The 120463-nt window shown below is 40.6% G+C and overlaps 5 protein-coding genes and 1 long non-coding RNA gene across 8 annotated transcripts; 2 read left to right on the forward strand and 4 right to left on the reverse strand.

Annotated features, from left to right (window-relative positions):
- Positions 1–2018: 2018 nt before the first annotated feature.
- On the reverse strand, positions 2019–13876 carry si:dkey-229b18.3 (uncharacterized). The gene is made up of 7 exons (XM_004557881.3): positions 12574–13876; positions 12118–12185; positions 11587–11815; positions 5494–7481; positions 5067–5285; positions 3331–3471; positions 2019–3088 (listed from the first exon to the last, which is right to left on the reverse strand). Exons 1-6 carry the CDS (start codon positions 12917–12919, stop codon positions 3367–3369), a joined length of 2955 nt encoding a protein of 984 aa, XP_004557938.3. The 5' UTR covers positions 12920–13876; the 3' UTR covers positions 2019–3088; positions 3331–3366.
- A 5000-nt stretch (positions 13877–18876) lies between these two features.
- On the reverse strand, positions 18877–32123 carry chaf1b (chromatin assembly factor 1, subunit B). The gene is made up of 14 exons (XM_004557879.3): positions 32025–32123; positions 31509–31664; positions 29395–29527; positions 29122–29242; positions 28849–28952; positions 28666–28762; positions 26916–27000; positions 26498–26591; positions 26331–26400; positions 26142–26233; positions 25886–26045; positions 24108–24644; positions 21581–21669; positions 18877–19496 (listed from the first exon to the last, which is right to left on the reverse strand). Exons 2-14 carry the CDS (start codon positions 31632–31634, stop codon positions 19402–19404), a joined length of 1803 nt encoding a protein of 600 aa, XP_004557936.1. The 5' UTR covers positions 31635–31664; positions 32025–32123; the 3' UTR covers positions 18877–19401.
- A 2054-nt stretch (positions 32124–34177) lies between these two features.
- LOC143413035 (uncharacterized) lies at positions 34178–40259 on the forward strand. Its single transcript, XR_013093591.1, has 3 exons — positions 34178–34417; positions 38327–38482; positions 38901–40259. It is a non-coding gene; the product is annotated as an uncharacterized LOC143413035 (long non-coding RNA).
- A 7514-nt stretch (positions 40260–47773) lies between these two features.
- morc3a (MORC family CW-type zinc finger 3a) lies at positions 47774–66499 on the reverse strand. Its single transcript, XM_004557878.6, has 18 exons — positions 66414–66499; positions 59767–59839; positions 59219–59351; positions 57954–58180; positions 56740–56896; positions 55958–56105; positions 53842–53976; positions 53629–53748; positions 53432–53529; positions 53209–53316; positions 52990–53118; positions 52452–52526; positions 52308–52347; positions 51018–51129; positions 50841–50937; positions 49663–50755; positions 48633–48823; positions 47774–48526 (listed from the first exon to the last, which is right to left on the reverse strand). The coding sequence occupies exons 1-18, from the start codon at positions 66450–66452 to the stop codon at positions 48376–48378; spliced, it is 3126 nt and encodes a 1041-aa protein (XP_004557935.1). The 5' UTR covers positions 66453–66499; the 3' UTR covers positions 47774–48375.
- Positions 66500–69013: 2514 nt separating this feature from the next.
- Positions 69014–104883, reverse strand: dop1b (DOP1 leucine zipper like protein B). 2 transcript variants are annotated; one of them, XM_014409025.3, is made up of 38 exons: positions 104618–104883; positions 88821–88998; positions 88199–88380; positions 87944–88114; positions 86554–86743; positions 86339–86437; positions 85573–85696; positions 85356–85465; positions 83567–83678; positions 83356–83476; positions 83113–83232; positions 82841–82949; positions 82371–82607; positions 81975–82285; positions 81493–81896; positions 81135–81406; positions 79581–79733; positions 79310–79410; positions 78374–78564; positions 76681–78259; positions 76462–76561; positions 76182–76373; positions 75863–75985; positions 75641–75775; positions 75491–75546; positions 75281–75385; positions 75035–75101; positions 74788–74947; positions 73534–73616; positions 73339–73448; positions 73112–73261; positions 72772–72833; positions 72430–72558; positions 72189–72325; positions 72046–72101; positions 71812–71955; positions 71556–71688; positions 69014–70072 (listed from the first exon to the last, which is right to left on the reverse strand). In XM_014409025.3, the coding sequence occupies exons 2-38, from the start codon at positions 88956–88958 to the stop codon at positions 69815–69817; spliced, it is 6924 nt and encodes a 2307-aa protein (XP_014264511.3). In that variant the 5' UTR covers positions 88959–88998; positions 104618–104883; the 3' UTR covers positions 69014–69814. The 2 variants fall into 2 exon arrangements, with proteins under 2 accessions (XP_014264511.3, XP_004557933.3); XM_004557876.5 differs by lacking the exon at positions 104618–104883 and adding an exon at positions 92844–93610.
- A 1460-nt stretch (positions 104884–106343) lies between these two features.
- On the forward strand, positions 106344–113320 carry slc5a3b (solute carrier family 5 member 3b). Of its 2 annotated transcripts, none has more exons than XM_004557874.5 (2): positions 106344–106719; positions 108874–113320. In XM_004557874.5, exon 2 carries the CDS (start codon positions 109165–109167, stop codon positions 111298–111300), a length of 2136 nt encoding a protein of 711 aa, XP_004557931.3. In that variant the 5' UTR covers positions 106344–106719; positions 108874–109164; the 3' UTR covers positions 111301–113320. The 2 variants fall into 2 exon arrangements, with proteins under 2 accessions (XP_004557931.3, XP_076731041.1); XM_076874926.1 differs by lacking the exon at positions 106344–106719 and adding an exon at positions 107287–108326.
- The last annotated feature ends 7143 nt before the right edge of the window (positions 113321–120463 follow it).

Here is a 120463-nt window from a genome sequence, read left to right on the forward strand (position 1 = left end):
AAGGTTATGTTACAAAGTATTGAGTTGTATTTTTGTTATTGACCAAATACTTATTTTCCACCCTGATTTACGAATAAATTCTTTACAAATCCTACCATGTGGATTCATGGATTTTTTTTTTTTTTTTTTCACATTCTGTCTCTCACAGTTGAAGTGTACCTCTGGTGCAAATTACTGACCTCTGTCATCATTTTAGGTGGGGGAACTTGCACAATCGGTGGCTGACTAAATACTTTTTTGCCCCACTGTATGTGAGGGTGGTGCAGGACATGTATGAGGACAGCAAGACAGCAGTGAAGTGATAGATGGGTTCAAGGTGGAGTTGGAATTAGACCATGGATCGGCTCTAAGCCTTTTCTTGTTTGCGGGATGCTGAGTTGTAGATGTTCAGATTTACATCATGGATGAGCGGGACTGCTTGGTTTGAGCAATTTGGAGACAAAGTTAGAGAGACAGGGCTTTGGTATGGTAAACATGCTGGACAAAAGGATCCTGAATATGGAGGTGCCAGGCAGGAGGAAAAGAGGAAAGCCACAGAGAAGATTGTGGTTGTAACCATGTCTGTAGACTGTGTTTCAAATGGATGTTGCTAATGAGAATATTCAAATTCTAACAGCTTTACACATTTTCTTGTTTTAGCAGCATAGATGATCTACGTTGGAGCTTGGAGTACAAGCATGTGTGAATCCGCATCTACAAGAGCCTAAACTAGCAGACCAACACAGGAGGTTGTATGCCAAAAAAAGACGGACAAGTTCGGAGATTATTCAGTGTACTTTATGTACGCTGCTGGGGGAGAAGCATCCGAACTGGTGATAGCAGTAGACTGTGTGAAATGATTAGGAAGGCTGGGTCTATAACTGGGCCCAGCTTGGGCATGTTTGAAACTGTGGTGGAGAGGTCACTGAGCAAACTGTTATCCATCCATCCATCTATAATGAATGGCCACCCTCTGCAACATTACGCACAAGAACATCATTTCAGCTGCTTTAACAAATCAATTTTTCAAAATTTCTTTTGAAAAATTTCCAGAGGAAAAAATCCTATAGAGTCAAATTACTTATAATTTGCAGTATAGTAGTGGAAAAGTACAGACTAATGTAATATATATCACATCAAGATCAGTTATCGATGCATATATGCATTCTGAAAACTGTGCAATGTCAGATCTTCTGATTGAAACACTGAGGAGGATCAAAATAACATTTTTTAAAACCCAAATAATTATGAAAATTTTAAGAGAGAGACAGGAAAGCTGGGCCTGGATTTTTCCCCTTTTTAAAAAGTGACACCTACTGTTACACATGGAGACTTATTTATAGCCAAGTCAAAATTTAAAATGAGTGACTCAAACTTCTAAGTGGAACTTTTGTACTTAAATTGAAATGTGGACTTCTGGAGAGTAATCTTTTATCTTTCTCGGTGGTGGAAACAATCCATCCATCTTCATCCGCTTTGTCCGGGGCCGGGTCGCGGGGGCAGCAGCCTAAGCAGCTGCCGGGTGGAAACAAGCTTCCTTAATTATAATTACCAAATATTTACCAAAAGGACTGAAACTAAAATGACAAATTCCAATTAGTACCTTGTAGTTCGAGTGCCTCTGCCAACCAGTTAGGTTGCAGGTTAGATGAAGCTCTGTCCAGAGTCATATGCAGTGAAGAAATATAACCGGTGAGCATAAAAAGTAATAAATTCATTATACAACTAATGTGAAATATGGTCACAATCTCTCCTTGTTTTTGAGTTATTGTGGAACAATGGCAAATGAAATTCCCTCGAGAGATATGAGGAACTATGTCCCTTATGCAAAAATACAGACAAGCACAAAGCTACACCATTTTCTAGATGCTAACTAAATCTTCAACAAAAAAGTCCCCTTGAATTTTAAGGTCAAGTTTCCTGCTTAGATTTTGGCATGAAACTGTACCAGGTATACAGTTTTGAATCTTTTGTCACCATTTGCACTTACAAAAGCGTATTATATCAGATATATATATACTTAAATTGGAATAAAAGGATACAAAAGGCAAAAATTTATTCAGTCTTTACAGATAGCGAGACAGCTCATTTATTTCTAAAATCAATCTGTGAAACATAGACATCTCTGTATGTGCACACATTGCATTTACTCAGTAGAATTTGAAGTAGAACAAGATGAGCATCTTAGCTTGGATTTAAGTGGAGGAAACAATCAATAAAACATCTGTAATGACAGTTGTGTTGATTACTAGTTCAGAAATTCACATTAAAAACGAGACACTTTCCCTTTTCTTTTCTTTTTTTTTTCTTTTTTTTTTTTTTAAAGTGGCAGCCTTAGAAAAGATGAAGGGACGGGTGTGTGTGTGGGGTGGGGTGGGTGTGGGGGAGGAGACTACAAATGGCCTGGAAATACACATGCAGCGGTTTCACCACACCCAGCACCCCCCACCCTCGGGTCAAACCACAGGCTCCGGGACTAGGTGAAGATTAGCAGATCAATACAAAAGGAGGGAAAGACTAGTGAAGTCATTTAAAAGTTTTCACACCAAAAGACAAAAGACCCACTGAAACACCTCAAGGAAAGGCTCACTCCTAAATCCCACCTCCACCTTCAAGTATTCCCTTCAGCACTTGCACCACTTCAAGTATTCCCGCTCTGAACTCCAAACCGTCGATTTCAGTACTACTTCTTAGGTTTTACAACATAAGCTATGATATAAGTGCACTCCAAATGTAATCTATACATAGAAAAATAAAGATGACATTAAGTAGAAGTAATAGTTCTAACAATCACTTTATATTTCAATATTGTACACAAAAGTGATGTTAAATCACTTTATAACGTGGCATCACATTCCCCGCCCCCTGAGTGTAATGTTCAAGTTTAAACTTCTGTATGTACGGAAAAGCAAACAGGAACAGCAACCTTGGTTTGGTTATTTAAATAACATTAGCAATCATTGGCAACGGCAATGATTAGAAGCTCGAGTAATTATGCCTTTCCACAGGCCGTTGTGCTTGTGTGTGGTGGATGCATTATGTACACGCTGCAGATCGATCATGTGACTCTGGCCTGTTCCCTGGCGTTGAGACACAGACAGCCATCATCCTGGAAAATAAACACGAGTGTTAAGAAACAGACGAGACACTGAAGAAAAATCAATGCAGGTATTGAGCAGATGATCATACTGAACTGTAAGGATATTGATAGCCCCCCCCTCCGCGAGCAGTGTGAAGAGCAAAGGACAACTAAACATTCATCTTCCCCACTCATCAATCACATCAGGCAGCACTATGAAAGATGACTGACTGATGTGTAGCTCAGTTTTCTAAGGCGTCGCTTCCACTCACCTTAGTCTCAGTGCATGAGCAGGTCCTCCAGCTTCCTCATGAACCAGCAGCAATGCAACTCCGGCATTTATACAACTTGGGGTCATGGGTGCGGATGTGATTCCGTACATTCCTTAGTCGAAAGAACGTCTTACTGCAGAGCTGCAGCAGAGGGGAACAGAAAGTGTTAATAACAAAGAAATAACTGGAAAAGAGCTGCGATGCTGCAATTTAACAAAACTCCCAAGTGCCTCAATGCCACCCAAAAAGCAGGAAAGACTTTGTTAGACAAGAACTACACCTATGGCAACTGAGTCATTGTGGCCACTGCCTTTTTGATACGTTTATGTGCGCATTGCTGGTGACTAGATAACACTTCCACCAAATTTGAGAAAGAAATAGCTCTGAGCTACAAAAAGAATGATCCAACTTCAAAGTGCCTTTATTCCGCAGCCGTTCACTGGTAACAATCGAAACATGCGCTGTTATAAAGAGGAGAATTGTAAGTTTCACGTGTTTGTAGGATTACAGCAGCGGCTACAGTTTCTCCAGACATGCTTTCAGAAGTATGGGATGAGTTAGACTCGCCTCAACTTGACTCAGTTTCAATTACAATCAAGTACCATCGTTAAATCAACCCAGTCAAAAGTCCTGTGATGTCATTTGTACGCAACACGAACACCACAACAAAAGAGGACTTCGAGGCAATGGTATAGCTGCTGCTCGGTCTGTGGGTTTTTGTCAGACTCTGGGACCACAGTGTTGTTCTTTGAGCAGCTCTCTCCCTCGTTGCTGTGTTTGAAAAATGGTGGTTTTGATTTTTGCAAAGAGATGCTATCATGACTCATTGAGTAACGGCACTGGCCAGCCATGACATGCTCTCTGTTGATGTCACATTTTGGATAGCCTCGAATCACTTGGAACCCCTGAGGAGTATGTACTTAAAAAAAAAAAAAAAAAAAAAAAAGGGAAGGTACTGTGACCCAATGGAAAACCCTGAAAGCTGTGTTGAGCTGTGCCGAACAGACCTGAGTAGGTACTAGTGTAAAGGCCTAACTGAGCACTTGTGAACATGTCCATTACTTTGATTCTTTTTGACTCACCTTATAGTTCAAGAAAACGCTGTTCAAGCCAAAAACTGTAGAAAACTGTTGACCAACCATTTAATTTCTCATCATGGGCATATTTGGTGCTAAAATTACTTCTTTTCTTTTCGTTTGCAATTAAAACTAAAATGAGGTCAAGTAAACTAATATGAAGCCCTGTTTCATCCAGACAGAATGGTTTCATGTTTGTTGTAAGGTTTTTAAGAACAACACTTCTGGTCTCTCAAACTTCGCTACATCTTCTGACCAAAGTCGCCACCAGTGCAAGTTTAAAAATAAAGGCTGTGCTTGGCCTATTAGAAAGAAAGCTAGAAGTAACAGACCTTGTGTTTTTGTCTAAATGCCACATGAAAAAGTATCACCTCAATGCTTTCTAACACCCTGAGCAGAGCAGCAGGAGAAAAAGATCTTAGACACAAGGTAGTACTGTCCCAAAGATGCAGTGAAAGGTCACTAAAGCCCCTTTTCTGTTAGTACCAACTCGGATCGACTTGGCATGGTTCGCCACGGTTTTCGGTGTTTTCCCATTGGGTTATAGTACCCGGTACTTTTTCTTTTAGTATCTGCTCATCTGGGGTTCTAAGTGAGCCGAGCAGGTACTAAAACATGATGTTGTCAGAAAAACTAATATTTGAATTCCTTGGTGCTTACCAGACATGGCCAGTGCTTGCCCTCGATGTGCCTAAGGCGATGCATAATTAGGGCATCACAATCCTTGTAGGAGGCTGAGCACTGCAGACAGGCGTGGGCTGCTTTGGGAACTTTAGGGGCCTGACTACGAGGCCCTCTGAGCTGCTTTAGTCGTGCCCGACGTACAGCATCCAGCATGGCACAGCTCCTACTGCTCAGAGCGAGGAGCTTACCTTGTTGCTAGAGAAAAATAAAATAAAATTATTAGTTAATGAGTTTTATTCACATTTTTAGATAGAAATGATTAAATGCTTTTAAAAGATTAGGCGCCACAGGCGATGCATCAAACAAAGACTGTACAGTTATAAAATTAGATATAAAAGCAAGCATGAGATCATAATCGTCACTATAGTTTGCTACTTAGTATTTTTTTTTTTTTTTTTTTTACCTTTGGCATGGTCCCTGCAGGTTTTGACCTAGCACACCTGGCTAGAGGTAAAGTGTTTCGAGGGTTGGGCCTGGGTCTACGGCCCTTAACTTGGGTCACTTTCCTCTCCTCTCTCTCCCTCTTCACCACCGGCAGGATGGGTGGCCCTCTGGCTCTCAGAGTCCTGTGGGGTAACTCTTCTGCTTCAAATTTCTCTCCAACTTGTGACACAGAGCGTGTTAAGCAGATATCAACACTCTCCTCCTCTTTCTTCAGTCCGGACATGGGCCCCCCTGCTGGCCGGCAGAAGCTAAACAGAAAGCCAGAGTCCAGTAACTTGATGGGGGGCTTGCTCTGGCGTTTACCCAGGTCTGGTGAGGGAGGATCAGGGAAAGCTCCAACTGGCACAGGTTCTGCTGGTTCCTCTTTGATGACTTTATAAAGAGGGTGGTCGTAGATGGACGGTGGAGGTGCTTGCTCTGAAAACTGGAGCCCATCAGGTTTATTTTCCTTCACTTTTGGTCTAGTGTCCATGGTCCCTCTCAGCCCCTGGCTTCCCACCTTTCTTCCCTCTTCTCTGGCATTACACCTCACCTTCTTCGCCTCCTTCGTGGAGCCCCGTCTGAGTTTAGCCTTTGCTGCAGGACGGCTGCTGTTGTATCGCAGTGTTCTGACTGTCTCAACAGTGACCTTATTTCTAGCCTGTATCTTCTGTGAAGGTAAAGATTTGTGGGGTGTGTGGCCGCAGTAATTGTTTGATGAAAATCGGAGACCTGAGAGAGCGTATTCAGCTGGTTCTGATTTGATCCTGACTTTGTTTCTGACTAGCTTTTTATTCGAGCCACGTCGCAGAGGCTGCTGAGAATGAAGGTGGGAACCGTCACCCTTCCTTACGGATTGTCTCAGTTGCCTCCCCCCAAAGGCAACCCTGGATATAGGCTGGAACATGTCAGGTAACACCCCTTTACTTCGCATGCTCCTGTCACTGGGAGGAACACGCTTCCGAGTGGTTTTTGGCCTCTTAGCTGTAATCTTCTCTGTGCTAGCTGCTGCAGCAGGTTTGGTCTTCGCAGGCTTATGGAGGAGGTGAGTGTTAACAGGGTTGCAGAGGGGAAACGCCAGAGTCACATCCCCATATGATAGTCCTGGGGACGGTGAACGGGGTTTCCGGCGCTTGGTGAGTGAATAGTTGTTGGCCTTCAGCTTTCTTAGTCGCTTCTTTTGTCTCCAGCCAATAAGATCTTCTGGTCTGGGGAGGAGAGAAGTCCTTTGTAACCCCAGAACATTCATCAACTTGTACTTTTCCTGTGCTCTGGCATAATCCTCTTCATCCTCGCCAACCTCCTCAACTTCCTGCTTAACCCTCACAGGGCTGCACACCATGCCAGGTCTCAATCTAGAAGAGCAGGAAAGCTGGGAGATGGGATGAGATTTTTTGTTTTTTTGAGAGGTCTCCGACATTGGCAGCAATCTCTGAACCTGCTTGGCAGCTCCAGGAGTGGAGCGGAGCAGACGGGTGTTCGATGGGGATACGGGTGAGTAACTCTGTGACTGTGGGGTAGATGTGGCATTTCGAGGTGTGGAGGCCTTTTTTGAAGAGGGCGATTTAAAGTCCATGAGCTTCATCCTGTGTGAGGGACTTAGAGGGTGGCCGTTTTGGGATTTTGGCATTCTGCGTAAATTGCGGCTGGGACTTCCTTCAAAAGACTCGTCTGATGCATCCAGTGTTAGACTGAAGGCAGCGTTCACATTGTTCTCTAATCCCAAAACCCTTTTCCTTTTGCTTTCCCTCTGGTGGTGATGACGCTCACGGCACGAACCAGCATAGGCTGAGTTTGGATGAAGTTGCTGTTCCTGCTCTTTAATGAGGGCAGAGCAGGCTTCCACTGCAAGCCACATGCCCAGGTGGCGGGCCATGGCAATGACTTCAGGTAGATCCTCACGGCGAACACACAGAGTGGAGGAATAGGAGAAATCCAGCAGAGAGAGAAGGCTGTCCTCACTGAAACCTGGGGGGTTAAAAGGAGCCTTTAATTAGATCACTGGTCAATCAGAGGGTGAGAAGAGGGAGATGAAAGCAATTTGGTGTAAACAGAAGATCAGAGGGAGAGCACTCCAAGAGGGAGCAAAGTGTAAACATGACAGTTGAAACAAGACGACAAATTAACAACTCCTTTAATCATGGACACTTCTGCTCTCATGTAAGAACACACATCAAAGATAAGTAAACGATAACACAGACAACAGCCAAATCCCATTTTAAGGACCAGATTCTCTAAGGCTACGTCCACACGTACACGGGTATTTTTGAAAACGGAGATTTTCCGTTTTCATTTTAAAAAAAATAATCCTGTCCACACGTAAATGCAGAATGAAGGAAAACGCTGCTAGGAACATGCCAAAGCAACAGGTGGCGATATATTCCTAACCGTGTAGAAATGTTGGCCAATCAGAAGTCTAGAAACCTCGGCGGGAAAAAGTAAACAAAGCTGGGGCATAGAAGCAGAACCGCGTGGTATGTGTGGAGGGACAGTAACTGTGTGTGTATATGTAAGCATTTAAACACTGCAGAGAGTACAATTAACAGTATTGTAGAAATTCATTTCACCGAAACAATAACGTGGCGCACAGTGTGACGTCAAAAAAGGCGCACACCTTTGACGCTGCGTTTTCTCCGTTTTTCTCGTCCACACGTAAATGCAAAAACTGAGTTTTCAAAATATCCACCCTGGCCGGAGTTTTTAAAAATCTCTGTTTTCAGTGACCGAAAACGCCGTTTACGTGTGGACGAAAGGTGGAAACGCATAGAAAAATCTGCGTTTTCAAAAATACCCGGGTACGTGTGGACGTAGCCTAAGTCTGAATTTTTAGAGTGATTACGTCTTTACAAAATGCCAAATGTCATCACAAAGACCTCTGAATCAGCTGGATGATATGATTACATCTTAAGTTTCCTTCACACTATTGTTTGAGCAATGATAAGACGTTAATTTTCTTACCTAATGTCAGGAGTTCGCATTATTTGCATTCAGTCTCTTAATAAATGTGTATTCATTAAAATCTGTGTAATAAATCACTCAGAATTATAAATGACTCTACTGTTTGTTCTAACCTGGAATTATTGTCAACAGGGCAATAAAGGGACAATGTTGACTGCAGTTTATTAAGTTTATTACTGACTGGAGCTGCAACATTGTATTTAGCATTTGCTTGAAAGACAGTCAGTGTTCTGATTACTAAATAATGACTGGCGAGCAAAAGTCTGCTGGTACAATCTTCTCAAATGGGTGCATTAATTTTCATGAAAATGAATAAAAAAATCTTTTAGATTTTGGACAATAAGTCATGTAAAAAAAGAGGAAAAATGAACAATGGGAAAGTTGTCTAGAGCACACAAATTATAATGGACATTTTTTAGCATTATCTGATGTTTTAAAGGGAAAAAGAAACATTTAATTTAGTAATGTGGAGATTTATGGATGATGGAAATAAGGGTTGGGCTATCCTAAAATTGAAACAAAATATACAGTCTGCAGCTCGACCATATCACAAGCTAGAAGTATTTACGCCATTTCTTAATGCCAGCATTCAAAAGTGAGGCAAAAATCTGGGAGATGTGACGAGTTCAGACAAACACGCACTTTTCTGAGAGCCTTTCTTGGAAATCATTCATTGTGCTGCAGTCAAAACGGTCTCAGATTGGTAGTTATCCTGTTCATTTATTTAATAGTTAAGTCCAAACCCTAATTATACTTAGTGCTCCATAAACCTGATCATTTGCTGCACGAAGGAGGAGTGAAAGTGCCACAATTTTGTTTTTGGATGCAGCTCCTGTTATGTAACTGCCAATACTCTCAAGCCCCTTCATGCTCACAGTTCTCCCTTTCAAGTATTACTGGGGACAGTTTCAGCAACCATCATTTTGAAATAAGTGGTATAATGGCTAAAACTTAACACTCAAAGGGAACAAGTCTGTTTTCTCTTTTATCTCCAAGCCATCCTTAACAAAAGTACCTTGTTACTTATGCTCACATGAATAGCTTTGAAACACGAGTTTAAGTTTTGTCTCTTAATGGTGGAACAACATTCAGGAATCTCTTAAATTAGACAAATATTTTATCACAGTTGATCTTATACAAGCATGTAGCTTTTGAATTTTTGTATACGTTTATATTAGAGATGGCACGATACCACTTTTTTTATGTCCGATACCGATATCATAAATTTGGATATCGGCCAATACCAATATGAATCCGATATAGTGTGTTTTTTAATAAATAAAACTGTTTTTTTAATATTTTGCTGCATTTTGTATAAGTTCAAACTCAAGTTTAAAAAAAACAAAACACTAAAGCTATTCTCTTATACCTGTATGCAAAACATACACTGCACCCAAAATATTTCATAGTTCAGCAAAACTGATCAATCTAATAAACTTAAACCTAGTCTATCCTCCCAATTCTGGTATTTTAAAGAGTAAGCAACCTAACTAACAGGGTTCCAAACTCCCAGCAAAAAAAAATAAAAAATAAAAAAATAAAAAAAATAAAAATAGGGAACCACCCCTCACCTTATGATGCTTAATCAACGTAATCAACTTTAATTTGATGCAGTGTGAAAAAAAAATGCACAGAAATAAATTATTTTTCAAGAATAATTAAATAGATTCAACATCTTTCTTCAACAGAACTGCAGACTGCACAGATGGTACCTTCCCAAAAGAAAAAGTACTATAGCTTACTAGGGTATATTAGACTTAATAGTTACTATATACAGTAATGGACTTCTATACATTTTACATCAGATTAAAACTTTGGGCGTAAGATTCAGATAATTATTTATTAAAAGCTCAACATTTTAAATGAGAATAAGAAAAGAAAAGTATTTCTTTGTGCCCCCTTTTCCCCGTTCATGCCCTATCGGCCCAATTGGCTAAACTTTGCTAGATCCGCCCCTGCACAGTTACCAGCTGTCAGCTACGTAGAAAAAGATCCTGGTTTAGAAAGTAATATTAAATAAATTCTAACAACAGCTTATCAAGCTTAAATGTGCTGCTGTTGTTCAGCTGCTGGTTTCCTCTTTCTGGCGCGAAGTTAACGATAAACAAACAAGAGAGACAGACTCGCGACAGAAAAGCCGATCAGCTGATCATTAATCAGTTTCATCATTGAAGTAGCAGCAAGAAGAGGCAGTCGCTCCATATATCGGTTGTTAAGCTTAACACTGGAATGCTTTACAAACACTCAGAGATGAACTTACACACTTGCTTTACTTCTCTCGGGGATAACTTTCTCGGAGATGAAATGCCGGTTTGGTCGCGAGGCTACAAATACTCAACCAGACCGCCGACAGGTCTTGCACGCCACAGCCGCTCTATCACGTGACGCATTTTGCTCCGATGTGCTAAGATTATGAGCCGAGTTACGCCATGACCCAAGTTTTGTGAGGTGCTTTTTTGATATTTATTGGATCGGATTACCTTTTTTAATTCTCTCCGATATCGGATCCAGTAATTTAGGTCAGTATCGGATCGATACCTTATATCGGATCGGTCCATCTCTAGTTTATATATAGTAAAACTTTTTCTTTTTTTTTTTTTAAACAGTAGTGGACTTTATCTATCCAAAAGGGGCAAGGCAGAGGTTGTTTCAAAAAGTGCTTTTCTATGTAAAGAGAATAGATTAAACATATATAATACACATATAATGTGTACTGTACGCTCACCCCCAACCAGTCAAGGCCCTCTCTAACCTAGTTCCGCAAGAGCGATCTTGTTAAAAGGGAGTCTTTCCTTTCCACTGTCGCCAAGTGCTTGCTCATAGAACGTCATCCGATTTTTTCTCTGTGTGACTGTAGGGTTTTTACCTTAAAGTATACAATGCCTTGAGGCGACTGCTGTTGTGATCTGGTGCTATATTAATTAAATTGAACTAAACAATTTTTCAGGCATTTAGACCAGAAATATTCACACTGAAGTTTTGACACCTGTGGGGGCAGAGTGACTGATGTGAGGAGAAGGATCAGGCTCGGTAAGGTATTTTGGTCTGCCTTCAACCACCTACCCAAAAAAACAGCTCAAGTAGAGAGATGTGGCACCCAGGTGTCCACTCTTACCTGTGAGATCTATGTCTGCCTTCATGCTCGAGTCCATTTCCGTGAAGATCTCCTGAAAGTGATCACTGACGGCTGCCAGGACGGCTCTGTGCGCTAAGAAGGAACGCCCGCTCGTCCGCAGGGTAATGTCACAGAACAGGCCTGCCTCACGCTGACTCCTCAGCTTGCTCAGCATGTCGGAGCTGTGTGACACTACTGTCTTTGTGACACATCCTCTGCCACCCGGCTCCTACGAGGCACAGACAAAAACGAAAAAGACAGATCGAAATACTTTATTATGGGAGTATGCTGTGTGTGTGTGTGTGTGTGTGTGTGTGTGTGTGTGTGTGTGTGTGTGTGTGTGAAAGCACTTCCAGGAGACAAGCGTGAGAGTAAGTGGGAATGAGTTAGAAGGTGTGAATTAAAATGTGTGAGATGCCGAAAAAGAAGGCCGTCTCCATAAAAATGAAGAGGCGCTTAAAGTTTGATGAGAAGAAACAAGGCTCCGGGATAGCGTTTGCTGTCAGTTCATCAACTCCAGTGTACACTCACCTCCGATTTCTTGTTGTGCTGACACTCTGGACAGCTGAGGACAAAGTCTCTGATCTCAAAGTACATCCCTGTGAAGAAAGCAGTTGTTCAAACATCAGAACATGAGGTAACAAAAGACAGGAAAGATTTTGGGCTGGATCGGGCTAATCGTTTTAAAGGTGTCACAACTGTCTCGACACTTGGTAATGCCTCACCAAAAAGAACAGCAAGGGGTGTGATTAACACCTATTGTTCATGTCTGAATAAGTCTCACAATCTTTGACTGATTCAACCACTTGTGCATATGCGAGTCTGTTTCAAGTATCCCTACACTTACAATTGGAATGCTTAAATCTCTGCTAGTGTATAGATAACATCATTAGTAGGCAGTTATAAGATTAATATGCATTTGTAGCAGTCTACACATGACTCGCATGCTTTACCAAGACACTTAGAAGACAAAAGTGATGTTCATACCTTCCCACCAGTAGTTTTCAGCCACGCATTTGTACGTCTCTTCCAGTGAGAGGTGGCGTTGGCCCGGTCGCCTTATGTGGAAAGTGGAGATTGCCTCATGTCTTCGGTCCTCATTCAAAACCTCCCGGTAGTTGATGAAGCCCCTTTCCAGTTTCTTTCGATACAGCAGCCCGTCTATCACCTCAAAGTTGGGGGACCACCGTGCGGTGGACCCACGCCCACTCGAGCACCCCGCTGACTCCTTCTGCCGGGATTGCTTTCTATCTCCATCCGACCAGGGCTTGGACGGGCAACACGTCTCTGCGTTTTCGTATTGGGCGTTGGTGTGAGAACAGTCACAAGCCATTTTTTCTTTAAAAAAAATGAGGATTTATTTTCCAATAAAAAGATACAACTTTGTAGTCTCAGAAGGACTACCCCCACCACCACCTTTCTGGATCGCCCTCTTACGAAACTTTACCCAACGACCTGAAACGAAGTCCACGTGGATGAGGCGATAAAGGACGACAGAGGCACGAAAACACGCAGTTGAAAAGTCTGACACAATGTAGTGCACCACACAGAGTAAATTCTCAATAACTAGCGCCTCTCATTGTGGCTTGAAAAGCAGAAGAAAAGTCAGACGGGAATCAGCCGCATTTCCCTGCCCCTGCTTTGTATCCTTGCTGTCAATGAGAGCATCACTTCTCTCTATCCAAACATCCCTAATATGCAATAGTTACACTTCCTCCTTGGGACACGTTTGGTCAAATTTCTTAGCAATTTCTCGGTTTCGACTGTCGGGCAACCAGGTTCTTTTTTAATATCCCTCCAAATGTTGATAATAACCCAGGAGAGTATCGCGCCAACAACGCCAAGCCAAGTGATGTAAAGTCACCACAACGACCGCGTAAACAGGCTTCACCGTCAACCCCTCGCCGGCAGTCCGTCTTCCATCTGTCTCAGAGGTCGGGAGTGGCCTCCGGGGGTGGATGACGGCGGGCAGCCTCACCTCTGGCGTTAACTTGTGATTTCTTTTCGCCAACTCGAGTCGGAAGCAACATGATGACGCAGCTATCAGCTCAGCATCGCGACTTGGACGACCTAAAAGCGAGGCTGGTCGCCCCGACCAGCTCGAAAATGTTGCAATAATCACCGCCGGACCCCTTCAAAAGCGAGCCAACAAGCTCCAGTCAGACACCCGACATAGTTCACCCCCCTTCAGCCGCCACAACGCCGCTCTAGTAGTCAAATAGTCCAATTTTTCAAACTCGTAACCTTCTGTTTGTTGCTAATCAGCAGACTAACCGAGCGAAGGGCTCCCCGCCTTCACACAAAGGCTATTAGCAGAAGCTTTAAAGAGCTTCGCCCGAGCCAATTGCGATTGGCTGCTGCGGCTGTCACTCAAACAGCCAGTTTTCTTCCATTTGCAGTAAGCTAGGTTGTTCGCTCACGATTCCAGTGTACCAGTATTTGCTTCACTTGCTGCAAACACAAGTGAAACACGATATAGCCAGTGTGTCGTATCCATTAACGGAATACACACTGTTTCATGTGGCGACTGTTCAATATTTCCCTCCCCAGAATAAGTTACAGCTACAACAGATTTACTCACATTTCAAAACGTTAGCCACATTTCATCACCTCAGTGTCTGTTACAAATATTGTATCCGCATATTAATTTTGTAAACGTTTGGGTTACATTTCCAGACTTTAATAACATTTAAAAATTAAATAACAATAAAATACATCAACCAGGCCCATGTCCAAAACATGTTTATTACTAAATTTTGATGACAACATCAACAATGACAAGGGCAACAGAAAAAGGCGGCTATTTCCTTAAAAATGTAAATCATAATCATGGAAAGGTGATGAAATAATGTAGATTTTAGGAGAAAAAAAAACAACATCAACTTTTTTCATAAGGCAAAAACTGATGATTAATTCTTTTTTTAAAAAAAAAAATAAGGCTGGATTACACTTCTGAAAAGATGTCCACATGCCCTTACCAGATGAATTTACAGTTGGGTCCATAAATTGTTGTGGCAAGTTTCAGTGAACTAGTTTCATCCCTGTACAGTTTGTGCAGACTTACAATTTTAATTCAGCTGGGTTTACAATCAGAATCAGAATCAGAATACTTTATTGATCCCTGGGGGGAAATTATTTTTTTGTTACAGTGCTCCATTATAAACCAACATAAACCAACACTAACAAGACAGACAATACGCTAACTAAGAATAGTACAATATATATATATATATATATATATATATATATATATATATATATATATATATATATATATATATATATATATATAAGTCACTCATTAATAAATAGCTGGAAAAGAAAAATGTGTAGTTGTAGCAGTAACCAGTGTGTTAAGTGGATGCGTTGTACAGGGAGATGGCCACAGGCAGGAAAGATTTCCTGTGTCGTTCAGTGGTGCTTTTCGGTAATCTCAGTCTCTCACTGAACGAGCTCCTGTGACTGACCAGCATGTCATGGAGTGGGTGGGAGGTGTTATCCAACATTGTCTTTATCTTGGACAGCATCCGCCTCTCCGACACCACCTTGAGGGAGTCCAGCTCCATCCCCACAACATTACTGGCCTTACGGATTAGTTTATTGAGTCTGTTGGCATCTGCTACCCTCAGCCTGCTCCCCAAGCATGCAACAGCATAGAGGATCGCACTGGCCACAACAGACTCATAGAAAATCCTCAGCATTTTCTGGCAGATGTTGAAGGACCTCAGCCGCCTCAAAAAATAGAGACGACTCTGGCCCTTCCTGTAAAGTGCTGTGGTGTTTTTAGCCCAGTCCAGTTTATTGTCAATGTGTACTCCAAGGTATTTATAGTCCTCCACAATGTCAACACTGACCCCCTGGATTGAAACAGGGGTCAAGTGTTTCCTGGTCTTCCTGAAGTCCACTATCAAGGATTATATCAAGGATTTTGCATTAAATGTTTAGGAATTTTTATACACGTTTTTATGTTTATTTTCAGAGGCCCAAATGGACAAAATAGTAAAGCTTTAAATATAATGATTGTTTTTAATACTTGGATGAAAATAATTTGGAATCACCCTTATGAAGTCTAGAATCATCACCGAATGGTATAAGTTTCTTTTCGTCAGATGCTCTGCCTTCAGTTTAGTCTACAGTACCGGTAACTAGAAATCATGCTCAGATGATTGGTTTGGTCATTGAACAATATGTCCTTTCTTTTACTTTGCGTTGGGTCTTTATCCATTAGCACTGTGAAGCATTTTTCAGTCAGTTTTGCAAAACATGGCTGAATCTGAGCACAGAGTACAGCCCAGTACACTTCAGAATTCACCCTGGCACTTCTATCAGCAGTGACATAATGAGTAAGAACTGCTGACCTGGTTCCACTGACCACTATACACACCCATACCATAGCACTTTCTCACCACGCTCCATACATTTCTCTTCTCGTCAATCTGGTACAGTCTAATCTTGCTGACATCTGTCTAAAGATTTTTTTCCAACACTCTTTTATATGTTTCTGACAAAGTCTAAACCTAAACTCTCTGTATTTCCATTCATGAAGGCGTCTCTTGATTGTCGACCTTGACAGTGGTATGCCTGAATCCTTGAGAGTCTTCTCGACTTGATTAGATGTTGTGAAAAAAAAATTTCCATTCCAGCGAACACATTTTTTTCATTCCACACTTTAGTTCTCTTCTGTGGTATTCCAGGACATTTGGTGCTGCTAAGTTAGCCAGTACATTCCTCCTGTTGATTTGGCCACCCCTAAAGGTTTTGCTGTCTCTCCGATAGGTTTATTTTGTTTGTTTAGCCTAATGATGGCCTCCCTCATATGCACTGACATTCCTTTGGGCCTCATGATTAGAATTACAGAGAAAAAAATCAACTTCAGATATTAAATCTTCATTTGGCATGAAATTAATGACGGAACAGCAAGTGTTCAACTACTTTTCAGCCTCTGAAAATGGGAGACTGTGTATAAAAACGACTTTATGAAAACCTCTTGAATTAAAGCTAAGCTAAGCTGTAAAGTCTGTCATGTCTACTTCTACTCTGGCGAGACGTCTTTGTCCACAGCACATGACTCCACAAAGACATGTCTTTGCTTATATTTTGACAATTTGTAGTTTTGCACTGAGGTTTTACAGACAGAAAATGTTTATTCCAATCATTCAGGTAAAATTTGTACAATATCCGATTATAGAGCCATGCACTGTGAAAACCAGCAGTTGCAAAAATGACCTGCAGATTCCAGTGTTACATTTTGGCTCTTGACATGTTTTGCAGTCTGCTGCTGGGCGGATCTTTCCAAGGTTTGGGTCCCACTTGGCAGTAGTTAGAATTTAAGCCACTTGTTGATGATTTTCTTTACAATGTGCTGCTATTAGCATTACAGGTGAATCTTTAACAAGTACACACAAATTCCACGTTGTCACATACTGTACTCTTTTGTCATTACTCTTTTTGATAAAGACAATCAACCTATTACTGTTACTTTCAATATGGTTGTCAACTTTGGTAAAAAGGCATATTTTTTAAAAACAAAAATAACTAGACTTATTTATAAATTATCTTGGTGTTAAATTCTGAATGTTTGATTGTTTCGATCATGACCTTAAAAGTCAGAAATTACTATGAAGCTTTTTTATAATGCATATACACTTTTAAAAAAGCTGTCAACATGAGTGCAACATGTCTTGGGTGTTTTAGCCAAATCTCCTGGATGAACTGACCCTCTTTTCTTACCCACTTCTCACGGATCAAAGAAGCTTGATGTTCATGCTGGTTCGGGATTTAAAATGATGCCTACTATTCAGAAGACCGGCGGTTGAGTCCTTAACTATTTTTCCAATCTGTGTTTCTACAAGTATCTTTGGGCAAGATCCTTAATGCTTAATTGCCCCAGATGTGTTCATGAAAATAAGTCTATTCATGACTAAACTGGGTGAAGAGAGAACATGGAGAAGATGTTAAGTTGACTGGATGGAAAAGCTACACTGACAAAGGATGTTGTGAAGGACGACATGTGACAGGGGGATGCTAAAGACAGGGTGAGACGGAGGGAGATGATCCGCTGTGGCGACCCCTAAGGGAGCAAGAATAAGGAGGACGTCACATTACTGCTGGGAAACTCAGCTTGTGGTTCGGTGTTGGCTAACTAGCTTGTTATTTAGATTAGTTACGTATAAGCTTATACATTAATCAGATTCTTGGCAGGATGGTGGTGCAGTGTTAGCACAGTTCTTCAAGAAAAGTTTGAACCTTCTCATCCAAAGTTCAAAGACATGCGTGTCAGGTTAATTGGTAATTCTGAAGCATTTGTAGGTGTGCATATAAATCAGTGAGTGTCTCTGTGTGGTAGCTTTTCCAGCTACTACCCTGCCTCCCCTAGGCTAATGGTTAAAAAATGTATGGATGGGTGGATGGTTAGACAGCTGAACCAATTGACAGGGTGTTCCGGCATTGGATAACTGAGCCAAGGGTAAAGGGATTCATGCATGTAAGTAAAAAACATTGAGACACAGGACCACAGGAGCAACATGTCTTCTCACTATGAGATATATGATTCACAAAATATGGCTAACTTCAAAGACCTTTCGTTATTCATATACTGTCATAATAAATATGTCAATGCGCTTATCTGGTGTTTTACATTAGAAATGAAGACAAAAACAGTAAAGTTGGAAACTGACTTCCCTGCTACCAAAAACATAAAACTCCAGAGTAAAACCTCTGAAAATGAACCAGTGGTTCTGCAGTAAAACTGCTTCCTAAAAGGGAAACAATGCCTATAATAGAACATCTGGAATTTTCCAAGTGTGCAATGGGATTTTTTGAATGGATGGCACTAGAGAGACAAACACAAATTTTGGTGCTTCCGTCTACTTTTCAAAGATTGTTGCACTGAAGTACAGCATCATTAATTAATTTAATAGAGCTTGAAGATGATGGTGGGTGAATTTGTAAAGACTGTTGCTTTAGGGTAATGAATGAAGAATTGTTTTTATAACTCAAAAGGTTTATTACTGACAGCACTGATAATGCACAATTTAGACCATGGCAATTTATATCAGTAAACTGACATGTTAACATGAAGGGCACAATAGAAATAACAAATATGGTTAAAATGTTATTAGCAATGCAAAGAAAGGGAGATTAACGTTACAATTTGTTTTTAAAATGTAACTGCCCGCCTTCAAATCACTTTGACCTCACTTCTGTCAGGTAATTAATTACTATTAGGTAAATATTCTTTTTAATTATTTATTATTTAGATACCATGTGATAAACCACCAGAACTTGCACTTTATATCAAACATCTTTTATTAGACAATAAGAAAATGCAAATGCTTAACAACAGAAGTCACCCTATTCAACCAAAGTCTTCAGCATGCTATATAAACTCAAAGCTCACACAAAGTCAAAACCCTTCAAGTGCTTGTTATTGTCTTCTACAGGTTTTCAGTACAGTTTTCTCTTCACAATCATGTTCTGGAGAAGTGAAACAACTTGACTCAAGCTTTTAAATTTCACACAACACAAATATAATACAATTAACTCATTACTTGTTTATCGTATGATACAAAACACCTTTAAAAAAAAGAATAAAGGACATAAACTGCAATACAGTCTGCTTTATAACTGAGTACATAAAGTGAAATGTAAAGCTCCAGTCGCTAAGATCAATATGACGCAAAGGCAATGCTATTGCACACAACACTGTGAATTCATGTGGAGCCTCAGTGCTCTTTTGCTGATGCGTCTTCAACTTCCATTCTGCTTTATATACTCTAGTCTTATTTTACAGCACCACACTTTTCTCAGTTTATACTACTCCTTGGTGACGCTGGTCTTTTCTTGGGTGGTCTTGGGTCGTTTAGATTCTGGAGGCTGGCACACTGGATCAGTGGGAGGAGAAGGACGATCTGGTGAAATAAAAAGAAGGTTACACGTCATAGCCTGTTTCTGTGTGATCTTCTGCTGCGTGTACAGTCATGCGAAAAGCAACATTTCCCCAGTCCTGTGAAAAAATGTAAGCCCACCTTTACTGTTTGCATAGCAATTAAGAGGCTAAGTAGTAGCCAGGTAATTCCAATCAAATGTACCAAATCATTTTTCAGCAAGTGTGAGCACAAGTTCTAGCAGTTTGCTGGTCTGGAGGATTCAGATATGTGTTAACGCAATGTCACAATCTTCCTCGTGCCGCAGCAAATTCAACTCAAGGTCAGATTGTGCAATGCTCAACAGCTACGTCTCAGACTCATGACAATGCAATTAAAAAAGACTGATTTGGAATGAAACAATGAAAACGAGCCTCTTCTCTCTAAAAAGAACATGATACCTAAAGTTTGATTTGACAATAATGGAGATGTTTGGTGAAAACACAGCATATCAGCGTAAACACCTTTTGCAAACTGTGAACCACAGTGTTCGAGGGGTAATGATTTGGGCTTCTTTGGCACCCCCATGCAGGGCTCGCAAAATCGCTAGCCCGACGTCCCGGGGCTATATGATGGCAGGGCTAGCGATTTTGCCAGCCCTGCCATGATCTGCTACTAGAAAGCAGGACTTCGGCATTAATTCTGGGTTTTCTGCACTGCATGATGTTTTGGGGGGTTTTGTACATTAAACACCATCAGGGCTGAAGGTGCAAGAATAAACAAAAATACGCTGAGAAATAATCTGAACATTAATTAATGAAATACTCAATTATGAGCTCATCAGATTCTCCCATGTCTTAATGATAGAGCTGTGAAATTTAAATAACTGTTTAGGGCTCTATAGCACATCATGGTCACCATGGAAACGCGAACCCCATTTGCGACTAAAAACAGACCTGCAATACAAATGCATTTAGGATCGGCGTGTGAATAAAAAGTTTGACATTAAGCACACGCACACTGATACCACAACAGCAGCAGAGATGATGATGATGGCCCAGTTTAATGTGGAGCTAGAGTCTGTTTACACACCGCAAAGAGCAAAGAGGTGGAGCTTCCTTTGAATACTTATTATTGCTCGTTAATAAAAGAAACGCTTCAGTGGAAGATCTATGTCATAATTTACGCCTTCCACGCCAATCAAATGGTGTCGACCTAACGTGTAGGCACATTTCTTGGGAGGTTACCTGGAAGGTTACAGTGCAGAGTTAAGTACATTCTGTGTCATGCATATAACCTTTTCATATTTTTCGAAAATTATAGTTCGTTGTAAAAGCAGCCATTTAGCTGACAGCAAAATAATCAGTGTGACTGATCATAACAGCATCAAATGTGAGGCCTTGTGTCTCACATCTAAAGCTTGGCTAAAAGGCTTCGTGCAAAAGGACAAAGATCCTAAGCACAGCTCAAAGGTCCAGTCAGTCGTAACTAACTGCATGACTTTAAGAGAGATATGCATAAATAAATTCCTGAAAACTTCAGTGAACCGAAGCAACATTATAAAGAAGAATGGGCTAAAATGTATCAAACAGACCAAAAGTTTAGCACTGAAGAATTAATATAGCCCTTTCAGGTTTGCTTACTTTGATGTTCACTCCCAAACAAAGTGGCTCACCTAATCAAACTATGCCGCTGGCTTGTTTGCAACCTGTCTGACTGCTTTTGTTTCCTGCTTCTTTGAATGCATCTGTAGCTGTGTCATAGTCAGAGATGTCAGTAAACAATTTAAGCTACAAAAAGACTCAAGGTGAAATAGATCTTCAAAAATATATATATGTTCTAAGCTCTAGTACAAATCCATAACTTGCTACAAGCTTGCTATAAGAGCGTGTACATAAAGAGGTAATCCAACTCAAATATGGTACTGTAATAAAGGCACAATAACATACACTGATTTAAACATAGGATAAGACAAGTTGTTGCTACTATCACTCAGTCTAGGGAGGGCCACAACAATCCCTGGGCTCTTGCCACCTAATAATTGTAAGCATCTCACTCGACTCTCCATTATAAAAGTTGATTATCGTGGAAAGTTCAGCATTAAAAAAGACGGCGAAAACTTTACTAACCGTGTTTGGCCTTTTCCGTGGAGGAGAGAGGGCTGAAAAGTGAGCCAACAGCTGGAGACCGGGGTGCAAGGGGAGTCAAAGATACTCTCCTGCAAACAAAGAGAAAAAAGTAGCAATGCTGAAAAGACCTCAAAGCAACACAACGTGTATTTATCGTCTTTTGTTTTGTTGTTGCCCAACAGTGAAAATTAGTCAAACGTTCCAAGTTACAGATGTGAAAAAGGGGGTACGCAAAAGCATGCACAGGCCTGCTATTGTCTGCCAGCAGTCTGACAGAGTGATTATTATTTTGTAGTCAGTGGGGGGTCCAACGAATCCCTCATACCAGACAGGGCTTTGTTCACACTGCAGGTGCTGGGCACATATTAACCGACAAAAACCTCACACGGCAAATAGAGCTATTTATATTTCTCTTAACTTATTCAAAAGAAGGCATATTATACACTATAAAGAGCACAGTGTTTTCTTACTTTTCACACTCTGAAAACTCAAACTGCATTCAAGGGGGCTAGGAGGGTAGATGTAGTCAATACAAGTCCGGTCAAAGATTTGAATAGATTATATATTTCCATAAATTAGCATACGCTGTAGTTTAGGGCAAACTGCACTCTTCACACGCGCCACGCTGCATCTAAAAAGAAGCTTTAATACTCACAGTGAAGCTTTAAGGCTGCTGCTGCACAAACAACACTTATTATCTCTACATTACATGCTTAATGAATAATTCCACTGTGTTTCTAGATCACTCGAGTGGGTTTCAGCAAGTTTCCCTTTCCTGTAAAATATATTTGAATAATATTCAAAATTGGAGACGCTCATCCTCATAACAGATTTTTAGACACAACTCCTAATAAACTGTGGAACATGGATTTGAAAGACGCTTTTGTTTAAAACTTTACTGTCAAAAAAACAAAACAAAACATCCACAAATTATATGTACAAGCATATAAGTTCTTTCTTTAAGGAGGTGTTTTTTGATTTCCTTTTTTCCCCACATACACTTGTGGGACACTTCATTAGGTACACATTGCTAGGACCAACTTGTGCTTTCAGAAAAGGCCTGATACGTGATAGAAGTCACACAGCTGCTGCAGATTTATCAATCATCCGTTCCACCACATACCAAAGGTGCTCAGATTAAACTAAGATCTGTGGACTCTGAAGGCCATTTGAGTAAACTCATGTCAAGTTCAAGAAATTAGTTTGAAAGGATGTGAGCTTTGTGACATGGTGCGTTGTCCTGCTGAAAGCAGCCAATTAGAAGTCACTGTGGTCACAACAGAATGGGCATGGTTAGCATCAGTACTAACCAGGTAGGCTGCAGCATATAAACAATGCTCAGTTGCTCTTAAGGGCCCAAATATGCCAAGAATACAGGCCTCCACATGATTACACCACAAACACCACCTTGAACCAATGATAAAAGACAGGAATGATCGGTGCTTCCATGTTGTTTACAGCAAACAATCCATCCAAATGACTCAAGGCAATGTTTTACCAAACTTCCATTGCTGAATTTTGATCAGCCTGTGTGACCTGTAGCCTCAGTTTCCTGTTCTTAGCAGACAGCAGTGGCACCTGGTGTGGTTTTCTGCTACTGTAGCCCATCCACGTAAGATTCAAGGTGTTGTGTATTCAGAGATGCTTGTCTTGATACCTTGTTTGCACAGAGCTTCTATTTGAGTTACTGTTGCCTTCCATTCAACTTGAAGTAAGCTGGTCATTCTCCACTGATCTCTGACATCAACAACGCAAATTTCACCCAGTTGTTGTGCAGGAAAATCTCAACAGATCAGCAGTTTCTGAAATACTCAAACCAGCCCATTTGGCACAACGACGCCATGTTAAAAACCACTTGAATCCTCTTTCCTCCCCATTCTTATGCTTGGTTTGAGCTTTAGCTGTCACTCTCTTGACTGTGTCTACATGTATAAAAGCAGCAGTTATAAAGTGTCTGTTTATACAAATACCAATATGTACAAGGCTTCCTGAGAGCCTCAGGGAATACACTGTTGTAAACTCTGTTTCAGACTGTTTTTTTCTACTTTTGAAACTGTATGATGTCATAGATAACCTTAATCCGGTAAAATCAGGCACACGGTTCTGTTTTCACAAAAACTTCTGTTTGTAAGAGGCAGACAGAGGAAAGGTGTCTAAGGACAAACGAGCTAAAACAGCTTGTTTCAGACAAATATGGCTTATTGTGAACTGTGAATAATAATGAAAACCTATTGTCAAAGAGACCAAGTGGAGCTAGAAATGAGTACAATACTTTCCCTTTAAGCAATTAATTTTTTTAAATAAAATAACTATTAAACTTTTATGTTTTTGAAAGTTGAGGGTGTGAAGCACTTTCTTTTTTTAAAGACTGAATGAAACAGCTTTGAATTTCTATTGGCAGCTACACGAGAAAACAACTTGCATACAAAAGAAATAAAAACATACCCGTACTAAGTACATCATTATTTACCCGTTTTACTTTCTGCCACCCTGACAGAATCCCAAAGACAGCTGCTCTAATATTTACCTTGGAGTGGGCCCTTTTGATGTGGCAGCACTCTTAGGTGTTGCGGGCCCAGGAGTATTGGCACTGTTGAGGACTTTTGGTGTGGATGGAGAGAGGGGGGTTACGCGTGGTTGGGGAGTGGAAGGGGCGCTTGTGCTCCCAGATTTTGAGGACTGAGGTGCTGCAGAGGCCGTGGCTTTAGGAGTAGTGGGCTTTCCCCATCCCTCAAGGGTGTTGAGGGTGATCCTGCGGGGCTGAGGTTTGGAGTTGGCACGAGGGGTGCTCTTCTTCTCCTCTGGGGAGGTTAGAGAGGGGGCGTCTTTGCCCTGGTTAGCTTGGGATGTGGCAGGTGGGGCTGGGGGTGACGGCTGGGATATAGGAGATGAGCCTTTGGCCAATGATGCCTTCTTGCCTTTTTTCTCAACACCACTGCTTGGGACAAAGACCTCCAGGGTGGGCGGCTCTTTCAGTGGAGTGCCCAGCTCCCCAGGAGAGAATGACAGGAAGGAGCAGTAACCGTCTGTGGAGGACACAGCCAGGAAGGAACCATCACGGGACCTGCAAGGGATAAAGTCTGCTTAATGGTAAAACATTTACAGTTTACCATCCACCTCTCTACTTCATGGGCATAAATCCACACATAAAATATCATTATCAGACTAAGGAATGCTCACAAAGTTACAAGTTTTCAGGTTATTAAATGTAAGACTGACTGTAAGAAATTATTATTATAAGTTCGATCATGTCTTTAGCAACAAATTAACTGATAACTTCATGTTATTTAGAGCTTATGCTGGACTCTAAGTGCAGGCTAAACTGGGTAGTTTGCAGTATTGTGCTGCAGTGGATGAACTGTTTGGTCACTGATAATTTAGCCCATAGATAGCAGCAGAGATGCAGCAAAGGTGGTGGGAGAAGTATAACTTTAAGGAGAAAAATCTTTCAAAATCTTGTTTGTCCATCACATTTGACTAGATATTGATGCACTGAATGTTTTTTCTTTACTCAACTTTCACTCATCAACACGTACTGTATAAAACTCTGGCTCCTGTTTCTTCCTGTTAAAAGAGTTTTTCCTTCCTACTGTACCTTACAATATAAAGCATCTTCAGGCAAATAACTGAATAACAGGAGTTATTTGAGCCAGTCATGTTCTTTAGTAACACTCGCCAAATTCCACCTTTATGCTAGCTATATTCTGGCTGAGCAATACATGGCTTATGTATCTGATTGAAGCCTGTCGACAAAGCAAGCACATCTACTGGAGCTCATAAGACAAATTAGGCGCATTTCATTTTAAGGCAAATGTTTCACATGGCATTGCTACTCTTTAACCCCTATCTATATTGGCTTCCAAGAGGTGAAAGCTTTCCCTTTATCACGGTGACAAATAAAGGTCTTTTATTCCAATTGCTGCAGCCATCATATAAAAGATGAATTTGGCCTATTACTAGCTGTTCCCTGCTTCTGTCTTCCTCTCTTTTGCTGATTTCTGTGGTTTTGATGGCAATGCCATGAAGTTTTGTACTTTATAACCTCAAAGTGTGTGTTCTGTGAGTACAGATTATCTGCTTTTATGTATTGCTGTGTTGTTTTGTATTTTTAAGACAAAATATTCCTTTAAGAAAATCAGGCTTCACTCAAAACAAGTGAATAATATACAGATTTGGCTGTTTTTAACAAATAAGTAAATACATATTACTTTTTTGTGTGCACATTATCATATCTTCCTGTCATCTTTTGCTTTTGAAAAGTTAAATATAGATACCTGTGCTAAAACGGCTAAAAAGAAAGTTTACCATGTGAGATCACTGAGTGTGTGGTAGTGGATGTTGGACACAAGGCCAAATGGAAGTTTCTGCTGCGTGTCATACAACAGGATTGAATCCTCAGAGGCCACGGCAAACACCATACGGTACGGCAGCTGGAATACGTTGGGAAGAGCCTGGACAGTACCGTCTGTAGGGAAGAAATGGGAATGGGAGTGACACAAAGAACACAACACAAGAAAAGAAAACTAGTCCGAAATAATCAGTCTTGCTTGAATGTCCTTGCCTTCTCCTTTTTTTGTCCTCAGTTCAAAGTAGACAGGGCAGCAGCGCACAGCCAGTGTAGCCTTAGATGGGCACGGCAAGTGAGCAACAGGCCTATAAAACACACAGAAAGATATTTATATACACAGATTATTAAACTTTAACAGACTCTGAATAGGGTGTAAATACAATAACAGTCCACAAAAGATACCTCTTTAGACCCTTCCTGGAAAAGATGTAGGTGGTATTCATGATGTTTTCTCCTATCTCCACGCATCCAGCTGAGGTTTCAAAGAAGCAGACAACAGCGAGGCGAAATTAGAAAAAAAGTGTTGCACTGTTAGAACACAAGATTTCAAAAGCATGCTTTGTGTTTACCGGGAGCAAGCAGGAATGACCCGTCTGGTGTGAATGAGAGACGGCGAAAGAAAGACCTCATGCTGTCATCGTGGAACATCCTGTACTGCTTCACCTGAAAAGGCAACAGTTCTAACTCGCTCTGGACAGTTTGGTAGAGCATTTAATTTCTTATATTTGATTTTATAAACTTGTTAAAGAGCAGGTTAAGGAATAAGAATAACACAAGCAGGAAAAACCTCAAAACACCTTTTGCAAAGTTAAGAGAGGTATTGTGGCTCATGCAACTATCAGCTTGGATGAAACACAGATTTCTCAGAATTTCAGATTTATGAGAGACCAGACTGGTGCTAATAAAAATGATTGGAAAGAAGTAACTGAGACATTAGAACCACCTTTAAGACATTGAAGAGAGTTTGTAAAAAGAAGCACGACTGACCTCTCCTTCTGCAAGCGGCCCAGAGCTCATTTTACTGATACTGAAGGCCTTCTTCTTGGTGTGAGTGCTGTACACACGAAGCACCCTGAATGGGAGGAGAAACAAAAATATTCCGAGCATCAGCGTGCTGACACATCAATGCCAGTGCCTACACGACATCAAATACAATCATTTAATAAGGAACAATACTGCACTCATTGCCCACTTTGTTAGTTACACCTGTTCAGTTGTTTGGTAATGCAAAGATCTAACCAGCCAATCACATGACAGCAACTCAGTGCATTTAGGCAAGCAGACGTTGTCAAGTCAACCTGCTGAAGTGAAAACTGAGCTTCATAATAGGGAATAAAGGTGATTTAAGGGACTGATAGGAAGGCAAAAGAAACTTAAATAACCACTTATTACACCTAAGGTAAGCAGAAGAGCATCTCTGAATCCCTCAACCACTGAAGCAGATGGGCTCCAGCAGCAGCAGCAGAACACACAGTGTCACTTCACTCTGCTAAGAACTGGAAACTGAGGCTAAAATCCTCACAGGCTCACCAAAAGTGGACAATAGAAGACTGGGAAAAATGTTGTGTGGTCTGATGAGTATCAATTTGTGCTGCAAATGACAGGGTCAGACTTTGGTGTAAACAACATGAAAGCATGGATCCAACCTGCCTTGCATCAATAGCTCAGGCTGATAGAGGTGTTAAGGTGTGGGGGATATTTTCTTGGCACACTTTGGGCTCGTTAGTACCAGCTGAACATCGTTTAAATGCTATAGCCTACCTGACTATTGTTGCTGACCATGTCCACGGCTTTATGGGCACAGTGTACCCAACAGGATAACGTGTCATGTCACAAAGCTCAAGTAATCTAAAACTGGTTTTCTGATGAAGTCACTGAGTTCACTGTAGTCAAACAGCCTCCACAGTCACCATATCCCAATCTAATAGAGCGCCATTACAATGTAGAGGAAAAGAAGATTCACATAAATGCTATGCAGCCGACAAATCTGCAGCAACTGTGTGCTCACATCATGTCAATAGCTGAGGAATGTTTTAGGCACCTTCTTGAATCTAAGGCTACATCCACACGTACACGGGTATTTTTGAAAACGCAGATTTTTCTATGCGTTTCCACCTTTCGTCCACACGTAAACGGCGTTTTCGGTCACTGAAAACAGAGATTTTTAAAAACTCCGGCCAGGGTGGATATTTTGAAAACTCCGTTTTTGCATTTACCTGTGGACGAGAAAAACGGAGAAAACGCAGCGTCAAAGGTGTGCGCATTTTTTGACGTCACACTGTGCGCCACGTTATTGTTTCGGTGAAATGAATTTCTACAATACTGTTAATTCTACTCTCTGCAGTGTTTAAATGCTTACATATACACACACAGTTACTGTCCCTCCACACATACGACTCTGTTCTGCTTCTATGCCCCAGCTGTTTACTTTTTCCCGCCGAGGCTTCTAGACTTCTGATTGGCCAACATTTCTGCACGGTTAGGAATCTAGCGCCACCTGCTGCTTTGGCATGTTCATAGCAGCGTTTTCCTTCATTTCTGCGTTTACGTATGGACGGGATTTTTTTTTAAAACTAAAACGGAAAATCTCAGCTTTCAAAAATACCCGTGTACGTGTGGACGTAGCCTAAGTGATGTAGAATTAAAGCAGTTCTGGTGTTAAAAGAGGATCCACCAGGTGACTTAGTAATGTGTCCCTAATAAAGTCGCCAGTGAGTATAATCCATGTTTGAATCACCTATCACAGCTGAGAGTGGCAATATATTGTCCTTGGGGATCCCAGGTAACCCCCTGCACGTAGCTCTTGTGGTCATTCAAGATAGAAAGCTTCTGTCCTAAAAACACAAACAACAAAATAGACAGAAAGTCAAAAATAACACCAGATAAAAGCATCACAGATAAAATGTATGCACCCACAAACCTTTATTGATGTCCCACATGATAGCTGTGTTATCAACAGATCCAGACACCATGAAGTTTCCATCACGTGTCCAGCAGATGTCATACACATCCTCTATGTGCCCTCTGGAAAGAAATCAGATAGCAAACTCCTTTCTATAACCACATCTCATGGGCATTATAGTTATAAAAGCTTCAACAACCAGAGTGCCACACAAAGTAATTAAACACCATTTATGACTGAGTCTCACTTCGTTGACCTTAGCAAACATTAGCACTTGCTGTTCTAGCGTACCTAAGCGTTTTGACCACAGTCCAGCTCTCCTTGTTTAGCTGAGCATCCTCATCCTCCTGAAACACAGAGGCCTGCTCGAGCTCCTTGGAGTCGTTGAGCTTCCACAGCAGAATTATTGCATCTACATCAAAACGTTAAAAGGCCTCTATTATTGTTTCTTAAAAAAACATGTTTCGTTTTGAGAACAAAAACAACAGTTGCTTTTAAATAGAAACACGCATGTTTGCAATGGAGAAAAGGCTGAGAAGCGTCTGTCTACTACGTGGAACATACCATCTCCTCCTGAAGCAAGCAGCTCTCCGTTGGGGCTAAAGCGCACTACGTTGACAGCTTTTGTATGTCTAGCCAGATTAGACAGAAACTCTACCACCGCCTTCCCGTCTGGACCAGCATCCACCCGCCACAGCTGCAAAAACATCATTAGGAAAAGAGATCATTAAAAATTCTCGGTAAATTGTCCGTGCAACATACAGCTCTTCACAAACAATACTCCGTCCACAGATTAATTTTAGTAGGATAAAGGTTACAAAAAAGGGTAAATGTATTAAAAATCTTAATACTTAAATAACTGCTATTAGGTGGATCATCCCTTTAAGGATGTCACGTGCCTTGATAATTTAAAACCTTGCTGTACGCAAACATGAAAACATCGCATTGCTTGATGGTGCATCATGACTTAGAGACTGTCACCAGTGTCTGAGAAGGAAAAAACAAAAACAGGACTACTTTTGACTGCTCTGTTAGTCACAAGGGGCCACCACAGTGAGTAGTTCTCCTTATCTGATTTGGCAAAGAGTGTTATACAGGATGCCTTTCCTGATGCAACCCTCCCAGGGATTTGTGCCTCCTCCAGATCTCAGACTAAGGATCTTTGACTTGTTGTGTTAACCAGTATCCTATGGGCCTTAAGAGAGGCATTCTCTAAGGGCTAAAGCGGGCCTGAAAAAGTCTCTGTAAACAAAAGGTCAATAATCACCCTGACAAATGCACAGTGAAACACTTGCTTAAATGTACAGTTGTGGCCAGATTTCTACATACACTCTGGTCCTTCAAAATCCAAGAAACTCTGTGAAGATCTAAGAAGGAGAATTGTAGATGTAGATTGTAGGATTCTGCCTGAGAAAGATGCCCCTGCTCCAAAACTGACACCTTTAAGTTTGACTGAAATGCCCACGTGAACGAGGGCCTTCTGGAGAAGAATTATGGTGAGGTAATGGTGAGGTTTTCACACCCAAGAACACTGTACTAACTTTAAGCACGGTTGTGGCAGCATCATGCTCCAGGGCTGTTTTGTAAGTGGTACTGGTAGATTGCACAAAGTGGATGATGTAGTAAAAGATTCTTATTCTGTTTCCTGTTTTCCTCATTCTCCCTCACATGACCGCAATTTACCTCGTTTCCACTCTTGACTTTCTCAACACTGATTGGTTCTTGATTTTCTTTGTGCCTTAAATAAACTCACCTGGCATACATTGTATAAAGACTGCACTCCCTTTCACTCACTCTTTTCACTCCCACATAGGGCGGCGGCTGAGGTCAGTTTGATTTGTTCTTCTGAGTTTAAACATTTATGTTCAAGTTAATGATTTAAAGTCCAACCTTGTTTTCTCTTTTAGAGTTTAGTAGTCCATGTGTGTCTTCCTTTAAGTTAAAGTGAAATAATCCAGTACATAAGGAAAATCAATGGTTAGGCTGTTTTCTTTGCATTCTGACCAGATTAAACCCATGGTGATAAACTTTACCTTACCTTTGAACCTCCTACCTAACAGATGGAATCTTATAGGAGAATTACCACCAAATTATTCAACTTCACCTCAAATCAGCAGTAAAACAGGTGTTCCAACAGAAGAATGATACCAAACACACATCCATAACTGGTTTTAGAAAGGATAAAGCAAGCAAGCATTAAATTTTAAATTCATACTTGTGTACTAGATTCTTATTTTTCTTAAGTCATTAAAGATGTACGCTGTACAATCATTTCACCCCGGAAAAAGAAAAGTCAGAAGGAATCACTAAAAGCCCAAAATGACCATGACATTCATGATGAGTATATGGAAGATTATAATTACAACTGTACTCTGTCTACCTGCACTGGGACTGTTCAGAAAGTTAACAAAAAAAATTTTCTCCATATTATCTGTTTCTGTGTCCTTATTCTTAAGCTAAGTGTTTTTATGACCAATTAATGAAGAAAAAAACAACTGATGGGTACAAATACCTGCGTCTTCTACATCCGTGAGACTCGCTTCTTCCTGCTGCATTTATAGACTAAATCACTGTTTTTTTTTCTTCTTTATTTCACATTTTATTTAATTAAAAACAAAATAAAAATCGTCGACCTCTTACGGAGTTAACCTGATGTTCTGACCGCTGTCTCCACTCACCCTGACTGTGGTGTCCACTCCAGCTGTGGCCAGTCGATGAATGCGTCCATCTGAGCTGTGCTGAAAGTCCAGACTGTACACTGGCTCCTTGTTGTGCCATGCTATCTCACACGTTACCACCTTCATTTCTTTTCAATTTTTATATTCGGCACCGACCTCAAGGGATAAAAACACGGTAAATTCACCACCTAGATCGTTTTCAATCAACTCATATGAACGCATTAGTTAGCAAAACGTACAACAATGACTCTGAAATACGGATTAGAGAAAACAGTTTGATAAAGCCGCTCATTTGGCTGCACTAACATATAGAGCACAGCTGGCTAACACGTTAGCAGTTAAACTGGCAGGTTAGCTGGACTGGTTTACGGCTAAACACAGTGGACATCATTCCCATTCATGAACATTTGTGTTAAGTTACTGTTAGCTAAGGAGCGTGCCCGTTATAAATGCAGACGAATTACAAATGCTTATTAATCTGAACGAAGATAACTGGAAGTACGTGACAGTATTTACCTTCTCTGTTGTCCTGCTCAGTCAGAATTGGTAAATTCCCGCGTTCCAGACTCTCAAAACTTCCGGTCTGCCGTGATTGGACAAAAACACGGAAAGGGCGGGGACAATTGATAGTCTTGACTTTTTGTTTTTTTCCTGACGTAATCCGCAAAGATCTTTGGCCATCCCCTCATTTCTTCATATATTTACTATGTAATAAACACCAGACATGGCGACTTAGTGAAGCGTGCAAACATACGTTGATATACAGAATAAAAAAAATAAAAAAAAAAAGGGGGGGGGGGAGACTAATCAATTACTGATAGTATAGCATTGTGTGTTTTTCCTACTCAGGTATGTTTTTACTGAATTGACCGTGAATTTGGGACCATTGCCATCATGAAAGTGGATGAAAATCTAATGGTAGTCGTCTCTGTTCATAATTCCATCAGTATTGATGTTGTCAATCTCCAGTACCACTTACCGAAATGTAGCCCTAAACTATGACAGTCTCCACAGTGTTTTACAGGTAATTTTAAACACTCAGTGTTTTTAAGCCTCGCCTTTTGTTTTTACCTTCACTTGGCCAGTTTCCTAAAATGGTTTAGGCACACAAAGCACAGCATGCTGAAATATGACAAGTTCTCTAGTTCATAAAAATACTATGTTCTAGTACTCTGTTCTAGGATGCCCTCTGGACCCAGTGGAGTGAGTGACAGGAGAATGGCGGCTAAGCTGTCATCCCTGTTGGACAACATCTCCCACCCCATGCAAGAGACTCTGACAGCACTGAGCAGCTCCTTCAGTGGGAGACTGCGGCACCCACGGTGTGGGACGGAGAGATTTCGCAGGTCTTTCCTCCCCACTGCTGTCAGACTCCACAACAAAGACTTTTGCAGCTGATCAAACCCTCACACGTGCAATAAGACTGCTATATGTGCAATTCTTGTACAATTCTTCTTCTGACGAAGTTGTACTTTTGTATTTTCTTACTCAGTTGTATGTATTGTATATAGTATTTTATTTTATTTTATTGCATTCCAGTGTTTTCTAATTTCTTCTACATAACTTTTCACTTTTGCTGTAACAAAACAAATTTCCCACCTGTGGGACTAATAAAGGTCATCTTATCTTATCTTATGCTATGGCTGTCAAACTGTTAAGAAATGGGAAGAGATGCTTTTGTGACAGGGTGCTGGTAATAAACTGCCTGAAGATAAAATCTAAAATTGTTTCTTTGCTAAGTTTTCCATTATCTGTAGACACAACACTGGTTGAATTTGGTAAAAAAAAAAAAATTGGTCCATTTTTTTTATTATCTTTGAATGATTCAAAGGTCTGTAAGTGGACAGGGTCTAAGGCAGTTTGGTTATGAAAACAATGTCTGTGCGTGATGTCTGTTTATGGCTTAAGGCCTCCACTGAATTGTTTACTGTGCTTCACACAGCCTGATAAGGAGCAGTGGTACAGAGTGAAAATGATGAATTAACGGTGTGAGCCTTATTTCGGAGCGCCACATTGTTGTGAGTGAGATTTAATTGAAGGAGGAACACAATGAAAAAAAGAAAAAAAGGGGCCAGCCCTTGGATTTACGTAAGCATCTCGCGTGTATTTAACACAATTGCCTCAGGCTTTAAAGATCTGTACGAAATTCTGGTTTCCAGTGTGAGAGAAAAAGCCATGCAGTTATTAGAGCTAGGTTAATTGATGATTCTAAATTATCCATGAATGTAAGGGTAAACGGCTGTTTGTTTCTATCTGATAGACTGGTCGGCTGTCCGGGGTGTACCCTGCCGGGGAACCTATCACTTCAGGGTTATTTCCCGGCCCTGCTGTCACCAGGATAAAGATAGGGGGATGGTAGTTGTTGTAGACCCATTAAATTTTTATGGTAACCAGGATCTAGACTTTGTTGAACTGTATGCAATGTGAAGACAACATGTAGTATTTAAGTGACCAAGTAGTATTTGGATAAAAGTTATTTCATTTCATTTTATTTATTTATTTCACACTTGGTACAACAGATCAAACAAACCAACCACACTTTCTATCAATAAAGCACTACAACCATGTGTGAAAAGGAGCAGGAAGAAGAAAATATTCTTATTAAACCCTGCCCCTTATCTACACTGAAAAAAATGCAATAGGGTGGTTGTTGAATCTGCATAGAATTACTTCATATATCCAGCATGACTAATTTAAATTTCACATCTAAACATATTTTTGTCTTTTAATTTTCACATATTCTTTAAGAATATTCATTCTTTTAGAACAAATCATGTTGAAAAGAAACAAGTTAGTCGTGTTTTATCCTCAAGCTCCGCCCCCTGGAAAGGAAAAATCGGCTGCACTGTCCGCCATTTTTGTCTCTCGCTTTGGAAAATCTACTACCATCTGGAGTTTTACACTTGAAGGTAAATAGGATTTTAAAGCTAACACACCAGTGAGAAAGAGTGTAGACCCTTTATATATGTGGACTTTTACTGGGGTGTTGTCATTTTACAGGTATGTGGGCTGTTTATCGAAAACCATGAAAGGCCAATGTTAGCTAGCTCCAGTTAGCTAATGGTAACCGAAATTATGCGATAAGCAAATTAGTAATTAACATATATAATGTGAGTTAATATTGTTTGTATATTCTTTCAGTCTAAATTACCAGACTATTACAAACTTGCATCGGTGTCTGTAGTAAGTGGTGGTACCTGCAGTGTCTTAACCATTAAACAAGCTAATGTAGGGCTGGGATATTACTGTATGCTAACGTCAAGGATGCATACAGCTCCTCCTCCCTCCCCCCACTTGGTAGGTCAGATCATAACCTGATTCACCTCACCCCCCCCCCCCCCGCTATGTGCCAATTGTGAGGAGGGAACCTGTGACCACCAGGACTGTTAGGAGGTGGTCAGAGGAGGCAATAGCGGAACTACAGGGCTGTTTCGAGGTGACCGACTGGGAAACACTCTGTGAGCCTCACGCCGAGGACATCAATGGGCTTACTGAGTGTATCACAGACTACATAACTTTCTGCACCGACTCCATTGTTCCAGCTCAGACTGTTCATTGTTACCCAAATAACAAGCCGTGGGTGACTAAGGACATCAAAGCCCTCCTCAACAACAAGAAGAGGGCTTTCAGAGGGGGCAACAAAGAGGAGGTGAGGAAGGTCCAGGTGTTACTAAAGGACAAGATCAGAGAGGCTAAGGACAATTACAGGAGGAAGCTGGAGTGGAAACTCCAGCAGAACAGCATGAGAGAGGTGTGGAGGGGCATGAAGACCATCACTGGATTCAGGCCAACCAACAGCAGGGGAGCTGAGGGAGGTGAGAATAGAGCCGACGAGTTGAATCTGTTTTTCAATAGATTCGACACCACAGTGTCTGCTCCCACCCCCACAACCTCACCTGCAGTCAGCCTGGAATCCAGAGCCACACCACTGTGCCAGCCTCTCTCTTCACATGTTGCCTCCTGTGAGATTCCTGACACCCCTCCCCCACCCATCACCTTCACTCAATACCAGGTTGAGATGCAAATGAGGAGACTTCACTCAGGCAAGTCTGCTGGACCAGACGGAGTGAGTCCCCTTGTCCTCAAGGCCTGTGCCCCCCAGCTGTGTGGAGTCTTTCATAAACTGTTTATGCTGAGTCTGAGTCTGCAGAGGGTCCCGGTGATGTGGAAGACATCGTGCCTCGTCCCTGTACCAAAGACGCCTCGTCCCAGTGGCCCCCAGGATTACAGGCCCGTGGCACTGACCTCCCACATAATGAAGACCCTGGAAAGGCTCATCCTGGACCAGCTGCGACCCATAGTAAGACCACATCTGGATCCCCTTCAGTTCGCTTATCAGCCTCGTCTCGGAACAGAGGACGCCATCATCTACCTGCTCAATCGTGTCTACACCCATCTGGACCAGCCGGCGAGCACTGTGAGGGTCATGTTTTTTGACTTTTCCAGTGCTTTCAACACCATCAGGCCGACCCTCCTGGGTGATAAGTTAGCAGCGATGCAGGTGGATGCTTCTCTGGTGTCCTGGATTGTTGATTACCTGACAGGAAGACCACAATATGTACGTCTCCCACAGTGTGTGTCTGACAAGGTGATTAGCAACACAGGGGCACCACAGGGGACTGTCCTCTCCCCCTTCCTCTTCACCCTCTACACCACAGACTTCAGCCACTGCACAGAGACCTGCCATCTTCAGAAGTTTTCTGATGACTCTGCGGTGGTTGGATGCATCAGCAGGGATGATGAGACAGAGTACCGGGCTGTGGTCGACTCCTTTGTCACGTGGTGTGAGCAGAATCATCTGCAGCTCAACGTGGCAAAGACCAAGGAACTGATCGTGGACTTCGGGAAGACCAGGAAACACTTGACCCCTGTTTCAATCCAGGGGGTCAGTGTTGACATTGTGGAGGACTATAAATACCTTGGAGTACACATTGACAATAAACTGGACTGGGCTAAAAACACCACAGCACTTTACAGGAAGGGCCAGAGTCGTCTCTATTTTTTGAGGCGACTGAGGTCCTTCAACATCTGCCAGAAAATGCTGAGGATTTTCTATGAGTCTGTGGTGGCCAGTGCGATCCTCTATGCTGTTGCATGCTGGGGGAGCAGGCTGAGGGTCGCAGATGCCAACAGACTTAATAAACTGATCCGTAAGGCCAGCAATGTTGTGGGGATGGAGCTGGACTCCCTCAAGGTGGTGTCGGAGAGGCGGATGCTGTCCAAGATAAAGACAATGTTGGATAACACCTCCCACCCACTCCATGACATGTTGGTCAGTCACAGGAGCTCGTTCAGTGAGAGACTGAGATTACCGAAAAGCACCACTGAACGACACAGGAAATCATTCCTGCCTGTGGCCATCTCCCTGTACAACGCATCCACTTAACACACTGTTTGCTGCTACAACTACACATGTTTCTTTTCCAAATATTTATTTATAAGTGACTTATGTATGTATGTATGTATATATATGTATATATTGTACTATTCTTAGTTAGCGTATTGTCTGTCTTGTCTTAATGTTGGTTTAAAATGGAGCACTGTAACAAAAAATAATTTCCCCCAGGGATCAATAAAGTATTCTGATTCTGATTCTGATATGACTAGTTTGTTGAAACATGTCTGCTGCCAATGTGACTGCTCACACACGGTAACATTACCAGCACATAGCCACAGCCGCTAAAAACATGCTGAAAGGTCAATCTAGCTTCTGTAGTCAGCAGCTGGAAGACTCAACACAGACCCAAGATTCAGTGTAACGGTTATCTAAATGTTGTGTGTCCTGTTTGTGAGCCCAGAAAAAGAAATTAAATAAAATGACGACCTTGAGCTTCAAGCTAATGTAAGCGTAATGCTATAGCATAAAGCAACTAATGCAATGATGACGTTGTTAAATTAGTAAAAATACAGTAAATATATCCAACATGAATCAGTTATATTTTTGGTCTAAACATAATTAAGTCTCACGCCTTTCACTTGTTTTAGAAGGATGTTCAGTCTTTTAAAACCAGTCATATCAAAATAACAGAAAATAGTTACGTTTTCTGTTGAAACTCCACCCCCCAGGGCGTGTTCTGCGAGGGAAAATTCACTGTGGCGGTCCGCCATTTTTTGTCGTTGCTTCGTTTACGTTTGGTGCTGAGCTTTACTTTGTCGAGGTAAACTGAAAACTACATGTTTGAGAGGAAACGAAGAGAACATCCATTATATGGGGAAGTTTTTCTCATGAATTGCTGTTGAGCAACATAATGGAAAAAACAAATCATTCCTTAAGTTAACTAACGATAATGCTAGCTTAAGCTGCAGGACAATATTATGTGCATTAGCTTTTTTTCAGTGTGTGCCCAGTCACATCCGCTTGTTTTTTCTCAGTGAATACAGACTAACAAACTCGTGTCCATTTAGTTTAGTTTTAGTTAAACAGTTAAATAAGCTAGTTTGCCATGGGGTGGGCTCTGTTGGGGGGGGTGAAGATTTGCATATGTTATCTCACATTCTGTAAGGTAAATTTTCTGGAAAGGTCAAATTAACTAATTTAACTAAGTATTAATGAAAGACCTTGATGTGTATATGACAATAATAGATGTAGTTTCTGGGTCATTTGGCAGAACTGCAAAATGGCCAGGAGGAGGCAACTGCTGTGGTTGCAAACAGGCTTTGGGTGGTATGGAAGTAAGAGCAACTATGGAACTGCTCAGCAACATGGGACCCATAGCTAATAAATAGTAATATGACAAAAAATAACAACTTTGTGTGGATGTAACCTTGTGAGATTTGAGATTTTGACAGCATTTTTATGTGACAACTTCTCTTTTTAGATAAATGCAGAGTTTAAGCGCATTACCACCATGCCACTGCAGTCCAGATTACTCTCGCATATAGATGTGCTATCTGACAAACTCATAAAGGTCTTCAAAAGGCGAGGAGGACAAATAGGAAGAAGACTGCAGAACATTCTGGAGCCCACGGCCCAGGTAAGAAAAAAATAATTTGTGTATACACTCTAGGGAAAATAATAATTTTAACAAAATGCTGCTTGTCACTCTATGCCAGGAGTATGTTGAAAATCACCTGGGATTTTCACAATTTACCATGGGTGCGTTTTTTTTTCTTCTTTTACCTGCATTAGAACTATGTGTGGAGTTCATAGTTGAACACCTCTCTATGCTCTGACAGTATTCTGCTTCTTTGCATGGAGATTTCACTTCATGCATTACCTTTTTAAGCATTCTGAGGACTCAAATCACATGCTGTAATGAATCCATTTTTGTTCACCTAATGTGTTAATGTTAACATTTTTTGGAATAGTGACACAGATTGAAATAAGATTTGGTATAATGTTCTTTGACCAGTGTTCTGTTTAATTAAATTTTGGAATTCTGCATTTTCTAGGCCACAGATGAAGCCATTATCCAACGATCTAATAAGGAAACAACCATGGGAATTTACATCATAAAGTCAAGAGATGCCAATGGCAGCCCTGAGGACATCGGGATAGTCCTTGAAGGCCAGAGAGTCTGGCAGGATTTGGATAACTATACCCTAGCAGCTGCAATGCTGTTTGGACTAATGTACACTTTGAACCTCACCTACCCACTGGAAAAGTATACCTTCGAGGTATTATAGAAACTGGTTATGGAGCTCAAAAGGAACAGCCTTTCAAAGAAGGCCCAGGTTCTCAGGACCAGACTGTACGATTGAACAGTTTTCCAGTTATGATGTGGGAACAACATGTTTACCTCTTCGAATATATACCATCCTTTCTTTTAAGCCAGCACTGGTAAAGTTGCAGTACATAGTGAAACTTATTTTTCTGGCACTTTTCAACTTGGGGCCTTTATTACTGCAGTTTTCACTTTTCAAGCCATGGCTCTTTTAAAAAAAATTTTCAAACTTTGAATGTCCATTTTTCTCAATGGAAATGGTGCCTTGCACCAATTTCACCAATTTGCAATTTTGTTCCCAAGGTGCACCACTACAAACAGATTGCATCGTCTAGTATTAGTGATTGTGATGTTTAGTGATAGAAGCAAGCCAATACTAATCAGTTTAGGTCTCTTGGTTGTGTGCCTGTGGATTATAATGTTATTTTAAGTCTCTTCTTTGTGTTATTTTAATAATTACACCCCTGTTGCCATATTACCTTATGGCTCTTACATTTAAAAAACTATTTTTTACATAAGCGCGATGTCATAAGGCCCCACAATGTTGAATTCAGGTTACAGCAGATAACTTTGAGGAATGTTGTGGAATGTTTTTCAAGAGATGCATTGTACAAATATGACTCATGTATATTTTGGAAGCCTGAATTGAAAGTCCATTTTTACAACTGTGTAGTATTTTCAAAAATACAGGTCATTGTTCAAAAATGTTTTGCTTATTTCTTTGATTGAGAGAAAGTGTACAGTACATACAGTAAGATCAGCCTTAATTTAGTTTTATTTATTGAACACTCAATTATATATTAGATTATATATTATATATTAGAAATTTGTTATAAAATAAAATAAGCTTACCATAAAATTGTCTTGTCAATATAACACATAGTAGTCCAATACAATTAACACAAAAAGTTCATGTCTGATAAACAAGTGGTTTCTATAAATATTTGACCGGAATGAAAAACATAACAACAACATAAAAAAGTCATGTTCGTGTTACCAGAAAAATGTGTGCAGGTATAACATAAAAAACTAAGGTTAACCAAACATAACTTAATTTCGTGCAACCGCTTACAATAATTTTTTTATGTTTATCCCACTGATTATTTTTTTCAGTATACATTCCAACTTATATTACAAGTGGGCACCAAAAATCAGGGAACAAACTAACAACATTTATCTCCAGTCCTAACCCAAACCAAACAACAAATTTACAATCAGAATATACCACTCCACATAGTAACAAGGAGAAAAATAAAATTAAAATAAATAAAACAAAAAATTATAATGGATCCATTTTCAATGAACTCCAATTTCATTCGCATTCTTCATATTGAGTTATCATTTTAAGCATGTAACACTTTTTAAAACAATGTAAACTTATACAATTCTTTAAATTATAATGAAGAGGATAAAAGTTATTGAATAGTGTTGAAATAAACTGACAGAATTGAAGGATTAAAATATTCCAACAGCTCAACTTACTCCATCTGAACATGTTTCAATCGTGTTTTATGAACACAAAATGCACAGGTTTACTAAACATGAAAAGGTTGTGTTGATTTAACTCAGTTGTTTAAGTTTCTGCCAAAGCAAAACATTTGTGTGCAACCAGTGTCCACTATTGAATCAAGTAAATCCAACATGTTTTTTCAGTGCAAAAAGGAGTTACAGTACCTGTATTCCTACACAATATTGTCCCGGGAGTGAGAAAAACTTTCTGGTGAAGTTTTGGTTGATTTTTGGGTTTTGCTTGACACTAGCTTTATTTTATCAGTGAGGTTTGGATTGTTTTCTTTCTCTAAGAGAGAGGAAGATGGTTTTATGCTTGGACATGTTTGCAATGGGCCCCAGTATTTGTTATTATATGAGTATTTTATTGGTTACGTTTGTTTTTGCTTTTGTTACAGTGCACTGAAATAAGAACATCTGAGAGGTGTGATCCACCGGTGGTGATATTTTGGTATTTTGTGAGTTCCTGATTTAACAAATCAGCTCTTTAATCCAGGCCTGAGAGATTGAACTTTAAAGCGCTATAAAATATTCTTACTGGAAACAGTCGCAACGTATTTTTCTCCATGATTGTAATGGGCTCTGGAGAAATTCACTTATATGGGACATTGATCACATGAGAAGTCCTGAGCCTAAAAGGATTGCAGCGAGTCAATCCAGTCCAAAAAACAAGGAACTGTTTTCCTTTAAAATGATGACGTCATCTTGCTGGTGATGGAGGCTCGAATAGGTTGCGCGTGAGACTCCATTATCAGCAATACCTGGTATGAATGTGTGTGGATGTATGCATGTGACTGGCCTGTGATGGACTGACGACTAAAAGTTTTAACTGACTTGATACTGAGAAAAAAACGGTACTGACTTTAGGATTAGTAAATGTCCACAAACAATTCACCCAGCCTGTAAAAGAAGGGTGGATGTTTTGTCTTGCTTTGTTTTGTTTTTACAGGAACAGAAGGATGACAGAGACTAAAGGAGGAGGCTGTAGCTTCACATGAGTGTGAACTGCAGACTTAACCCTTTGGTTGCTAATTTTGAGTTACTGATGTTTGCATTAAGAAAAGTGTGTTTTAGTAGCTGTGTTTCGATTAATGTATCACAGTATATTGTTGGGAAGGTTAAATGCTAAAGTGAAGAAAAGCTTTGATTTCACTCATGACTGAACATGTTATTATTAACCATAGCGGGCCACTGTAAAAAGTCAATTAACTGTTATAGAGGGGGGGAAAAAAAGCCAAAAAACTCTATTAATATCTATGGATAACAGGGAAATGGTAGGCTTGTCACATTCAAAATGGAGATATGTAATAATAAACACTGGTCCCCGTTTTTTAGGTGCTTTCTTGAAATAGTCAGCAATTTAAAAGTAGGACAGAACCGACAGGGGCGTGTGATAGGAGGTGGTGCTGCACAAGAACAAGACCAAAATAAAGAAAAATTATTGTGTTTAGCTTTGATAAATTCAAATTAAAATGTACCATTACACTCAGAGGATCAATATGAAATCAAATATATGCTAATTTTGTATGAAGTACATGACTGATAACTGTTCTGTCCTGAGCTTTTGTTTTTACAGCACCCACTTGACCACACCAACAGTTTCTCGCCACCAAAAGGGAATACTTGCAAAGAATAGGGAGGAATATCATCAACACTGGGAAAGGTAAGCCCCGAAGGGGTGATGACACCATAAATTTCACTTTCATTTTTCAAACATGAAAAATTCTTCAAACATTTAGAGACAGAGTGGATAAACATAATGTCGCAAACCACATAAGGATGGAGAGTTGGAATCGATAAGATGGTGAAATAACACGCAGTAAAATGTTGATCATGTTGATTATGTTTATTCCAGTGTGCAGAGCAAGGTTATTATCATTAACGAAAACTAACGAAATAACGAAAACTAGAAGTGAAAAAACATTTTCGTTAACGAAAAAAAAAAAAAAAAAAAAGGAAAACTAACTAAAACTGTAATGAGTGTTCACAAAACTAACTAAAATTAACTGAATTTATAGCAAAATGTGTTTAGTTTTCATTGATGTGTGCGTGTCCTACAATAGTCAAGGGTGAAAATGAAGTTTAGTTTCCAGATTTTTTCTTGCCGTCTCATTATGCCAGCAGGTGGCAGCACGTTAGTCGAGTCGTCTGTGTTGCTGCTCCGTCCACGCGCAGAATCATGTCAGGAAAAGTCGGGAGAAAGCGCCAGAGTCCAATTTGGGATTACTTTGAATATGACTGTGTTTTGGATAAAGCAAGTGTCTTGTAGTGGAAAGAGACAAATTATGAGGGACATTTATAAAGGGAAAAAATCCCACAAACCTTAAAGTGCACTTGAAAAGGTCACACAAGAAGGCTAACCCAGCTTACCTTGAAAAGGTAAGGGAGCACACTCAACCCTCATCCCCAGAAACAGAAGCTAACTCCATGCAAGGCAGCGTGATGCATCCCGAGACAACAGGACGGGGACATCTACATAACTGTGTGAGTCAATTGCCTTCAAAAAGTTTATCAATTGACTTGAACCAAAATTACGAAAACCTGGTGCTGCAAGAGTTAATAGTCTCAATACCCAAGGATAAGCAGAAGAGCATGACTGATGATGAAACTGAGATTTTGTTACACTTAATTTTTGCAAACACAACTAAAAATATAACTGAAACTAATCGGAACTAAACTGAAACTAAGGATTTTCAACAAAAAAAAAAATAGAAACTAAACTAAACTAGCCAACAATTGATAAAAACTAATTAAAACTGATATAAATTCGAAAATCTGAAGTCGAAACTAAATAAAAATAAAAACTAATGAAAATTGCAAAACTGTTAAAAGCCTGTTCCAGACTAAGATGGCGTTGGACATCTTCAGGGCGGAAAAGGGTTGGTGTGACCAAGGTGTGGTTTGGCTTGTTGTGTGTATATTTCAAGATGATATGGCTCTGGATGGACCAGTTACCAGGGCATGGAAGGAGGACGGACTCATTAAATAAGGAGAAGGAATTTTCTGGGATTGGAGATCCTCTGGGTGAGTGGTTGACTAAAAGCATGCATAAAATAAAAGCAATTTTTCATTATTGATTGGTAATAGATTGATAATTGGCCACATTTACAGCTGTATTGACTTGTTGTGGACTTCATGTTTAAGCACTCTAATTAACAGATTGGAAATAGTGACATTAAAGGACAAGTATGCAGCGCCACTCTGTCAGATGCCAGTGACGGTGGGGCTCAGTGATGAATCAGGTGAGCTGGATTCATGGCTGAATCAAAACAAAGCTTCCCCTGCTGTGGTCAGTAAGGGAAAGACAGGGGGAAATATAATTTAAAAGAGGCATTTATAAACGTCTATGTGTGAAGTTTATTAACGGGATAAAAGGGGGTGTTTTACTATTATTTCAGCATCAGCATTATCGTTACATCAGAATCATATAACAAGCATTGCGTTAAACATTGCTTGAAGCTATTGACATTACATTAACATTTGTATTACAGTGATTGTTATAACCTCAGGTTAATCTTCTATTTACAGGTGTCAGGATAATCATATGATCTTTCATTGCAGGTGTAACCATGATCATCTTTATACATATTGCAGTTTGTTGCTCATTATAGAGTTGTGCTCAAGTTAATAAGGGTTAAAAGCTACAGTCAGCGCGATGTTTGGCTGATCTATGGACTGGAGTGACTTCGAGCATAGAAGGCCGCACGCGCTTACATAACACCGATGTCATGCTTTTCTTTGTGATCTTTTATTCAGTTATATCTTTTGCTAAGTTTTAAGTAGTGGCAGTTGATTAAACAACATTCATTTAATTTTACATACCTGATTCAGAGCATTACACACAGATCAACTTAACAATCTGCAAAACCTTGTAGCTGCAATGTTGTGTCTCCATAAGGGACAGTTGGCTCCAGGAGATAAGTGGGAGTCAGTGCCTGTCCTCGAGAAGGAGAGAATGTTCCTTTGCTGTGTCAACAAGTTCATATTCCAGTGAAGTTCATATTAATACAGGTTTTGTTTCATGGCAATTCTGCGGACGCAGGCTCTGGGCGGAGCCAGGAGTTGAACAGATCTAACATGACAATTAAATTGACTTCATTCCCTGGCACCGGATGACAGGACTGGAGCAACGACACTGGATAGGAGAAGGTCTCATGCTTTCTAAGATATGAGGTCACTAACCTTTTTTTTAAATTTTCTAGCTCCGTTGATTTGACACATGGGAATGTGTCAAACAAGGGGGGAAGTTGAGTTTTAACATCAAACAAGGATTATATGAACATTTTTATGACTTCATTTGTGTTTTAATAACTTAGGTATAGTAAAGCTTAAGCTAATAGTGACCCAAAAGGTTTCCGGACTTTTTTAGAGAATCAGTGAGAAGCATAAATCATTATTTCCATGTTTAAGCGTTAATCATTGGAATGAACTGAATAGCGTTTAGAAGATAAAATGCCTGTGTTCATGAGAAGCTGAGTACCACACTGGAGAGGAAACCGTGGGACGGTAGGCAGAAGGAAACACATGATTTTTGTGAAAACGGGGGGCAGATGTTAGAATTAAAAATGGCTAATTTGTTTTTGATGTCTTTTGTTAAAATGAGTGGTTTTAATAATTTTCAGACACACCTTGCAAATGTGCTTATACAGTAATGAGTTGGCACTCGGTCTTTTGAAGGTCATAAGCTTCGTTCGGCGTGATGGTCCGGACTGATAAAGTGTAGGAAATGCCTTGAGTGCAGAGGGCTAAATGCAAACACGCTTACACACACATAGGATATGATTGGAATGAGTCCCTGGGACATTCTGAATATTCTAAACCAATTCTGAATCGCCAGAAGATCAGTAGATAACAACATTAGATTATTAGAGCTAGGAAGAGAGGTGTTTTGGTTTTCTGTCTCTTACAGAGGAAGGAACAGACACCAGACGAGGTCACAGATATACGAGGATCCCTCGCAGCAGAGACAGACACGGTGACTGCCGAGACACCAACTGGGTTCAAGTGTCATGGCATTTTGGGCTCCGATTAGTCACCTCAAAGGATGGATCCCATAAACACAGCAATAACCATGAAGGGGTTGGCGGAAATCCAGGAACACCAGACCAGCGAGGTTCAAGAGGCTCTTGGTCAAAAGGGGGACACGTTCCTGTTCCTTTTTCTGGGGGATACACAGATCGTTGTTTGAAATCGGGGCAGAATAATCCCCTGATCTGTGCAACGACTGAAGGGTTGTCTAACCCCTGAGGTTGAAGAAAGAAGAGCAGAGGATCACCCAACTGGAAGACACTGGTAGCTGCAGCAATAAAATAAAGGCTAAAAGCTCCTCAGACAGAGGTTCTAGTCTGAGTACGTCTGAAGGGTATAAGGTAGCACCAAAATAAAGCTGTGGGAGAACTGGGGAGTGTCATCTGTACCTGCTACTGTTGTAATAATAGTTTTTCTTGCATCTGAACTGCGCAAACACAGAGGTCATCTCACATATGGTTCGCCCAACAGGGGGACAAAGGACCTCAGGAGTGAGAAGAAATGAACCCGGTCACACTGGATTACAGGGTGTAGGTGAGCTCTTTATTCTAAAGAGCTCAACAGGGGGAGTGTGGGATTATAATATTATTTTATGCCATATGTTAGACCCCTAATTAAAGATTGTGAATTATTATGTAGTTTTAGTTTGCATTATTCTCCTGAATTAGAAGAAGCTGATAACTATTGCATTTGTTAAATTGATTCGCATTACATTAGACTGCTGATTTATTTTGAATGAATGATATTGTTTTATGATGCATTATACTGCTGAGTTATAAGAAATACTGTTCGCAGAAAGTCATCGCCTTATTTGTCTGATTAGAAGAGAACAGAACATACTGGAGTTTTCTGCCCCATCTCAGCAGGAGCAGATAAACAGGGAGCCAAGGTCGTAGCTTAGGCACTGTGTGAGAGAAAGAATGTGAATTTTTAGGCTTTTATGAATAGGTGGAGGCACCAGAGGCTATAAGAGTTTGAGCAATGCTCCACCATTTTGAGATCTGATGCTGTCTGCGTACGGTGTCCATCTCCCACGCGTGTGATCATTAAAATCATCGTTTGACTCAACCCGGCCGGACCAGTGTTGTTATTTTGGTTTTTCCTCTTGTATCCATCCCCAATATTTGAATCCGTAACAGTGGCTTAATAAAAATTAATTTGTAAATAGTGAGATACAAGTACTAGAAAAACAGACAATGTTCAAAGAAAAAGGGCAGTAATGATATCAGATTTTCACATCATTAATTATCATAGTAAAAATCACGATGACAATGTCAAAAACAGCAATTAGACCATTATTTAAAATTATTTATTAAAAAATAGGTAGAACAAACTTTTATTACTGTGGTTGTTATTGACAGAATATTTAATTTTTAAATATCAGAGTTAGCAGCAGTGCACTGCAACTGTGAAACATTTAAGTCAAGTTAACTTAAAGAAAATAAAACCGCTAACAGTTTTGCAATGAGGATTTTAGTTAAATCCCGAGGATTAAAGTTGAAAATCGAGGACATTTTAGAAAAAAACCCCATTGTTTCCAAGCCTGTGATATGCAGGTTAAAGTACAACATGTAAAACCGTGTGGTTGATGCTTTTCTTTTTTTTCTGTAAAATGTCGTGGAAAATGGAAATGCGACTCCCACGCTGGTTATTTCATCACCTGAGAGTCGCTTCAAAAAATATTTTGAAATACAAAACAGATGTTTTTAAAACAAAATGATCCAGTTTAATTCATCAGTATATTCAGACCTGGAAGTTCATGCTGCGGCCACTGGTCAGACTGAGCTCTTTACCAAAGTGAAACTTGAATTATTGCCCAAAAGTGAAATGTAAAACCAGGGTGCCTAAGGTTAATGCCTTAATTGCCACCTACGCTGCCAAAACATTTGAGTTTGAAACAATCAACCAAAACTGAAGACCTTGCTCCTTGTGCCCCACATCACACACCTCATTATTATAATGAAACCGCTTGCAGCGATGACAAACTTCTGTGGCAGACTTGCGTTGTGATTTTGAGAAGACTACCAAAGTCTTATAGAGCTTATGACACAAGGACCTGATGCCTTTGCAGGTTGTTTTGACAAACTCATTTTTATTTTGCTCCTACACAGCCACACACACACACATATATACACCTGTATGGCTGTGCGCTTTCCTCTCCTCTCCAAACCTCCCACCCCTCTTTTGGGACCGGACAGTTACTTAAATAGGGAAGTCATGGTTACCGTAATGGACCTGAGCTGTGCCGGCCACCCCTCCCCTGCAGCTAAGCCACAAACCACACCTCGCCGCAGAGCAGTAATCAACAAATATAAATAGGCAATATAAAAATATATTTGGTAAGACATGATAATACAAAATGTGCAACCTATTATTTAAAACAAAAACAAGAGAAAAATCAAACACAAAAGTATTAATAGCTGGCAAGACTACTGACAAACTGCTACTTCCTTGATTTTCTTGAGAAACTTGGGAGCAATTAATATCTACAGCTGTTCGTTTCTGTTTCATAAAAACCCTAAAAAGCTAGTTAAAGTAACCTAAAAATAAAAATCCGTAAGCATCTGTAACATACCTTAAATTAAGTTAATATCCCACTCACGGGTCTCCTTATGAAACATTTACAGGCGGAGCGCTAGTTAAATCCAGGATGTGACGACTTTTGTTTAATCATTTGTTGTGTCAGAATTGTTATTAGTGAGAAACTGGTCTAGGATCTCATCAATTACATTACACTCGAAATTCACTTGTGCCAGGTCCAGCGCAGGCACGTGGGAGAGAAGAAGGCGCCCGACGTTCTGCCGAAGCTCTACCAAACTAAGGGGAAACAGAAAGGAGAAAAACAGTGAGGCTGCTTTCATAAATTGCTTTATCAAAGAGGGCTACATCAAAACCACGAGGAGTGATCTCCCAGCAGTCCAACCTTCTGGATGCATCTGAGTTTGAATGTGTGCCAGAAACAGCTGCCCCTCCTTCCTCCTCTGGATGTGTCTGAATTGAAGATTCACTGGTTGTTGGAAGACTTTGTGCTTTTTCCCTTTGGTGCTCTAAGCTTAACTGGAGCTCTTCACACTGGGCTGCCAGGTTTGCCTTGTGCTCCTCCACAAGGTCCAGCTGGTGGTGCAGAGGGAGAGGGTAGGTACGAAGGTCAATATCAATCAAACGAAAGGAGAAATATATTTAAAAAGTGCATAACAGTGGGCAATTTGGGATATTTTCCCTTATACAGTTGGATTGACAAGTAGATGTAAGGTATACCTCATAGCATGTGCTTTTATCAGAACACCAATTAAGGCACATGACAACATCGGCCAGCTGCTGCCAGATGTTAAATAAATAAATAGATAAATAAATATAAGGATTAACAAGAAGCACTCAGTAAGTGCAAACCTCCCCCAGGGCAGCGCTGAGGAGTATTTACTTTTACATACTGTTCCCTAAACAGTATGTTGCCAATACAAACATTAGCAGTAAGAATCATAGTTGTAACAGCTCTGTATACCATCATTTAGAATTAGAATTAGAATTAGAATTAAACTTTATTGTCATTGCACATGCACAGGTACAGGGCAACGAAATGCAGTTTGCATCCATCCAGAAGTGCTTTAGTGATATAGATATATTACAATATATATTAGCAATAGTATAGATATGTAAGTATATTACAGAAATGGGTCTATTATGGTATGTTATAATGACCTTCAGATCAATCTATTTGACCTCTATACAGGTCAAATTTGACATGACCATTTCCAACTTTGTGTTTACAGACGGAGTGACATGCACGTTCCTACGTCAGCGCTACCAGAAGCATAAGCTAGGCAGAGGCAAAAAGCTTGTTTAGTTCAGTGCGTTTAAGACTCAAATTATTTCAACTGAATGTGAGAAAAGCTTTTTGTCATCACTTTTACTATTTTCTTTAAACAAAGACAGCCCTACACAGTGTCACTGACCCGTGAGCGCAGCTCTTCTGTCTCCTTCGTTCTTTGATCCAGTTTCCGGACTAGAGCGTCAACTTGCAGTGCGATCTCATCATCGTTTTCCACATTTTTGTCAGCACTCAGATTGGCCTTGGTATCAGATGCTGCTATTAAAGCCTCCTTCTCTTTAATCAGTTCACTGACTTTCTGTTTGGCCTTCTCGAACAGACTTTTGTAGTCCGTCTGCCATCCTGTTTCTTCTGTCTGGCTGGCTTGGTGACAACACTCCTTCTTTACGCTGACCGGTGCCATCTCCTTCAGTTTTTTCTCCAGGTCTTTCACTTGTGAGGTAAGTTTCTGGACCTGTTCTTTTAAAGAGTCTCTCTCCTGAGCGGTCTCCTGCATGAGCTCAAGCAGCTGGTCTTGTTGTTGCTGTACCTCAGAGATATTGGGGTAGGTAAGTGGACTATATTCGTTGTCACCGATATTTGAACAGGAAGGTCTAGGACTTCCTTCCCTTTCTAGATCATGGTTCACACCATTCTGCAAGGTCTTCTGTCCCTGATGTTCACTCTGACTGTCTCCACTGCTCTCCTGCTTAAATTTTCTTTGCTGAACGTTGCAGTTATCCATATTTGAGGTCTGTTCTTTACCACCCTTATTAATATCATCTTGCTTTTGGTCCTCGCCTTCTTGCTTCACAATAGGTGCTTCTGTCTGGGTAGTGGCGCTTGACAGCTGTGGAAGGGGCGCTGGGGAGGAACTGGTTTCCACAGCTGCAGACCCTGCAGAGCTTGCTCCTGCAGCATTCGTGTCTGAGGGGACATCCACAGCAGCATCATCGCTACACTCCAACAGCATGCTGACATTATTGTCACTTTGCTCTTCCTCTTTCTTCACTTTATTTAAATCGTAGAGGTTCTGTTTTGGCTTGGGGGTGCTAGCAGTCTCCAAGATGACAATTTCATCGTCGGTATCATCAGTATTACTATCGACATTCACAGAAGGAGAGCTCAGTGGGGTCACATCTACTGATGGGGCTGTTTCCGAGGTGCTCCTGTGGAAGCCATTTATCCGAGATCTTTTTGGTGTGTTCTGTGGAGTAACAGGCAGTTTCCTTTTTACTCTGCAGAGCACAAAAAACAGAGTTAACGCCCAATGTTACTGTCCCAAAACACATATTTAAGCTGCCAAACAACACAAAACCATACCTCAGGGTTGACAATGCGCCTGCTGACAATGCGCCTGCTGACAATGAGCATACACTAGTAATAACTGGAAAACCATCATTACGAGAAGGGCTGTAGGCTAAAGAGAAAGAATACAAATACATTTTAATTTCTCAAAGTGTTTTTCCCCACTCACACTCAAAGAGAAAAATTTCTCACCAGCTGAAGAAATGGTGGAAGACGTCAGCGGTGAGGATTCAGGCCTTGTAGCGCCCTCTTGTAATGAACAGCTCCTCAAAGTAGTGGGAGTGGAAGGGGATTGGTGGACAATCTGTCAATAAAAAAAAGACTGAACATTAATCATCATATTAGACTAAACTGAATCTAAATTTAGCACAAAAAGTAAAGAATCTTGTATTTGGCTGATTATTTTTTTGTTGTAACAATTTTTCTTGGCAATAAATCTTACACCGTTCCCTTAAATGGTACCATTTAAGCCCAAGTTGATCCCACAACTGTTCAGTCGGTTTGAGGTCAGGAATGGTTCGGTGCGAGACTGCGGAGATATGGGATTGCTACTGGTTTTATCTCGTCATCTCTCTGCACTGATGAGCCATTTTTTCCAGTGAGGGAGATGCCGCCTCATACTACCACACTGCCTCCACCTCCAAAAGTTCTTACCCAATCAGTGCTGCAATCAACATATCGTTCTCTGCATCTTCTCCACACTTTCACATGTTCAAGTTCCAGTGCACATGGGCACAAAAAGGCCTGATGGTGAACCACAGTCTTCTTGGCAGGCTTGTTGGCAGCCCAGTGAGACTGGAGATTGGCTATGTGCACTCTGCCTGGGTAGAAAGCTGTCGGCCATATCAGCTTGCAAACTTTAAATCTGTAGAAGCCTGTCTAGAGTTCCTGAGGAAAAGTGGAGTTCTTGTGGTGTTATCTTCTTGGGATGCCTACTTCGTGGCTTACCTGTGAAATCCCCCATTATATGGAAACCGGCCCTCAATTTGGAAGAGGTGCTAGGTTTAGTTTTTTGCAGAACACCAGCTTGAAGCTGCCCTATAACACTGGCCTAGATAATAATAATAATAATAATAATAATAACAACAATAATATGATACTACTACTACTACTAATAATAATAGTAATAATGATAGACCAAACAAATATATAATTAGAGTTTGTGCTAAGTTTAGATTTGTTTAGTCTAATATGATGATTCTATCAATAGCACATTGCTGCTGGCCTCCAAAGTGATAAATGGGAAACACTGTTTGATGCAGCCGCCGTTCCAGGTCTCCCTGCCGCTCTCCGAGAGCCTCATTTTGTTTGGCAAGTTTAGACAGAGGCAACTGTTCTTCATGGGTTCAATACTCCACAAATGCGCACAGGATCACAAATAATTAAAATGACAAAATCCCTCAAAGTCATAGTAAGGCACTGCAGGTGCCCTTGCAGCAGAAAAAAAAGAAAAACGATTTACAGAAAATGACGCATCCTTACCATCTGTCTTTCCTTCTCCTGTTTCTTTTCCTCTCTCTCCCTGTAACAAATAAATCACACAGGTCACCTCTTTTATGATCAGTTAAGATTTTCGTTTAGATTTCTGTATAAATATTAATTTAAACTTCTGTCACTGTGACTCACTGCTGTTTGTAGGTCTTGCGATACGAAGGCTGATCATCATCAGAGTCTTCTTTTTCCTCGGCTACCTGGCAGCTCCTGTAAGTGCAATTGAGAACTGAAGTGAAAAGACTGGTAACCAGTGCTAGTCCCCCTCCCATAAGTAGATAAAGATTTTCTTTCCTGATTCATCTGTGTGTGTTTGTCCATTCAGAAAAACCAGTGTCACCATATAAGGAGGTAGTGACATAACCATGTAATAATTACCAGCAAATTTAGGTTCCTCAAACACTGGAATAAAATGGGGGTCGACTTTTTATTTGCCCTTTGCCATGGTATTTGCCGTGGCCATACTGGTATCAAAGCACCATTGATGAAGGCTTTATTTCTACTATTCACTTATATGTTTAACTCTGAGTAAACACACTCAGAGTTGATGGAAATAACTCTGATCAGGCCTTGTTGGAATCAAAACCGATGGTTAGTTTTGGTAATGGACTCAGAGATTGTTGAACCTGCTTTCTGGAACAGAATCATGGTAAACTGCCAAAAATCCAATTACCTGAACTGAGGATCAGGGTTCATTTGGCAGAACCATTTCTCTGGCAGCTTGTTGATGTCAATGCCATCAGGAAGTTTACGCCACTGCAGACAGCTATCACACTGCGCCCAGTTTTGATCTGGTCGCTTCCTAAAGACAAACCGGCATGGTTAAACACATATGCAAACACAAATTTGAATGAATGAAAACCTGATGCCAGTCGCTGCGAAGTGTACTAACTTGATATCTTCTGGTAGTATGGTGCTATTTGGATTTTCTTTCGTCTTTCTGTAGCGTATCTCTTTCCAGTACTCCTCCAATTTAATCCCCAAATTATTCATGGTTTTCCTGTGCCAAGAAAGTTTGCATCAGACAGACATCAGACTGTGCCTCACCCACCCAAACCTCATTATGACCTCAATCGAGCCTTCGAGGTGATAAATGTAATCAGGAATGCTATTACCTGTACTTGTCATTCTCCATAAAACTCTGTTTGTTGTGAGTGGGATCCAAAAAGTTACATTCTATGACCCCAATGACTCCAACACCGTTGTTGTTGGCCTGTAGGAAGCAACATTTTAGCAAATGATAACATCTACATCATTCTACATGTTAAAACACGTGATTAAAGAAAAACTCACTTAAACAGCAGAAACTGACCTTAAGCTGACAGCCGACACGTTCGTAAGCTTTAATGAGCCGGTTCTTGTGATACATCATTATGCCACACTGGTCTTTGCTTTTGGTGTTATACCCAAAAGTAATAGGAATTCTTTGGGTCTAGCATACAATTTAAGGAAAACGCAAAAAAACAGCAGAATAAACATATCACCAAAATTATACAGTTGTAGAAAAGCTGTGTAAAAAGGATACCGGTACTAGGAAAGTAGGCTTATAGTGATCCTTTCTGATCCAGGCCAGGCTCTTGGCGATGAGCTGAGATTTCACCTTTTGACCCCGAACTATGATCTGCATTCGAGGCTTCAGGTACAGAATGCTGGAAAATGCCTACACCCACCCACAGATGTCATTTTACTTATACAATCAGAAGAATCGTGAAAAAGAAAACTGGGTGGAGCTCATAAATTGGGGGAAATCTCTAAAAACCATGATTAAGAGTGACTATTTTACAGACCTCCTTAATGCAATATCTGCCTGTAATTTTTCAGCTTATAAAGTGTTTTCCATATATATATATATATATATATATATATATATATATATATATATATATATATATATATATATATATATATATATATAAATGAGAGAGAGAGGGATCCATGCATTCATAGATTTTTTAAAAATCTTTTTATCTTTTATAATCACCTTTAAAGTGTTTGTGCCAATAACATCATGTACAGTAAAACAGGCATGGAGAACAGCACTGACTGGGAGAGGCTTTGAACAGATGACATACTCAGTTCAATTCAACATATAATACTTTAAGAATGCACAAGCATCTACCTATCATCTGTGATATAATTATGTAGAATTATAACGTATTGTTCATAAACAGGCAGCCTAACATTCATGAAACATTATTATATTAAAACACTCAAATTTGTCTCAGTGCCACACAGGCCTCAATGTGAGCTTGAAGCCAATTATAATTTTTAAGTTGTTTAATGTGTAGGTGCTCACAATAAACAGATTTTTAATGAAAGGCCCGGGACTTCGGTAGCATAAAAAAGTGGCTATTCTTTGTGCCCATGAGGATCAGTCACTCTTTTTACCATTATTTAGTAAAAGTTAGGTATCAGACTAACGCTTAAAGCTTTCACTTGAGTGAAGTAACTCACATTACTGCTACTGCTAAGTAATGTTAGCCAATTTTACAGCATATTTCATAAATCACTATGCCATAACTAACTACTGGGGCGATCGTGGCTCAGGAGTTGGCAGTTCGCCTTGTAATCGGAAGGTTGCTGGTTCGAGCCCCGGCTCTGACAGTCTTGTGTCATTGTGTCCTTGGGCAAGACACTTCACCCGTTGCCTACTGGTGGTGGTCAGAGGGCCTGGTGGCACCAGTGTCCGGCAGCCTCGCCTCTGTCAGTGCGCCCCAGGGCGGCTGTGGCTACAATGTAGCTTGCCAGCACCAGTGTGTGAATGACTGAATGTAGTGTGAAGCGCTTTGGGGTCCATAGGGACTAAGTAAAGCGCAGTGCATTTCAGTCATTTCTTCAGCAAGGTTGATAGCTGGCAAAATAATAATAAAAGTTTCCAAAATTAGCATATTTTATTTACACATACTCAAAAATGATTTACTAGGACTCACCTGTCATGTGACTCAGTGTCATTTTCCATCAAACACTTATTTTATTTCTCTATCTGATAAGAAAACTATTCGGTCAGATAGTTATTTGTGGTGAATGAAATACAGTTTCAAGCACGTTTAAGCATCACATCTGAAATTCAAGCGCTTTTCAAACCTTGAAAAGACTATATTCAAGTATTTTCACCTGTACGAACCCTGCCTGAAGCATAACCCATCCTCTCTGAAACATGGTGGAGTTATGTCATGGGCATGTATGGCTGCCAGTGAAAACGAGCCACTACTGTTTACTGGTGAAGTGACTGCTGATAGAAGTACCAGGATGAACTGTGGAAGTATGCAAGGCTATACTCTCTGCTTCAAAAATATATTAATCTGAGCCTGGGGACTCAGATGGGGGACTGTATACAAATGGCTGCAATTCTTTAACAGTTAATGCAAAGCTTTTGTTTAATCCCACAAATCCCTCTGCTGTTTAATTTTACTGTGTAGGTGCACAGAGGTAAACTTACAAAAATTGTGTCACTGTCAAAAAAAAAAGCTGAACCTGTGGATCTAACCAGAAGTTGCCCACTGGACTGAACTGTGATTAGCATCTAAAGCTGTTGCACTCTCATTTTTGGATGCATAATTATGTTGAGGACAAAGAGGCTTTCTCTTTTAGCACCAAGTGCTAATGGTTTATTTCAGGGCATGCGCATTTATGCTGCTTACCCGAAGCGAGTACATGCTCTCAGGGATGTGTGACGTGATCTTGTCTGGACGCTGATTAGTGTCATTCTCTGCACTGTAAACCTCAGATGGAATTCGGATGTCATACCGATCCTTCTCAAAATCAAACTCTGTTGTTCCAGTAGATGTCCTGACAAAAAAACAAAACAAGACACAGTTTATGTTATTGGTTATTAGTGCAAAAGACAGTTAGAATATAAGTGCAGAGAGGGAGGACTTTGTCATGCAATATTTCTTAGAACTATGTTTACAAAAAGTTAGAACCCTCTGGAAAATGTGAAATAAATTGAAAGGAAGGATTGCAAAAGACTAAATACTGAGTTGGGAAGGCATTTACCTCGCTCTAAAAAGCAGCGTGAATAAGTGGTTAACAGTTTAGGTATAGAGAAAAACCAATTAACTGAGTCATTAGGGCGTGCATGTTTTGAACTACTATTGGTATGAAAATCAGAAGAATTTTCTTTTTGGAAATCATGGATGCATCATCCTTGAGGTAAATGTAATGGTATGGAGTGCATTTCAACAAATGGTGTGCAGTTGACATCCAGTTAATTTGCCCTCTTTGTCGTGCAAAGAAAGCTTCCAGATCTGTAAACTATCATCTTTTTATCAGGCAAACAAGAAAGATGGTGATTTGATTCTTGTAGGAATGATGATAGTAATGATCCAGTAATGAGAGGCTTTAACTAGCAGGCTTTAATTGCAACAGCATAGCCTCTGAAATCACATATGACCCTTTATTCCTGTGTGGACCACAGACAGACCTGCGGAGGTTCCAGATGATGATCCGTGTGCCAGTTTTCGACGTGGATCCCGGCAAACTAATTGCATGAATCTCTGAGAGTAGCTCTTCTTGTGTGCTGAAAGGGGAATACTGCAGAATGGCCTGTAGACTGGATTTCTGGTCCTCTCTTACACAGAGTAAAGGAGAAGTTAAGGACGGAAAACAAAGGAAAAAGGGAAGTATGACTTATGACAAAAGATGACAAAAAAATACCCTTCTCAATGACATTTACAGCTACAAACCTAGCACATCTCACATGCTAGGTTTGTAGCTCAGTTCAGATTTTCTCCTACTCCATTCTTCAAATAAATCAAATCCTACTTGATAACATTTAGCCCGACTCCACTCATACAATCATGTGAAGAAGAAGGTTTGTTCATGATGAGGTGCTGCTAATCGAATGAATTTGATTAAATGATGATTGACATGTTTGAACACTTCTAAAAAAGCAGAAGATTTGGCCCGTTTGAAGATTTCAGGTAACTTCACACAGTATCAGAACTATACAGAAAACAATTACTTTGTGTTATTGCTGCTAAAGATGTTTCTGCAACACATTTCTCCCTCTGAAAACGCTACGTCCAGAACAGAATCAACCTTTTGGGATCTACTTACCTGGATGACTGAGCGTGCATCAAGACACGTGTTTCTACAAGCTACTGAATTATGCATAAAGTGCTGGTGCACGGTGCCAGGCATCACAGTTCTGATTATTTCTCCTGAATTCTTTTCTATCAGACACTACCGGACCTCTGCTTTAATAGTCTGACTCTTGGGAACAATTCACAGTGCACAACCCTTTAAACATGGAGATAAAAACTCCAACAACAATAGTCCTGGTCAAGTCTTTGCTTTTCTACAGACCTCACTTGTAAACCAGTAGAACAGGACAACCACAGATCTAAATAAAATAAATACAACAGCAAGACTGGAAGCACTTCAGAGGTGTAAGAAAAGATGAAATCAGAGTTATAAAATTTTTGTTTTAGCAAAGTTGCAGGACTTTGTTATCACACCTTTTATCTAGTCTCTAATTTTGATTTATTTATGTTTTTTTTTAAAGGAATCTCTTTTTTCTCCCTTTTTTCTCTCTGAGATCTCTGGATTGCTCCTGTTCTTTTTCAGCTGACTTAATTTGATCCTGGAGTAATGAATACATAGTTGATGTATAATATTTCATTAGATAAAGGATATAGTTCTTGGAGTCGCTCTCTTCAAAGGAAACAATAGGTACAATTATTTGATCTGCACCAATCTTTTCCAGGTAAGTCTGGGAGAGCATCCCCACGCATAAGCTCCTCTTCGACTTGGAGAAGACAATAGCATCTTTGCCAAGACGCATGGAGCCAGACTTGAAGCCATTGCCATAGATTCCAATTGGATCTTTACCGTTCAGGGGCATCTTGTCACTGTATCCGAAGCTGAAGGAGAGAAAATGCAAATTTTTTTTTACCAGTTTTGCAAACCATAATTCTCCCTCTGAAGGGAAGCAGTATGCAATCAGTTCCATTTGTCTGACTGTCTGTTAGCAGTCTAGCATCCACAGTTTTCAAGATATCATGTTTAACTTTTGTCTGATGGCAGGTACCAAAAGCATCTCTAGGTGATTTAATTTTTGATTTAATTTAAAATGGTCATGATCAAGGTCAAGGTCACACCAAATGTGGAAATCAGTTCAAATGCTATCTTACGCACAATTTATCATGGCTTCAATCTTCACAACAACATACTAGGCCTCGGAAGACATGAGCACCTAGGTTGGCTAAGCATTTGACCTTAACCTTCATTGTTAGCACCAAATTTGTAATGCGCCTTAACATTGGTTGCCAACCAAGAAGAAGAAGAAGCTGTGAGCCAGGAGGGAGGAGGTAGGTGAGTGAGTGAGTGATTCGTTCGCTCTATGATTCAGCACAGGAGGGAGGGGGTGAGTAGCTCAAATGTGCTGTTAGCATGTTAGCAGAGCGAAGCTACTGTGAACCGAGGAGCTATTTTCTTGATGTGAGCTTCTACTCAGGGTTTTTCCTTCCAGTTCAGAGCAGAATTTTTTTTTGTTAAGATACTGGATGTTGTGTTTTTCTCCACAATTTTAATTATAAGCTAGATACATTGCTGCTAACAGCAACAGGGATGAGTCAGTGAGTCAGTTGAGCATGTGAATCATGATTCATGAGTCAGTAAAGTGATTCTCGAGTATTGAACGATTCGTTCATGATTCGCGCGTCACTACAAGAGACCATATCGAGTAACACATGATATGAAAAGGCATGGTGAGAGCTGTACAATACACTTTTAATTTCTTCAATACGACACCCAATGATGGCACAATGACACCATAAAATTCTGCAAACCACACACTCCATGAATTTATGTTAAAATCTCAAGGTTTTACAAAGATTTCAATCTTCTGAAATCTGACTTTCCACAAGTTTCAAAAAATGACACCGTAGTTGCATCTGTACCTGAGCATCTTATGCATTGTTTTATTGTCCAGCCCATTTCCATTATCCATGAAGCTGAGGCATTCTTCTCCTTTGACCACAGTTTTATCAATCCAGAACTGTTTGGCACTGACGTCTGGGTCGTAGGCATTGTCTGTCAAAAACAGTTTTAGGGAGCATTTAAAATCCAAATATGAACGCCAGAATTACAGTGTAGATGAGCAGCAGGGAGAGACTACTTTTTTTAACAGAGGACCTATTTTTCTGCTACATACAGTGTACATATTAAACAGACTCATAAAGTTAGATTCGTGCAGAAATATAGTGAAGATATATATATATATATATATATATATATATATATATATATATATATCTTCACTATTATATTACATATTATTGTTATTTATTGTATTTTTTTTTAACATGAAACAAGACATACAGTTCAATCAAGTAAATATTTGACTTTGTTATATAATCATCTGTCTGTGTCGTTACAGCTGTTGTTCTCAGAATTGGAAGTGAAATAGAAACCAACCTCGAAATACAATGAGATCACAGTGACTCACCAATCAGTTCAGCTATAGCGCTGAAGGGCCAGGTGTGGCTGGTGGAGTTGCTGTGCAGAAACTTGGGCGAAAGCTACAAGTGAAACAAATTCAATTTCACAAATTAGTTGCATTTTATATCACATCCACCACAACAAAGGGGCTTTACTGACTTTATTTATTTTTACTGCATGGAAAATATGCTCCATGTTTAAAACAAAGGTTTGATGTAATTTTGAAACCAAAACCTGGTCAGTTCAGCGCTGCACTGGTCAATTTAGTGAAAATACATGCAAATCTTTGCAGAAGAGATCAGACTTGTAATAGGGAAGAACAGTAAGGGGAAGGGTTTCCCACATGTAGCAACAGCACAGGAAATCCAGATAAAAATGTTTGTGTAAATTCTTATTAACACAAAAACTGAATCAGCTAATCACATGGCAGTAATTCAGCATGGTCAAAACAACCTGCTGAAGTTCAAACCAAACATCAGAATGAGAAAAAAAGGTGAGTGAAGGATTTGCTCTGTAAGCAAACTGGTGCGGGTGAAGGAAGGGTGGTAGACAGTCTCTGATGTGCTGAGACAGTATCTGCTCCAAAAACTTCATGACTACAGACGTGAGGGCTACAGGTCTGTAGTCATTGAGATCGGAATGATAGTGGAGACCTTCAGATTGGTGGGAATGGTGGCATGAGTCAGGGAGAGGTTGAGCACCCTTCTAAAGAAGGTGTTGAGGTCCTCTGCGAGTTTGAGGCTGCTGTCGGCAGTTGGGGGCTCTGGTCTTTCTAGTTGGTGAGAGATTGGGATGCCGCTCCACACCTGGCTGGGGGTTGTTATCAGTGAGGAAGCCCTCGATCCTCTTCTTATAAGCCTCCTTTGCCTGTTTAATACCCATCCTCTGGTTGGCACTGGCAGGTTGCACAAGGAAATGACCCTCAGCACGAAGGTTAAGTGACGAGTTCTGATCAGAGCCTGGATTTTACTTGTCATCCAAGGTTTTCAGTTAAGTTTTTGTCACTGTCACATTTTCTACACGGCAGTTAATGTAGAAAAGGACAGAGTGATTGAAGGTCTCCAGATCCTGCTGTTTAAAAATGGACCAGTTTGTCAGATTAAAACAGTCCTGTAGCTGGAGGAGAGCATCACCTGGCCATATGTTACTAACCACACGAACTTTGAAGCAGATGGGCTGAAGACCACACTGGGTGGCACTCCCCTCAGCTAAGAACATGCAAACTGAGGCTCCAGTTTGCTCAAATTAACCCAACAGCAGAATGGAAAAATGTTGCTTGTTCTAATGAGTCTCTGCTTGCTGGTGTAATGGTCAGGTCAGAAAACAACATGCCTTGTATCAAAAGTTCAGGGTGGTGGTAACAGTGTAATGGTGTGTGGGAAACTACCAACTGAGAACCGTTTAAACCTTACAACATAACTGAATACTGTTGCTGGCCATGTTCATCCCCTCATGACTACAGTGATTGTCTGATAGCTGCTTCTGGCAGGATAACGTAACATATCACAAAGCTCAGATCATCTCAAACTGGTTTCTTGAACATGGCAATGAGTTCACTGTGCATCTTTGCATATTGTTTTTAATGTGTTACATTTGTTTACCTTATTGCTTGGTATTGTCATTTTTTTCTCCACCACTGCAGAGCTTCAGCCAAGACTACAGATGACAATGTCTGGTATAACAGATCTATATCGTAACTGTTCAACACTTAGAAAGCTGATATTTATTTGGTCATAAACAGAATCAATTCAAGTAGGTGGAAATTATGCAAAGAAACTGTCTAAGGAGCTTGGAAAGAAAAGCGCCTGGACTTCTTTAAGTTGCTTGAAGACATTTCACCTGTCATCTGAGAAGCTTCTTCAGTTCTAGAGTCAAATGTTGGAGAGCTCCAGATTTAAGCCCTATGGGAGTGTCCCCCCAAGAGGGACACCGGACCCCTTAATGATCTACCTAATCACATGAGCCAAGGCGTGAAAATGGGTTTAACTAAAAATCAGCCCACATCAGCTCATTGTGAAATCTACCCCCACCCTATCATATGGCAGACAGTTGGTTTCATAAACCACTGCCTCTGTTCAAAGATGGTCGCTCACAGTTGACATAGATGGCTTCTTTCACTCCTCTTTCAAACCATCTGTCTTCTCTGTCCAAAATGTGAACATTGGTGTCCTCGAAGGAGTGACCTTTGTCCTTTAGATGCAGAAGGACAGCCGAGTCTTGTCCTGTGGAGGTGGCTCTTCTATGTTGTGCCATGCTTTTATGAAGTGACTGTTCGGTCTGTCCAATGTAGAGGTCTGAGCATTCCCCCCTACACTGTACAGCCTATACTACGTTGTTAAGTTTGTGTTTAGGAGTTCTGTCTTTGGGATGAACCAGTTTCTGTCTGAATGTGTGGACACACACTCTGACTGAAATGACTCTGACCTGGATGACTGAGAACCTTCACAGACATATGCAAAGAAGCTCCGCAGTCAAACAAACGTGACCTAAACAACTTTAATCCCTTGTTTTGCTTTCACAAGTGTGATAACACGAGGGACACACTTACTACTAAGGCTGCCACGACTAGTCGTCTAGTCACAATTACGTCGACTATCAAAATCGTCGACAACTAATTTAATAGTTGACGCGTCGTTTGAAGCTTTGTAAGATCCCAAAAGACGCAGGAATAAGTAGTAGGATTTAAGAGTGTAATAACGGACTGAAACAGAAGATGGCAGCACTGCATGTACAAGGATGCCAGCTGCCGTTAAACCCTGAAGAAGAAGCTGTGTCCCAGAATTCATAGCGCAGCCCAATTTAGTTTCCAACAATGGCGGCAGCTAGTTAGTAGAGCAGGGCGATATGGCCAAAAATATTTATCACGATATATATTTGAAAATTTGCGATAACGATATAACTGACGATATAACTGATGCGAGACAAAATACAACTCCACAACATTACTAGCGCAAAAAGACAACCTTCCATTTATTTTCACTTAAACAAGAAGCTGGTTTTTATGTACATTAAAGCTTTATAAAAATGTAACAGTGCAAATGCAAATTCCTTGCTGAAAGTTTAACCAAAAGGCATTTCCAGTAGAAATGGGCTGACATATCCTGAGCATAACCATATATAATATCCACTGAAGTTAAAAAGAGGTGCTTTGCAACATTAAACTGCAGTGTGCAGTACGTATTTTTCGGACCATAAGGTGCACGGGATTATAAGGCACATTAAGCGAAACAAAGCAGTCAGATAAATCAAACTTTATTAAACTCATTCTTCTTGCTTGCTCCACTTCTGTACCATTGATTCATTAATGTTGAATTCTCTGGCAGCTGCTCTATTCCCATGTTGTTGCAGTACATTAATGACTAACCTCGTATTGTGGATGGATTATCTCAGTTGTTCTCCTGACTGAAGTTTGGTTCGTTTACAGCATCCTGCCATGCGATTGCATTTGTCTCTAACTATCAGGAACCTTAACGTTAACTTTTATAAGTGGAAAAGTGTTAGTGTTAGTCCTCCAGCTTCACTGTTTATGTTATGCTAACATAGCTGTGTCGCTAGCGATCACATAGCACATCATTATATACCACCTAGCCCAACTTCAGTAACCCTACAAACGTCACTGCTGTTTAGTTTCCTGTCTTCATTTATGTTGGAAGTGATAGCAGAGCTGTACGTTTGAATTTTTTCAGAAATCTCTCAGTCAGAACATGCTATATCATGCTTAGGTGACTAGCAAAACTAGCGAGCTAACTTCCGCTAGCTTCCTGCTAACTTCTAACTCCGTTAAATGTAATAAATTTTGTTTTCATGGATGCCTGGAAGTTAAACTTCATAGTTACACCTGGTAAAGCAGCAATGCTGATCGTTTTATTAAAGATGAAAGAATTTAGACAGTTTTTAACTCTCAGTGATGCTGCAGTGTTCGTTTGACCAGAAGAATACAGAGTTTAGGACCCAGATTACTCCCAGATTTAAGAGCATCTTAGTCCGACAAATACGACAATAACAACGGCTGCTTGCATGTTCTGCAAAAAAAAATGTGCTTTGTCGTGTATCTGACGGACAAACACCAAACCAGTTCCACATGACTGAAGTTGCACCATTTTTACAAACCAATTCTGGTTCATCTGTTTCACTCAACAATCGGCCATGTGCGTATGAAAACAAAGGCACTGCGCATGCGTGTTTTCCTCCCATTCTATCGCGATATTTCATTTTCCTATCGTTGCCTAACATTATACCGGTATTACCATGAACGGTATAATATGGCCCAGCTCTACTAGTTAGTTTTAATATTACTCTTATTATTCTTTCTGGGTCACAAAATAAATGTTTAAATGTTCAGGCGAGAATGTAACTGTGTAAACCTCAAATATCTGCTCAGTTTATCAAGACATCACATATTTGCAAAAGCGCTCCGACGTTTTCGGAGACGTCTGTTACCCACCAGCTCGATAGCTAGCCGGGGTTCAAGCCTCACTAGAGCCCGTGAGAACACCGGACTCTCGTCAAATCGTTTTCAAACCCACCACCGTCTTTCGCTACTCAGGTTAAACATGATATATAAGTCACTTAGATAACTTAAAAGTGTTATTGTTTGGCTTTTTTCAGTGTTTTATTTGTTCCGGAGTAAATCGGTTTGGCTGAGATTAAAGTTAAAGTTTTCACACAGCTGAATAAATGTCAAGCAGACAACTGATTATCAGAAGTGTGAGATGCTCGAGAATATACTCCGGTGTCCCGTTGTATTTTATATAGCAAGGAGCAGACGGCTGAGTTTAATAAAGTCCACCGAAACAACCTGCAAATTTCATTTAAATTCAATAAACTATCATCTTGTCTTTATTTTTAGTTAGCACCTTAAACACTTCAAGCTGTAAGCTAATGATATAAAAGCAGATGCGTGCTGGTGCAATAAGCTGTACGTTTTACGTCCAATGGATGCATGATCTGATTAGTCGACTAATCGCAAAAATAATCGGTGACTAGTCGACTATCAAAATAATCGTTTGTGGCAGGCCTACTTACTACAGAGTAATAAACAAACAGGGGAAGACTTTAAGAGGGTGAATAGAGGGAAAATGTCTGTGAAGGTTCTCAGTCATCCAGGTATTCGTAGTCAAAGGAGCTTGCAAAGAAAAGCGTCTGGACTTCTTTAAGTTGCTTGAAGACGTTTCACCTCTCATCCGAGAAGCTTCTTCAGTTCTAAGGTCAAATGGTGGAGAGTCCCAGATATAAACCTAGTGGGAGTAGCCCCCCACAGAGGGACAATGGACCCCCTGATGATCCTCTAATCGCCTGAGCCAAGGTGTGAAACTGGGTGTGGGTCCCAATCAGCCAGAGTTTCGGGTGAGTTCATTGTGAAACCTGGCCCCACCTTATCATGCGAATTCCTGAGGTCAGATGGCCCAGGATGTGGGTGGGCGTTAAGGCGTCTGGGAAGGGATCTCAAAACTGGATTATAGATGGCAGAGAGTTGGTGTCGTAAACCCCCGCCTCTGTTCAAAGATGGTCGCTCACAGTGGACATAGATGGCTTCTTTCACTCCTCTTTCGAACCATCTGTCCTCTCTGTCCAAAATGTGAACATTGGCATCCTCGAAAGAGTGTCCTTTGTCCTTAAGATGCAGATGGACTGCTGAGTCTTGTCCTGTGGAGGTGGCTCTTCTGTGTTGTGCCATGCGCTTGTGAAGTGGCTGTTTGGTCTCTCCAATGTAGAGGTCTGAGCATTCCTCGCTGCACTGTACAGCATACACCACATTGTTAAGTTGGTGTATGCTGTACAGTGCATGGTGGTGGTTTACGACACCAACTCTCTGCCATCTATAATCCAGTTTTGAGATCCCTTCCCAGACGCCTTAACGCCCACTCACATCCTGGGCCATCTGACCTCAGGAATTCGCATGATAAGGTGGGGCCAGGTTTCACAATGAACTCACCCGAAACTCTGGCTGATTGGGACCCACACCCAGTTTCACACCTTGGCTCAGGCGATTAGAGGATCATCAGGGGGTCCTTTTGTCCCTCTGTGGGGGGTTACTCCCACTAGGTTTATATCTGGGACTCTCCACCATTTGACCTTAGAACTGAAGAAGCTTCTCGGATGAGAGGTGAAACGTCTTCAAGCAACTTAAAGAAGTCCAGACGCTTTTCTTTGCAAGCTCCTTTGAATAGAGGGAAAACATTATACAAGTGCATTAAATCTTATGCAAAAGCCATTTAACCTCCTACCAAATATAGATATAGAGAATACACTGGTCCTGGCTCTGTGTCGACCTGGAACAAGACGAGACAGGCCATTGTAACCAGTATGTTAGTGGGCTGTAAAACCAGCCGTGAGTCAGGAAAACGAAACTTATCCACTAGCCTGAATTCACAGCGCAACCGGACCTAATTTCTGAGTAATCAATACTGCTGTTAACGATGACAGTACTCTTTGGCAGTTGTAAATATAAACTGACTGGTAACTACATGGGAGTCCCACAGACCTCGGTACCAACAGCCAATACAGCTTTGACCACAGCGGGTGTGCTGTATGGACTGAATTAACCTCACTGAACCCAGACGCAGATTCTTACTGTTGTTTCAATTGTTCACACATTTAGTCCACCAATAAATAGGACAAAACTCCCCAAACAAATAAGTAAACTCCTCTCACCGTGCTTAACGGAACACCATGGTCCATCTGCGTCGCCATCTTTCTCTGTAGACCGATTGCTGTGGGCGGGGTTAGGTCCAAGCATCCGGTCGGCCAAAACACTCGAGTTACACAAAAATTAAACAGAGAACTTTTAAGTTAATTAAAATCGCCCTTGCTTATGTTTTATGTTAATATCAATATCCATACCTCATATGTAAGGGTTTATTTGTGCATTGCACGCTGTCTGGAACACTTCCGGCTTGACGTTCCAAAATAAAAGCGTGCCGACAGTGACGTACCTTGAAATTAATTTTAGTGTTACGGAATGTGATACACGTGCCAGTGTTGTTGTGCCAGTGCAAGTGATGAAAAGTGCAAGTGAGAAAAAGGGGATTATTCGTATTTAAACTGGGGGATGTGGCCAACAGGGTGGCAGAGATTTTAACAAATATAACATAATTCTATAAGGATATTTCAATGACGCAAAATATCTGGATTGGTTATAATGTAGGGGCAATAGCACAGAGACATAAATGATATTTAAAAAACAGTTCATTTCTTTATTTTATAAAGGAAATAATTAAATACATGGATTAATCTTTAAGGCTTCAGAGAATAGATGGAAGGTATTTTCTTGGATTTACAAAGTTTTTGAAAAAAAACCATCTATTTTCTCACAACACCATATCCTGTTTTATCTAAGACATGAAAACATCAGAAACAATTATTTAAAACATATTCCGATCTATTGAAAGCGGGCATGCCGAGCCCCCGGGGCAGACCCAGGACACGCTGGAGATATTATATCTCTCGGCTGGCCTGGGAACGCCTTGGTGTTCCCCCGGACAAGCTGGAGGAGGTGGGAGAGGGAGGTCTGGGCTTCTCTGCTTGGACTGCTGCCCCCGCGACCGGGATAAGCGGAAGAAAATTGATGGATGGATGGATGAAAGTGGAAATGAAAATAATTGTCTATTATCATTCTGATTTTTATGTAATCATGCGTAAAAAAATGCTATAACCTAAAAAAAATAATCACATCAAGAATGTAAAATTATAGATATATAAATTCAACACTAATTAAAACGAAAACACAATTTTGTTATTGTAAGCTAGTCTGTATATTCAAATATGTGTTATGAAACCTCGCGTGTGCTGGATTTGCATGCGTTTCCCACACTCACTGAAACAGGAGCTCAGGTGCCTTTGTAATTTATGACTTCCCCATCCCTTCCTTTGATCTCGTTCTCAGTTAGTTCAGAATAAATGGATTTCAGCTTGTCTTTTTTTAAAAATGTACTTTGTGCATTAGAGGTAGGATCGTAATTTAATCTACTTTTCTAGTCCTACCGATCACTCAAAGTGCTTTCAACAAGTCAACAGCTTTAACTATACATACAGCACTCGATTTCACATTCACTGCTGATACAGAATCACTGACACCTGCCAGAATTTTGACCAGAAACGTCCTTGCTGTGAGATGTTAAATACTTTGATACCATGCCAACCTAATGAATGTACAAAAATGCCTGAACAAATGTATGAAATTTTAAAATACTTCCTTTTTTCTGTAATGTGGTCACTTCACTTGATTTGTGGCTGCATGGGATTTGTTCATGGCTAACCCAATCAGAAGTTCTAAACTCAAATAGTTATTCTTCACATTATTTTCTTCATCAGTATGTCTTTGGACTTGATAGTTCAAAGACATACTGATGATTGGTCTGCAGGACAAACAGGATGTCTGGAAAGTACTGAAACCTCTCCAAATTATTGAGGTTAAAAACTCCATTCCAGTCAGCCACCACCTCTGCACTGAAACATTTAGTGTGTAATACTGTGGTAATCGCCGTTTATATGAAACAGTAAGATGTTCTCTTATATTGTGATTTGTCATTCGTTGTCACACCATTATGTAAGATGCTCGTTATAGTTTCATAATTAGCATCAAATTGAAAATGATGTGAATATATCCAAGTATTGCACGACTGTAACATTCTAAGGACGTTTATATAACACATAACTTTGTCAAAACAGGTTTTCCCCCTTATTTTTAGTCTTTATTAAGCTAGGACAGTGTCTCGACTGTTATAATTGCTGGTTTGATAACAGCCAGAGACATAAATGCTGTTAGCATTGTGTCAGGAAGAACATCTGGTGCAAAACCCAGGAGGCTCAAACATGTGGAGTTACCTGCTGTGCCAACCCCTTGTGACAATGGAACAGCTGAAAGTCACTTGTATTGAGTTGGACATGGAGGAAGACAGGAAAGCTGGGATGACACACAGTAAATGGGTAACCTACTCCATCTGGTGAGCTACACCAGCACACGGAGATAGTTTTACAAATGCAAAATAGACAACTAGAGGTTTGCAGTCAGTGTAAAACCAAGCCTGTAACTTTAGAATCACAGCTCCATAAACTGTATTTTTAAATCTATTTGATCCATAATTCATATGCCTCTGGGCCACATCAGGTTATTGAGAAATAAATATGCATTACTGTCTCCCCTGCAGAGTTAAGGCTCCACAACAATTTCCCTCAATACAAACACGCCAAAACATGTAACTTTAAAGCTGTACAGCCAAATAAATAAATAAATACAGCACTCAATTTTAATGTTTAATTTATTCAATTTTATTTTTGCTAAATTAAAACCTGACCTGGTCTTTTAAACATTCAAAATAACTTAAACATTTAGCACTGTGGAAAAGGAGAAGACAATGGCCAGTTGTAAAAACTTTCAGTGAACAACTGCAAAGAAAGGCTAATTTCCCTTGAACACCAAAAATAGCAAAACCAGAGCTTATTTCCCTGTTATACACAAAGCACATTCAGTAACTTAACAGTAGAACTCTTAGCATAACTTATTATGAATTTTTACCAAGAGACATTTGGTCGTCACATTCTCTTGAGTCAGAGAGACCTGATTACAGCTGTACTACAGATTTAAGTTAACCAGTTATGCAAATGAACAATATTACTCATTAAGATCATTGAAAAGGGAACCTGCCTATTGGTGCAAAAGTTAAATAATCGTCACAGGAACAATCATTATTATTTTATGCATGCTTTATAAAAAAAACGTTGGTAACTTTACGTTGGTTTCCATTATTATAATTAATGGCAATTGTTTTTAGTCATAAAGCAAGCAGAAGATGTTAATGGGACAGTCTCATGTGAATTGCTCAGAAAGAAGAATTTTCCAATTATTTGTAATTATTTTCCATAAACAGTTAAGTACCATCATATCAGATACCAAAAAAAAGTCAGTTGTAAATAACATCCCTTTGTTTTCCAGTGAAATTAAAAAGCAAAATCTCAAAACATTTCCTTTTTTTTCCTAGTTCACAATACATCGTCATCAGTGATTCTGCCCGTTTTACATATTCAGCTTGCATGGCTGGTTCACGAAAGGCTTTCTAGCTCTCCATGGAGTCGAGGAACTCTTCTTCTGCGATGTGCTCCAGCCTCATCAGGACTGCGTGTGAACTGGCGGGTGGGTAGTCTGCAACAGGGAAGTAGGTTGCGGGATCGCTGGAGGTGGGAGGGCTCTGGAAGGAATGAAAAAGGGTGCGAAGGAAAGGCAACAGCTGGGTGATGGAGGAGAGGGAGCGCTGAGGGAGGAGGGGGAACTCCAAATGCTCAGTAGAAGTTTCCTCACTCAGCTCGTCCAGTGTCTGAAATCATGCAACAGGGCAGCATAATCAGAGTGAGATGACTGAACATTACAAATAGCTTCTATTAAACTATATTTTAAATTAAAATAGAGATAACATAAGAAGTTTAAGGTAAACCTCCCTGACATTTCCACTTTGATTGTGTGATTTTGATTTTCAACTCTGAGAAACTAATACACTAAATGTGAGACACTTTTAACTCCTGATGTATTCCTCTTACAACTGTTCCTTTCATGTTGTGTGTTATCTAACACAGCTCTCTATTTGAACTTTGTTCCTGATAAAAACTCCAATTCAAGAGTTACTTTGGCATCTGCACTCAAGACAGAACATCAAACGCCATCTAGGTGACCAAGCCCTTTGTCATTCATGCATATGCGTCACTGGCTAAAAAAGCGTTACTGGTCTGTTGGAAAAAACAAAGCTACAAAGCAGGCCTGATATTTGTCACTAAAGCTACAGAATGTGGTGGTGCTGCTGCTGGAGTATAAAGACGCTCCGTCAAGAAGCTGATGCCCACCATCTGTTCATTAATGTTTAACAATGTGCTGCTGCTTGTGCTTTTACACTGTTCCACTCGAAATCATGTTGTACAAACAGCATTTACATCCAAGTTTGAGAGTTTTGAGACTGTGTGCTTATTCAAGAAACATACGAGACATTTCTGAATGGTTATTATGAAAATTATGGAAAAGTGGAGGTGTGAAAGACCACAAATATCTGAACTGTGAGGCCGTGATTGTGACCTGGTTTATGACTCGTGAAGCAGGGATCACACGTTCTACGTCGGCGAATCCGTTACGGTTTGCAAGGGTTCCACTATGACATAAATTTCGTCATCAGATGTGTGACCGTCTGTGTGCCTGCCTATTTTTTGTGTATTTACATTACAATGCACCAACTATGCATGCACCACAGACGCTGGACTTCAAAGAAGTAGAACAGGAATGACTACTCACCTGTCCATGTCTGCAACAGAGTATACATGGTGCATTCCTGAATAAGTCGAATGTCGGAAGCTTTATGTGGAACACACCCTCAACTTGGATTTCCCTCTTAGAAAGTCAGAGCAGACCAAAATACCCCGAGAACGTAAACAGCAGTAAAACTGTAAACTTTTATTCTGTGGTGCCAATGTTGTGTATTTTTGACTCACTCAATAAGCTATATGCAGAACACTAATCAGGCTCTATTTATGAATGTGATTTTTAAGCATACACAAATGCTGTGTTGGTAGTGATACCTGCACGGTTCCACCCTCCCAGAAACCAAAACAAATCCTGTTTTTCTCTAGCTATTTTCAGGAACATGCTAACGCAGAATGCAACATAATGCGGGCTTAAGCAGGTCTGCTTTCCTTGCATGCTGGAGGAAGATGATCATCTCGTCCCATTTTTTCTCCATTCTAGTGACCCTAATTATGAGTGTTTGACTTCAAAAAGTTCAAAACACTTGAATTTGGGGAAACATTGACTGTTCTTACCCCATAGCGTTGCTGTATTCCTTCTAGTACTCTCACAATGTGTGGTATGCATTCCTGTTCACCTTCTATCAGTGTATTTTCTGGACCAGTGTAGCGGTTTACATCCACCTCAGGGACAAATGCCCAGCGATACCTGTGTGATGAACAGATAATCATGCAAATGAGTCAAAAAAAGACAAAATTAATAATTATTAGTCAATCTCACAAAATATCTAAGCATGCTTTAAAGTCCCTTTGACCCCATTTCCTCTCTTACATCTGAAAGAGTGGTATCCGCTCTGGGGGAAAAGCCAGCGAGGTGTCCAGAAACTTGCAGGCTGACAGGTACATGTCCAACTCTGCCTGAGAGAAATTAACCTGTCCATTTCTGTCAAGGGTTCCACGCACCACTTTAGCCAGTCTTGGTGATTTACAAGAAGAAAAGCAAAGTTTTTAGACACTCAAAAAGGTGGAATGAAACAGGAATTTGTCAATAAAACAATTAACCCACTTTGAGTTGTCTTTGTCCACCTGCAGAGCCTTCTCCAGACGTGTAAAAGTGCGAATCTGAAAAACAGAGACAGACAGAAAATAGATGCTAAACACAGTTTGCTCCATGTATTAATCCACGTTCTTAGAGAAATTAATCATTACCAGTTCTGTAACCATTATGGGCCAAAGAGATGTCAGGTGCTGGGTGGAAATCCGCAACAAGAAAACGCGAAACATCAGGAACATCTGGGCTGAAACAGCAGGGCTGGGGTTCATACGTAAAGTCTCTGTGAGACGCTCTAGAAGGAAGAGAAAGAACAAAACAGTTTTTTGCTTGTTTTTTTGAGTCAGATTGAGCTAGATCACCTTTAAATTTGCAAAATATCCAGTAACAGCAGCTAACCTTGAATGAGGGGCAAATAGAGGTGGTACTGGTCCAGTTCTCCGCTGAACATTGCAAATGCCTGGCGTTTCAGCAGCATGGGTTTCTGGTCAGCGTTAGCAAACAGTTTCAGGGAGCTACTCTGCATGCCTGCAGTACAATGAAATGGAGATTTATAACAGCGCCCATTTAAATTGGTAAACTACATTATTAAAAGTGACACTGCGACTGTTCTGTTCAAATTCTTTTTGTGTCTGCACATCATTTTGAATCCTTGAATGTCCTCTTTTATCACACAAAAGCTTCACTTTTATACTTTCAGTGTCTTTCCAGAATTAAACATCTTCTGGAGTCTGTACTCACTCATGAGGTCTTTAAACATGGTCTTCTCATGAGTCAGCAGGTGGTCAATAATGGATTTCCAACTACAGAAAACACGGAACAGGCAAGCAGCAGAAATTAGAGGCTGGTGATGTCAAAGTTATATGTGTAATATAATTTCAAACTTGTAACAGATTCACATGAAATTAAAATAAGGGAAAAGTTTGGTTTTTTTAATTAATCCAACTTTTTTTTTATGTTCTTTGAATTAGATGCAATAAAAAGTACATAGCTGTTATATGACACTAATGGGGCATCTTAAGGTGAAAGTAAATACTTTTGTGTATTAGAAATTGACATCCAACACACAAATATTACTAACCTTTGTGCACAAGAGGCATCCATTGTGAAGAAGAGGGGGTCCATGAAAAGCTCAAAGACCTCTTTCTTCCAGGCCCTTTTGGTATAGGCATACCCACTCAGACTGCTAAGAAGTTGTGCACCCGCCTCAAAGCTGGGCATGTTGTAGGCACTGCAGGAGAAAAAGTTAAAGTTAAAGAATTCCATTAAGCCCTATGAGACCAAAGGTGTTAAGATTATCCAAGTTACCTGTGGTTCTTCAGGTAGGGGAAAACATAATACATGAGACGTGAGATGAGAGGAACAGCTTTCTCCTTCTCGTCACTGCGATACACCATGTCCAGAAGCGGTGCCAAGATCTACATGGTTAGAAAGTGTGCTAAATAGTGCCTGAAGCGCAGACAAACCATGAATCCATTTATTTAATAACAAATAAAATCCCACCTCAGCCAGAAGTACAAGAGCCTGCACGCTGTAAACTGAGGGAGCAGAAGAGGAGACCATGGTGCTAGCTTGAGCTGCTGACTCTGTCAAGGACAGAAAGAACAGCAAGATAGTTTGTTAGTTGTAATAAGAGGTGTGTGGGTGCTGTGGCCACTACGTCTGACCATGTTAGTGCTTTGAATCTAGAATGGCAAAGGAATGTTACAACAGTATTCAAGTAAAAAAATGAAGTAGACAAGAACCCTCAAGCAATGATTCGCTATCATGGTCGCCAGCCCGTAATGTGAAAGAAAAACGAACACCTGGGTCATTAAAACATGGCCAGATGATGCTCTCCTCTAATTACAGGACTGTTCGGATCGGACAGACTGGTACATCTTTGAACAGCAGGACCTGGAGACCCTAACGGAAAACCTTGGATGAAGAGTGAATTACAGGGTCTGATCAGAACTCTGTACAGCACTGCAAGAGCGAACCCGAAGAGGGGCATCAAACAGGCCAAGGAGGCCTACAGGAGGGGGAGAGAGGGCCTGGAGAGGTACCAGAACTCTCAATAACTACAAAGGCCAGAGCCCCCAAACCTCCGACACCAGAGGACCTCAACACCATCTTTGCTTGGTTTGAACGGCCTGTAGACAAATGATTATACACCAACCCACCCAATTACGTTGTACATGTGCAAGGACAATAAAGGGCTATTCTTCTTCTAAATGAAAACAAACAGAGATGTTGGGTAAGTTTGATACAAAAGGAAGGGGAGTGTTTATGGTATGGTCCTGGTACTGAACTTTAGATAACTTATCTACAACTGAAAAAAGTGCTCTTTGAAAGACTGCTGTAGCCCTCCCGTGGCCCTGAACTGGATATAGACTGATAATAAAATACCCATATAACATTCACTGTATGTCTGCACTGCTCCCATAGATATTGAATGATGATGCCATTTGAGTTTAAACTATTACTCAGTTTAAGCAGAAAATTATAATAGGCCCCCCTTTAACTCAAAGAAATACACCCATTCAGGCAGGAAGCTGGGCTTGGGATTCAAGGATATTCAGATGTGAAATGCAACAAATAAAAGAAATTAATAAATTGTGAACACAACAGCCTCAAGCTTATTTTATGGCGGTTAGCAATCTCTGCTAGGTCCAACATGACTGAGGCCTGCATTTATACCCATGTCTTAACTTTCCTCAAGCAACAGGCAAATGGCCGTATCACAGTCAAGGTGACACATTTGTCAAAGAAAGTTACCACAATGGTCGCCATCCCCATCACCGTCATCTGGCTCATCAGCTTCCGGGCACACTTGAGGTTGAACTTTGACCTCAAGGCTACGGCTGAGCCAGCTAGTCTGCTCCAGAGATGACCCTGCAATCCCACCTACTGCTTCAAGGATCCTCTGAGTCACCTCCTGTGCAACAATTTAATAATTAAACACTTGCACCTGCTTACTGAGTCAATCCACTGCTTTCACTTACATTAGCACACAGCATCTCACCTGCAGATCTCTAGTATCCTTCTTATTGTCCAGGTTAGGGAGCCTGTTGACAAAGTCATTCAGGATTCTGCAAGAGAGAATCTGTTACTAAACATCAAATCCTCCCAACTGACACAAACAAGTTAAATATGAACAAGATTTAATACATCGAAGCATCTACATCAGTTTCTGTGGCAGAATTAATAATCCTACTTTTCAAAAGATGTTCTAAATACTACTGGTAGTCAAGTTAAGATGAGAACTGACCCCAGGAGTAAGAAATGTCCAGGGGGGGCCAGGTTGAGCTGAACAGACTCCCGTAACAGACTGAGGAGAGGTGCAATGTTTTCCTGCAGAGCCTGAGCTGAAATACTATGTAGGGAAGAAGAGATGGTTTCAAAATGGGATTATTTTTAGAGCGTTTTTCTGATCTATATAAAGCCTTGGTTTGTGCTTGAATTATGTTCTTGCTCATACCTCTGGATATAGGTGAAGCTGAACTGCAACATGGGGATATCGACCAGTGTCGACTTCTAATGGAGAGAAAAATGGGAAAGAAAAAAAAGATTCAAGAAATGTACAAATTACAAATCTTAAATGTCTTTCCATGCACCTGTGTTTTTGTACCTGTTCTCCTTTGATCTGATGTGGTTTTTTCACCACCTCTTTGACCAAATGTAGGACAGTGTCTGTGTGCAAAGTGCTCAGTGATTTCACCATCTCCACGATGGTCTGACGAGACTCGCTGGCTACGGGCAAAACCTGAAGGAGAATAGAGTGTGAAGCTGCCACCGAGCGACTCGGATATGAACGCCCTTTCATCGTTTCCACGCGCACTGTAGGTCTTACTTTGTTTTTGTGCCTCCTTTTACTCTTCCTGTTGCTCCACACGACTCCAAGTGACGCCATTACCTGAACGCCATACTGACCAGTTAGAGGGAGCAGGAACTCCAGTATCCGCTGCCGCAAGACCTAGAAATGGCAACATTGTGTCTGGATGAGTTCATGACTTCTTCAACAACACATGCAGCATTAATGATGACTGCGATGATGCAGTCTACAGTTAACATAGTTCCAACACTGTGAACAAAACTCAGTGCTGCACAGAAAAGCTTACGGCTATTGCCGATTCCCCACTTTTCGACTTTTATAAACAGCAAATACACACCTTGGTCGTTCTGAAATAAACAGAGGTAGAAGTGTGTCTGCTGCTCTGGCCAGAGTCCGATGCGCGCCGCTGAAACTCTTCCCTCATGACCACGCCCCATAACAATGCCATGCTACTGAGCATCTGTGGCAGCGCCTCAATCACAGCGTTGCGTGCGTTATGGACATCCACAGGGTCGCAGGCTACGAGGGACTGACGGAAAGCCAGAGAGGAAATAAAATGAGCATTAAGTGGTTGTAGATGTAAGAAGTACATACTGTATCTGTGCTCTATTTTTTACCCTTTTGTTGTCCAGTAGACAATAGTGTGTAATGGTGGTCAGACCCTCCAACAGAGTCAGTGGGTAATCAGGGGCAATGTTCTCCTTCCTACTACTCAGACTGGTAAAAAGTCAGAAGAAAGAAAGAAAATGTTGCATTAAATGTACAACTAATATTCAAAATCCCATTCTAGGAATTCCTATTTTCATATCCTGTTAAATCCTGTGTATTTAGGTTACCTCTGGTTTGTCTTCCCTCCATCATGCTCATAGAGCTTGACGAGCTCGTCCAGGTTTCTGCAGATCTGACTGATGAGCGGAGTGACAATGATGCCTAATGAACGTCCCAAGTATGGCAGAGAGGAGCAAAGCAGCGACACCCAGTGGGGGTGCATGGCATAGCCGTATTGGGGCTGCAGAGCCCTGGCTGCAGCAGAAACAAACATGCCTTGGGCTGTGATCGGGTGGCTTTGGACGTACTGGGCTGCTTTGATAGACTGTTGGAAAAGGACTGCAGTCTGCCACTCGCGAGCAAGGGGGGTGCTGGCAGGTGATGATTCACGAGTCTCCCCTGGTTGGCCAGGTGTCCCGCCAGGCCCAGCTGTTGAGGCAGCTCTACCTGACCACACATGGTATTCCAGGACTATTAGAGCCTGGAGAAGGTTGAGCAATTCCATCTGTAAGGGGTATTGTTCCTGTCCACCTCCTGCCCCGAAATTCACCAGACTTTCCTCCGACAGGCCTCCCTGCTCCTCTAGCAGCTCCACACCTTTAGATTGTCCTTTGGCTGTCCCCCTCTGGCTAATGTACATAGATGCAGAAAGTGTAAGCAGAGCATACTGCTGCACTTTACAACCAGAGAGGAGTCTGCGGATGGACTCCATATCGGACGCATCCTGTCCTCGCGCTGTGCAGCAGAGCTGGTTCACAATGCGGGTCAACACCGCCACGCTTTTCACCTGAACCTCTCTGTTCCCCTGCAGGTCAAGGGGACTCAGGCTCAGATAGGAAGGGTAATGAGAGCGAAGGAATCGCAGGCACAATGAAACCAGCAGTTCAATGAGCAGGGACGGGGGTGCGGAAGGAGTGGAGGAGGGGGAAAGGAGGCACCCGTAGAAGTTCTTGCCATCTTGGGCCTGTTGGTGACGCTGCAGAAGGTTAGACACCAGGTTTAAATGTGCAGCGGAGCTCGTGTCGAGCGAGGTGAAGGATAGAGCATCCACCAGAGGGCACTCAGCACTGCTCCTCATCAAACTGTCCAGCAGCCCCAAGCCTTGGAGCAGATGGCGCCAACCACCCGCCACAGGGTACAGCAGCACGTGGCGGAACAGGGAGTCGATGGCTTCTCTCTTTTCACGTTCCTGTTTTAACAGGCGAGACTTGGCCATGGCTTCCAGCTCCAAGTCCTCCTCATCTTCACTTGACAGTGAATCAGATGCCTGCGTGTGCCCAGACTCAACCCTCCGCAGCCCGTTGACCATTCCTCCTTCCTCAATGCTGGGATATGGAGTCGAGCTTGAGCTGGTGTTATCTGTGGAAACCTGAGCACCGCTGGTGTCAGCTGACTCAGTGTGTTCACTTTCAGCCTCCTCCTCGTCCTCTTCCTCTCCTTCTTCCGTCTCTTCACTCTCGCTCCTGGATGCCACTAAGCTGTCTGGTGGTTTTGCAGGATCTGGGCCGCTGTCCAACTCTGCCCACAAGGACTCTCGGTCCACAATGTTCAGGACATTTAAGGTGGTGACTTCTGTTGCCATTGTGTCCGCTGATCCTGAGGTTTTGCTTGAGCTTCGACTTCTACTGTTTAAAATCTTCAGGTTACCTTAAAAACGATGGACGTGTTAGCTCAGCATAAATGAACAGGACCAAACGCATAAGACCAACTAAAAGGTTTCATTTCATCGCCAAAACAACACATGCTGAAAAACGCACTTACCAGCAGTAACATTCTGTTTGATGCTCTGAATGGAGCAGCGCTGAGTGGAGGGATGCAGCAGCAACAACAGAATAGGCTCCAGGATCCGGATGACATCACTGAGGGACAGAGCCCGGACCAGCCAGCACTGAGCTGCTGCACTTATTGAGCCATCGGTACAGCTCAGACTGTCCACCACCACACACAGAGATCTAAGAGACAGGAGGAAACACGCATTTCAAAATCTTAGTAAGCAAACCTTTTGTTTCAAAGGGGCAGCAAATCAGAGGAAAGGGAACCAAGTGGGTGCAACAAAGTATAAGTTAAATGAGGAAAATTTTGAACTATCGATCATCTAAAGCTGCTCTAGTAGACTTCCAGAATAAAAGCATGGAGCTTCACATGAACATAATTGGTCCTCTTTAGGAAGCCACCAGCAACCGTTACTCAAACAGTTTCTCATTGTCATCAACTGCAAGCCTCTATTTTTAATTGAGTAAATTTTATGATTATTTTATTCATTTGGCACACAACCATACTAAAAACTGCAGGAGCACTTGAACAACAATATATTTTACACATAAGAATGCAAGAATGTTAAAAAAAAAAAAAATCAAAATAAACATCAACACCCACATGACTCACAGCAAACTTAGGAAATCCAAATCAAGGATCCCAAACTGTACAGCTTTCCCACCTAATACCACACTCTACTATTTTACATCCTGTAGCATTACATATTCACATTAGGCAGCTGTCAGTGGCTGTGTAAACATTCTCTGTGGGAAAAACTAAAGTGCCTGTGTTCAAGCTGATCGTTCAAAGCGGCATTTACATGCTGTTTAACTGCTACCTTGCTGATGCCAAAGAGTGTCAGGTTAATCCACTTTTGAACTAGCACCTATTTCCAGACCATTTATAACCAAACCATCCACTATTTCTGTCCGATGTACTAACCGGTCAAAGGAACGACTGAGGGACATGGTCCTGTTGGTCTGGATCTCCCGGGTGAGGTGCCACAGCACTGTGAAGCGGTGTAGTGCTTCCAGCCTTACTGCCTGAGGAAAGCAAACATACAAAACTTTCACTTATTTGCTCAACTTGTCACATCGTCCATCGGGCGCATTTGCATGATGAGCTAGTAAACTGTAACATGTCATAAAGAGATAAAAATGTAAATATGTGAAAGAAAAAAAAAGCAGCGAAGCAGGTCCGCAGGCACAGATACCTTGTCCTTGTGCAGCAGCGCCTGGCAGATGATGTCCTCACAGATGGATGCTGATGGAGCCAAACAGTGCAGCCTGCAGAACAGTTCCACACAGGAAATGTGCTGCTCTCGCCTCTCCGTGTCCAGCTGACTCCACAGCACCCGAGACACCCTCTGAGTAAAAACGAGCAAAAAGAATCCAAAAATACATGATAATAAGAAAAAAGAAGAAGAAATCACAAATCAAAAAGACCAAATTCATCTCAAACGTGCTGATGATATGGTGATTAGACTGAATTTCATTCAAAGATTCCATGAGGGTAGCTCCTTGAATTATCTGTTGATTACAGATAGTTAGCACAGTTTTGTATTTTGTAATGAGTTCAAGTTATATCTGTTTCAGTTTTATTTTTAGTCTTAATTCTTATTGTACGGAAGACATATGTCAGAGGCAAATCCGTACGAGTATATACATTTTAAAAACCACGTAATTGTTTTGAAAGCAGTTGACCCTCAGTCTTGTACACATTCAAAGCCTCAATAAACACATCCATCAGTGCATCATCGGGCAAGCAGTAATTATGCAGTGTGATAGAAATTAATACATTTCTGTGATACTGCTGAGATCCATGACGGTGAATTGCCTCACAGTTTAAAAAAAAAAAAAGGAGGTTGATAAGAACCTGGCTTAGAGAAACAGAGCACAGAAAACTCGAGTACCTGGGACTCTAACATAAGAAAGAAATACAGCCTGCAGTGTTGACAAGTAATGAAAACAGAAATGGACTGGCATTCATACTGAACCTTTCTAGTCACTCAGCTTTAGACTACAAGCTACCCATACATTCACACAGTGCTTTATTATATGCACTTCTACCTCACATCCATAGCTAGTTTGACTCAATGACCTAATAGCCTAACAAGCATGTCTTTGGACTGCAAGAGGACGCCAGCATACACAGGAAACCCACACAGGCACAGGAAAAGCTCTTGCTGACTAAAGTACTTGCACCTAGAAGCTTCTTGCTACATTACTGACCCTGCAACATCACTCTGTACTGGGCAGTCTGGCTACTGGCTTGCATTTAGGCAGCTTAGAAACAAATGAACACGTGTAATTTATTATTAGTTTATCCAATTATCTCATTCAAATCCAGCAGATTTCTTGAAGGCAGTTTATTCTCTTAACTCTAAGTTTTCCTTCACATTTCCTCGTCTTACCACAGCTGCCCTTACAGAGATTTTGGTAGCTAATAATAAACACTTTGCATCAACTTGAAAGATGTTGGTGTAGCTTAAAAACACATGCAAATTAATAAAATAATAATAATCATTATTATTAATTAATTCAATCTTATCTTACTAAATCTTACATTGTTTTATTTGACTCACGGCATGGATTTGGAATACATTTCATTACTTTTGCGATTTTATTTATTTATAAATTTGCCTTTTTAATTGTTTAATAATACTTTTACTGCTGAGGATCTTTCATCTGTTTCTCTACTGTCTTATAATGTAAATCAGCCCATTTACACCAAGTTAGAACAAGATTCAAATGAATGAAAACCTAACCTGATAGAAGTCGGTGCCCTCCTCTATGGTGCGTAGCAGGGCAGGGTAGATGGGTGGCACAGTGACCATCTGCAGCCGCCCACTCAGTGGGTTAGACTCAGAGCTCTGGTAGCGTCTCTGCTTGTCCTGAATAACCAGTGTTAAGGATTGGGAGTGGTTGATCAGTTCCAGTAGGGAAGCCACTGCAGTGTGCTGGATGTTGTAGTCTCTGGACAGGCAGCACAGCGTCATTAAGGACCTCAGCCACACTGGGAGGCTGTCCACTTGATAACCTGATGAAAAAGAAGAGTTGTTAGTCACTTATCCCTCTTTGCAGGATAACTGACAGCGGTATTAACACACACATCTATGCGCTGACCTGTGTGACCAAACATATCTGTGTGGAAAGCTAGAGTCTCCTCTTCACTTAGGTAAATGGGGAAGGTAGTGCACTCCAGCAGAAGGTGGCAGGTGGCGATGAAGGCCTGTCGACAGGCCTCAGAGATCTCTGCCTTGCCGCGGGGCATATAACCAGCTGACCAGTCCAGGTGCCCCGAATGCCTGTGATCCCTTTTCTTCTCAGCAGAGGCTGCTGAGACCCGGGTGTCAGAAGAGGAATGGGATTTACGTTTATTTGGCGTGAACAGCTCCGTCAGTTTGTCTTTGATTTCACGCCCACCCACATTCACCATCAAAGACTTCTGATCTACAGAGGAAGCACGTAGGTCAGGATGAGGCTCTTCAATTGGTCCCCTGACATCCTCCACTTGCACCAACAAGTATCTGCGAATATTTAGAAATCACAGTTAATAAAAGCGGCCCATGATGATCATTTAGACTACAACCGGCTCAGATGTTCACCTTGTGGTTATGAAGGCCAGGATGTCCTGCAGACACTGGGCCATGGTGTCTATACTGCCCCCCCTTCTCCACACTCCTTCGCCTTCTTTGAAAACTCCATTCTCCTCAGTCCCCATCGTGACCCCTGGTGGCAGGTGCTGCTCTGAGGGTGAGGCGCTGATGCCTAATCCGCTGTCCTCAGACCTGAGTGTTGGGAAAGCACTGTTTGCTGTCTCTGCCTCAACGCCTCCATCTCTGTTTATCTCTTCATCCTCGTGATTCCCGTCGGCCTGACCGGGGGAGCCGCTTTTCTCTCCTTCATTCTCTTTATCCTAGACAGAGTATAACTGACATGATGAGGTACAGTCAAACTTCACACGGTGTAATTTTTAAAGAGACACATCTTGGATGCCAAACCTGAGTCTCTGCGCATTCCTCTTTCAGTGACTGTAACTCCGTCTCCTCTGCCTGCGCCCCTGCCTCAACATCCATGTAAGCCACAGGCATCTGGATCTTACTGAGGACTTTGAAGCATGCGCGCAGTCCCTGTGTGACGTCTTCCAGGCAAACAGCATCAATGTGACTGCACAGGGTTCGCAGCATGGTGCCCAGCATCTCAGGAAGATAATGTGACTGGATGTCTGCATGGAGCTCCTGTTGCAAAGAAGAAACATGATGATTGTGCTGTTTATGAATGGGTGTATGCGCGAGACTGACTTGCGATTGCTTTTTCTGTGACTTTCTGGCAAATAATCCAATCAGTTCTAAAATACCGACTGGCTGATGCTGACTCTGATCTAAAATGCAGATCACATCTCCCTGAGCTGTTGACGACAGCCTTCACAGAGATAGATCAGCAATGATGTGCAGATGTTTGTGCCATTTACCAGAGGAAGAACATCAAGCAGGAAAATGATGAGGCTGGACATCTCTGAGACGGAGGGAGCGGGATGACTGCGGTCCTGTTCAGGAGGCGTTGGTGGGTCATCCTTGTTGCTAGAGTAGAGCGAGAAACGACGATCCTTGTAAGGTGATGTTTGACAGCAAACAAGAAATCTTCACATACACGCTGCATATAATCTTGGCACTAGTTATTTGTTTGACTCAGCCTTTAGCTTTTTAGAATTTCCCATGCAAGAATTCGGTGTCATCCTCGTACCCGAGAGAGGCGCAGAAGCGTCGAGTCATGTACTCCCAGAGATATTCGCTGTTCATGGAACTCACGAGCATGTTCACCGTCTTTATGATTTCTGATGCATTCTTATTCTCTTTTATCTTACTGTGGAGGGAAAACACAAGAAAGCATGTTTTTGGATTCATCTCGGCGTTTGAAGTTTTGTCACATGCTCTTTAATCAGCAGTGAACATGCAGTTCATGTGTTTTACCATTTACTGCTCTTACCTAGCTAGCTGGTTGCCTGAGAGTCCTGAGCTGGTGATGGTTTCCTCTCCCAGCATTTCTCGACAGTAGCTGTAGAAAGCTCGGACCACCTCCAACAACACACGGCTCAAGACAGGCGGACCTGAGGAGAAATATGACTATTATCAAATAAGTGGTTGATAAAGTAATTCAGACTTTTGACGTTTTTGTGTACTGCACACATGCTGCTTACCTATCTCCGGTTTATCGAGCAGGCTGATAATGATGCGAAAGGGCCTGAGGTAACTAGTCACATTTTCCGGGTCACTATTCACATCCTTCTGTTTGAGGATGTTAATCAGAGCCTGAAGTCAGAGACATAAACAAATGAGACTTTGAGAAACATGTGACAAACATCTATTGATGCACACTTTAAACAAGTGTACCTCACCTGTTCAAGTCATGTGAGAAAACGCAGACGCTTAACCGATGCATACCATTCTTTGATGAAGAGCACACATTTTATTGCTACTTAGTGAGAGGTTTGAACAACATGTGACCTGCAAATCAAGTCATGTCAGAGATACACCGCAGTATCTCTTACTCTTATTCTGTAACCCCTCGTTTCACTATATCTCGTTTTCATTTTCAATGAGATATGAACTGATCTTTTTCATTTGAAATTGAATAAGTTACACTGCTTAATATTCTCAGTATCCTCCTTTAGTTCCATTCCTCTTGAGAACACATGGGATGCAGTGAAAGATGCGACAAATGTGTAAATGCTATTTTTACTTCTAAGTATTCACCGTCTCACAAACCACAGCATGAGCAGATGTCCAACTTAGCTTCAATATTTAATGCAAAATAATCTTAAAATGCATAACCAGAAAAACACAAAAAGGCCACTACAATGCAATCCTACTTGTCAGACTAAGAAAACGGTCTGTTTAGATGATGGACTCCTGCCTTCCTTTCAGTGGTGAAAACTCCAACACAGTTTCAGTCTCAGTTGTAACACTGACCTCAGCTGAAGTTTAGTACTGTAGTAGTCTGTTGCTTCGGGAAAGAGGTCTGGTGATCAATCTACTGTCACAGAACCTTAAGTGCTTGCTAATTTTTTTTTTATGATGAATCATATTTTTTTTATTTAAGTATTATTATTATTATTCACATTGTTAATTAATATCATTAATTTGTTCCAATGGAAGATAAAAATAAGCACAGGCAAGTACATGTACATGAATGTGCAAAAGTCTTGAGTCAGCCCCATTTCTTGATATTTTGCTTTGACTGTAAAAGCAATTCCCAAGAACTGCTTAAAACAGTGATGAAAAAACAAACAAACTGCCTTTCAAGCTCATTGTACACAGTCAATTTTTGTCCTTTATATTTTACTATATTTCCATGTATGGTTGCACATGCTTCAATAAATAACTGCACCCACTTCTCATTTTCCTACCAAAATATAAAGAAGTGAGGGGTGGCTCGTGACTTTATTAGTACTATACATCAGGCTAAGGGGAAATCACACCGAGTGAGACCTTCAACACATGCAAAAAACAACTTTGCTCCAAGTTTCACTACAGGAATCTCTGCGGTGTACCAGCAGAAGCAATTTGAAACTACTAAATCTCCATAAAACAGTCAACAAGCCACTCGTACTCATTTTTACTTCACTCTCATGAGCAACTTCTTCTCATTTATGGTCATTTTACAGTTTTGGTAAATACACTACACATCTGCTTTAATGCAGTTAGTTAAACAGAAGTTATGTGGAGGACTAACTCCATAAAAAACTGTTTAACACAAGATCTAACAGGCCAGTCAGTGATGGTTAGATGTAATTTGTGATATGGTTGAAACATCCACATCACCTGTTTCTTTTTGTTTACCCCCAACCTTTAGGTTAAGAAAACCAGCTACTTGATTCAGAAACATATACTTGATGTTTAAACTAAAAAGCAAACATGCATACAATATGTTTTTGTGTATTCTTGATGTTTTTTCTCTGCCTATTTGCTATTAAATACATTAGCTACCTTCACAAGGAAATCCCTGGAGTAGGTGCTGAAGTAAAATGCCGTATGCTCCTCCATGGTGGTGGAGAGCTCGGGATGTGGAGCCACCATTCCTCCTTTTATATCCGTCCCTGGAAACGACACGCATATATAGATGAGAAGTGTAAGTGAACCAGACAATTTTGCCAAACGGTGGTACGTATGAATTTTCACTCTGGTATATTCTGATGACAAGGACCTAGAAGCCAGGCGTAGAGGCGTCTGTTGAGGGACATGTCTCTTCTGAGCAGCGTGAGTGAGGCTGCAGAGACGACTGTGATCATGTCTTCAAAGCTCAAAGCAATGGTGGGCTCTGCTGGGTTCTAGCCAACAACAGGAAGATGCACAGTTAGCCGAGTAACAACAAAAAAAGTCCTAATACTATAACAGTATTACCATAAACATGATACATGTGTTTTGGTATAGTCCGTCTTTGATTTGAGAGTCTGAAAAGTTGAAAGGGTGCAATTCACACTGCCGCCCCCCACTGCCCAACCCCAAATCGAATATATTTGTTTTTGCCTTACATTTGTGTTGATCATGAAAACATTCATTGATTGCAATGCTTGAAATTTTCAGCCAATGCTGGATCATGAGCACAAAGAGTATCATGTTTTACAGTTTAACTCAATTATTTCAACTTAATTATTTGTTAGGAAAAATAAAGCACTAAAATGCCAACATCCGATGGACTTTTTCCACAAGTGAACGGAGAATGAATACGACACAGACGCGTGCTTGCTGTGTTTAGATAACTGGATTAACTGACCGTCTCACCAGACTGTTAAGCACTGGTGCACAAAATGCTGTGATAATGAATAGAAACAAGACTGGTTATAAACAAATTGTTTTCTTTGGACATAAAACTGGAAACGGGTCTTAGATTAGGATAATAAATGCACTTAGTTTGCTTAGTGTTAAAGATATAAAGTAAAAAAACAAAAGAAAACACAAGGAGTGCCTACCAGGCATGTTGCAAATGGGAAAAAGTAGAGCAGGATTTCAAGTGTGTTCCTCTGCACCAAGGCATTTGAATCTTGCAGAGATAGACAAAGTGACTTCACCTGTAGACAGAAAGAAGTTCAGACATTCGATAGCATGAATTGTAAAAAACAAAAACGGAAGAAAAGTGACATGAATTGTACCCATAAGTAAGGATTTCATGTGCAGAGGCACTCACCACTACGCGCTGATCGTAGCCTAGCATGTACGCTTGTTGGCTCAGTGAGGCCATTCGGTCAAAATGTGTGACTATAAAGACGGAGGCAGGCAGCCGCACCATAGGGGTGACCAGCATGCTCCCCCACAGGGCACCATAGAAGACCTGCTGACCCACGAGCAGTGACAACTTGACCAGCAGAGCATCGGTCCTTGACAGCAGAAGGGCACAAAGTGGAGATGACTCAGTGACACGCACAAAGCAACACGTACAATTATAAATCTATATTTCTACATTGCCGTCAGTGATGTCACGTCAGTGTTGTTGTCAGTGCTGACCAATGATATCCACTGACTGAGTATAGAAAGAATGATTAGTCAGGACACGGTCCTGTGGAGCCCAGTGACTCACAACATAATTTTCACTTGTGAAACTTTTGCCGCAAGTTAAGTCCTGAATAATTTTTGACTGTTTTTCCTGTCTACACCCAGTGCTGTGTACATTAGTGCAAAACAAACAATAAAAAAGGCATTTATGGTTAGACTAAAGCTGAAATGTTGACAATGCATGTCTGAGTGAGCAAACAGAAAAACTGTAAAGTGAGGACTCGCTCTACTGCATTAGGTCAGCTGAGAAGCAAACGTGTTATGAAGGCATGCATAAACAGCAAACTTGAATGACTTAATTTTTATACACCACTTTCAGCATTCCTGCCATTTTTGGATCAGTACCTAAAGATTTATTTATTTGTTTTTCATGACCCGTGCTGGATTTGGTCCACTGTATCGGGACGGTGACCACGTTCAGCCTGAATCTCACGTTGCAGAAAAGGAGAGGGTCACAGGTATCCATATAAAATTGTGAGTGGTTAGTGATGATTGTGTTGGTGCGGCCAGAAAACTGAACAGGATGCAGGATGGATGAATTGCAAATTTGTTCCTAAAGAGGGATCAGACTGGAACTTCCAGGCAGTGATCCAAATAGCAGGAGCGCTGGGAGCGGTGATCAGCTGCACATGGAGGCAAATTTCTAAGGAACAACAACCAAACTTAAATCATATACGGGGTTCTTTTTCATTTTTTTCCAAAACTGTATAATTGTAAAATATTTGATAGCATCTCATAAATAATACCAGAATTATACTAAAGCCCCTCCCTTATTCACAGGGCTCGCCACGGCGGCCAGATCTGGATGGCTTGTTTGTTAGATGCATGCTGTTCCATTTTAAAAGCAAAATGTGTAGCACAACAAACACCAAGAAAAACCCTGAAAATGCAAATGTCTTTGTTTCTTCAGAGGTGCAAAGAGATGTCTTGCATTTCTACTTTCATCTTCGGATTTGGTGAACTTGTAGGTACTAACAGCATACGTGGAATTCAGTCATAATAAACTGGCTTTTTATGCTACGTACCTGTCGTAGACCTCCAGTCCTTCCTCCAGGCCTGGTAGGAGACCTGTTATGAAAGCCTGAAGACTGGGCAGCAAAGCCTTCTGCAGAGGGAGATAGTAACGCTCATACAGCGTCAGCAGGACGGGCTTTACTGCCATGGCTGCGTGGGCCAAAAGTGGGAACAATCCTGAACTAAAAAGCACAAAAACACACAGGCTCAAGTAAACTTATGAACTCTTTGTTTTTCTTTAAGCATCAAAGGTTTGGTTTTTCTACCTGTAAATGAACAGATCCTTGGCTAGCCATTTTGTTCCAATGATTTTGAAAATGACCTCATAGGTCTCCAGAGCCTTGAGGTGTACACCGCTGGGCAGGGCCGGGTGTAAACACTGAGCCAGACGCTTCCCTATGATCAGCCTCTTGGGCAGGAGGGAGTATCGCAGATTAGTCTGTAGGGCCTGTTTCAAATGCAGAGAAAATAATAAGAAAACTCTTTAGATGACGGCGAAAAACCGTTAAGAGGAAATGTGAGAACCTGTCAAAACACGACGACTAAACTAAACCCCCCCACAGATTACACTTCAGTGCTTAAAGTCATTTACAGTTTTAAATCAATCAGGTAAATTTCTCCCTCGCATTCCAACTGTTCGACATCGGCACACACAGACACTCCAAAGTCAACATCTTGCTGTACTGAAAAAAAGGACAGTGGCTCATTTATTACTAGTTATAAAGCTGTTAAATACATAGGGAGAGTTTTTATGTGGGAAATGAGAACTAATGCATAACTATAGGGAACTGAAAGACAGGCAACAGCGGTGAACCAAAAATGTCAACACCAGGAAGACATGGAAAAAAAGAGCTAAAAGCATGTCATCTCTGCACATTCAGACTGTACCTTATTGAGCTTTCCCAGGGATGAGATGAGATCTGCCCACTCACTCGAAGACTCGAAGTTTCGCAGCGCTTTCTCGATGACTGCCGCATAGCTACGATAACGGTAGTCATTCTGAAGTTCCAACTCCTCAGGATCCATGATACTTTAGTCTGATCCCAGCATCATCAGCATAATATCTCTGGTAAAAATGGCAAATGAGAGTTTTTGAGGGAAAAAACTCAAAAAACAAAAAAACAGTAGCAGCATAAATGTGTGTGAAACCTGCTGGATGTCCTCAGCCTCTGAGGCTTGTTTATTCCAAATAAAATTATCCAATTAGCTCTGTTCACTGACATACACGAGCTCTGAGGCAAAGGAGACAAATGCCCTCATTCATGACTGCTCGGTGTTTGGCTGTCTGACCTGTCTCTCAGTCTGAGGAGGAGGACTCTTTCTAACACGAACTGTGCAGCCCTGCGAGCACAGCCGCAGAAAAACAAGCAAAGAGCTGAGCTTAAAAACACACAAAGAGATACACTTTGCATCTCTCTTGTCTACAGGAAAATTTAGAACAGCATTAATTGATTTTTGGGCCTCTGGGAAGCAAAAAATAATAATTTAAAAACAATTTAAAAAAATGGGGCAACATTGCAGCTCGCTTAGCTTTTAGGTTCAGCAGAGAAAACTTGCTAGCAAACAGTGGCCTGCAGACACAAAGGAAGATTAAGATTTTTTTTTTTTTTAAAGAGTTTGATTTTGGACCACCGGTTGAATAAATGCACTGAAACCGTGTTTCAGTTTCCACCAACTTTTGAGGGAAATGTCTGGCCCTTAAGTTGATTAATGCTCCACCGGTAAAGCCCGGTTATTACCTGCTTTGTTTTTGCGGTAAAGACAGTTGCTTGTGAATACGTGTGCATATTATGTATTCAAATATAGCTAAACAAAGGAATGGGTGGGGGAGCAGGAAGGCAGGATTAGAGAAGCACGGGCATCTGGACTCCCTGTGGCTGATCTAAGAGGGCTTTACCACTGTAAACACCGTCCCGAGCACATGCTCAGGACGACAGTTCATTCACGGGGAAAATCACATGCCATTTGGCAAATTTATAACCTACAAAAATTTAGGAATTGATTGAAAGAATTCAAATCTAATAAAAGACAAAATGTTAAAGCCTACCAATACAACTCTGCCTAGGACACCAGTGAAAAATAGACAAACCCAGCTCTAGACTGAGTGAGGATGTGAAAGAGTTGAGGTTATTTCATGTCCAGAGGAGGCGGTGATCAACTGAGACCTTGCTTTTTCATATCGTCCTGACAACGAGCCTACTCATTTATGTCCTATGTAATTGACGTTTGATTTTGGTCTATATCTTTTGACTTATTTGAGCCACCCTACTAAGTCCTGATGTACTAAATAGAGGACACTCTGGGCTTTCCATTGATATCTCGTGTGTTTGGGTGGCTTCTTTTAGCTCCAAAGAGGAAGGAAATCACAGAAAACGTTCAATGGGAAGATTCCCCTTTCCTCGGTTCTCAGGAGGATATGGGCATATTATATTTTGGCTTTTCTTCACGTCATTGTGATCAGTGAAGTGTTTTACACGTTGTTGGACAAAAGAGTCTTCACTTTGTTAGGCTATTAAATAAACCCACTGCCCCATATTTACATTTAATTTCTGAAAATAAAGAATAAAAACTTTTTAAAGGCTCTTCTTTGAACATTTAGCAAATTTAAAAAGAAAAAAGTACACACAACAGACAAAACAGAAAAACACAGGCCTCTCCACAAAGCTGTGTAGGCTAACTGGCTGGTAGATTTGAAAAATGAGTAAACATTATCCTACATATACAATTATTGGTGTCATCCTTAATTTTTGGCCTTCCAAAGAAAAAAAAAAAAACCTGGTTGGTGATTTTTACAATTAGCTTAATAAAGCTAAAAATGCATTTCTTTTTTAAACAGCAAAAAACAAACAAAACCCAAATTTTTCAATTGAACCTTTTTTGGTCTCTTTAAAAATACTCTTGGATGAAACTGGTGAATTCATCTATCCATCCATGCTCCTCATCTTATCCAATTCAGGGTTGCACGGTGGGGAATCACCATCTTTTCCAAGATGCCGCATGAGAAACTGGGTGTATGAGCTCACCTTATCAGTGTGGCCCTCCACAATAGTCCCAGTTTCTCATGAAGCCCCTTCGCAAAATTGGTCCTGATAGATCACCACTCAGCCACAGGGCTAACACAGAGACAGACAACCATTCTGTTGTCCATATTCACATCTGTAGCTAATTTAGAGTCATCAGTTAGCCTAACATAAGAGTGTTTGGACTGTGGAGGGAGAACATGCAAACACAAACCAGCGTCTACATGTTATTGTGTACTGTAATTTGGGAACAGTGACAAAAATATGTGGAATGGAGTATTAAAAAGACTGAAGTCACTGCAGCCATTTTCTGCGCTTCTCGTCTGAGCTTTTTGTGGTCTTCAATGTTTGTTTGTTTTTTAAACTCTTCCTCTTCTATGTGAACCTTGCTGTCACTCCGTTTCCTGTTCAAACTTTTCAAATAACTGTAATTCGACCTGTTCATTAGATCATCTTGGTGGAATGGAATTCAGGAATGCACTGTCCTTGCGCATTCCCACAATTCCCTCCCTCTGCATGGCTAAAACATTATGCAAAGTGCCCCCAGCATAGAATCTTACATTAGTCGAATGTCATGCAAAAAGTGGTGACACGCTTTAGATACATAAAGTGTCCTGCAGTGGTGCCAGGTTTGCTAAATGACCCCAGACATCGTCATTTCTGTAGTGCGGATTCTTACTGCTGGTCATAAAAGCATCATTGTGCACATCTGTGACTAGAAAATACAGGCCGATCATGTATTAATCTAAAAAAAAAAAAAAAAAAAGGTCACATCTTCTTTTTGTGTGTGTGTGTGTTTTAACTGTAATGTGCATTGAATATTAAAGAAGAGCCGGTTCAAAAATACCCAGAGCATCCATGCACGGGTGTGTATGTGTGATCAATGACACGTGCATGTGACACATGTTAGCTCTGTTCACAAAGAGTTTTCTTGACCTACGGACCAGCACCACAGCAACTATGAGGTTAGACAGTCTTTCATCAAGGCTTACTTGCAAAACCAGCACTGTTTGTAAAATCCAGGCTTTCCTCCCTGTCATGGGTGGATTGGACTGCTGATATGTTTCAAAGTGGGGGGTTTTCTCCCCACTAACAGAACTTATATACAAGGGTTTCAATTAGAAGACAAATAACTCTAAACACTTTGACCAGTTTAACGTGTTTTTAGTCATACGTCTGCCTGCAAATACTCTGAGTGTGTGTCTGTGTGCATGTGTGTGTGTAGCGACTGGGGGGGAAAAAAGCATTCTGGAGAATTACAAGTGACAGCTTGATAACCAAATTGTGCAGGCCGGGCAGAACAAAGTTTAAATTCTCACTTCCTCATTGTAAGTATCGGCAAAAACAGCAAGTGTGATAAACCCGTGCATTTCTACAGAAACAGGAGTGTGTGTGCTTTGAGGGTGGACGCACGCTCCAAGGCACACAACAAGCCCCGTCAGCTGACTAACACCACCAACACGGCCACAGCAGGCTTTAACGTGACGGTGCTGGCGCATAGGATGATGATGAAAGAGGCTGTGGATGCAGCATGAAATGTGGCCAAATAACAGTTGGCTGCAGCAGCCTTTAGCCTGTAAGTACACTGTAGCATTAGAGCCTACAGATTATGTAACAGCACGACTTCAGACCAAAACCTGCATGATACTATCACTACCTTACAGGCTAGGAAATATATTAAAGAGTAGTCAGACACGTTTTTTCCCCATAGGTAAGCAGATAAAAATCCTAAAAATAGAATTTTCCTATTTTTTCCTAACGTCACAGGAAAATCACATTTGTTTTCTTTGGTTAGGGTTTCTTTGGTTATAATAATAAAGCGCATAGTGTTAAAGCAAAGAACCCCGCCGCAAACAAAATCAGCTAGCTACGTGGTGCATGAATGACTCACCGACAGAAAAAGCAGCACGAGATGCGCGGGGCCACGCTCGCTTCACAGCACTCAGACACGAGCGGCAGACAGTCCGGTCCTGATGGTGCATCCTCCAGGCAAAAGCCGCTCACAGGAAAAAAAAAAGGATGTGTGTGTGAAAACAACCATACCCGGAGCACCAGGGCTGACTCTGGCAACTGGGCGGGGATCTCCTATAGCTGATCAGCTGATCCAGCACCAGACGCTCACTTCCTCACAGAGAAGAAGAAAGGGTGGGAGCCGGGAAAGTGTAGTCGGTAAATGTAAATATTCGCCTTCTTGGTGCCTTAAAGAAAAGTCGATACACTACAAAATGTGTGCTAAAAGAAGCATAAACTAAACACTTTGTGCAGTTGTGAAATTGAGATGTAGACGGTAATGAAATGTCATCACTCCCCCTCTGCTTTGGTATGTTCCAGGATGTGCAGTGTTTACAAACCTCTCACCTCGCCGTCAGAGATCTGACCACGGGGTGCGTTCGGTTAGGCCGCATTGCTAATGAAGGTTCCTTAAATGAGTGAAGTAACCCGGAAGTATCTGCGTGGCGGGGCTTATTTATTAGCTTCAGAGATTTACGCAAAAGGGAGAGTTCGTTTTTAAAAGCAGGATTTAGCATATTGGCATTTATGACTGTAATATTTTGTTATAATAATGAGATTGTTAGCTAAAAACTCACTATTTTTGTCCTTAAGAATTACTCCAATTTGAATATTTTGAAAAGACCAAAATTCAATATTTCTAGACTGGGACAATATGAGGTCATGGAGAGATTTCCATAAATTTTGGACAGTCACACGCCCATAAAACATGCGCTCTGTTGCTTTGTTGTTTTACAAATATAACAGTTGTCTGACACAAATTTAAACCTGTTTAATTCAAGTATATCTCCATTTTCATCCATTATATGTGTCGCAGACCAAATTTGTTTTGTCATCCATTCTTCCACAAACATAGATTTCCCTCGATTCAATATCACCCTATTATTCCACAATGGAACATTGTGGGCACTAAAGTTATGTTTAAACATTAATTTCCAATTTAACAAAACTTGTTGATGAAATTTGGAGAGTTTTATGGGCAGTTTAGAAATTTCAAAATCACATACTAATAGAAATTGGATATCCCCAACTTTGTTGAAAATAAGATGGTATCAAGAACCAGATCTCATCATTCTTTTAAGAAAGATCAGAGCCAATTAATCTTTAACACGCCAGTCATTTTTTCACAATCGATTGCTTTTAAACCCCCCTCTTCATAATCTTTTATCAAGTCCCTGTTACTGATATAGTGATGTTTATTTTTCCATATGAAATTAAAATTCACCTTATTGATGTCTTTTACAATCCTTGGTGAGATGACTAGGGAATAAGCTGGATAGATTAATCAGGACAAAGATTCAACCTTGGTTAACATTGTCCTTCTGAACAACATTAAATCTCTCTGTAGCCAATGGTTCAAAGGTTTTTTTTGCATTTGTCAATTGTGTTCTGAATATTCTTTTTTTCACTATCAGCCAGTTAACCAAATTCCAAGATATTTGATCTCATTTTTGACAGGTGTATCATACAAAGAAGAGTGAGAACAAGTATGGATACTCATGAGTTCACATTTGTCCAGGTTCAGGCGTAGTCCAGAAGCATCAGAAAAGATCTTTATTGTATCAATAATACCAATGGAATTTGTTCTTTATTTTTTAGAAAGTTTGTTGTATCATTGGCAAGCTGACTTATAATTAATTTGTGGTTATTTATGTCTAATCCTTTGATGTTTGAATTTATGACAGTAATAGCAAGGAATTCAATGGCTACAATGAATAAAAGAGGCGAGATGCTGCAGCCCCGCCTGATGCCTCTTTCCACCCTGAACCTGGGACATGTGCCTTGAAAGGGAAACACAACTATTATAATATCAGTGTATAACATAGTCATCATATCCAGAAATGCATCTCCAAACCCAAAATGTTTAAATGTCTTAATAATAAAAGTCCTTCAAATACAAACAAACACGCCTAGTAGCAACTATCACAACCACCAGATTCACAAGACATACTATTTTTAAGCATCACGTTTCGCGCAATTTACAGTAAATTGCATGTTTCATACTGTAATAAATTACAGTTGCACAGTTCATTTGAATATTCTCCTCTTGCAAGAAAAACACATAGAACTAAATAATCCACAAGTCCAGCAACAAAAATATCCCTGTCCACAACTTTCAGTCACACAACTGACACAGTGCCCCTTTATTAAATCCAGTGTTTTTAACAATAAACAAAAAACCCCACGCGCCTTCTCCTTTAACATTCCAAACTTTGTAGTAAACGCTTTTTTTGGACTGTTCCTAGTTTACATAAGTGACATAAAACAGGAGGGCAAGAACATGTTGTGGTGAACTGAGATGTGCGTTTTGTAGTCCAATTTCTGCACATTGTAGTTTCAACAGGAAGAACATCATTCACACTCTTTTTTCTAACTCCTTATCTTTTCTCCTACCTGCCGAACATAATTAGTAAAAGGAAACAGGAGATAGTTTCATTCATGTTGGAACGTGTTCCCAGATAGTACGAATACATTATTAATAGTAAGATTACTGCAAATTAAGCATTCTAAAACATATGAGTACTGTAAACAACAAAAAAATATTTTATTTCTTATACACAGAATACTCTGGAGCAGGCACAACGTTGGTGCTTACTTTCCACACAGTACATCCATTATCCTAGTTTTACAGAAGAGATTTTGTTTACTAACTTTCCATAAATATATTCACCAAATTAGCTGGTAATTCATCAAGAAGACACAACATGCACCACCATCTGTTCAGATATGGTGCTACTGTACTGGAAGCAATGGGGTCAGTGCAAGATATGTTGGACACTTTGTGTTTTTTTGTGTTATATCCTGGAAAAAAACAAAACAAACGAAGATGCTGATATCAGTGTATCTCAGACAGCCCAGTAATACAGTATACAGATCAGATCCAGGTTCTAATGATTACTGTCGTGAGTTCGTAAGTAGTGCTTTTCTTTTCTGTTTTTGCATCTTTTCTGTAAGCACTGCTTTCTATGTTGTTTTGATTGTTTCAAATTCAGTGTTGTGCAAAGGACATTTTCATGTTGAAATGTAGTGAAAGCTGATAAAACCTGAGCTATTTTACAAATAGAAAAAAATATTAAAATAAAAGTTCCCTGCTAGGGACTTTTATTTTATTATTATGAACTGTCACAAACACCAATATACAGTGGCTTGCAAAAGTATTCGGCCCCCTTGAACTTTCCACATTTTGTCACATTACAGCCACAAACATGAATCAATTTTATTGGAATTCCACATGAAAGACCAATACAAAGTGGTGTAAACGTGAGAAGTGGAACGAAAATCATACATGATTCCAAACATTTTTTACAAATAAATAACTGCAAAGTGGGTTTTGCGTAATTATTCAGCCCCCTTTGGTCTGAGTGCAGTCAGTTGCCCATAGACATTGCCTGATGAGTGCTAATGAATAAATAGAGTGCACCTGTGTGTGATCTAATGTCAGTACAAATACAGCTGCTCTGTGAGGCCTCAGAGGTTGTCTAAGAGAATATTGGGAGCAATGACACCATGAAGTCCAAAGAACACACCAGACAGGTCAGGGATAAAGTTATTGAGAAATTTAAAGCAGGCTTAGGCTACAAAAAGATTTCCCAAGCCTTGAACATCCTATGGAGCACTGTTCAAGAAATGGAAGGAGTATGGCACAACTGTAAACCTACCAAGACAAGGCCGTCCACCTAAACTCACAGGCCGAACAAGGAGAGCGCTGATCAGAAATGCAGCCAAGAGGCCCATGGTGACTCTGGACGAGCTGCAGAGATCTACAGCTCAGGTGGGGGAATCTGTCCATAGGACAACTATTAGTCGTGCACTGCACAAAGTTGGCCTTTATGGAAGAGTGGCAAGAAGAAAGCCATTGTTAACAGCAAACCATAAGAAGTCCTGTTTGCAGTTTTCCACAAGCCATGTGGGGGACACAGCAAACATGTGGAAGAAGGTGCTCTGGTCAGATGAGACCAGAATGGAACTTTTAGGAACACATGCAAAACACTATATGTGGCAGAAAACTAACACTGCACATCACTCTGAACACACCATCCCCACTGTCAAATATGGTGGTGGCAGCATCATGCTCTGGGGGTGCTTCTCTTCAGCAGGGACAGGGAAGCTGGTCAGAGTTGATGGGAAGATGGATGGAGCCAAATACAGGGCAATCTTGGAAGAAAACCTCTTGGAGTCTGCAAAAGACTTGAGACTGGGGCGGAGGTTCACCTTCCAGCAGGACAACGACCCTAAACATAAAGCCAGAGCAACAATGGAACGGTTTAAAACAAAACATATCCATGTGTTAGAATGGCCCAGTCAAAGTCCAGATCTAAATCCAATCTGTGGCAAGATCTGAAAACTGCTGTTCACAAACGCTGTCCATCTAATCTGACTGAGCTGGAGCTGTTTTGCAAAGAAGAATGGGCAAGAATGTCAGTCTCTAGATGTGCAAAGCTGGTAGAGACATACCCTAAAAGACTGGCAGCTGTAATTGCAGCAAAAGGTGGTTCTACAAAGTATTGACTCAGGGGGCTGAATAATTACGCACACCCCACAGTTATTTATTTGTCAAAAATGTTTGGAATCATGTATGATTTTCGTTCCACTTCTCTCGTGTACACCACTTTGTGTTGGTCTTTCACATGTAATTCCAATAAAATTGATTCATGTTTGTGGCTGTAATGTGACAAAATGTGGAAAAGTTCAAGGGGGCTGAATACTTTTGCAAGTCACTGTATATCCAGCTACATTATTACCTTGCTTTTAATTTATAACAGTAAATATAACTAATGTTATATTCCATGTAGGTGCCATGACCCTGACATAGGCTCTTTTCACAGAAAACATTTTGATCTCTTACAGCAGAAGCAGAACAGGCGTCTGTATAATGAATGGTGGCTGAAGCTGTGATTTAAGGGTTTTGTTATTGCATGCAGGCTCACTGTCACTCTGACGTGCCCTTTTATAAGACATGACATTGTAGTTACTGGTAATATGCTGATATATCAATTTTTAGAAGTTATAGTTTTTCAAATGCCTGTTCCAAACCACAAAATCAAACTATATATTTTCATAAACAAGCAATCTGAGGTTTCTGAGTGTTATCTTAAACGTGACTTTCACTTGCCAAGGTACGTGTCAAGCATTATTATTATTATTGTTATTATTGTTGCTTTAATGTCATTTGAAAAAGTTTTTCCAGATAAGAGGAGTAGGCTATAACTTACAATCCAATATTATTTCAACACAGACTGAGTTATATCTCCACACTACACATGAATCTGCGCTAGCCTCTCAGACCAAATTTAAGACCTTTCTATGTTCATTTTATAGCTGTTAGATCAAGACAACCCCCCCATCTTACTGGACAAATGCACCAATTCATAAAATTGAAGTATTATATATTGCATAATAAGTCTTAACTGCGACTTGTGCAGTTATATAATGGCACTGCTTTTGCAGATGCTTCCACGCATTGAAACCTGCGAAATCGAGTTTACGTCTGTAGATGGAGCTCTTGTAACTGTAGATATCTTTTTTTTTAAACTCCCGCTAATCCAGCTGTCACCTTACTTAAAGACCATGACAATGCTTCAAGCAGAAGTACAAGTGAAGCATTTTAAATACTACAGTTTCCTCATATTAGAAAATTGAAACATGAGACATACAACATGAGTGTGACATAGTGCAGCGTGTGGTGCTTGTCTATCTCTGACGTCCCAAGTTTTTAACAAAAGCTACAAAAATCTTGTACTTTCACAGAAAGACAAGAGTTTGGATTATTCTAATCAGGGTTTTTAAATATGTGTGAGCCACTGTAATCGGGCACAGTTGTAATGAGAATGCCTTCTTGTGCACTTAAGAGTGGTTCAAGTTTGAAGAAATTCAATGTATTTATAAAACTAAAAATGTTAGCAGCCCCATTAGTTATACCTCCATGTGTCACAATTTGGTAGGCAGATGTTTCACAAAAAGTCAGTTGCTTTGTCATTTTTGTGCAATTTTTTCTTCCGTTTTGGCCATTTGCTATTTGTTTGATAGACTCCTTTTTGGCTGTCTTATCTGTACAGGAAATCTGATGTGTTTTAAGTTCAGTTGAGATTACACAAACATGTCTCCAGGCTACTTACAAAAGAATGTGACTTTCATTGAATCAAATAAGTTAGGCTTCATACAGTGCTTCATGTACTCTCTGTCCTAAACTTCACATATGTGATTACAGTCCAGAGCCTGAAAGTGGCTGTCTTATTTGACAAACATCTACACATCTCATACAGGACAACAGATTTTCTCTGATGTCACATGGCAGGAGATGACTTGTAAGTCCATTGGGCAACATCTGATAAGAATCCAGGACTGAACGCGTCTACACGCATGCAGTAAAACCTCAACTTTAACTATGTGGCCTGATGTGTGTGAAAGTTCAAGGATGTAATCATCACCGTGTAGACTTTATTCTTTCTCATGTAAACGTTAAATAAAATACATTTAAAGCAGATACACTTCTATCATTTCTTACAGGTTTTGGGGATATATTTTTTCAGTAATATCCCTCACGATGTAGAAAAGAAGAAGTTTTACACTATTTGAAATAATAATGATAATTTAAATGTGCTTATTTTTGCCAAAAAAATTTTGTTACATTGTATTGCTTAGGCAAGGTCTGGAGGATGAACACAGAAGGCGTAGAGGTGGTGAAGTTTAAACACCTGGGGTGATTTGTGACAGAAAGATGTCAGCAAGAGTTTAAAGATGGTATAAGACCATCTTATTTTCATTGGGAGTGACTGGGAAGGATTAGAGATGAGAACATCAGAGGTACAGCTCAGGATGGGTTAGGAAATATGCAGAGGAGGAATAGTGGATACGCTGTGTGAAGGATGTTGAAGATGGAGCTGCCAGGCAAGAAGAAAAGAAGAAGAGCACAAGATTCATGGATATGGGGAAGGAGGACATGCTTGATGTGACAGAGGAGGATGCTGGGAAAGAGTGAAATGGAGGTAAATGATCCGCTGTGGCAAGCCCTAAAGAGCGCAGCTGAAAGAAGAAGAAGACACAGATTCTTCCTTCTAATACAGCGAGCTATAAATAGATGCATGCTGACCATTCTTTGCTTCAGATGGTTCACAGTTTACACTGATGCTGGGACACAGAATAAAATAGTTTTTATGGTTTTTCAAATATGACACCCACAATTTCCTCTTGTCATTTGTGATCGTGGTTGCCTCATGACGAAAAATTATATATAAATATATTTTCAGTTTAAAGTTAGTTGAAATAAAGCATATCTTATCATCACAATTACTTGTACAGTGTGTCTGAATAAGAGGAACATCATGTAAATCGGAAATCGGAAGCTCCTTTTTTCATGTTATGTGAATACCAGTGAGTGGCATGTTATCAATAATCACTAGATTTGGAGACTATGTCTAATAATAGAAAAGATTTATATGGGTCGAGTGAGAAATTCCAGTATTGGGAAGTGCTTGCTCACCGTGCCCCAAAAATGGATCAGTGAGTGATAAACATCTTATTTGCTTTGTACACACAGTTCATGCCAAGTCCTGAGAATTCGCCAGGCTATTTTTAACACAAAGATTTCTGAGGACGTTCAATTCAGGGGACCACGAGGGCTGTTTGGAAAGCTTCAGCAATGTTTCTTGAAGCTCCTTCTCATGGATTTTGAGTTTTGCATTTTGGGTCATTGTCCTGCTTTAGGATTCACCCTGCATTAAAAACATAGTATTTCCACCCCCATGCTTACTAGTGTTCATGATGCTACTATCAACAAATGCTGTTCCTTCTTTCTCTAAACATATCTTTCATGACTCTCAAAGAGCTCAATTTGAACTTTATCTGTCAACAGCACTTGTTTCCAAAACGACTCTGGCTCATTATTGTTGTGAACGCTTCAGACACTGACTTTTGCGAGGAGGCCGCAGAGAAAGTTTCCTTTCCTCCTCGACATACATCCCCATTGTGCAGCCTTCGCCAGCCCTCCTGAACATTCCTGCATTTGCTTTGCAGTCACTTGGGTAACTTTGTGTTGGCTTTCTGCTCAGTAGGCTTGCAGTTGTTCTTAGTCCTCTGAATCTCTTGTGGATCCCCTTAACTGGTAACTATTAATAACAGTTAACTTCATTTTAGATATCTAGTCAAGCCTAGAAACACCCACTGTAGAATAACAGGCCTACCAAGTTAATGAGGTTTTGTGTGTCTTACAAGTTTTGTGCACAAACCTTTGACTGCTCTTTAACTAATGAATTCATTAGTACTAATGCTACTGTAGTGTGGAAGCTTGAAGATCTCTGTTACTATGGACATAAATGCAGACGCATATTAAAGTTCATAATGAATACTTTCTAAACTGGACCATTTAGCTTTTGTAGTTCTGATGCTCTCTGAATGCTTCCAGGTTTTAAATTTGTGAGCCAAGTTAGCTAATTTAACTCAAACATGCTTTAAGACAAAAGCACGGATCCTATAGCTATGTTTACACTCTAAAAACAAAAGTTGTGCTACAGTATTTAAGATCAGACACAACAAAGTTGGACAAAGAGGAGGGGAAAGATTTGATTTATTCTTCTTGTTAGTCTTCTGCCTCTCTTTTCTTTTTCCTGTCTGTTTCCTGCCCTCACGTTCTGTTTCACTGATGACTGGTTTCTCATTAATACGCTGTTAAAATCTCACATACATTGTGTAATTTCATCTTAACTGATACTACATCTGCTATGGATGAACTATCCCAAATGGCACATTTCTGTGCTCCTTGGCCTCAAGGTGGCTCCACAACTACACAATAGATTTAAACAGAATAGAACACAATAGAAAAAAAACATAAAATAGAACTTTATTGTTTGTTTTTGTTGTGGTTTTTTTTTCAGAAAAGGACTGTTTATCAGCTCTTGGATTGCCAGCAAAAGAAAAAGTATCCAACAAAGTTACATAGTGAGGTGTGCAACATGATAGTAAACAGTGCAGCGTGTGGTCCTTCCAGTACACCTGGCTTTCTTTGGGAGTCGACCAGTCTGGATATTTCTGAGAAAATGTTAGTCATTCTGATAGCAGACACGTCTCTGTGATCTTGACTAACTGAACTAACATTTTACACATACAATACTTCCACATACCACACCCAAGATACAGGTGCCTTCTGCAAAAGAGATCTGTGGTTTGTCTTTCTTAGAAGAATCCAAAGAAAGATATTATAAGAAAACCCTGAAAACAAACTTAGAAAGTACCAGCCTCAGTCAAATCAAATCGAATGACTTTTTATTGTCACATCACAGTGCTGAGTTCCTTACGATTACACTTTAACTCCTAAGTTAACATTTGTTAGGACTTTGACCGTGAATTAAAACAATACAGCAGCTGCTGAGATGAACAGCGTCAACCTTATTTATAGGCACCTGCCAGACGAAGGACTTTTCCTTGGATATTGTGTCCTACATTTCTCTTAATATGCAGGGTTGGTACTAACAACAAATTCGAGTGACCTAGACTACACGAGACACCAGAGGTTTTCCCAAAAATACCTTTTTGGGTTAATAAAGAAAGTATTCACAGCTGTAACGATCCAGCACAATCTCCCAAAGTCACCTGTTTACCGAATGCTTATTACTGGTGTGAACGTGAGTTATTCTGCACCCCAGTTCTCCCGCTAACATTTCCTCTATTTTGCTTGAACATTGAATGAGGTAGGGCAGCAATGCGTGGATAGAATGAACAACAATGTTAACGCACTGCAGTGTGAGTCATATCAAACCAGTTAGGCGGGATAGTTTTTGTTTTTTTAACAAGTTTTTAAAATGGCTGTTGGAAAATAGTGTACACATATACTTCTAACCTTCAGCACTAATCCAACAATACTAGGAAGTCAAACCTACAGTGCAGGAACAACCACTAAATAACTGGGACTGTAAAGTGTCTTGCTACTCTCCATCTGTAACGCCTGTCTTGTATAACAATATCTAGATAATTGCAATCTCATTTGGCTTTTAAATGTGGAAGGCTTGCAAAGTGAAGAGTGTATCTTCTTCTTTTGTCTGTGTGCACAGATGTGCTGTTAAGTGCAGTGAGCCTTTTCTGTGTTTGATCGATCTGCATGCTGACTTCAAGCTCTGCATCAAGTCTTATTCAAGTGAAACAAAATTGTCTTACTATTGCTAGGCTGAGGCTCCTTCTAATAGATGGCAAAAATAACAAACTAGTATTTATTTGTAGTCTATTTATAGTCATTTCTATATTAATTTCACATTAATTGATCTCAGGTTTAAGTAAAAATTGTAATCTATGATCGCATTGTCACTCTTTGTGATTTAAACTGCCACGACGAGAAGGACAAATGTTGTAAAATTACTACTGATATAGAATCTAAAAAAAGCACACAATAAAAATGTAACTACTGTTCATATAACAGACTACCCATTACATTGCACACCTACTGTTCTTTGACCTGAAAATGTGTTGAAATATAGTGATTAAAACATGCACTTTAATGGGCAACTGACCAGGCTGTTATTTTCGGGTTCAGCACTCATCCTAAGCAATTAAACCACTTCAAGGCATAAAAGCCTGTTTATAAATAACCTCACAACCAACAGGCCAGAACCAAAATTGTCAGTTTGTTTAATCCCCCCCCCATTCGCAGCTGTTCAATCTAATTCCGATCAACACCACAGGTTTTATGACTGCGACGATGAAGCAATACAGAACGGCCGGTGTACACTGGAAACTCAAAGTCTTTTCAGATCTCTTGGGAGAGGCTTGTAAAGGATTACTCATTCAACACATGACACTGGGTTGCATTATTTTGGCATAAATAAATAAAAAAAATCATATTGGTATTTCAAACAAAAATGTTTTGGGACAGTTCGGAGGTGCTTTTCGTGGGAAAATGTAGATAAAGCAATTCAAAACAACAGAAAATAAAGGACACTACAAGTGAAGAGAGGAAAAGAAAATCTAATATGTAGGTCAAAGGTTAAAGAATTGTAAGATCAAAGTGCAGACACTTTCACTGCTCTCTGAATAGATTTTAATGTTTCGAGTGGGGTGGATTAATAAAAAGGCTTATTTGAGTATACAAACTTCCAAAATTCTGTATTTATTGAAGTTCAAGCAAAGCATCGGCATCAGCTGCTGGTGGTGTAATGGTGTGGGGGATATTTTCTTGGCACACTTTAGGTCCCAAAGTAACAACTAAGCCTCATTTAAACACCACAGCCTATTTGAGTATTTTGAGAATGTCCATCCCTTTATGACCACATTGTACTCATCTTCTCATGTCCGCTCCCAACAGGAAATCACACCATATCACAAAGGTCAAATCATCTCATACCAGTTTTCTTGAACACGAAAATAAATTTTCTATATTCAAATAGCCTCCACAGTCACCAAATCCCAAACCAATGTGTTTCTAGCACCTTATATAATCCATGCCACACAGAAGAAAAGCAGTTCTGAAGCCAAAAAGGGGCTGAATGCAGTACTGGCAAGGAATACCTAATTAAGGCGGGTGTATTTATTCCACTATGTGATTTCTTCTAGGACATTATAGAGATATGATGTAAAACGCAAATAATTTAGACAGGGATAAAAACAATAACAACAACAAAAATCATTCATTCATCCATACACATGTTAGTTTACTGCAATAAAGTTTCCTACCTCTTCCTCATCTCTTCAATCAATGATGCTTACTGGGTACAAAAACCTTGAGGCAAATAATTTACTATTAGTCTCCCATCTGACTTAAGACTGTAACTAAGGAAAAAAGGGGAAAAGGAGCCCCTCTCTAGCAATTAAGCGCTCAGGCCATAGTCTGGTAGGGAATATAACTAGGTTTTACCAGCAAAATAAAAAAGTTTAAAGTCCAAAATAGATTAAATTTAAAAATAAAACAACAACAAACAAAAACACACACGCGCTCACAAAAGTCAATCAATTCCCACTTCCTGGTGAAATCGAAACACACCGCAACATAGTGTCGCGCAACAAAAACGCAACCGAAAGAGGCGCAATGCCTGCTGGGAAATGTAGTCTTTCACGAAATGGAATTTTCCAAGATATCTGCGAGAGCAGAGTGAGTGGAAATTTACTCCGTTTCCCTCCCTTCGTAGTATGCAGAACTGTGTCTGCCGTGCAGGATGTTTTGTTGAAACTCAACCAGTAGAATCATATTCTTATCTGTCTGCTGAGGCTGTTGACGGTTATTATCATGGTCAGGGCAACATGCCTGATTACAGCAATATCTTTTGGATTATTATTGTTATAATATTGTTATGCTCTACAACCTTCTGGTACATTCTTTATATTATTTGCTCAGTAGTAGTGCCAGCTGTTTTAACAGAACCCAAGCTGTGCGGTTGATTATAGTGAGTGTTTTAACTTGCATTGCAAGCCTCTTCTAACACTATCTACACTATGCAACATACACACGCACAAACAGACACACACTGAAGAATCGGAGCATGCAAATATTTGCAAGCGGTAACATTAATGCACACACCTACTTCACATGCACACACTATTTAGGGCCCACTCAACACAAGAGGTGCTGCTGTCTGATAAGAATGAGACACTTGCTTTTCTCCCAACTGGATGTAATGTTATTATGATTGTTTTTAGAGAGCAAAGCTCATGTGGCTCAGCTCTGTGTTGCAATGGAGTGATGGCACAACAGTCACTATAAATTAGGTGTTGATGATTGCTGGTGTTTTCTCTTGTTGCTCTACAATGACAACTATTTCCTCCAGATTGCAAGCCCGATGCTCTCCAACAAATAGCAGCGTCCGTGTCAGGTCACTTGGAAAATGAAAACATGTGTTGTTGCAACAGCAAAGTATGCATAACTTTATTCCTCTGATGGGCATTGTTGTTGGCATGCGGGCCAAAAATTCCTTTCTGGGGAGACTTCAGAAAAAAATAAATCTCATTAGGAGCTACACTTCAGTGACCTGGCCTTGAATGGGTTTCTAGCAGTTTCCCCGATTGGCAGCAGCTCGAGACCTTCCAGGTGTGTTAGTTCAGGTTAAGCAGCCACCTTGGTATCTAATTAGGGGTACATAAAAGATTATGGAAGATTTGGCAAGCTTAGGGATGCTTTGTCTGATCAGCAGTGGAAAGTTACTAAACATTTAGACAACTTTACCCAGTTAGACAAACCAGTAAATACTAACATCTATTCTCCATTTTCACGTTTAAGTAAACCCGACACTTTTTAATTTTCACGAGTTCGTAAAAATGCATATGCCTGACCTACTTATTTTGTTTAAGGACAAGCAAATGATCTTCCTCATTCAAAGCACGCTGAGGAAAAGGGTGGGCGTGACCCAGGACTCTCGACTTCCCGTTGAATCGCTCAGTGTGCACCTGCCTGTCTTCCTAAGCTTACATAAACAGACAGGTGACCAGGAGAACCAGTAGCCTAGTGATAATAAACCGGAGCAATTTCTAGTAGGCGGTATTTTGCGCCCTGTAACACGTCACGGGTGTAATACACGTGTGGGGCGTGGAATCGAGCGGATGCCTATAAGGAGCGAGGGCAGCATTGTCTGACGGGCATCACAGCTTTCTGTGAAAGTCGGAAGAGACACGCCGGCAGTTAATGTGAAGTCCACAACCTGGAGAGGCGACCTACGTGAGCCGAGGAAGCTGCGAGCATTCAGTACGAAGACGCTTCTCCACACACATCTCCGCCTATGGGGCGTGGAGAGAGACGGTTGTGAATCTCTTTGCTTTTGGCGCGTTCGCGAACACTAGCGATCCAGGTACATGTGTAGCGACTTGTTTTGACTTTTTTTTTTTTTTATCAGCAGAACCGGTGAGTGTGTGTGTGGAGGCTGAGCTGTTTTGTCAATAAACCAAAATATCCGAGCACGTGCCAGCGGGAAGTCCATTGAGGCTGCTTTTATTTAAAGCTACGCTAGGTCTCATTCAATGGGGTGCCAACTGACTGTTGAGCCACCAGACTCATGTTTTACAGCTGACGTCAGGCAGGGGGAAATGACGGATGTTTTAAAGGGTAAAAAGTGTGAAGGAGTACGCGTAGAGCCGTCCGTGTGTGTTTGGAAACGCGTCCCGCATCTCGAGGATGGCTAATGATGACGACTGCTATCTCTTGGAAGATGCGCAGTTTTTGCAGGCGGATGAATGAGTGACTGTTCTAGAAATTTCCCCCCACTACTTAGGTGCAGTTGGGACTACTTGCCTGACCGTGGTAGACTGGTGTCGCCCTCCTCTCTGTATTCACAAAGGCACTCTCAGGCTGTCAGGCACATCTGGCATTGTTTTGTACACTAACTATCCATTATACCGCTGCTCTCCACGATGGCGTCAGTCGGCCTTTGCTCCAAAGCCCTTGATCGCTTATTGTGTTATTAGACATTTAAAGCAGAGGTGCCACATTTGGTGTCTCCTTGTAGGCTGCTGTGACCGTTGCCAGAGAGCGACATTCATTTAAAATCCGGCTGTGCAAAGTAAGCTGCTCAGCATAAGTTTAGTCCTTAACGACTCCTTAAATAAATTGCAGCTTCTGTTTATCCTCAGGGTTTATATATTTTATTGTAATTCGTATTCCCAATGTGGTATTGGCACATGCCAGGACACGTTTGTCTTGGCGTGCATCTCTGCTGTCAAGTAACTGCTATGCACTTGCACACTAGACCTTCTTAGATAGGTCTTGGCTTAGAAACAAAAAAGAAGAAGAAAGAAACTTTAACTACATGGATTTATTAATGTGTTATGCATGTGCTAAAGTCTGCCCCGTGGCATTATTTAAACCCATGATGTCAGTATGTGGGAGCATGCTGCGCGAGTCCCCATCCTGGCATACCGGGGTGTTGGTGATTGAGCTTGACTCTTGCATTAAATAATGATATTGCAAATACAATTCTATTTGTCTGCTGAATGAATGAATGCTATATTTCAGAGTCTCATGGGCAGTTTGTGGTGAACACATGGAGCGCAGGCCTTGATGATGAGATGGTAAAATGAAAACAAAGGCTTCTTTTACAGAGAGGGATGGTTATGCATAAAGCATGGTTGTGAAGTCCGATGCGTGGGGTTATTTTCTCCCATGCATGGCAAGCTGAAACCTCAGGAGGGGCCTGGCAGCCAAGTGTGTGTTTGTATGTTTGTGTGTGTATGTGTGTATGAGACTGACACAAAACAGATGTGCTCTGACATCCCCTTGCATATTACTTTTTGCTGACACAAGAATTTTATTTTAATCCATCCCTCTTGTAAACTTTATGTTCCTGCAGAATTTGGAATATTTAGCATATGCAGAATGCAGTTAGCTATAAACTTTTGGTGCAGTTAAATGTCCTTCTAATTTCAGGAGTGGAATATGACGATGCCAGTTTAACAGATTCAGGTGTGTCCATAAAAGCAGACATTGTGAATCGGTCCTTGTTTTGTGTGGTATATATAAAGGAGCTATACTCCTTTAGCTCCATATTTAAACTTGTAGCCCTAAATGTATTTTTGCTACCTGTTTATTTTAATGCGCTGCAAGTTTTTGTGTAAGGCACAAGTCAAACTGCACATTTGGTAGTGGCGCAGCGGCATAGTCTTTGCCACATTTCATGATGTCTTACATAATGCTTCTTTGAAGGTTTTATAGTAGTGTGGCTTGAGTCCTTTTGTGTTTAAACAGATTAACGAGGAAAGTCACAGGAAGTCTAATCCCACTGGAAAAATACTAGAGTTGCAAAGCTGGAAATGAGCAATAATATATTGAGCTTCATGTAGTTTACTGAGCATATTTTCATATATTTACATATATTTTCTTTTATTAGTGATTTTTGATCTTTTTATTTTTGTCATCAGATGCAACACATTTCTGTAATTTTATTTTTTTTTGCCCCCACTACACTTCAAATCAAACCTCTAATGTGGTGTTTTTCTTTGCTGTCTTGCAGGAATTTTAACTCTTGGCTTTTCTAGACCAGAGACGTGCAGCATCCTCCGCTTAAAAACTAGAACGACCTCAGTGCCAGTGGATAACCCCATCCAAGTAGTGTATTTGACCAGACAGTGGATCTTAACAACTTCCATCCAGACAGCAAACCAAAGCACAACATTTCCATTCCATTTAAACAAGTGCAAAATAAGTATATTTATATATTTCCATTTTTCTTTATTTTCTTTTATTTTTTTAAAGTTTCCTGTAAGACTTTTTTTTTTTTTTTTAAACATAATCTGTAAAAAAAATGGCTGGTGGAATGGAAGCAGTGGACATAGCTGTGGTGGCACTGTATTTCGTCCTGGTGCTAGCCATCGGGTTTCTTGCCATGTGGAAAGCCAATCGCAGCACTGTGAGCGGCTACTTCCTGGCTGGACGCTCCATGACATGGATTGTGATAGGTGCCTCGCTGTTTGTCAGCAACATTGGCAGTGAACATTTCATTGGCCTGGCTGGGTCAGGAGCAGCAAGTGGCTATGCTGTAGGAGCGTGGGAATTTAATGCACTTCTACTTCTGCAGCTGCTTGGCTGGGTGTTTATCCCTGTGTATATCCACTCAGGAGTCTACACCATGCCAGAGTACCTATCAAAACGCTATGGTGGCAAACGACTCAAGGTTTACTTTGCTTTCTTGTCTGTGCTGCTTTACATTTTTACCAAACTGTCTGTGGACTTGTATGCTGGAGCTCTCTTTATTCAGGAGTCCCTTGGATGGAATCTCTATTTGTCTATTGTTCTGCTTATCAGTATGACTGCTCTGCTCACTGTCACTGGTGGATTGGTGGCAGTGCTCTACACCGACGCCCTTCAGGCAGTGTTGATGATCGGTGGAGCCCTCACCTTAACCATTATGAGCCTGATCAAAGTCGGTGGGCTAGAGGGTGTCAGAACTAAGTACATGCAGGCAGTTCCTAATGTTACCGCTATACTAGCCACTGGAAACTACACATACTCGCCTTCATGTCGCATTGACCCTAAACCAAACTCGCTGAGCATCCTTCGAGGTCCCCTGGATGAAGACATTCCTTGGCCAGGTTTTCTTTTTGGCCAGACGCCTGCATCTATTTGGTACTGGTGTGCGGACCAGGTCATTGTCCAGAGAGTACTGGCAGCAAAAAACATTGCTCATGCAAAGGGCTCAACACTCATGGCTGGATTTCTCAAAATCCTGCCCATGTTTCTAATAGTCATTCCAGGAATGATATCCCGCATTTTGTTTGCAGATGAGATTGCCTGCATCGGGCCGGAGCACTGCATGGCTGTTTGTGGTTCCCAAGCTGGCTGCTCAAACATTGCCTACCCACGTCTGGTCATGGCGGTGATGCCTGTGGGACTTAGGGGTCTTATGATGGCAGTCATGATAGCTGCCCTGATGAGTGACCTTGACTCGATCTTCAACAGCGCAAGCACAATCTTCACCTTGGACATCTACCAGACATTTCGGACGAAGGCATGCCAACGCGAACTGTTGATTGTGGGCCGCATGTTTGTTGTGGTCATGGTGGTCATCAGTATTGCCTGGGTGCCTGTCATTATTGAGATGCAAGGTGGACAGACATACCTCTACATCCAGGAAGTTGCTGGCTACCTCACTCCACCAATTGCTGCCCTTTTCCTTCTAGGTGTATTCTGGAAGCGATGTAATGAGAGAGGTGCATTCTGGGGAGGCATGACGGGTTTTACCCTAGGTACCATACGACTGATCCTGGCATTTATCTACCGTCAGCCTCACTGTGACCAGCCAGATAATAGGCCTGCCTTCGTTGTTCGAATTCACTACATGTATTTTGCTGCTGGGCTGTTCTGGATTTCAGGGTTGGTGGCAATTGTGGTCAGTCTCTGTACTTCTCCACCAGATAAGGAGCAAGTTCGCACCACCACCCTCTGGGGGCTCTACAGCATTGAAATGACTCCCCCTAAGAACAGAGAGGAAACGTACCGGCTGACTGAGAAGAACCACTGTAATGGTGACACAAGCCTGCGTAAAGAGCTGCCCCCAGACGTTAAAAAAGAGAGGTGCGTGGACGGGATGGATATCAAACTTCTGGTCCCTTCCACAGACCATGACCCAGCAACACCAAGTACAGAAACGTCCCCTGCCACCACTCCTGGAGCCCAGATTGGTAACAGAAATATGGAGACAATCAGAGCAGAGGAAGGCTGCCGTAGTGGTGCGGAGACGAGCAGGTGCATGCGTTTGCTGGACTGGGTTTGCGGCTATAAGGGAGAATCGCAGAGCGCTCAGCAAAAAGGGGCGAAGGAGGACGCGAGAGCCATCGCCGAGATGCTGTACGAGCCACCTCGAGTCAAACTTCTCCTCAACCTGGGCTTGGTCTCAGTCTGCTCTGTGGGCATCTTCATGTTTGTTTATTTTTCACTGTAGTAACAAGGACCGAGTGGGGTGGGAGGTGTCTGGGGCTTTTAGAAAGAGTTGACTTTTCAGAGATGTATGAAGCTCTGTCTGTAATATTTACAGTTGTATTTTGTAGCTCTCTAACAGGGATCTAAGCTTAGTGTAATCATTTTTTTTAAATGATGAAAGCTTCTTCACATTTTAAAAAAACCAAACCAAAACAAAAAACTATGACTTCTCTATGACTCTGAATCTTATTTGACACTAGCGTGTCAATTTTGTACAGTGCTTATTGTTATTCCTGTATTCAAAATATCTACTGGGATTTTTAGAATTGTTGTACTCTAAGTGAATTCAATATTTGCCTTATTTGACATATGCACTTGTCTTTTTTGTATTGTGAAAATAAATGTATTCTGTGATTTTTTTTTTTTTTTTTTTTTTTTTAAGCTTTTTATTTTACTCTTGTTCTCAGTGACTGTAGGCTTAGTTGCTGGTGTAGCATACATATATTGGATATTAACAAATATCCATTTATTTTTAATTTTTTCTTTTTATTTGTTTGGTTGAGGGGCCATTATGAACTTTGGGGGGAAAAAAAGAGTTAATGCTGCGAAGCATTGCATTCGCTGCTGGTATTGAATATTACCATTATATTTATTGTGATTATTATATCTGTTTGATTTAGCCTACTGAAGGTGTTGCATCTAAATTTAGTGAAACTTACGGTTAATATTTAATGTTTTTAATATATACATCTTTTGCAGTACAGAGAGAAAAGAGAGAGCAGAAAGAAGCACAAGACTAATAATGTTGTTATTATCGCTACTATCATTTCCCCTTGCAATGAATGACATAATGTAAATGGTCCATTTGAATTGGCTGTTTACGATGTTGTCACTGATGACCTAAATCAGGGCATAACTGGAGCTGTACTGCTATTTTTATTATATTACATTTCCTAGTAGTGTGTTTTCTTCTTTGTTTTCATTACTTTCACTGTTATTTTTATCTTTCTGTGACTGTATTGTGTTGAAAGTTCATGTACTAATATTGTATCGTAACAAAAAGTCACAAGTACCAACAGTCATGAGTTGAGTTGAGTTGTCAGATTGTGTTTTATGCAAATTTCATTTTGTGCTCTACATTACTGAAATTTGTCTCTATTGCATTATGTCCACATTGTGTACAATATACTTCAGGGCTCACTGCATCACCTACAATGTACATTTCTTCTATAGCAGGCTATCTGTTGTGTATCTACTGTGTGTTAATGTATTTCTAGTGCACTGCAGTGCTGAAATGTCATTTAATCTTGTTTGAAGTGCATCTTTTATGAACCTCCTACCGAATGTGTCTTAGTGTGCAATGTTAAAGTGACAAAACATCGACGAACACAGACTTTAAGTTTTTTAAGTACTGAAACTTTGTGCATTAGATACCACATTTCTTCTTTTCTTTTTTTTTTTTGTTTGTTTAAAGTCATTTTCAGGATTTTGTTGTTCTGTCATGTAGACAGTTTTAGTTAGCATTAACAGATAATGCTAAGCAGAAATGACATTTCAGGCATTTGTTGACAAAGTAGCACTTTACTGGACGAGCTTAATCGTGAGATTATTAAGAGCAATTCAGCTCTTAATTAAAAAAAAAAAAAAAAAAAAAAAAAAAAAAAAAAGCAATTCAGCCAGGGTGCTTGAAATCATTGGCCTTCTAGATTGTGGTCATTGTTCCCACAGTGTAACGTGTTCACGCATCAACACCTCATCCCCAGAATACAAAAATAAACGAAAAGTACTGTGTTTGTATGTATTTTTGACACCAATGTTGAATGACCTCAGTCCAAAACATCAGTTTTATAATGTGATAGGCCAATCCCTATCTGTGTCAGGCGTGAATGATGCATAACATGGAGGATGGTTAACAGACGATTGCTGTATGAGTATGGGGAAAGAGCTTTAAAACGCTTTCTTTCTTTCTGAGAGACTTTACATTGTTATTTTTATGGATTTTATTTTTAGAGATTGAAAATAAAGTTTTCGTGGAGACTAAAGCCAGATGTGTTTTCGTTCTTCATAGTCAAAGAAATGAAACGAGAATGAAAGAGTAATGAAGTCACTTCTGGACAATAATAGGATTAAGTTGAAGTATGCAGCAAACGATTTGTTTGCTGGTGGCGTTTGCTGTTATTGCAGCATTATAGGCACATTTTATTGCAGTGTAATTATCTGCTGGTTCCAAGATGCAAGAAGTCATAGGCATCTGTTTAAAAAACAAACAAACTGCTAAATGGTTTTAATTCAGATTAGTTTAATTATGGACCTCACTTTTCAATTCCTCTCTTGTGGTTCTGTTGGTACTGACTTTCATTACAACTTCTGAATAACTGCATTGTGTCTAAATGGCATTTTGCAACTTGCTGTGATTGAGATGTTGTTTTCAGAGCTGCTGAAGAGATGAAGGATTCCATGTTGGATTTCTATAGTAGCAAAATTTTCATCCCATGTGTGTGCAGTGTTTATATATGGAGGGAGCTTTTACTTATTGTTGACCAGGATTATATAAACCCTGGCAAGGCTCTAATAATCTCCTCAGGGCCAGACAGGGATTGGGTGATTCCAGGCCCACAAGATTTAACCAATCAAAAGGCCAGCATCGGTGGCTTACAAATCTCCACTGCTTACCAGTTTAGCTCCATACATCCTTTTATCCTCTGGCGACCAAACCTCACACTTCTGTAATTTTCCACAATTAAGGGTGGATTAAAAGTTACATTGTGAAAACAGACATTCATCATGCAAATTTTCTTGGCATGAAGCACAGATGCCAAAGGCAAAATGCTATATTGTACGGTTAGGTAATCTGTTGACTAATACGGTGTGTTTTTTAGAGTGACACAGTCATCACTGCCATTAACTGCTTCTAGTCAGAGGGTGGTATTTAGTGGCCATGATCTGTTTCAATTTAGACGATGACTCATATCAGCGATGTCCTGTGACTCCCCATAGCAACAAGTTAGAATGTAGCATTCACATTTCAAAGGCGGCTGTGTGGGTAGCACATTGGAATAAAGGAAGACAAACACAGACTTTCCTTGGCAGGTTTTTCTGAAGGTGCCATGACTGAAGCATGTTAATTAATAACTTAGAATTGTCACCTGAAACCCTGCCTGCAGATTCTCAGTTGGTTTTGGGAAAAGCATTGTTTTGTTAGAACTGTGTCACAATGTTGACCTCCCCGTGAAGACATGATTAATGTTTATGGATTATTCATACAAGGATGAGGACCATAAGTGTCTGAGCATGTATAGCAATGGACTTCATTTGCCTCTTATGAAAGAAAATCTGATAAACAAGGCAAAAAAAAAAAAAAAAAGGTTTAGTGAGCTGATCAGGCAATTCCTCCTCTATGGGTACTGGTGTAGCAGTTCATTTATTTTGAAAGAAAGTAAGGTAACCAAGAACATTTGCTGAAGTGTATGTAATGTAACTGTATGTAATGATAAATCAGAAAATGTTGCCTAAGCTTTTTAGTTCTAGGCCACTTTGCTTATTTTAGGTTATTTTAGGTGAAAGGTGTTTAAACTATTTTGTGGTTGTTGCCTCGGAGATGGACTTGACAGAACATGCCATGACCGGATCTTGAGAAAAAATGAATACATGGCATGACTGAATAGCTTGTGGACCCACCTTTAAGAGCAATAAGTTGAAGTACTCATTTTCTGTATGTGTTTGTCAGTCTCTAAAATTGCCTAGTCTTTTACAACATTTCTTCAGTTTATTGAGGTTTACCAGCATTCATTTATGCAGAGGTCTTTCAATTAGGTTAAGGTCTGCACTTTGACTGGGCCTTTGCAACACCTTGATTCTTTTCAGCTGCGCTTGGGATCATTGTCCTATTGCTTGACTCAGTTTTGACTTAGCTTTCTTACAGACGACCTCACATTTGACTCTATTAGTTTTCAGAGGAGTCACGCTCAGCTCAATTACTGCAATCTGTTTGTTTTACAGTCACAGGATGTAAAACAAACCCAACTCATCAGCCCTCCACCAATGTGCTTCACGGCTGGCATGAGGTGTTTGTCCTTATATGCTATGTTTGGTTTTTTCCACATGTGGTGCTGTACATTATGAGCAAACATCTGCTCTTTAGTTTTGTCTCCAAACGGACATCGCTCTAGAAGCCATACTTGTGACGTTTGTAATTCTGTTGTTGTGTTACTGCTTTGTGTGTGTGGATGAATGTCTGTGTATATAATGCATATGGTCCCTTCTGTTTTACTATGTAAACCTTTGTTTCATGTGCAGCACTTTTGTTAAACTTTGTTGTCTTTAAATGTGCTTTATAAATACATTTGGATTGGAGTTTTTTTCTGATTGTACTGTCATGAACCTGTTGAACCTGAATGCCAGGTGAAACTGTCAAAACCTCTACTGTCACAGAGGTGCTCACATTCACAGCTGATCACTTAATCAATGTGTTTCATTTGCAGCACCTGGCTGCTATTTACCTGCTTAATTCCAATTGAAGCAGGAGGGGGGGACTTCTTTTTTTTTTAGTATTGCACAGTATTTCTTTTTCACATGACCTTATATTCCCCCCCCTCTACCATAATATATACACTCACCAGCTACTTGATTAGATACACATGTTCAACTCCACATTAACAGAAATACGAACCAGCCAGTCACAGGACAGCAACTCAATGCATTTAGACATGTAATAATGGTGAAGAGTGCCTGCTGAAGTTCAAACTGCGCCTCAGAATGAACAATAAATGGATTTAGGTTACTTTGAACAAGGTTGCTGTTGCCAGATGGGCTTCTCTGAGTATTTAAGAAACTGCTGATCTGGGTTTTTCTCTTGCAGTCACCTCTAGGATTTAAAGAGAATGGTCCAAAAAGAGAAAATATTCAGTGAGAGGCAGTTTTTTGGGTGAAAATGCCTTGTTGATGGCAGAGGTCGGAGGAGAATGGCCCGACTGCTTTGACCTGATAGGAGAGCAACAGTAACTCAAATCACTGCTTGTTACAACCACGCTGACCTTGTCCATCTCTTTAAGAGCTCAGTGTACCCATCTTCTCATAGCTGATTCCAGAAGGATAATGCACCATGTCACAAAGCTCAAATCATTTCAACCTGATTTTCTGAACATGACAGTGAGGTCACTGTGCTCAAACGGCCTCCACAGTCAACAGATCTTAATCCAACAGATGACCTTTGGGAGGCAGAGTGTTCATGACTGAAAAATAAAAATGATTGGCCAGCTGTGATGAATAAAGAAAAAAAAAAAAAGCAGACAAACCTAAAAGTATTCATTTTCTTTCCCAGACATTTTTTGTTGGTCATAACTTAGTTAAGTACACTTTGAAGCTAATATTACGAATATAAATGCATGGAAGTTGCAACTGCAATAGCTCTTCTTCAATAAATTCACCATCATTATTATTAGTACTGCTACATCCAAATATCCCCATTTCAGATACAATACTTTAAGATCCTCCATTAAAACCAACAACCTGCTCTTAAATTAAAGCCACAGACTGGGATTCCAGCACTCTGGTTTTGTTGTGATTTCATATCACTGCTGAAATATACAAGAAACCACTTGACCCTAGTTATTTAAAATAGTTGATTTCTTGTTGCCATATTGCTGACTACTGTAATTCATTATTATCAGGATGTCCAAAAAACTCACTGAAAAGCCTTCAGCTAATCCAAAATGCTGCAGCAAGAGTACTGACAGGGACTAGAAAGAGAGAGCATATTTCTCCTGTTTTGGCTTCCCTTCATTGGCTTCCTGTTAAATCCAGAATTGAATTCAAAATCCTGCTCCTCACATACAAGGTCTTAAATAATCAGGCCCCATCTTATCTTAATGACCTTGTAGTACCATATCACCCTATTAGAGCACTTCACTCTCGCTCTGCAGGCCTACTTGTTGTTCCTAGAGTATTTAAAAGTAGAATGGGAGGCAGAGCCTTCAGTTTTCAGGCCCCTCTTCTGTGGAACCAGCTTCCAGTTTGGATTCAGGAGACAGACACTATCTCTACTTTCAAGATTAGGCTTAAAACTTTCCTTTTTGCTAAAGCATATAGTTAGGGCTGGACCTCCCTTAGTTATGCTGCAATAGACATAGGCTGCCGGGGGATTCCCATGATGCATTGAGTTTTTCCTTTCCAGTCACCTTTCTCACTCACTATGTATTAACAGACCTCTCTGCATTGAATCATATCTGTTATTAACCTCTGTCTCTCTTCCACAGCATGTCTTTTATCCTGTCTTCCTTCTCTCACCCCAACCGGTCGCAGCAGATGGCCGCCCCTCCCTGAGCCTGGTTCTGCCGGAGGTTTCTTCCTGTTAAAAGGGAGTTTTTCCTTCCCACTGTTGCCAAAGTGCTTGCTCATAGGGGGTCATATGATTGTTGGGTTTTTCTCTGTATCTATGAAGCGCCTTGAGGCGACTTATGTTGTGATTTGGCGCTATATAAATAAAATTGAATTGAATTGAATTGAATATATCATTCCAACTCTCTTACAAACAGGTTTTTCTCCTCAACCAGCCCTCACTCGACTCATACCTTCCCTCGTTCCCAAGAGGAAACTAATGATATTGTCCTTGTGGAAAAATACTGGCATCCAGGCCATGCTTTGTTCATTGTCCATATTGGACAGTGAAAACACAAACAATAGTCTGAGCAAATGCTTGAAATGACAGTTTGGATAGAAACTGTGTCAACATTACAAAGTGTCAACAGCTACATGTAATAACCATCAAGTAATACATTTGTCATTACAGCATGTATGCAGCTTCATAAAGTTTAATGACATATTAATTGTTTCTTATAAATTGGATCAAGAATAGTCACAGAACAAAAGGCTATATTTTAGGACAGAATAGTCAGAACAACACAGCAGTTTCAGAAGACAATAAAGTGCTGTTTATGGTCCTGAATGGATGTTGAGGAGGAAAAGGTTTCCCAGTTAAACATAGCAACTTCAATGTAACGTACTTCTTTAAAGCAAACATGGGGTGACATATACAATACTTCCAAGGAGCCAGATGTTCAAGAAGCTGCAGCAAATGGTGAGCAGTATCTAAAAGTAATTTCCTTAAGAAACAGGAAATAAAGCCTGTTAATAAATGACGTTAACATGGAGGAAGAGATGTACAGCCGTCTGTAAAACATGGTGGGGGCGCGGTCTTTATTTATTTATTTTTATTATTTCAACCAGTGGTGTTGGGGAACTTGTCAAAACTGATGAAAGAATAAACAGGGAAATGTATTGTAAGATTTTAATCAACCACATGATACCAAAATTGATTGGCAGCAGTTTCACTTTTGAGCATGACATCGATCCCAAACTCACTGTGAATGCAGTAAAAACACACCTGGACAGAAAAACACACAATGCAGCACTATCAGTCATTGATTATGCTTTCCAGAGCCTGTACCTCAACTTTACTGAGGCTGTGTGGGATCGTCTCGACAGAGAACAGAACAAAAGGCAGCCAACAATCAAAGAAGAGCTTTGATTGTTCCTTATAAAACCCGGAGAATTATTCCTGAAGACTGCTGTAATAAATGACAATAAAGCGTGCCTAAGAGAGAAAGAGAATGGTAGTAATAAGAAATTGTGGTTGTAAAACTTAGAATTGCACATATTTTATAAACTGGATTTACATTTTTTAATAAATTGCTGCACCCATTTCTGATTTTCCTTGCAAAATATCATAAAATGAGGTGTGACTCTTTTCTTTTGCAGCAATACTGATATAGATAGAACACCTGTGATTATATAACATTAGATGATATATCTTTTTTCAGAGCTCACAAGAAAAAAAAACTAAAACAAAATAGATGGCACGATAGATTGCCACCTGTGCAACAAAATAAAACAAAGAAACAAACAAAAAAATGCCATGAAGCCACTTCTTTGTTCAAGCACAGGTAATCCCCTGCATTAAACCTCCACCTGCTTCACGCTTTAGTTGAATTAAGGTATGTAAGTCTCTACAAGTCTGAGTTTCTAGCAAATGCCCCCCGGCTGGTGGCTAAAATTCACACCATATTGCCAACTGTATTCACTCACCCATCCAAATCACTATATTCAGGTTTTCCAATCACTTCCACGGCCAGTGGCCACAGGTGTGTAAATTCAAGCACCTAAGCATAGGTCGCTCTCAGGAGCACCGTCGATTCCGGCATGGCATCATGATAGGATGCCAACTGTGCAACAAGTACCGTCATGAAATTTCCTCACTGCAAAATATTCAACAGTTAACTGTTAGTGGTATTACACCAAAGTGGAAGTGCTAGAGATCAAACTTCATGCGGCCTCCAGATTATTGTAACAGTGCGTAGAGAGCTTTATGGGTTTCCATTGCTAAGCAGCTAAATCCAAAGCTTTGTATCATCAAGCACAATGGACAGCATTAGATGCAGTTGTCATGATCCGACTGTGTGCAGGCAGGAAGAAGAGCTTTTATTGCTGAACAGAAAACTCTACAAAACCTAAACTGGGAAGAATCTAACAAAACACACGCATTGTTGCTATCTCCTATCCACATGTAAGTAAAAGAGGTTGTGCAGGCCATACCCCCTGTAACCCCTGCAAAACAATAAAAATATTACTTATTATTTATTTTTTACGATTTTCTTGGAATGAACAGTTTCTGGTGGGACTTTTGTCTTCGTCTGATCCTCGCTCTAAGTCAGTAGCTGAATCCAGGGGCATGTGGATGTTGCATCTTGTTCAGTTTAAATGCAACAGCTCTGCAAGCTGAGTTTATAGGGCTTATGTTTCCTAATGCCTTTATCTCTGCTCTGACATCAGGGAGGCAACGACGACAGAATTATTCATGAAGCCGCTGAGTTTGACAGAGATAAGTGGCAGAGAATTGTGGGTGGTCGATAACCCTTTTCTTTATTACATTCAAATCTATTCAAAACTATTACTGCGTCACTGGGAGCTGGTACGTAAAAATTATGATCCTACCTGTCAAAATATAAATGAGTACTGCTAAAATAAATTAATCATAAGTTAGTACAGTTTCTTTTAATTAATATAGTATTAGTATAAGTTATGTGCAGAGGTTGCACTGCCAGTGAGGTGTGCCACTTCTGTTGGGAAATGCAAATCTGATGGAAGTGGTTTTTTATTCCAGTAACCTCCAAGTATGTTCCAGGAAAGGC

Source organism: Maylandia zebra, linkage group LG16 (genome assembly GCF_041146795.1).
Source record: "Maylandia zebra isolate NMK-2024a linkage group LG16, Mzebra_GT3a, whole genome shotgun sequence".
NCBI classification, from domain to species: domain Eukaryota; kingdom Metazoa; phylum Chordata; class Actinopteri; order Cichliformes; family Cichlidae; genus Maylandia; species Maylandia zebra.

Bases quoted from the DNA above. Each gene is read 5' to 3' on its own strand.
- si:dkey-229b18.3 (XM_004557881.3), bottom strand. From the start codon at position 12,919: ATGGCTTGTGACTGTTCTCACACCAACGCCCAATACGAAAACGCAGAG. The intron at 5,286-5,493 runs GTAAAAAAAAAA...ATTTTTCTCTAG, and splicing joins CTGCAGGGACCATGCCAAAG to CAACAAGGTAAGCTCCTCGC. The intron at 3,472-5,066 runs GTAAGCACCAAG...CCTCTGCTGCAG, and splicing joins GCAAGCACTGGCCATGTCTG to CTCTGCAGTAAGACGTTCTT.
- morc3a (XM_004557878.6), bottom strand. From the start codon at position 66,452: ATGGCGACGCAGATGGACCATGGTGTTCCGTTAAGCACG. The intron at 56,106-56,739 runs GTCTGTCTGTGG...TTTTTTTGTCAG, and splicing joins ATCATCTGGAACCTCCGCAG to GACATCTACTGGAACAACAG. The intron at 48,527-48,632 runs GTTGGACTGCTG...GTTTCCCCTTAG, and splicing joins AACTCAGATGCATCCAGAAG to TTTGGTAGAGCTTCGGCAGA.
- dop1b (XM_014409025.3), bottom strand. From the start codon at position 88,958: ATGGATCCTGAGGAGTTGGAACTTCAGAATGACTACCGTTATCGTAGC. The intron at 86,744-87,943 runs GTACGTAGCATA...TCTGCTGTCAAG, and splicing joins GGACTGGAGGTCTACGACAG to GACCGATGCTCTGCTGGTCA. The intron at 72,102-72,188 runs GTAATGATTAAT...TCTGTTTTTCAG, and splicing joins CCATAATGGTTACAGAACTG to ATTCGCACTTTTACACGTCT.
- chaf1b (XM_004557879.3), bottom strand. From the start codon at position 31,634: ATGAAGGTGGTAACGTGTGAGATAGCATGGCACAACAAGGAGCCAGTG. The intron at 29,528-31,508 runs GTGAGTGGAGAC...ATGTTTTTGCAG, and splicing joins GAGTGGACACCACAGTCAGG to CTGTGGCGGGTGGATGCTGG. The intron at 19,497-21,580 runs GTTAGTAAAGTT...TTATTTCACCAG, and splicing joins CACGGAAAAGGCCAAACACG to ATCGTCCTTCTCCTCCCACT.
- slc5a3b (XM_004557874.5), top strand. From the start codon at position 109,165: ATGGCTGGTGGAATGGAAGCAGTGGACATAGCTGTGGTGGCACTGTAT.